Here is a 144,179-nt window from a genome sequence, read left to right on the forward strand (position 1 = left end):
TTTAGTTCATCCTGTCTCAAATGAAATACAAATTAAAGTAAATTTAGAAATCATTGTTTTCTTTTTTTTATTTGCATTTGTTGTTTTCATAAATAAAGAGTTTTTCAATTTGTTTTAGAACTTTTTGACTTACCCTCGTGTGTGTGTGTGTGTGTGTGTGTGCGTATATATATATATATATATATATATATATATATATATATATATATATATATATATATACACACGCACAGTGGTGCTTGAAAGTTTGTGAACCCTTTAGAATTTTCATCATCAGATTTTCACACAAGTCCTAAAAGTAGGTAAAGAGAACCCAGTTAAACAAATGAGACAAAAATATTATACTTGGTCATTTCTTTATTGAGGAAAATTATCCAGTATTACATATCTGTGAGTGGCAAAAGTATGTGAAAGTTTGCTTTCAGTATCTGGTGTGACGGGCGGCACGGTGGTGTGGTGGTTAGCGCTGTCGCCTCACAGCAAGAAGGTCCTGGGTTCGAGCCCCGTGGCCGGCGAGGGCCTTTCTGTGCGGAGTTTGCATGTTCTCCCCGTGTCCGCGTGGGTTTCCTCCGGGTGCTCCGGTTTCCCCCCACAGTCCAAAGACATGCAGGTTAGGTTAACTGGTGACTCTAAATTGACCGTAGGTGTGAATGTGAGTGTGAATGGTTGTCTGTGTCTATGTGTCAGCCCTGTGATGACCTGGCGACTTGTCCAGGGTGTACCCCGCCTTTCACCCGTAGTCAGCTGGGATAGGCTCCAGCTTGCCTGCGACCCTGTAGAAGGATAAAGCGGCTAGAGATAATGAGATGAGATGAGATCTGATGTGACCCCCTTGTGCAGCAATAATTGAAACTAAACGTTTCCGGTAACTGTTGATCAGTCCTGCACACCAGCTTGGAGGAATTTTAGCCCATTCCTCCGTACAGAACAGCTTCAACTCTGGGATGTTGGTGAGTTTCCTCACGTGAACTGCTCACTTCAGGTCCTACCACAACATTTCGATTGGATTAAGGTCAGGACTTTGACTTGGCCATTCCAAAACATTAACTTTATTCTTCTTTAACCATTCTTTGGTAGAATGACTTGTGTGCTTAGGGTCGTTGTCTTGCTGCATGACCCACCTTCTCTTGAGATTCAGTTCATGGACAGATGTCCTGACATTTTCCTTTAGAATTCGCTGGTGTAATTCAGAATTCATTGTTCCATCAATGATGGCAAGCCATCCTGGCCCAGATGCAGCAAAACAGGCCCAAACCACCACCATGTTTCACAGATGGGATAAGGTTCTTACGCTGGAATGCAGTGTTTTCCTTTCTCCAAACATAACACTTCTCATTTAAACCAAAAAGTTCTATTTTGGTCTCATCCGTCCACAAAACATTTTTCCAGTAGCCTTCTGGCTTGTCTACGTGATCTTTAGCAAACTGCAGACGAGCAGCAATGTTCTTTTTGGAGAGCAGTGGCTTTCTCCTTGCAACCCTGCCATGAACACCATTGTTGTTCAGTGTTCTCCTGATGGTGGACTCATGAACATTAACATTAGCCAATGTGAGAGAGGCCTTCGGTTGCTTAGAAGTTACCCTGGGGTCCTTTGTGACCTCACTGACTATTACATGCCTTGCTGTTGGAGTGATCTTTGTTGGTCGGCCACTCCTGGGGAGGGTAATAATGGTCTTGAATTTCCTCCATTTGTACACAATCTGTCTGACTGTGGATTGGTGGAGTCCAAACTCTTTAGAGATGGTTTTGTAACCTTTTCCAGCCTGATGAGCATCAACAACGCTTTTTCTGAGGTCCTCAGAAATCTCCTTTGTTCGTGCCATGATACACAACACAAACATGTGTTGTGAAGGTCAGACTTTGATATGTAGATCCCTGTTCTTTAAATAAAACAGGGTGCTCACTCGCACCTGATTGTCATTCCATTAATTTGAAAACACCTGACTCTAATTTCACCTTCAAATTAACTGCTAATCCTCGAGGTTCACATACTTTTGCCAGTCACAGATATGTAAAATTGGATCATTTTCCTCAATAAAGAAATGACCAAGTATAATATTTTTGTCTCATGTGTTTAACTGGGTTCTCTTTATCTACTTTTAGGACTTGTGAAAATCTGATGATGTTTCAGGTCATATTTATGCAGAAATATAGAAAATTCTAAAGGGTTCACAAACTTTCAAGCACCACTATATATATATATATATATATATATATATATATATATATATATATATATATATATATATATAGGTTATGTTAACTGGTTAGGTTATGGTAACAGGTTAGGTTAACTGGTGACTCTAAATTGACCATGAGTGTGAATGGTTGTCTGTGTCTATGTGTCAGCCCTGTGATGACCTGGCGACTTGTCCAGGGTGTACCCCGCCTTTCGCCCGTAGTCAGCTGGGATAGGCTCCAGCTTGCCTGCGACCCTGTAGAACAGGATAAAGTGGCTAGAGGAGATGAGATTATATATATATATATATATATATATATATATATATATATATATATATATATATATATATATATATGGAAAAATTCAGACACCACTCCAATTTTTTTCTTAAATCAGCATGTCTATATATGGCAGCCATTTCATACCAGTGTCTGTGCTGGAATTCCAACACAAGCACACCTCATTTTATTTAACGAGGTACTAATTCAGTGATCACCTGAACCAAATCTTATTTAACATGGAAAAGTATAAAAACCACTGCTGTGGTCGTCACTATACTCTTGCAATAGGACCAGTTTGGATGGCAAAGAAGTACTAGTAGTACCTTAAATTAAATTGGAATACAAAAAATATCTATTCATCATGCCAAAGGGTTAAAAAGAAAAGTTTTGAGTGAAGAAAAGAAGGGTTCAATTCTGGCCTTACTGGCAGAGGGATACAGTGAGCGTCAAGTTGCTTCCATCCTCAAAATTTCAAAGACGGCAGTTCATAAGAACAAAGTCAAGCAGCAGACACTGGGGACAACAAAGTTACAGACTGGCAGAGGGTGAAAATGACTCTCCACTGACTAGGTCAGTGTCACTCAACAACTGTCAGATGACATCAAATGACCTACAAAAAATAATGGCAAATGGCAGCTGGGGTTAAGTGCATGGCAAGGATGGTTCGAAACAGGCTTCTCCGGGTGGGGTTGAAGTCATGCAAAGCTAGAAAAAAGTCCTTCATCAATGGGAAGCGAAGAAGAGCCAGGCTGAGGTTTGCTAAAGACTATAAGGATTGGACCATATAGGACTGGAGTCAGGTCATCTTCTTTGATGAGTCCAATTTTTAGCTTTTTCCATCACCTGGTCATGTAATGGTTAGACGGATACCTGGAAAGGCCTACAAGCCACAGCGTCTCACACCCATTGAGAAATTTGATGGAGGATCAGTGATAATCTGGGGGTGCTTCAGCATGGTTGGAATGGGGCAGATTTTTGTTTGTGAAGGACACATAAATCAAGCCATGTACACGGTTATCCTGGAAGAAAACTTGCTTCCTTCTGCTCTGACGATGTTCCCTAACTCTGAGGATTGGGTTTTCCAGCAGGACAGTGCTCCATGCCACATAGCCAGGTCAATCTCCAGACCTAAACCCAATCTCCAGACTTAAACCCCATTGAAAACCTCTGGAATATGATCAAGAGGAAGATGGATGGTCACAAGCCATCAAACAAAGCTGAGCTGAATTTTTTTTTTGCCAGGAGTGGCATAAAGTTACCCAAGAGCAACATGAAAGACAGGTGGAGAGCATGCGAAGACACATGAAAACTGTGATTAAATATCAGGGTTATTCCACCAAATATTGATTTCTGAACTCATCCTGAGTTCAAACATTAGTATTGTGTTATTTAAAGTTGAATATGATCTTGATTCTATGCATTATTCAAGGTCTGAAAACACTTCATCTTTTTTGTGATTTTGACCAGTTGTCATTTTCTGCAATTAAATGCTCTAAGTCATAATATTTTTATGTGGAAATTTGAGGAAATGTTGTCAGTAGTTTATGGAATAAAACAAAAATGTTCATGTTCCTCAAACACAAACCTATAAATAGTAAAACCAGAGAAACTGATAATTTTGTAATGGTCCCTTAATTTTTTCCAGCGCTGTATTCTATTGAATGTATATACTGTATTATATTGTAGCTGTATTGAATGTACATACAGTTGTGGTCAGAAGTTTATATACAGTGACATGAGGATATGAATGTCATGGCAATATTGGGCTTTCAATTATTTCTCTGAACTGTTTGTTTTCTGTGGCAAAATGATTGTACAACATATTTCTTTGATAGAAAAAAAAACATGAATTTGGTCCAGAAGTCTTAATTTATATATATATATATATATATATATATATATATATATATATATATATATATATATATATATATTTTTTTTTTTTTTTTTTTTAATCAACATCAACACAGGGTCAATATTATACATACAAGGTCAAAAATTTACATACACTCACTTAGATTATTAATTCAGAGGTGCTGAGACTTCTAAAATGTCTCTTATCTTGCCAAGGCCGAGGCCTCTTAACTTCCTGTTAGTGATTATAATTGACTACAGCTGGTAGCTTCTCTGTGCCCTCATAAAAAGGGGTTGTTTACAGCACTCATTGGCTTGACCAACAGTAAAATGGGAAAGTCCAAGGAGCTCAGTGCAGATCTGAGAAAGAGGATCGCAGATGTACCCAACTCAGGAATGTCTCTTAGAGTCATTTCTAAACAACTGCAGATCCCAAGGTCCGTTCAAACAATTGTATGTAAGTTACTAGGAGGTGTAGTCACTTTGCAAAGCCACTTTGCTTCAAGAAGACCCAAACGCTCACCTTCAGCTGAAAGAAAATTGGTTTGGATGGTCAAGAACAACCCGGGAGCCACCATTGCACAACCCTGCCATGAACTGGAAGCTGATGGATCACTGTCTACAGTTCAGTGAGTTTTATATCACCATGGACTAAGAGGCTGCTATCCAAGAAATAATCCCCTGCTCCAAAATTGACACCTTCAAGTTTAACTAAAGTTTGCAACTGACCGCATGGACAAAGAAAAAGCCTTCTGAAGTAAAGCTGTATGGTCACATGAAACAAAGATTGAGTTGTTTGGCCACAAAGATCATGATGTACAGAGGAACACTGTACCAGCTGGTGGTGGTGGTAGGATCATCATGCTCTGGGGCTGTTTTACTGCCAGTGTAACTGGTTCATTGCGCAAAGTGGATGGAATAATAAAGAAGGAAGACAACCTCAGAATTCTTCAGCATAAACCTCAAACCACTGGAAACTTGAACATGATTTGGAGTCACAACAGGACAATGAACCCAAACACACATCAGAGCTGGGTGTGGAGGATAAAGCAGGCTAACATTAAGCTTAAAACAAGCCCTGACTTCAACCCTATTGAAAATATATGGACCGTGCTTATAAGTCAAGTCCATGCCAAGGAAAAAAAAAATTTAATTGAACTCTTCCAATTCTACCATGAAGAGTCGTGACATATCCAACCAGAATTCTGTCAGAAGCTTGTTCATGGTAAACAAAAAATGTTTGGTCAAGGTGAATCTTGCGAAGAGACATTTTACCCAAATATTAGGTGTGCTGTATGTAAATTTTTGACCCTGTATGTATACTTTTGACCCTCAGAAAACCCAAAGAAAATTGTGCACCAAATTCTAGGGTTTTTTTTAATTAAAGATGTATGCTGTACAATCATTCTGCCACAGAAAAAGAACAGTTCAGAGAAATCATTGAAAGCCCAAATACTGCCATGACATTCATATCCAAGATGACATTCATGTCACTGTATGTAAACTTCTGACCACAACTGTACCGCAAGTGAGCGAAGCGAACGAGTGAAATATTTTTCAACACAAGAAGATAAACTTCATATCTTTGTGTCACCAAGTAATTTTCTTTATATTATATGGACACACACACACACACACACACACACACACACACACATACACACACAAAGCAAGTTAATCAAAAGAATTTTAATTTTGAACCAGTTTGCCATTTTGACAACATGTGTCTAGTCAGCAGGAAATCACTGGGAGTGGCATCATCAGAGTTAAATACTGGGAAATATGTCACTCAGGTCCACAATGTATTTTGTATGAAAAATACAAGCTTTTCAACACAGGAAGATAAACTTCATATATTCAAGCCAGCATGTGATTTTCTTTTTATTATATAGACACATTCACAAAGAAAAAGTGCGCAAATTTATCAAAACAATTAATCAATATCTTCATGAGTGAGGATATGAGAGAATATGTTCCTCAATGTCCTGGGTGTAGTTCACATGGAAAATATGAGTGGTGTATTTCCCAGTAAAACACTCATACATACATATATGCATACATATATATAGGCGGCATGGTGGTGTAGTGGTTAGCACTGTCACCTCACAGCAAGAAGGTCCTGGGTTCGAGCCCCGTGGCCAGCGAGGGCCTTTCTGTGTGGAGTTTGCATGTTCTCCCCATGTCTGCGTGGGTTTCCTCCGGGTGCTCCGGTTTCCCCCACAGTCCAAAGACATGCAGGTTAGGCTAATTGGTGGCTCTAAATTGACCGTAGGTGTGAAAGTGAGTGTGAGTGGTTGTTTGTCTCTGTGTCAGCCCTGCGATGACCTAGCGACTTGTCCAGGGTGTACCCCGCCTCTCGCCCATAGTCAGCTTGGATAGGCTCCAGCTTGCCTGCGACCCTGTAGAACAGTATAAGCAGCTACAGATAATACGTGGATGGATGTTCATGTGTTTATTTTATTCACTGCATGTGTCCATTGTCCTCAGGGGTGAGGATGAGAGGTCAAGTCTGGTTGAAGGTAACGTGGCTCACTTTACGCTGCTGGCAGAGAAGCTGGATGCAGAATTAAATTACCCAGCACTCAGCTGTCTGTATGTGAAATTCACATTTTCCTGCACAGCACCAGCACAATAATGCTGAGCGTGCTCATATCTGCAAGGAGGGAGGCATGCAAATGCTGCTGCGAGCACCTCGCTTACTCCTCCTCTTTTTCCGCCAGCCTTTGAAAATCTCTCCATCTCAGGGCAATCAATACTGTGTCCCATCAGGCAGCCCTCAGCCTGCGCTTTCTCCTACAGCAGCTAAAGCTCTGCTCCCCCAGTTTACGTCAAGGTGAGTGAGTGCCTGATGCGTCAGGAAGTGCAGTCGTTCCTCTGCATACAGCTGCTGTTGGGCTCACTATGGCAGCAAGCTGGTGGGAGAAGAGAGCGATTTTATTCATTCATAGGTACTTTGCAGCTGAATGAATTTAATATTGAACTGTAAAACTAAAAACCATCAGAGTGGAATTCCAGTATTCGATTCTCTGGAATTTATCGAGTTACTCATAAAACTCTACCTAATGCGAATTAATATCATACAGTACAGCTGAAAAAATATCAAAATGGGATTGAGGTATTTTATTCTATTCTAGTGTAGTCTAATCTATTAACTCATAAATACCTTTCAGCTGAGTGACTTTAATATCCTACTGTATGGCTGAAAGATATAAAGTGGGATCAAAGCATTCTATTCTATTCCCTCATAAATACCTTGCAGGTGAGTGATTTTAATATCAAAGCATTTTGTCCCATTCCGTTTTTTTATTTACTCATAAAGATCTGCCAGCTGAATGAATGTATTATTTCACTGTATAGCTGGCAAAAAAAATAAGAAACTAGGATCAAAGTATTCTATTCTATTCCCTCATAAATACCTTGCAGATGAGTGACTTTAATATCAAACTGTAAAGCTAAAACTCATTAGAGTGGGACTGAAGTATTCCTTCTGTTGCTTTTATTATTTACTCATAAAACTCTGCCAGCTAATGGAATTTAATATCATACAGTAGAGCTGAAAAAGATCAAAGTGAGATTAAAGTATTCTATTCTATTTTATTCTATTTAGTCTTAAAAATCTTGCAGCGGAGTGAAATTAATATCTTACTGTTTTGCTGAAAAACATCAGTGTGCCTGAATTATTCTATTCTATTCTATTCTATTCTATTCTATTCTATTCTATTCTATTCTATTCTATTCTATTCACATACTAATAAATGCCTTACAGCTGAGGGACTTTAATATCCTGAAAGACATCAAAGTGGGATCAAAGCATTCTGTCCTATTCCTTTTTTTATTTACTCGAGCGGCGGCTACAATTATCGACACCTTAACGATCTTTTGGCCATTGCAAAAGTAGAAAAGACTTTCAATATATGCATTGTGCAGGAATAGTTACTCAAACTTCCACTAGAAAAAAAATAAGTTTTTTTAATTGATTTATTCGGTATAAACATGTAAAAATTATACATAAATAAATATATAAAATATTGACATAATCATACCAGGATAACACAATAAAGCGCACAGCGCTTGTTTCCATTGTGGTCCTTGGGTCAAGTGACTAGCATGTGACAAGTGACTAAAAATGAAAACAGAATGTTTATACAAATTGTTAAAATAAATTAAACAAGATAAAGAGTATAAAATCAAAATGACTAGTAATATACATAAGGACTGTGTTCCTGGTTAATAAGTTCACTGAATAAAAACTGTTTGACTAGCAACTTGAAGAGAGACCTGCTTTGTGTACATTGAATATGATTGATTGAGTTGATTCCCAATTACTTAGCGTATCAGATCACGTGACACCGTTCCACAATTATCGACATCCAGATGATTATTTATAAAAAAAATATCGGTATGTGGTATTAAGTTAACAAAACATAGTTTTTATTTAAAATTTGTTTTACATAGACTTATATTTAGTACAAAATATCTTTTATATAAATATATCAATGTCGGTGTTTACGTAAATGAGGAAGTAATTCTAATGTTTGTAAACAAATGAACTGATAATGTTTACCCTGCGTCAGAAAATCTTTTTCTTCCACTTTCTACCCACTTTCTAAGTGTTTTCCTAGATCACATTTTGTTAATCGTTCATTTTTATTTGTATTAATTTTTAGTTTTGTAGTTTATCAATAAATGTCAACAGGCAATTGACATTGTAACCACATGAAAATCCAGGTCAAAGGTCACATGTCATTCCTCAAACCAAAATATAAAATGTCTACTGATATTGTAATATGTGGTAGATATTTACAACAAACTGCAAAAAAAAAAAAAAAAAAAACATGAATGGAATAGAAAAATCTGAATATTTCAAGCATGTAGTTTTTTATATGCTCGGAATTTAATTCTGCTCTAATTCTATTTATTGCAGTAGGATTCCAAATACTCTATAAACATTCCATTCTGTTATGAATCAGAAAAAAAAATATTATAAATCACAGCACTTTTATTTTTTTAAAGTCCTTCATCAACTTCAACAATGTTACAAAAGATCGATCCATAACAGTTGTAAATCACCGGTGAAAGTGATCACTATTATCAACATTGCACGTGACTTCTCAAACATGTGTGTAGATACAAAATGGCGACTGTCAAATGAAAGAGTAAGAAACAAAGTAGGTTTCGACAAGGAGATCATGAAATATTGGTGAATTTGATTAGTAAAAACATGTCCAGGCGGCACGGTGGTGTAGTGGTTAGCGCTGTTGCCTCACAGCAAGAAGGTCCTGGGTTCGAGCCCCAGGGCCGGCGAGGGCCTTTCTGTGTGGAGTTTGCATGTTCTCCCCGTGTCCGCGTGGGTTTCCTCCGGGTGCTCCGGTTTCCCCCACAGTCCAAAGACATGCAGGTTAGGTTAACTGGTGACTCTAAATTGACCGTAGGTGTGAATGTGAGTGTGAATGGTTGTCTGTGTCTATGTGTCAGCCCTGTGATGACCTGGCGACTTGTCCAGGGTGTACCCTGCCTTTCGCCTGTAGTCAGCTGGGATAGGCTCCAGCTTGCCTGCGACCCTGTAGAAGGATAAAGCGGCTAGAGATAATGAGATGAGATGGGAAAAACATGTCCATGATCTTTACACCATGCTTACCTGCGATGATAACGTCCAGGTTTTCCTCAAATTGCTGATCGTGCTGAAAAAAATTCCATCTTAGGTAACGAGCTGAGTCATCAGACGACAAGATCAAAGGGTGAGGCGGGTCTTCCGGTTGATTAATTAACTAATAATAACTGTTGTAACTGAACCTCATCTCATTATCTCTAGTCGCTTTATCCTGTTCTACAGGGTCGTAGGCAAGCTGGAGCCTATCCCAGCTGACTACGGGCGAAAGGCGGGGTACACCCTGGACAAGTCGCCAGGTCATGACACATAGACACAGACAACCATTCACACTCACATTCACACCTACGGTCAATTTAGAGTCACCAGTTAACCTAACCTACATGTCTTTGGGCTGTGGGGGAAACCGGAGCACCCGGAGGAAACCCACGCGGAGAACATGCAAACTCCACACAGAAAGGCCCTCACCGGCCCCGGGGCTCGAACCCGGACCTTCTTGCTATGAGGCGACAGCGCTAACCACTACACCACCGTGCCGCCCTAACTGAACCTCACTTTCACAAAATTGTTTTTTATTGGTAAATCTGAAAAGGCGTCGATAATTATGGACTGTCGATAATTGTAGCCGCTGCTCTAATAAAGATCTGCCAGCTGACTGAATATGAAAAATGAAAGTGGGATGAAAGCATTCTATTCTATTCTGTTCTATTCTGTTAATTTACTCATAAATATATTGCAGTCAACTGAATTTAATATCCTTCTAAATAGCTGAAAAACATCAAACTGAAAGTTACACATTCTATTCTATTCTATTCTATTCTATTTACTCATAAATATCTGGCAGTGGATTGAATTTAATTTCCTACTGTGTAACTGAAGAACATCAATGTGGAACTGAAGTACTCTGTTCTAGTTGAATCTACTGGCAGTCATAAATTTCTTGCACCTGAGTTAATGTAATATCTTACTGTAAAGTTAAAAATGATCAGATTGGGATTTCAATAGTCTGTTCTCCTCTATTTTAGTTACTACTAAGTCTGTTAACTGGTTATGTTCATTTTTGTAAACTCACTCTCTCAAAATCTATTTCCACATCCCCCCGAAAGAAAGATGGGAGTGCTTACTGCAAGCATCACAGCTTTATGTAAAAAGCAGTGCATCAGTACAGGTGCACTACAGCTGGGAGTAAGGTGAGTCTTTGTAGGGTTTTGTTTTGTTTTTTCTCTCGGTGTATTTGTGTGTGTATGTGTTTGTGAGCACATATCCTGTATCCACATAAAGGTGGGTGTATGTATGGTCTTGTGCATTGCTGTGAACTTTCATGCAGTGCTCTTCAGTCATTAGGAAGGTGTACAGTACAGTGTGGGACGCTTGCTGCAGTGCACACACACCTCCGCTATTATTGCAGCTCATTTGTCAAATTGCCTGCAGGACTTGAGTGGTGCATTGCTGCTGAAAGAGAGAGGCAATCAGCATTAAAACATGGCTGTGGCAGATCGCATGTGGGCCGTGGACAGCCAGTGCTCATTTGCTGCAGTCTCCTTGGGCTCTCCATGGGGAAAAAAAAAAAAATCCAGCATGGGAAATAAACCGTGCAAGGAAGTGCAGTGCACACAAACCGGTCAGTGAGAAAAGAGTTTTGCGTAGACCTCAAATTCTTGCAATTTTCCATTTAGTGCTTTTTGACTTTATCAAAAGTAGCATTTTCTCAGTGCATACTGGACGTTCTGTTGCCAGTTAAGGACAAAACCCCCGGTACTTTTATTCAGGTCATAGTTTATCTTTGGTCCTTGTAGCACCTGAATAATTTCCGGTCTTCAGCAGACCCTTCACCAAGTTGCCGATATATTTGGGATACATTTGTAAAAACCAACAAACCGGCACCTCAGTGAATATTGCACGTTAAACATAATCTAGTGATCTTCTGTGAATGGATTCTTTGATTTCTAATACATCGTTGATAGTATGCTATCATGTGATTAACCAAAGCAAATATTAAAATAAGATGACATGCTAATCATGTGATACCATTTGTATACTTGCAGCATTGTATATAAAAGGATGGAAATAATAAACAGTATGCTACTAGATACTACTGGACATCTGCAACACAATATGGAAAAGGATCCCGACACTGTAAGTTGTGTATAATATTCTGGGACATGTTTATATCTGATAAATAAGCCCCTTTTTTCCTGTGCACAAGCCTACTATCCAGTTCCATCATGGTAAGATTGAAGGCATTTGTAGTGATTTTCAAGCAAAGCCTTTCCAATGGCAATATCACATTATGACAAACTGCTGCTTCAACATCCTGATCACAGAGGGAGGTTTTGTGAAACCCATGCCATATTTCTGATGTTAACTAATGGCAAAGTTGTATTCAAGCCAGAACAGAACAAATACTCAGACATTCCATAATAGCTACTGTGCAGAGAAAGCTCATATACATCTCAAAGAGAAAAATATATTGCTTTAGGTGTTTACTGTGTGTTTAAAATAAGCTCTCTGGTGCTGTGCTAGTGCAGCTAAAATATTGTAATGATTTTCTGCAGCTGTATAAGATGATATAAGATGAGCCATATATACAACACAGACATGACTGCATAACGTCCTGGTAGAAAAGCTTTTCTTTCTGCTGCACCTGCTTTCAGAAGGCAGAGGGAGATTTAGTCTAAAGTGTAAAGTATCAGGGATAAGAAGCAGACAGGAAGGAGCATTTATACGGTAACACACACACACACACACACACACGATATAAGTGTTAGCCAAAGATTACAACAATTCAGACATAGCTACATTTAAAATTTAATGCCTTTAACATTATAATCAAACACGTTTTATCAAATTAGACTCATTACAGTGATTTGAAACAAAAAAAGGAGACGCATAACTAATTAAAAAATATGAATTGGTTTTCCATATTATGTGGGGGTTTTTTACAACCCCGATTCCAAAAAAGTTGGGACAAAGTACAAATTGTAAATAAAAACGGAATGCAATAATTTACAAATCTCAAAAACTGATATTGTATTCAGAATAGAACATAGACAACATATCAAATGTCGAAAGTGAGACATTTTGAAATTTCATGCTAAATATTGGCTCATTTGAAATTTCATGACAGCAACACATCTCAAAAAAGTTGGGACAGGGGCAATAAGAGGCTGGAAAAGTTAAAGGTACGAAAAAAGGAACAGCTGGAGGACCAAATTGCAACTCATTAGGTCAGTTGGCAATAGGTCATTAACATGACTGGGTATAAAAAGAGCATCTTGGAGTGGCAGCGGCTCTCAGAAATAAAGATGGGAAGAGGATCACCAATCCCCCTAATTCTGCGCCGACAAATAGTGGAGCAATATCAGAAAGGAGTTCGACAGTGTAAAATTGCAAAGAGTTTGAACATATCATCATCTACAGTGCATAATATCATCAAAAGATTCAGAGAATCTCTGTGCGTAAGGGTCAAGGCCAGAAAACCATACTGGGTGCCCGTGATCTTTGGGCCCTTAGACGGCACTGCATCACATACAGGCATGCTTCTGTATTGGAAATCACAAAATGGGCTCAGGAATATTTCCAGAGAACATTATCTGTGAACACAATTCACCGTGCCATCCACCGTTGCCAGCTAAAACTCTATAGTTCAAAGAAGAAGCCGTATCTAAACATGATCCAGAAGCGCAGGCGTCTTCTCTGGGCCAAGGCTCATTTAAAATGGACTGTGGCAAAGTGGAAAACTGTTCTGTGGTCAGACGAATCAAAATTTGAAGTTCTTTATGGAAATCAGGGACGCCGTGTCATTCGGACTAAAAAGGAGAAGGACGACCCAAGTTGTTATCAGCGCTCAGTTCAGAAGCCTGCATCTCTGATGGTATGGGGTTGCATTAGTGCGTGTGGCATGGGCAGCTTACACATCTGGAAAGACACCATCAATGCTGAAAGGTATATCCAGGTTCTAGAGCAACATATGCTCCCATCCAGGCGACGTCTCTTTCACGGAAGACCTTGCATTTTCCAACATGACAAGGCCAAACCACATACTGCATCAATTACAGCATCATGGCTGCGTAGAAGAAGGGTCTGGGTACTGAACTGGCCAGCCTGTAGTCCAGATCTTTCACCCATAGAAAACATTTGGCGCATCATAAAACGGAAGATACGACAAAAAAGACCTAAGACAGTTGAGCAACTAGAATCCTACATTAGACAAGAATGGGTTAACATTCCTATCCCTAACCTTGAGCAACTTGTCTCCTCAGTCCCCAGACGTTTACAGACTGTTGTAAAGAGAAAAGGGGATGTCTCACAGTGGTAAACATGGCCTTGTCCCAACTTTTTTGAGATGTGTTGCTGTCATGAAATTTAAAATCACCTAATTTTTCTCTTTAAATGATACATTTTCTCAGTTTAAACATTTGATATGTCATCTATGTTCTATTCTGAATAAAATATGGAATTTTTAAACTTCCACATCATTGCATTACGTTTTTATTTACAATTTGTACTTTGTCCCAACTTTTTTGGAATCGGGGTTGTAGACAATGGTATAACTAGTTTAGAGGAACGAATAGAATAGTGCACAACGCAACAAAAAAATGCTAACTGTACAAACTGAAGTTGAGCGTATTCAAAGCAATACATAAAAATAATAGGAACATATATAAATTTGCAAAAATGTACAAAGTCTGTGATTAGTTACTGATATTGTCATGACATTTCAGGCCCAAATTCTCTCTATATTGTTTTCTTTTTAAATCACTGTTTTTGATAAACCATGATTAATTTGTCCTTGATGTGTGATATCTATCTATCTATCTATCTATCTATCTATCTATCTATCTATCTATCTATCTATCTATCTATTAAACTACAGTGGTGCTTGAAAGTTTGTGAACCCTTTAGAATTTTCTATATTTCTGCATAAATATCACCTAAAACATCATTTTATGTATATACTTTGGGTCATAGTATATACAGTACTGTGCAAAAGTCTTAGGCACCCTATTTTTTTCATACAAACTTTGCTATAGATTTCTATTTTATGACTTCGAGTCAGTACAAAAACATTTTAGAGTCCAAATGTTCGTTTTCCAGCACAAAATTAAATGTCACAGAAACAAAATGTTTGTATCTGAGCAGCATATTACATAAGAGACCACTTTTCAGATTAAAAAAGAAAACATAATGAAGACTCCTGGGTTTTGGTACAAAATTAAGAAGCGAGTGTGACTGTCAAAGTGTCCAGAATAACTGTGGCTGGTTCTGCAAGATGCTCAGTAAAACCTACAGCTCATTTCCTTATAAAACTGCTGTACTCATTGTACCTGAGACTACTATTTTTTTTTTTTTACCTCGCCCGCTACAGAGTAAGCGGGGCGAGGTATTGTTTTCGGTTGGGTTTCTTTGTTCTTTTGTTAACGATATTATGAGGAAACGGCTGGATGAATCTTCATGAAACTTTCAGGATAGATGGGCATTGGTCTCAAATAGAACATCCAACATTTTGAGGGTCATCCAGTCAAGGTCACCAAAAAGGTCAAAATCGTTTCTGTTGTGGCTACTGCCTCATATAGAGGCGCTAGCCACTATGTCATCGTGCTGTAAGAATGTAAGAGTGTAACAGTCGTGCACTGCACATACACGTGCTCCGATTAAAATGGCCAGTGAGTGTATACAATTCGGTTCACCATTTGAAATAAATGGACTAAAGAAATTGCTTTCAGACACGTTTATGCTTATTACAGAGGGAAAGTGTGTTCCACTGAGCTCTAGTGCCGGGCCATTTCCAGGAAATAAGAGTTTGGGTCATGGTGACAGCGTGTGTATGTCAGCCTCGGTTTGGAGGTTTTAGTTTCGAAAACTGTAAGAGGTAAGAGTCGAATAATTTAAAGTACAGACACTTGGTGTATTTGACTTCTGTGATTTTTAAATTGTTCATTTTTGGATTACGCTTCATTTTTGTGGCTACTGCCTCATAGAGTAAATATATATGCTATATTTACTGTATGGACATGGTATCAGAAAACAATTTTATTTATAAGCAGTCGACACATGAACCCATAGGGTACCTTTTTTTTTTTTTGCGATATCTTCCTTCATATTCATCATGCTACCAGGTGAGGCTTGTTTTGCCTGGCAACACTTGTTTTTTAAAACAAAGGGTCGTCTCACACCAAATATTGACTTTGTTTCATTTATTATGGCTTACTGCTGTTTATAGTATTTATTTTTTATGTTGAAACATTTCATTTCAAGGCGGCATGGTGGTGTAGTGGTTAGCGCTGTCGCCCCACAGCAAGAAGGTCCGGGTTCGAGCCCTGTGGCCGGCGAGGGCCTTTCTGTGCGGAGTTTGCATGTTGTCTGCGTGGGTTTCCTCTGGGTGCTCCAGTTTCCCCCAAAGACATGCAGGTTAGGTTAACTGGTGACTCTAAATTGACCGTAGGTGTGAATGTGAGTGTGAATGGTTGTCTGTGTCAGCCCTGTGATGACCTGGCAACTTGTCCAGGGTGTACCCTGCCTTTTGCCCGTAGTCAGCTGGGATAGGCTCCAGCTTGCCTGCAACCCTGTAGAAGGATAAAGCGGCTAGAGATAATGAGATGAGATGAGACATTTCATTTCATTATTTTTAAGCCATTTTTGGTCTACAGCATTTCTTTACATGTGCCTAAGACTTTTGCACAGTACTGTAGATAGATAGATAGATAGATAGATAGATAGATAGATAGATAGATAGATAGATAGATAGATAGATAGATAGATATTTTTAATATGCAATACTGAGGCTCAGTTTAAGAAAAAAAATAATAAAAAGAACAATTTGTATCAAGGAACTTGGAATAAGCTTGTATTTGAGTAAGAAAATACACTTTAATAATTACAAATTAAGCAAAGTGAGTGTTTTCCCAAGTAATGATAAGTTATTAAGTTATTAGATATAACTATGCAAACACAAAGCAGACATGGAAACTAAACTCTTTGCTTCTTTTGCACTAAATTGTTTTACAAAGGCCTGTACTGCTCTGGCCTGAATTTCACAGAAGCATCCCAACACTAAATCATAATTAAGTGGTAGAGTGAGCAATGCAATGAATGCTCTCTCTCTCTCTCTCTCTCTCTCCCCCCCCCTCCTAGTTAAGACGTTCTTAGCACATAGAGGCTTTTGGGAAACCCCCCACTGTTGATTGCACTCAGATACAGTCCTGTGCAAAAGTCTTAGGCACATGTAAAGAAATGCTGTAGACCAAAAATGGCTTACAAAATACTGAAATTTCATCATTTAAAAAGTACTATAAACAGCAGTAAGCTATAATAAATGAAACAAAGTCAAGATTTGATATGAGATGGCCCTATGCTTTAAAAAAAAATAGTAGTCTCAGGTACAGTGAGTGCAGTTTTATAAAGAAATGAGCTGTAGGTTTTACTAAGCATCTTGCAGAACCAGCCACAGTTCTTCTGGACAGTTTGACTGTCACACTTGCTTCTTAATTTTGCACCAAAACCCAGTAGCCTTCATTATGTTTTCTTTTTTAATCTGAAAAATGATCTCTTATGTCATATGCTGCTCAGATACAAACATTTTTTTTCTGTGAGATTTAATTTTGTACTGGAAAACGAACATTTGGACTCTAAAATGTTTTTGTACTGGCTGGATAATGTAGAAGTCATAAAATAGAAGTTTGTATGAAAAAACTAAGGTGCCGAAGACTTTTGCACAGTACTGTAGGTAACGAAATGTTTAACACAGTTTCAGTACGAACACAAAAGCAAAATACTGTGAACTGTTAACAGTATGTTATTTGAATATTAGCTTGTACTGGAAGGTTTGATAAAGCAGTAAAACAAAGGGAGCTGTATAACTCTTAAACTGTCTGTCTGTACAGGAATGGTTTTGTGTATGCATTAGAGATCTTGAGAGGTTCATTAAACACACAAATTAGAACAGAGCCCATTTGTATGACACATTTATGCAAATCTGTTTCCCCCCAGGTCACACCAGGCAACGGTGTACTGTCTCTTTAAATGTGCTACTGCAAAATGTTCTCTGTTGATGTGTTCTGCAAAGCAGCAGATCTGTCCTGTGATTCCTTAGAGCTGAAAATCTGGTATTATGGTGTTCTGCAGAAGGAGACTCTACGCCAAATGTTAGCATTAGCTCATAAATTGAGATGAACTTTTTTTCTCATTAGAAAGGTTCTGGTCCATTTGGTGTAAAAGTAACGGCAATAAAATGCTAAATTGTAGAAGCTCATGCATATTGCTTGGGCCTTTAGTTTCAACAGTGGTCCGAGAAAGATCACAGAAATGCTATTAAGGAAATCTTATGGTAGTTTCTATTCCCTGTGACTAAACGTTATTAGAAGGACTGCAGCATTGAGGGAAACAATGCTTACCATCAGGACCTTCAGAAGGTCTATATATGCATCCTTGCACATCCTTTACTGTATACAGAGACACAAGATGCTATTTTTGTGCAACCAAGCACATTATGAACATGTGCGAAATCTCTGCTTCTCTCTTGTAATACCATATCACATGTAATACCTTGAGCATATGAACCCTGACCACCCTAGACGTCAATGAACCAGTTATTGTTTAATTGAGGGGTTAAATGATCCATGTATGTGCATGCTCATTTCATTAAGTCTTTTTTTTTTCAGGAGTTGCCACCAAAATGTGTAAAAACACAAGTGGAATGCAAAGTATGCAAAGCTTATTTTGAAAATCCGAATTACTTGAGCAAGTTATTTTGGGTTTGGATCACACACAGTTCACTGGAATCAGGTTCCTGGGCTCATGGGGTCAGTCAAAACTAATTTCCTCAAATGAAGCTATGAAGCCGTGTGTCTAACATGTACATATGGCCACTCCAAAGGCAGCCGATCCATCATGCAGCATTTACTCTAATCTGCCTAATGCTGCAGCTTACAGGCAACATAGCAGCACATGAACTTCATCCAAATATACGAATCTGAGTCTCGTCCTACAAACACAGAGGCCACAGAATGCAAGCATTGGTTTAGAAGGTTTTCTGCACTTTTGCTGCTTAACATGCATGAGAATAAGTGTATGAATTTTTTTTTTTTTTATTCAAGATGTTCAGTGTTATTTAATTCTTGGAAGGAAAAGTCTTGGTGATAAAAGATCCGATGTACAAACAGTGCAGAAAAAATTCAAACCTCTGTATATATATATATATATATATATATATATATATATATATATATATATATATAAAAGAAAAAAAAGGAGGGAGGAAGCTGAAAAAAACAGCCATTGCTCCCCGCAAGGTCAAAACTCTCGGACATTCCTATTCTTCGTTTGCAACCATGTGACCAAAACTGCTTGCGTCATTGACCGCCACCATGTTGGAGGATATATATATATATATATATATATATATATATATATATATATATATATATATATACACACAGTGGTAAGAGTACAGGCTGGAAGGTAAAGAGGAATTTAGAAGCTTGTAGTCATTTCTCAAATCTATTTTAAAAACAATCATTTTGACTGTTTCAAAAGATAGGTATCTAACACACTATATAGAACATTTAGTTATAAAAGAGCCCTCACTGGACAAGGAGGCTACAGTATTTGAGGTAGTAGATTGACATGAATCTTGTTCCATTGACTCTGTGATTGTTTGGGAAGATTCTTTTTAATTTTATAATTTTGCGGGGGGGTTCTGCGCTCTGTAAGCCTAGCATTTCGAGCTACCACTTTAGTACCATCTTTGATTTTGTTGTGGCCCATATTTTGTGTTGGAGCCCAGTCTGGATCCGTAAAATTGTAGAGATCAGCTGGTTTCCCTAATGGAAAGAAAAAGCAGAATAGAAGCAGAATCATCAAAAATTATATACAGCTCTTTTTAAAATGAAACAAGTGTTGCCAGGCAAAACAAACCTCGCCTGGTAGCACTTATGATGAATATGAAGGAAGATATCACGAAAAAAATAGGTATCCTATTTTTGTGGCTACTGCTTATAAATAAAATTGTTTTCTGAGACCATGTCCATACAGTAAATATAGCGTATATGTTTACTCTATGAGGCAGTAGCCACAAAAATGAAGCATAACCCAAAAATGAGCAATTTAAAAATCACAGAAGTAAAATACACCAAGTGTCTGTACTTTAAATTATTCTACTCTTACGTCTTACAGTTTTCAAAACTGAAACCTCTGAACCAAGGCTGACATACACACGCTGTCGCCATGACCCAAACTCTTATTCCCTGGAAATGGCCCGGCGCTAGAGCTCAGTGGAACACACTTTCCCTCTGTAATAAGAATAAACATGTCTGAAAGTGATTTCTTTAGTCTAGTCCATTTATTTCAAATGGTGAACCGAATTGTATACACTCACCGGCCATTTTAATCGGAGCACGTGTATGCGTATGTGCAGTGCACAAATGTTACACTCTTACATTCTTACAGCATGATGACATAGTGGCTAGCGCCTCTATATGAGGCAGTAGACACAACAAAAACGATTTTGACCTTTTTGGTGACCTTGACTGCATGACCCTCAAAATGTTGGAGATTCTATCCTGAAAGTTTCATGAAAATTGATCAAGCCTTTTTCCCGTAATATCGTTAACAAAAAAACAAAGAAACCCGACCGAAAACAATACCTCGCCCCACTTACTCTGTAGCAGGCGAGGTAATAATCATAGAAGCCTTTGATTGTCAGATCACACACTCGATGATCACGGCTTTGTCACGTTTGACAGCAGTGAGTTTCTGCACGACCAGGCTATTAAACGATCCAGTATTTCATATATATTGCGATCTTTCATTAATAACTAGTGCGTAGCACTTCAAAGTCAAAGTCCCTCTCATGCCAGAATCTGGTCTTCCCAGGCAGTCTCCTGTCCCAGTACTAACCAGCTCTTTGAGGTGTATGGGTACGGTGCTAATCTACGTTTCGATAGCCCTCAGCCTCTCACCTATACAGCTAGGGTTACAGTGGGGGACTAGTCCTCTGGTAAACATGAGAGTTTGATTTCCCTACTCGCATCTGTATTGCAGTGTGCCTTGCCAGATGGTAGTAGGTATCATTTTTATGATGGTCTTTGGTATAACCCGACCGCGAGTAGAACTAGTGATCTCCCGATCGAGAGGCGGACACGCTAACCACTAGGCCAACTCACGGTTTCGTAGCACTTACCATTGATAAAATGTTCACTGTGGACTCGTGTGGTTTTTGCTTTCTCATCGCTTAGAGCAGCCCGGTTTATGTTGGACAGCCATTGACGTCTAAGCGCCGTGGACAACTCTCTTGTTTTTTCTCCTTGATTATTTATAATTGCCGGAATTCTAAAGAACTTATAAGTCCCCTTGTCTCGAATAGAGTTGTGCCCGCATCCAATTACAGCACAAAGAGTCAGCATAGTGAAGAAACAAAAGGAATTCTTGAGCATAACAACCTCTCGATGATATCTCCTACAGTAAATGTGCGCAGCGTGAGTTTGTGTATATCCTCCAACATGGCCCACTTCCGGTTCAAAGCCTCATGCATAATTAGCTATGACATCACATGCAAACGAAAAATCCTGATGAAGGGCATTTTGGCAGTTTTTGAAAAGTCAAAAGGTTTCCTTTCGGTTACTGGGATTGTGGTTAGGGTTAAATTTAAGTGTAGCATGGCATTAATGAGCTGCATTAATAATTATGTCAGTGGAAGGTCCTCTCAAGGATAGTAAAACAAACGTGTGTGTGTGTATTCTACTCCAGTCTTGGCCTAGAGAGCAATTTGCCCTGCTTCCAAAAAATGAGGTCATCGAAAAGGCACTGGCTGAGTGAATGAATTGTTTTAGTCTGACCAACTGACTAACGGCAGACCTGTGTCAGATCTGTAACACTCTCAGCTGGTTGTGAGAGGGAGAGTGGATCATGCTGGAGCCGTATTCTCTGCATGGACAGCTGTTTCTGTCAGGCCCAAGTGGGGACAGACTGTGCAAACACTTCGGTTTGGTGAAACCGCTAACCTGACTGAGTGTCGGAGAACTGCTGGGAAGTGTAGAATATCAATATGGCTTTTCATGTGTATTGGCCCAGTCCATTGGTTGGAGAAATAAACCACATCAAAGCAGCACATGCAGCGAACAGGCCTGCGTGCTGACTCTGGTGTATCTCATTATTAATTTGATATAAATCACCCCTGCGAAGAAGGACTTCAATAGAGTGTGCATGCAGCGATTACAGGAGCCTCATGCAGCACACACTGCTGCAGTAATACTGTTAGGTATACAGCACATACAGATACAAGAAAATTGAAATGTGTGCGCGCACACACACACACACACACAGCTACAGTACACCTGCATGGAGACAGCAGCTGTCCTAGAGCCAATGCATGCGTGTATGCAGCAAGACTAGAAAGGACACTGTAACAGCTGACTCAGAGTGTCAGGTGAGGCGAGGTAATGTGATCAGCCGTGTAAAAGGGCCTTCACTTCTGTTTTATTTATCAATGAAGATGCCATTACCGAAGTGTGCCGCTCAGAGAGAAGATGCAATGGTGAAAGCATATCAAAATAGGCACAGGATGTGAACATGAACGATGCAGCTGCAATGGTGCAGTGATGCTGAAAGGCTTGACCAGGTCCACAAGCGTGCATGAGGGAGTGTGTATTTGTCCGTGGCCATGCAAGAGTAGGATCGATGGACTTAAATCAGCATATATGGTCAACCATTTTGAGAAATATTTTTTACTCAAATCTATATAAAACACAATGTCATGATCCTGTGTGTCATGATCCTTGCTATCGGACCAAGATGAGCAAGCACGAATTGACCCATTTAGTTACTTTTGTTTGCAGGTCACCAGACATACAGAGACATATCCCATTCCTTGAAGCCTCTTTGACAGAATCCAAGGTTCCTTCCTCTGCTCAGGTGTAAGCTCGAAGAGAGTAGAGTAGTGTAGAGAAACAGAAATGGCAACGGTTGTGCTGCAGGAATGCAGCAGATGCAGCACTGCTGATGTGGAGCCAGTGAAGTTGAGATTGATTTCCCATCCCCAAATGAAGACCAAAGCTTTAACTGCTGCTCTGTCACGTCACATCTCATCTCATCTCATTATCTCTCGCTGCTTTATCCTTCTACAGGGTCGCAGGCAAGCTGGAGCCTATCCCAGCTGACTACGGGCGAAAGGCAGGGTACACCCTGGACAAGTCGCCAGGTCATCACAGGGCTGACACATAGACACAGACAACCATTCACACTCACATTCACACCTACAGTCAATTTAGAGTCACCAGTTAACCTAACCTGCATGTCTTTGGACTGTGGGGGAAACCGGAGCACCCGGAGGAAACCCACGCGGACACGGGGAGAACATGCAAACTCCACACAGAAAGGCCCTCGCCGGCCACGGGGCTCGAACCCGGACCTTCTTGCTGTGAGGCGACAGCGCTAACCACTACACCACCGTGCCGCCCGCTCTGTTACATAATATGACCAAATGAATAATATTCACTTATTTATTTATTGCTTGCTTGCATGTCACTGAAGCAACTTTCAGGATGGAAACCACACTATAATCATCTTGATTGTCAAAACACTTTGTGATCTTCCTGTGTCAGATATTATGTTGCATGCCACTGGTAATGGATCTCTTTCACTCACAGACCATTGACCTGCTGGTTCCTGATACACCTTGGACGAACGTGGATCCAGTTTCTTAAGATGCTGGTAAAACAAAGTTTCATATTTCCACGTTTCTTTTCTTCCTATTGCACTTATGCTTTGCTAATACTACAGCAGAGGAAGAAACAGGAAGGATAAAGAATGTCGCTTTGACTATAGCTCCATATATTAAGCCCTGATTGCCAAACCACTCTAAACGTAGATGTGGATTTAGGCCAGTGTCAGCTGCAATGACAGATGCTCCCTGCACACTTCACTCTCAAAAAGGGTCACCCCTTTATTCGGCGCACTTACGGAGAGCAGGAGATTTGGATCTGGTGCCCCCTCCTATACATGCACACGCTCCTTCCCCCCCCCCCCCCCCCCTTTTTTTGAGGAGCGTCTTGTCCAGCTGATGCAGCCGAGGGAGTGGAGGGTAACGGTGGTGGCAGTGGGAGGGAGCTGAGGTGCACGCTGACCCTCCAGGTTGCGTTCCCCTTTAAAAGTCACGGCACACTCGCTCATGCAGGAGCTGCTGCGGCAGTAGGGGAACACTGCTGAGCTGTGCAGTTTGAAGAGCCAGCGAGCACGCACTGAGGAATAGGGAGAGGGAGAGGGAGGGAGAGATAGAGGGAGACAGCAGAACGAGGCGGAGAGAAAAAGAGGGAGCGAGCGCAAACAATGTCATTCCGTTCAGCAGACGATGCTGCAGTCAACTTTGCTGCTCAAGTCAACCAGAGACACAGCAGAGGCTCCATGTCCTGGGAAGTGAACACAAGGCTGAGTGAGTATACAGAACTTTGCTTATCTCTCAAGGGCTAAGGGTGCATGAACAACTTTTCACCTTAAGGTGTAGATCAGGTGCTTGAGGAAGGAAGGCTAATTTTCCCACCCGGCCCAGGCTCTTCGGGATGCCGGGTAAAGGATGTATCGACCTACATGATGAGCGCTCTTCTGCATTCAGCTTCCTGTTCTGGCACAGCGTGGCCGACTGCTTTGCACCAGCCGGTTCAGCGAACGATTCCCGTGTGTGAGCTTAACACATGGCATGATTTTTAAATAGCAGAGCAAGTCTGCCTAACAGGCAGAGAGGCCGGATGTAGGAGGGAATTAGGCACCGTGTGGGTGCAGGGTCTATGCATGCAGGCACAAATACAAGATATGAGTCCATCTTAGTCAGCAGTATGCTAGATGTAGCTCTCATATTCTGAAATGTTGAAGCGTTAGTTTCTCTCTGCATCTTGCATGCTGCCTCTTAATGCCTATATGTTTCCATATGCGTGCGTCAGGAGGGAAAGAGTTAAGCAGTTTGCAGCAGAAGTGAAAGTGGAGACAAGTTTTCGAGGGCGGCCTAGCTGGGACAGAAGGTTCCCACTGCGGAACTGAAGGCTCGGTGCATGTCATCTAGCAGTGTCACATCCACAAAAACCCTATGGCTGAGACAGAAGATTTTGACATTAAGTCTAAACTGACCAGGTGCACAAGAGCCCCCTTAGTGTGTATAAGTGTGTGGCTTTGTATATAGAAAAGGAGCTGCTAATACACTGATATTTGGGTGATTGTACGACTGGATTCAGTGTTTCTTTAATTTCATTTATTCTATCATTGAACACACAGGCTTTAGCCACCATTCGGCCACTACTTGACCAAAGATGTGTACACAGCTCGAGACAAATGTGGAGGGGGATGTCAATGACAGGTTATCTATAGACTCGTAACTCTTCCTGTGGTGCAGGCTTATATTTTGCCTCTTTTAACGTGCACATCGTGTCCAAGTGTGCCCTTGGAATCTAGGCTATTAAAATGAACATTAGCCTATAGTAAAATCTCTTTCTTCGATTTCATTCAATTTGTTTCCATGCGCTAAAGTAATGTGTATACTTTCACTGATAAGGTGACGTGAGCTTCAGGCGTTGTTCAACATTCAGATATCCAGGGCCTTGCAAAAGAATCAGGATTTTATACTTTATAAAGGATGGAGTGAGAAGTGATACATCATTGTCAGATTTCACAGCTTGACATCATTAGTAGAAACTGCAGTTTTCTGCAGCTCCTTGCTGAATGGTGGTGGGATGGTAAGGGATGGGGGGTGTAATATAAAGGGGGGGGGTATTGGGGTATTGCTATTGCTATTGCTGCAAATTGCCGCACTCACCTGACACTCTGACACTCTCTGCACCCCCCACACCACTACTACTACTACTACTACTGCTAATTTGCCCCATCTTTCCTTTCTCCCTCCTTCCCTCCCCCTTTCCATTTCTTCCTGATCTCCTTCTTTTTCTCTTTACCTTTGTCTAACTCCACAGAGAGCAGCTGCCCAGTATAGTGCAATGTGAGCATGTTGGGGTTTTTTTCTGTGGGGCATTAAAAAACTCAGCAAAGCATGCAACACTTTTCCTGATTTCCATCCCATGTGAGCAGATGCAGAGAGAGAGAGAGAGAGAGAGAGAAAGGGAGAGAGAGAGAGAGAGAGAGAGAGAGAGAGAGAGAGAGAGATTCTCCTGCAGTGTCCTGCAGCACAGCTCCTGCAGTGTTGGGTTAGCCTGGAGCAGCAATGCAGTCACATGGAGGAAATGAGTGAGAGAGCGCAAGAGCGAGAGAGAAGAATGACTCTGCTGCCGAGTTTGGCAGCTATGAGCGTCAATGTGCCCTCTGTGTATACAGGAGACTCCAAAGAAACAGACAGATTAGCCTGACCACCAGCACTCCTAACCACCCCCCACCCCCCTTCACATATACACTTTCCGCCAATGGTGCATTGTCCCATACCCGTGCTCTAGTCCTCCCGATGATGTAATCAATGCAGCAAGCTTTGAACTTGCTCCACTCAGAATTCCTACAGATATCCTGGTGAAAACACTTCACCCCCTTCACTGCACATGCCATTCATATTTTTTTCTTCCTAACCCCCTTTCAGTTATTTATACTGTATAATAATGAAAGACAAAGATCATTTACCACAAATAAATGTAGTTTCATTACAAAATGGTGCCAGATTTAGAGCAGCGCATTTCACTGAGACTGTTCCCTATAAGCTATACGATTCAGATGGAGAGAATCGGTGGAGTGTTTCGGCCTCATACAGGGAACGTGATCTATGGATTCTGATGACTCAAGAGAAATGGGACTCCAATGCAGTAGGCCATTCACCTATCACTGTCTTAATGGCCACTGCAGCTTCTGGCTCACTCAGCCACTTGTGCAAGGGGACTCTCTGCAGTAGGACACACTCATGCAGTTGTGCACCCTCACTCTTAACAGGCCCACACTCCGGTCCATGAATGTTCAATACACATACAGGCTATAGCTTGAGGTAAATAAACATTGGGAAATATGATTTTTGCAAATTGGAAAAGTTAAAAAAACAGCAGGGTAGGCGAGGAACTCTATCAGAGTGTGGCGAGAAAATGTCAAGGTGCAGAAGCGTGCTCTGTAGCGGAAATGGGAAATGCTGGGTTTTGTGACTTTGTTCTGTTTATTGATAAGGTCATCAGTATGAAAGTGCTTGGACACAGTAGAGTGGAGTGCAGTCACCGTCCAGCGCTGTACAGTATCCCAGACTGCAGAGAGAGGAAGACAGAGAGACTGCTGAGCTACGCTGTAACTCCAGGATGCTGCGCTTGTAAAACTGCGTCCTGTAAGCATCCATTACGCCCGCCTCCTGCAGAGACGTCTAATTGGTTCACACTTAATTAGGCTTAAACCACAAAAAGAGCTAATTCCTATAATCAATAGGGAACACATCAGTTGGAAATCTAAGGTTGTAGGACTTCACAGTGTATGCACACAAATGAGCACAAGATGGTATTGTACATCTCTAATCCTGTGTATGTGAGTTATTACGCAGTACATAATGCTGAATATTCCTTTAGGGTTTCTTTGTGGTTGAAAATTTTTTTTCCTGAATTAGAGCTAACAGTGTGTAGACCTGACACCTCACCTGGACTGCTGGTTTTGAATAAAACTTCATTTAAACAAGTTTCAAAAGAGGCACTTGACAAGATTGTTAAAGAAGACTGGAGTCAGATTCAATGTCCAGTTATAAAGCTCCACCAACAGGGGGCGCAATGGATACAAATTAGCTTGTTAAGATTTTATAGTTCACACCAGTGTCAAATAATGATCATTTTTATCTAGCATTAAATGCTACTGTAGAAATGATCAATAATTAAATGTAATTATAATCAGACTATTCCATCATACTATTCCATGATACGGTCAGATATTATTATTATTATTATTAGTTTTGATCCTGTATAATTTAGAAACAAGCAAATGGCTCAATTATTATTCAGAGTAATTCATATGATGCATATAAATCACATTTTTAAATGATAAAACTGTGTAAAAATAATGTATACTGACACAAAATGGTAATGGTAGTATCAATCATTATTATTATTATTATCTCGTCTCGTCTTCTTCCGCTTTATCCGGGACCGGGTCGCGGAGGCAGCAGTCTAAGCATGGAAGCCCAAACTTCCCTTTCCCCAGACACCTCGGCCAGCTCCTCGGGAAGAACACCTAGGCGTTCCCAGGCCAGCCGAGAGACATAGTCCCTCCAGCGTGTCCTGGGTCTTCCCCGGGGCCTCCTCCCGGGGGGACATGCCTGGAACACCTCCCCAGGGAGGCGTCCAGGAGGCATCTGAAAAAGATGCCCGAGCCACCTCAGCTGATTCCTCTCGATTCACCACCCCTATGGAGAAAAAACCGAGGACCGTGACGTTGCCCGGTATGATGCAGCCGGGGCCCCACCCTGGAGCCAGGCCCGGGGTTTGGGCTCGTATGCAAGCGCTTGGTGGCCGGGCCTTTGCCCATGGGGCCCAGCCGGGCTCAGCCCGAAGAGGTGACGTGGGCCCGACCCCCTGTGGGTTCACCACCCACAGAGGTAGCAGTAGGGGACTGGTGCAGTGTGGATTGGGTGGCAGTCGAAGGCAGGGGCCTCGACGACCTGATCCCCGGACACAGCGGCTGGCTGTTGGGACATGGAATGTCATTATTATTATTATTATTATTATTACATTTGTTATTTTATTAGTACTTAAATTTTACATTTTAGCTGTCGGTTTACTTTTATCATTGATATAAAATGATTTATCAGACAAAACATCTCAAATACCATCTGTAAGTAGACGTCTGACGTCACTGTTGGGGTGTCAAAAAAGTAGGGCCCAGTTACGCCAGCAGCGGTCACAGTGCACCACACATTCCAGAGAAAAATAATCCATTATTGTTAACATAATTTTGACTAACACTGTAAATTATTTGTTTGTTTGTTTGTTAGTTAGTCAGTCATAGTGCACATAGTGTCTGTAAGTATTGTATGTGTAAGTGAATATTTGTTTTATGACTCAGGAGAGAGTCGTACATAAAATAAATATTTTCTAAAAAATAAATGTCTTACCTTTCTCTCTTCCCTCTTGCTTTTTCCTTCTTTCTACATCTCTCCTGTCTCTCCTCTTGTTCTCCCCCCTTTCCATTTCTCTCTCCCCTCCTTTTCCTTTCCCTTTCTCTCTCACTCCTTCCTCTTTCTTTCTAGGGGGCGCTCTCTGTTCTACAGGAACATGCCTTGACTTGTACCGGCTTGTCTGAAGGCAGCTCGGGTTTGTGGTCAACACAGCAGCTGTGTGTGTATGTGTGTGTTTGTTTGTTCCCTCTGCACACTGGCCCTGACCAGGCAGAAGACACCTACACAGATCTTGTTTCTACTGATATCTTTGCGTGTCTGCTCTGTGCCCTGGACTTACACCTTTAAGCCCCTGGAATAGGTAAGAGACTTTTGGGGTGTGTGTCACAGGTAATGTGAACACCCTTCTCTCTACTGCTGCTTTTATTTTTAGTGTCTTTCTTACCACCTACAGTGTGGAATTAACGCCCTACATGTTCATTTGTGTCCAGCTTTCTGTGTCAATTCAACAGAGTAGTTGATCTTTTAAAACACTGTAGAAGTGCTAAAACTGTAGGAGGTAATCAAACACCATCATTTAGTTTGCTTAAATTTTGAAATAGTCCATTCGACACTGTGGGTGTCAATTCTACACTATAATACGTCAACTTGAACATTGTAATATCTAATTTAAGCCCTCTGTAGGAGTTAAGTCAATATTGTAGGTGTTAAATCTATACTGTAATGGGATAGTTTAACACTGTAAGAGCTCGTTTAAGCTTATTAAATATTATAAGAGATAGTTTTATGATGTAGGTTTTAATTAAACTCTGTATAAGGCAATTCGACACTGTAATTCAATACAGTAGGTGTAACTGTAACTCTGGTCGCACATTTAAAATACTAATATATATATATATATATATATATATATATATATATATATATATATATATACACTAATATATCGTATACAATCATGCCACGATGCTAATCACAACAGCTGTAATTTTTAGTAAGTCTGAGGTCTTTATGCTGAACTCAGCACTTCTGTTAAAGCTTGTGTTGCTTTCATGGCCGTGGTTGCCATATTCATCAACGTGTGAGTTTGCACGCATTGTCATCTCCATCAGCCTCGGCCCCTTCCCTGAACAAATAGGTCCCATTTGAGGAGCAGAGGAAATCAATTTGCTTACTGGAAAAGTCCATCTAAAGCTTTTTATCACTCAGTGTTTAACAAAGCAAAGGAATCGTCAGTCTCTGAGATCGTGTGTGTGTGTCTGTGTGTCTGTGTGCGATCATAGATTGTGGTTTGTGTTTTTTATTCAACAGCAACTATGTCGGTGGTTGTCCCTTCACTGGAAAACCCCAACTTTACCATAATTCACTCTGTTCCTTCATGCAGAGAGAGACAGTTCATCGGCTCCTGCAGCCCAAAAACATTTTAGGTAAGTTAGCAGATATTTTATCATAGATAAATAATTTATTTAGATTTTTTAACGTATGTATTGTATAACCTTTTAGTCTTCCAAAAAGATGTTCTTTTAAATGGATTTTGACTGAAATTAAGAAATTTTCGAAACAGTGTGTCCCATATATATACGGAATTAGTCAAAATTATGTTAACACTTAAATGGTAGAAACCATTTATTCACAAAACATACATCATATGTGCAAGATGATTTACAGGACGGTCTTAACCTGTTCGCCATCGCATTCAACACACAAAAAACAGCAAGCAACAGTACCATTTAATCTGTCACCCATGGCGTACGTCTATCTGCAAGAGAAAAATAATCCATTAGTGTTAACATAATTTTGACTAACCCTGTGTGTGTGTGTGTGTGTGTGTGTGTGTGTGTGTGTGTGTGTGTACAGGGTTAGTCAAAATTGCATTACAATTCTAACATCAAATCTGTAAAGTGTAAAACACCTACACACACAATAAAAAACCCTATCTATCTATCTATCTATCTATCTATCTATCTATCTATCTATCTATCTATCTATCTATCTATCTATCTATCTATCTATCTATCTATCTAGGGTTTTTTAGTGTGTGTGTGTGTGTGTGTGTGTGTGTGTGTGTTTTACACTTTACAGATTTTATGTTAGAATTGTAATGCAGTCCATTATTTTGATTCCCATCATATAAAATTAAAATAATACTAAAATTCCTCTTATTTTTCCTATTAAGACCTTTTCCAGACAACAAGGTAATGGTGGAATATATAATATTTATGTGCATTAATATTTTGGATCCCAAAAAAAAAAAAAAGATAGTCTTGTCCTTGATCCATTTATATAGTGACTGGTAAGCAACTGTGACGATTTTGATATTGAGCAATAAAGTTTTGATCTTCAGTTGAGATTTTTTTTTTTATGTTTTAGGCGATATTTTGGTGTATTTTTATCATATTCAGAATGTCAGACAGATCTTTGTATTTTTATGGTCACAATGTATGAAAATGATATTGAACAAGATATAGAATAAAAACAAAATATATAATATAACAATTATATTCAATAAAATATAAAAAGTATAATTTAAAAAAAAATAAGCGTGCTGCGATTACATTACTATATGTTGAGATTGACCACATTATTTTGATCAAAAGCAATTATTGTCTGTTGAATCACATGCGATTGGTCAGTAGGCATGTGATGCGGTGATTTTAGTAGGGTATTTTTCTGGCTGAAAGGTGAGGTATTAAATTATTAATGCTCTTCAGTTCTACAAATAGAGCTTGAATTGATCACCAGTCTCTTGAGGTAACTGATACTGTTTAGGAATGCAGTGTTTGCACTTTGTCTTCCCAGATTGTTCCTTACTGTCTCCCTTTAGGCATGAGAATGCGGACACTACTGTCATGGTTTCCCACAAGACGTTTTCATCCATTTTTTTTCTTTTAAGATTGACGTATTTAGGGAAAAATTGGGCGTACAATTTTATTTCACTTTAGAGAATTCTTCTTTTCACGTATTTCTATTTTTCTATAGTGTGACATTTCTTTTCTAAATCTGTCTCATGGTGTTCCAAAATCTTTGTGACATTAAAACCCACTGTATTGCTTTATAGCGAGCTTTGTGAGTGACACTGTGTTTTGGGGGCAACCCAGATACCAGATAGTTTGCAATCGGATTAAAAAAAAAGGTTTTTAAGCTCTTTACTAATATTTAGGTCTGTACGCAGGGTCAATTTTTTAAAAATCATATATCGTTAAATATATAATACACAAATGTTCAGCATTTTGAAATGAACAAAGGGCATATACAACACGTGACTCAGGTGACAAGTACTTTCCCTTTAAGATGATTAACTTGTGGAATGTCTGATGTACGCTGTGGTAGAATGGACAAAGTGATAGCACAATGTGTGTGTGTGTGTGTGTGTGTGTGAGAGAGAGAGAGAGATTAACTATCACTCCTATACTCTTCTTTCGCAGCAGCTTCACCAGATGTCCTTGCAGTGACTGAAAAACTACGGTGGTGAGCTCATTTACGTATTATTCTTTGTGCGTCTGTATCTGTGTGTTCCCTGAGTCTGTCTCTCTATTCATTTCTCCATCTTTCCTACCTTATTTCCGTATTCCATATTCAATAGCGCATCAACGTTCTGTAAACCTTCTATTCATGATCACATGTGACACTTGGGTGCCTGATTTTAACTCCTTTAGTAAACAGGAAGTTTAAAAAAAAAAAAAGGCAGGAGTATTTTCACAACAAACAATAGGAAAAAGCTGTGTCTAAAATGATTTTTTTTTATTTCTGAGGGTTTCGTTTTCAGCCGCCAGAAGCAAGATTCTCCTCCTATAGCGTCATTTTCTCATTGTGAGTAAATTTGAGAGATGTATAGACAATGACTAAGCACGTTAGAAATGTCACATCCTTTATATCAACCTATTTTTGACTGTAAAGATGTGAATCAAGGAAGAGGTGGTGTGTCAGAGGTGTGCAGGAACACACACACAAACCAGTGGCAAGGCTGGGGAGTGCCAGCTGGCAGTCGCATGCTTTTCCTCTACTTCCTGAAGGCCGGTATTAGGGATTACATCAGGGTTAAGGCAGCATGGAATTCCTGCCGTCATGTGCCTTCGTCTGCCTCATGAGACACACACACGAACACGACGCTGTTGTTTGGCAAGTGCAGCAGAAAGGGGATCACGAGGTTTTTGATTGTGTTTGCGCCTCTGTGAGTGTGACTGTGTGTGTGTGTATGTGCTTACGTGTGTATATGTGTTGGGGTGGGGGGTAGGGAGAGGGTTAGGGGGTGTTCTAAGGGTGAAGTTTTGCATAGTCTAATCCAAAAACGGTGACACCTATCTTTTCCTTTGTTGTGAGGAAATGTAGAAAGATTCCCTGTATGTGTTCTGTGACATATGATTTTATGACCACGATGTCTTTACGGGGTTGTGTTTATGAGCATGAACGGCAGTGTTTTACTGCAAATTACCCCGATCGGTTTCAAGATCTATTCAGTGGTCCTGGCAGTTGGATCCACCGGTAATTTTGCGCCGAGCATGTGATCAGACAAGTGGCATGTCGGCTCACGTGTTTTTCTAGTCAAAAGAGTTCCCCGCCTCAAGCAAGCGTGTACAGAGGTGATGTACAATGATGCAGCAGCACACACCTGGCAGTGCACGATCGACAGGGCGTGTGAGATATGGAAATGAAACGCAGACAATTGAACAGGAGGACAACTGGATGAGAAGTGTGTCTAATATTTATTTAAGAGTGCTTGCTATTGTCACAAGGAGAACAAAAAAAAAAATGGGCATGGCATTATACATTCGGAGAGTTTGAAGCTGTGTTGTTCAACTCGAGATCAGTTTCAGTTTGACTCATCCATTTTCAGTCATTCCCACAATCCGTGGCTGAAATGACTCTTGAATAAGGCAGTGAGCAGGGCAGGAACTGAAATAGCCTCCTAATTACAGGTGTGTTTGCTGAAGCACTGATAACACATCTGGCCCCTGGAATGTCGTGTCAGCAGCTATCATAAAACAGCACGAATGGTGCCAGACTGTCCGAAACAGGAAGCCAACACAACCACAGCCTCAGAGGTGGATAAGTTACCATTTGTTTCTTATCAATATGTTATTGTGCTTTGCAGTAATTATATGTATTTTATTAGCTGTGGGGAACATCCAGTAATCTACGATGAGTGATTAAACAAGCGACTGGCTATTTTAATGGATCACGGCTTTCATGTGATCCAGCGACGTATATAATGTGGATTAAAAATAAATACTGACCAATCATTAACCATGTAGTAGGATGGATTGACCAGTTAATTTAAACATATTGCAACTGCTGTGTAATCACAATCACAGTGTCATTGATAGATATTTTTTTTTCCCCAATCATGCATTGCTAACATAATAAAATTTAGTCTCTTTAATTCGAGCCAGTTTATGATATTGGAAATAATGACAGAAAATGAGATTTTATATTAACACTAATATTAATACTGAGTATTTCAACGTAATCTAACTACTGCTTCTGTAATATATGTGTAATTACTATGAATAATTACAATGGACGTTTGAGGGCAATTCTTCAGTGACATCAATAAATATTTACAGTATAACTGCAAGCTTTACACTCTAACAATAAATGTCTTATAGAGTTTTGTCCAAGATTTCAATCCAGGGAAATGTAATTATGCTTACTTACACTATATAATACATGAAATTTTATACAAGCTTTCTACACCCTATACTTTCATTATAAGTCAGTTTCAGATAAACACGTATGTACTATATTTCATTCTTTTCTCCACGAAGGGAAATATACTGTAGAAACTCTTGTCTGTGGTAATCATACATACACTATATAGATGCAATAAACAGAGTTTACTTTGCAAAAATACTGGAATATTCTATTAATTGGTTTAATTTTAACTGTAGAAAAAGGCGCAGCTCCGAGACATATGACATATGAATCAGAGTCTGATTCATGAAAGTGTCACGCAACATAAAAACAAGCATGATTTCAGCACGGTCGATGAATTAGCTTCAGCTGCACAGATGCAAGCTGCTGCCCAATCTTTACATATCGTATGAATCCAACAAGCCCCTATTTTACCTCATATCCATCTGATTTACATGAAAGACACCCTAATAATGGTGATAATATGGCAATACAAAGAAACGATTCATCAGGTATGTAAGATCTGAAGAAAGAGGTATGTAGAGGAGAAAAAAAATTCCACTGAAACCACTTTAGCGATGTTAGTGGTCTTTTCAAAAGCCTCGGAAACGGCATAGTAAGCAAGCACAAAATGAGACCTTAAAATAAAATGAATCAATAAATTAAACAGCTTTAATCGAGTAAAAGATGGTTTGAAATGTTTGTTTTTTCCAATCCTTTGTTTTAATTTCAATTAATGGAAGCTTGTAGGTGTTTATGCATAGATAAACTGTCAGAAATAGGGGTACAGTAGGAGTCCATTTCTGTCCCCCAAGGTACAATTTACACTAATGTACCCCCTAGGGCTCATTATTGGACCTCAAGGTAACTATGTACCTTTTCAGGGTCAAAAAGGTACAAATATGTTCCCATATAAATGGTACAAATAAGTACCATAGAGGGTCCTGCTCCAGTGACGAGCTGTTGTAGCCTTAAAGGTGCAATGATGTATTTTATTTTCTGAGAGTGTAGATATGGACATTTGTGCATTTTTTTAATAAAGCTGTTTAAGATCAAAATCAGGTAAAAAATGTGGATCTATAGCTAGATTTTTATTTGAAATTATTTTATTTGAATTATTTGATAGGTCAGGAAGTCAGGTTTATTTAAGGTTTTAACTATAGCTGAGTCACGTTTCCATCCTGAACAAACCTTAGTTCCTGTAAAATAATTTCCTAGTTTCCTGTGCTATATTGTTATTGATGACATTAGTATTATTTCAGGTTGTTGAAAATGTACACGCACTCTGTATCGATATTTGCTCGTACAGCTATTGACAGAAGTTGTGTACTTGCATTTGGTGAAGAGATTTGACCATACACAACCGTAATGAATGAGGGTCACTGTTTCCGACTGGGATTTATGAGCTTGCAGTTGCTGACTGTTGTGGTAATACATAAAGCTTGACCACATTGTCCTTGGCAGGCCATGATTGCTCTCGCTCTCTCTCTCGCTCTCTCTCTCTCTCTGCGTCTCTCCTGCTTTCTCTCTCCATCTTGTTGCCTCTTACTCTGTCTTGTTCATCCTTTTCTTTCCTTCTCTATTGTAAGTGAGAGGAGCAGGCCTGCTTCTATCAGCTGTGAGACCCGTGTCTTTGTCAGAGCAGTGACGAGAGAGAGAGAGGGAGGGACAAGTAACCTAAAATAACCCAGTGGTGGGGAATACCAGCTGATAAACCTGAATGCTGTCTCTGTGGGTGTTTCAGCAAATCATAGCCTGGGCTCTACCTCTTTCCTCCCTCTCACACTCCTACGCCATGTTCATATCAGCTACCTTTCTTAGAAACACCAACACATACACACACACACGCACAAACACACACATATAAAACCCTACTCCCTCATCTAATAAATTCTTTAAGGTACATATAGTCTGAAACTCATGCAACTGGATTCAGCATTTATTTACGAACAAGTAAGTCACCACTTCTTATAAGGCTGAGAAGGCTCATAGTTTATAGTCTCGAGAAAAACATTGGAAAAATATTGTTTTTACCTACACAAAGTCACTGGAGTCTCTTTTTGGGCCTTTTCTTGTTTGTTTTTAAAACTCTCTAATTTCTATTTTTTTATGATCACACCCTTTTGTATCTAGGAGGTCAGAGTGTTTTGTGGACTCTGTAATTAGGGAGTGACTGTAAATGCCCTCCACCCATTTGGGCACACACACACACACACACACACACACACACACACACACACACACACAGAGAGAGAGAGAGAGAGAGTGAGAGAGAGAGAGAGCTCACACTTCATTCTCTAATATATTAAACAAATTCGGAGGAATATTTACGTCGTACTCCCAGTCCCTTGTTGGTTGCCGTCCACAACTGGTTGTCTTGTATTCTGAATTCTTAGTCAGTTTGATTATATTCTATACTGGTTCCTTTTCATTCTGTGCATTTACATAGCTAATAATGTCAGATAAACTTATATACAAAGTTGTCTGTTAGACTCTGGACTACCATAGTAGCTGTTTATAACCGAGAACAGGTAAAAGAATGCGTGACAGTGAAATATGCTTACTGAAAATATAATTACAGTCATCTGAAGTGTTTAAAGTAACGCTATTTTGTATATTGAGTGATACTGAATTACTGCGCATACCTAGTATAGTATATCTTGAGCTAAAATAGTTTCATATTTAATATCTAGGAGAAATATATATCTGTATTATTCTATCCACATTCACTGGATATAAGCAATCGCACGCTCTGATTGGCTTCTCTACTCCTAGGCTATCAGCTCATAGACCGTGAGTTGAGAAAAACAAAATGGTGGAGCGTGTTGCTGAACCAACCGAGGATGAAATAAAAACTACTCGAAAACAAAACCTGAAAAATACAACAACAAAAAAAGCAACAAAACATGGAATAAAGGTATTTCATGGTAAGAACGTATCTTTTTTATTTATTTATTTATTTTTCAAGAATTATTATTATTATTATAGCATTTTTCACAAATCGCTACTGTCATTTCGGCAGTTTGTTTACATTCTAAGTGAAAATGATTTTGTTGGATGTTTAAAATAAAAACTAATGTTCTGTTTCTCAAAATCCAGTGAATGTGGATAGAATAAAACAGTTATTCCAGTCAATCTCATCGTACATGGCGTACCGCCAACTCGGTGTACGCGCCTTGTCGGCTGTCACCTCGTGTACGACTCGATTTTGTGGAATAACTGTTAAATATGTGCTACAAGCATCATAGTCCCCTAAAGTTAAAATGAACCATGAAACCTACACCTACACATATTCATGACTTTTCTTTTTTACACAGAATCAACTTATCATCCTTGTTAAAAAAAAAAAAAGCGAGCGAGAGAGAACATGGATTCAAGATTGTTACACCTTAGCGTGAAATTTTTGCACTTGTCTGTCATCAGCAAAATATTTGGACATTGAAGAAACAGCTAATAAAAACTCCTGCTTGCTGTCACAAAGACTTCCAGGAATTAGGACGTGTACATCCAAAATGAGTTCTCAAGGGACAAGCACAAGGAAAATAAAGAGGAGAAGTAAAAGAGTGGAGGAGAAGGAGGAGGAGGAGAAGACTAGAAGAGGAGGCATGTCAAGAGAAGCGGCTACTGTGAGTGTTTCTCTGGCAGTGTCTTAGCTGGTTGTTGTGAGGAGTGAGATCGAAGCAATCAGCAAGTATACTGCCGCAGAAACTCGTCACCATGCGAAGCCTGTCCAGTTGCATCGTCAACACATTGACCTAGAGAAAGAAGGAACTCCCATCTTATCCCGTCACCCTCCATTTCAGGACTCCTCTGCACTGCGAGGTTGTGAGATACTGCATTTCTTAATATTTGCACTTCAGTTTCTCATTTCTTGTGTATTTGCAGTGTTTCAATCTGTAATGCAGTAGTAGTATTATTATTATTTTTGTATTACGTTCTCTTGTTTCGTATATTTTGAGTCTCTCTTGTAATAAAATCAGCTGAAACATGTTGCTCGAGTTTGCTTGATAACATCAAGGCCTAAGTTACTTGTTGCAATAAACAGCAGCTGATTGTTATTTATTTATTATTATTTTAATTATAGCACCTTTTGAGAGTGGCAGCCTGGCCGTAATGCTGGCTCGGTGTCATCCTGGCATGCAGAACATTGACGGTTGTTTCACAGACTGTCGAAAGTAGCTTATATCTAACGTTTCTCTCCTTTTAAGCTGTGGTTGTGTTAAGTGCACCACTTTAGTGAAACATAGTGGAGAAACCAGACAACCATTTGGTTGTGCCAGAGAGCTGCTTTTTTTTCCCCCCAAGATGTGAAGTCTGTTCCAAAGTCTGTTTCAGCAGATTACAATAAAGTGATTCTTAAAGGAAAGCACTGAAACACAATAAATATGCTTATACCGAAATATTCGTGATGTGCTTAGCAATTCTGGTGCTGATTTGTCGGTTGGTGCTGTATTTTTGTAATTGTCATGAGCCGTTGTCGTGGGGGCTTTGCTAGCGCAGTTACAGTGGTATTGAACAGAAGAAACAATTCAGTGATCTGAAACCTACAGCAAGTGAAAATGGTCGGGTATCATTTTTACCACTTCTGAGTCAGAATTGGACAAATGTACAAGTGCACAAGAATTTATCTTGGCTGATCAGCACAGAAACATACAATATACAAACAAGCAAGATTTAAACAGACCTACAAAAGTGTGGATTATAAAAAATAATATAATAAAGACAATACAAATGCAGAGCCTGCATACAACACTATTTGGGAAATGGAAGGACAGTTCTGCTTATTTATTAGAGAGGGTTTGTTGAGAGGATTGACCACCTTTGTGGAAAGAAACTGTTTAGTACTACTGTATGTGGTGCTGGTTTTAATGGAGAGGTACCATTCACCTGAATGGAGTTTCTAAAACTGATGATATTTTCAGCTCAGTTCCTCGCCCTGATGTCATGCAGCTCTGGAATTGAGAGCTGCTGCAGACCAATTGGCATTTCTGCTGTGCTTTCTGTCTTTAAACAAGAGGAGGATGAGTTGAATTACATAGTTATGGATGAGGTGCTGAGATGCGTTCAGTGATGGAACAGTTTTTTGTACTAAAACAGAAGCTTTTAAGAAATGTTACAAGGTGACTTGTAGAAAGAACACTCCTGAAAAGAGCAAGAATTTATTTTCTCGCACGGTATTTCTTCAGTGATGTTCAATGTCACAGATGAGGGGTTAAGAGAGCTGGGCGGATTAAAGTGCCGCTGCATTGGTGTCTTTAGGTAGAGATGATGCAAATGTTGAATCCCACTGGTGCCACTATGAGCTAGCAAAATGATGGCATTATGAGTAAGGTAGGAAACCATTAAAGATAGATTGCCTTGCAGAGTTTTCAAGTTTAGGTCATAAAAATACATTTCCATGACACCCAATTATTTTTCTTTAGTGGACCGAAAGCTACTGAATTCGAATCACGGACTTCCAATTTTATTAGGTTTTTTAAATAGAACAATTAATGAATTTAAGGCCATGTGGCCCTAAATTCTCCAGTATTTTTTCCTGCTTCACCATGACCCAATTCAAGATACTATGTCATGCATCACGTGGTGGGCTTTCCCCATTCGCGCAAGGCATTGTGGGATACAAATTTGAAACAGGAGAGGAAAGTAGAGGACGCGAATGAAACGTGAAAGACTTGAAAGCAAGGAGAAAAGATGTTATGTTGTGAAGGAAAGGAAACACAGGACCAAACTAATAAATATCGGCGGTCAGCGAGCACCTTGGTGTGATCAGCTATTCGTTTAGCGACAGAATGATGGAACTGTCAGTGCACCGTCAAGGTAAACCTGTAGATGGCAGTAATGCAACACTGTGGATACCAGCTGCCGTAAAACCCAAAACAAGAAGAAAAAGAAGAAGAAGCAGCAGGTAAACCTGCGCATGCACACACACGGACTTCCTCTGTCTGCTTGACTGCGTGAAACGAATGATTTCATGCATATTATTTGCGAGGTAATATCCTCAAATTAAATAACTTCCCAGCCACAGAATAGTCTGTTTTTATGCTTCCGCCACCTTAAGGTGCAGGAGGCATTATGTTTTCGGGTTGTCCGTCTGTCCGTGCGTGCATCCGTGCGTGTGTGCGTCCTGAAACCTTGTGAACACGATATCTCAAAGGCTAATGAAAGGAATTTCACCAAACTTTCACCATTTGTGCACTTTGGGGCAAACATGAACTGATTAGATTTTGAGGTTAAAAGGTCACAGGTCAAGATTACTGTGAGGTCAAATGTCCATCCCCAAACTTTGTGAACACCATATCTCAAAGACTAATGAAAGGAATTTCACCAAACTTTCACCATTTGTGCACTTTGGGACAAAGATGAAATGATTAGATTTTGAGATCAAAAGGTCTAAGGTCAAGGTCACTGTGAGGTCAAATGTCTGCCGAAAACCTTGTGAACACAATATCTTCAAGGCAAATGAAAGGCATTTCACCAAACTTTCACCATTTGTGCACTTTGGGACAAAGATGAAATGATTAGATTTTGATATCAAAAGGTCTAAGGTCAAGGTCACTGTGAGGTCAAATATCTGTCTGAAAACCTTGTGAACATGATATCTCAAAGGCTAATGAAAGGAATTTCACCAAACTTTCACCATTTGTGCGCTTTGGGACAAACATGAACTGATTAGATTTTGAGGTTAAAAGGTCACAGGTCAAGATTACTGTGAGGTCAAATGTCCATCCCCAAATCACAACTTAATAAGGCGTGTAGTCTACCAGGCGGAGGCATCCCCATCGACGCCGTTGGCATCGAGTTCTATCTAGTTTTTGTTTTGTTTTTAGATATTGCAGAAATAAACATATATCACAATGGCCAAATTTCAGAGGGAACTAAATTTCACCAATTTTATGAAATCAAAAGGCCGTCTACCTTTAATCATAGTGAAAATAGCACGTCACTGAAAGATGTTGAGACTAAAATTAAAAAAAAATATCACATATTACTGATGAAGATTAATATGCAAGTCATTCAGGATGAATTTTAACTTATATCATAAAAGGAAATAACAGTAAATGATAGTCTTACATTTTACATTATATAAAGTCAAAATATTAAATATTCAAAGTATAAAATATTATCAGTGATGAACATGCTCAGTTATGTGCACAGGAAAATGGAGGGGTTTTTATTTTCGATTGTGTTTAGTGAGTCGTTTGGTTTTCCTCATGAACAGCAGGTTGTGCAAGTGTGAGACAAATCTCTTGTTAGTGACTCAGAAGGGGCTTTTGGTGGTGAAATCATTTTATGGTGCTGATGTGTCTGTGCTTGAAATAAAGGAAGCTGGCATTCAAATCTATGTCAAAGATGACTGAATTTCTTCTATATTTAAAGCAGTAAATCAGTTCATTTGTTTAAGAAGGCCTTTACTAAAGGTGAGATCCTTTCTTTAGACACTGAGAAACTTGTTAATGTCACACAAATCAAATTAATATCGAACTGCAGAAGCTACGGAATTGTTTATGAACATTATCTGGAAAGCAGAAAATGTGCAAGCTTGTGATGAAAAGATTTATAACTTAACAGACCAGATTTTATAGTGACATATGATATAAAATGCATTATAGTTTAAATATGTATTCAGGTTTATAAGCCATTTATCATTGTTTTTGTGTTTCCCTTTATATCTGGCATTTACCCAAAGGTGTATAATGTCATTTAAGTCAAGTCAGAGTCCTCTCACGCAGACTCTGGTCTTCCCAGGCAGTCTCCTGTCCCAGTACTAACCAACTCTTTAAGGCATATGGGTCCAGCGCCGATCTCCGTTTCAGTAGCCCTCGGCCTCTCACCTATACAGCTATGGCTACAGCAGGGAGCCAGTCCTCGGGTAACCGCAAGAGTTTGACTTCCTCACTCACATCTGTATTGCAGCATGCCTTGCCAGACGGTAGTAGGTACCATTTTTTATAACGGTCTTTGGTATGATCCGACCGCGAGTAGAACTCGTGATATCCCGATCAAGAGGCGGACATGCTAACCGCTAGACCAACTCGCAGCCATTTAAATACATACAATAAAAAATGTCTTTTTTTTTTATAAGATCTAGATTTGCAATGGAACTTATTATGGTAAAAACAAAAAACAAGCACACAAAAACATGTACTTAATTTTAAAAATGTGGTTTGATTAATTAAATGTGAGAGTGGCATGTACAGTATGAGATGATGTACAGAGTACACACAGAGTAGACTTGTACTCTGATTTCCCGAATTCCCAATTTCATCTCTGAACATGCATGCATCCAAAACTATTCATGATACAGATTTGAAATTTGGTATACATGTTAACAAGGTAATGTAGATGTGCCTTTTCATACCAAGAAATTTGAAATGTTTTAATTTTTCATGTTTCCATGGAAACAATTTCAGACTTAGTCTCTCAGGCTAGTCTTGGGGTAGGTTTTGTTTCCAGAGCAGAACTTGAAAACTATGAGTGGTATAGTCTTGAAAGTTGGTATATGTGTTGATTAAGTAATGTATATGTGCCTTTTGATACTAAGAAATGTGAGAAATTTTAATTTTTGGCTCACCTGGACCAAAGGTCCGGTGGGTTTATGCCATGGGCTGCTGAGGTCAGTGTAAAGAGGTAGGGTTGGTTTCCTGCAGCAAAACTTGAAAAATGTGACAAATAATATATTGAAACTTGGCATATAGGGCCGGGGATATAGATGACTCTGTCTTCTTGTTACTTGATTAAGATCCACCTGTCTGCAATCAAAGTGTCACATGATCTGTTACATAATGTCTATATAAATCAACCTGTTCTGGAAGGACACTGACTCTGTAACACTACTAAGCAAGCAACTTGAGAACCAAGGAGCAATCCAAACATCTCATCTCATCTCATTATCTCTAGCCACTTTATCCTGTTCTACAGGGTCGCAGGCGAGCTGGAGCCTATCCCAGCTGACTATGGGTGAAAGGCGGGGTACACCCTGGACAAGTCGCCAGGTCATCACAGGACTGACACATAGACACAGACAACCATTCACACTCACATTCACACCTATGGTCAATTTAGAGTCACCAGTTAACCTAACCTGCATGTCTTTGGACTGTGGGGGAAACCGGAGCACCCGGAGGAAACCCATGCGGACACGGGGAGAACATACAAACTCCACACAGAAAGGCCCTCACCGGCCACGGGGCTCGAACCCGGACCTTCTTGCTGTGAGGCGACAGCGCTAACCACTACACCACCGTGCCGCCCAATCCAAACATATCAGAGACAAAGTTGTGAAGAAGTATACATCAAGGTTGGGTTATAAAAATATCCCAAACTTTGAATATCCCACAGAGCACCATTAAATCCATTATAGCAAAATGGAAAGAAAATGTCACCACTACAAACCTGATGAGAGAAGGCCGCCCACCAAAACTCACAGACCAGGCAAGGAGGGCATTAATCAGAGATACAACAAAGACACAAAAGATAACACTGAAGGAGCTGCAAAGATTCACAGCGGAGATGGGAGCATCTGTCCATAGGACCACTTTAAGCCATACACTCCACAGAGTGGGGCTTTATGGAAGACTGGCCATAAAAAAGCCATTGCTGAAGAAAACACGTTTGGAGTTTGCCCAACAGCATGTGGCAGACTCCCCAAACACATGGAAGAAGATTTTCTGGTCAAATGAGACTAAAATTGATCTTTTTGGCCATCATGGGAAATGCCATGTGTGGCGCAAACCCACCACCCTGAGAACACCATTCCTACAGTGAAGGACTGAAGAAAAGACAGATGGCACTAAATACAGGGCAATTCTGGAGGAAAACCTGTTTGAGTCAGCCAGAGGTTTGAGACTGGGACGAAGGTTCATGTTCCAGCAGGACCATGACCCTAAACATACTGCTAAAGCTACACTGGAGTGGTTTAAAGGGAAACATTTAAATGTCTTGGAATGGCCTAATCAAAGCCCAGACATTAATCCAATTGAGAATCTGTGGCATAACTTGAAGATTGCTGTACACCAACGCAACCCATGTAACTTGAAGGAGTTGGAGCAGTTTTGCCTTGAGGAATGGGCAAAAATCTCAGTGGCTAGATGTGCTAAGCTAATAGAGACGTACCCCAAGAGACTTGCAGCTTTAATTGCAGCAAAAGGTGACTTTACAAAATATTGACTTTGGGGGGTGAATACCTATGCACACGCCAGATTTCTGCTTTTACACCTTAATTATTGTTTGTCAGAATATAAAATTAATTTGCACCTTTAAAGTTGCAGGCATGTTGTGTAAATCAAATGGTGCTAACCCCCCCCCCCCAAAAAAAAACATTTTAATTCCAGCTTGTAATGCGACAAAACAGGACAAACACAAAGGGGGATGATTACTTTTGCAAGACAATGTATATATAGCATTAAAAAAGATGCACTTGCAGTTGAACTATATATTGCACTGTAATGAAATGAAATGGCATGAAGAGGTACAATTGTAATGGAAATGTATGTATTTCTATTAGGACTATGTATATTTAACAGTTATTCCACGAAATTCAGTTGGATATGCACTGATAGCTGACAAGGTGCGGTGCACCGTGTAGGCTATAAGCCATACAGTGGTGCTTAAAAGTTTTTGAACCCTTTAGAATTTTCTATATTTCTGTATAAATATGACTGATCAGATTTTCACACAAGTCCTAAAAGTAGATAAAGAGAACCCAGTTAAACACATGAGACAAAAATATTATACTTGGTCATTTATCTCGTCTCATTATCTCTAGCCGCTTTATCCTGTTCTACAGGGTCGCAGGCAAGCTGGAGCCTATCCCAGCTGACTATGGGCGAAAGGCGGGGTACACCCTGGACAAGTCGCCAGGTCATCACAGGGCTTGGTCATTTATTTATTGAGGAAAATGGTCCAATATTACATATCTGTGAGTGGCAAAAGTATGTGAACCTTTGCTTTCAGTATCTGGTGTGACCCCCTTGTGCAGCAATAACTACAACTAAAGGTTTCCGGTAACTGTTGATCAGTCCTGCACACCGGCTTGGAGGAATTTTAGTCCATTCCTCTGTACAGAACAGCTTCAACTCTGGGATGTTGGTGGGTTTCCTCACATTAACTGCTCGCTTCAGGACTTTGGTCAGGACTTTGACTTGGCCATTCCAAAACTTTAACTTTATTCTTCTTTAACCGTTCTTTGGTAGAACAACTTGTGTGCTTAGGGTCGTTGTCTTGCTGCATGACCCACCTTCTCTTGAGATTCAGTTCATGGACAGATGTCCTGACATTTTCCTTTAGAATTTGCTGGTATAATTCAGAATTTATTGTTCCATCAATTAGATTAGATTAGATTAGATTAGATTAGATTAGATTAGATTAGATTAGATTAGATTAGATTAGATTAGATTAGATTAGATTAGATTAGATTAGATTAGATAAAACTTTATTGATCCCTTTGGGAGGGTTCCCTCAGGGAAATTAAGATTCCAGCAGCATCATTACAGATAAACAGAAAAAAGAAATAGAGAAAAACTTCTAGATAAATTAAAATAAATTAAGTATTTACATATACAAATATAAAAAGAGTAAGATATGGGGAAGAGGAGAAGGGGGGAGAGAGAGGAGGGGGGAAGGGGAAAAGGGGGGGCACCAGGAGAGATATTGCACATTATATTGCACATTGTCCGGTATTGCTTATTGTTAGGCTAGGCTATTGCTCCTTCCCGTCCTCTGTCCTCCTGTTACCCCTCCTCCCCCCCAGAGAGGAGTTGTACAGTCTGATGGCATGAGGGACAAAGGAGTTTTGAGTCTGTTCGTCCTGCACTTGGGAAGGAGCATTCTGTCACTGAACAGGCTCCTCTGGTTGCTGATGATGGTGTGCAGAGGGTGACTGGCATCATCCATGATGTTTAATAGTTTGTCCATAGACCTCTTCTCTGCCACCGTCACCAGAGAGTCCAGCTTCATGCCGACCACAGAGCCGGCCCGCCTGATCAGTTTGTCCAGTCTGGATGTGTCCTTGGATGTGCTGCCCCCCCAGCACACCACAGTGTAAAACAGGACACTGGCGACCGCAGACTGATAGAACATCCACAGGAGTTTCCTGCAGATGTTAAAGGACCGCAGCCTCCTAAGGAAGTATAGCCTGCTCTGTCCCTTTCTGTATAAGTGATTGGTGTTGCAAGTCCAGTCCAGCTTGCTGTCCAGCCACAGCCTGAGGTACTTGTAGGAATCCACTGCCTCCACCTCAACTCCCTCGATCAGAACTGGTCGTGACCTTGGTCTGGACCTCCCAAAGTCAATGACCAGCTCCTTGGTCTTCGAGGTGTTGAGCTGCAGATGGTTCCTGTTGCACCACAGAGCAAAGTCCCTCACCAGGCTCCTATACTCCTCCTCTCTGTCGTCACTGATACACCCAACAATGGCTGTGTCATCGGCAAACTTCTGAATGTGACACAGCTCCGAGTTGTAGCAGAAGTCCGCGGTGTACAGGGTGAAGAGAAGAGGGGCCAGCACCGTGCCCTGGGGTGCTCTGGTGCTGCTAATCACAGTGTCAGATGTGATGTCCTTCAGCCTGACGTACTGCGGCCTGTCAGTGAGGTAGCTGGAGATCCAGGTGACCAGACAGGGGTCCACTCGCATCCTGTTCAGTTTGTCCTGAAGCAAAAGGGGCTGGATGGTGTTGAAGGCACTCGAGAAGTCCAAGAAGAGGATCCTCACTGTGCCATTTCCCTTATCCAGATGCGAGTGGGCTTGGTGTAGCAGGTATAGGATGGCGTCTTCCACACCAACACCTGCTCAGTATGCAAACTGCAGACAGTCCTGGGCATGTTGTACCTGGGGTCTGAGGAAGCTGAGGAAGAGCCGCTCCAACATCTTCATCAGATGTGAAGTGAGTGCCACCGGTCGGAAGTCGTTCAGCTCGCTGGGCCGATTCTTTTTGGGAACTGGAACGATACATGATGTCTTCCAGAGGGTGGGCACTCTCCCCAGCTGCAGGCTGAGGTTGAAGATGTATTGGAGTGGTTCACCCAGTTCAGCAGCGCAGGTCTTCAGTAGTTGGGGACACACCTTGTTCGGGCCTGCTGCTTTCCAAGCTTCCTCAGTTGACCTCTGACCTGGTCTGCAGTAATGCATGGAGGAGTCTGTGTTGAGGTGGGGGGGAGGGGGCTGCTGTGATGACTGGGGGGAAGTGTGTTGAGGGAAGAAGGAAAGATGGCTGCAGGGAGGGGGAGGGTGGGGGGACGTGGGCTGGTTGAACCGGTTGAAGAGGTCATTCAACTCGTTCGCCCTCTCCACTGTCCCCCCCAATGACTCTGGTCTTTGTATTGTGGCCGGTGATGGTTTTCACACCTTCCCAGACCTCCCTCATGCTGTTCTCCTTCAGCTTCTGCTCCACCTTTCTCCTGTAGCTGTCCTTAGCTTCTCTCATGCAGTGTTTCACCTCCTGCTGTGCTGCTTTCATCGCCTCCCAATCCCTGCTCCTGAAGGCGGCCTTCTTCCTGTTGAGGACAGCTTTGACTTCCTGTGTTACCCATGGCTTGTTATTAGGGTAACACCGTACAGTCTTAGCGGGGGAGACCACGTCTGCACAGAAGTTGAGGTAATCTGTCAGACAGTGTGTCAGCCCCTCTATGTCCTCACAGTGTGGGCTAAGCAGCACATCCCAGTCCGTGATGTCATAGCAGTCTCAGAGGGCATCTTCCATTTCAGGGGACCACCTCCTGATGGAGCTAGTTGTTGAAGGCTGCCTTTGAACCAGGGGGGTGTACTTCAGCTGTAGACAAATCAGGTTATGGTCAGACTTCCCTAGTGGGGGGAGGGGTGTGACTCTGTATGCATCCCTCGCATTAGCATACAGCAAGTCAATTGTCCTGTTATTCCTTGTTGGACAGTCCACAACCTGGTAAAAATCAGCCAAAGTAGAGTCCAAAGCAGCATGATTAAAGTCCCCAGAAATGATCATAAATGCCTCAGGGTGCTGTGTCTGCAGCCTTGCTGTGACAGAGTGAATCCTCTCACATGCAGCGGCTGCGTCTGCCCTCAGAGGGATGTAAACACAGATGGTGATCACATGACTGAACTCCTTCGGCAGATAATATGGCCACAGGCTAACAGCTAGCAGCTCCAAGTCTGGGCAGCATAAAACTGTCTTTACGGAGATATGTCCCAGGTTACACCAGCGGTTGTTAACATAAATGATGAGTCCCCCACCTTTGCTTTTCCTGCATGTGTTAGTGTTTCTGTCGGCTCTCACAGCAGTGAATCCCCACAGGTCCACATTAGCATCCAGTACAAGGTGTGTTAGCCATGTTTCCGTAAAGATAAATAAGCTGCTCTCCCGATAAATCCGCTGGTTGTTCAGTGCGGATAACTCGTCGACTTTATTCGGCAGCGAGTTCACATTCCCCATGATAACGGAGGGAATGGATGGTTTGTAGTGCTGCCGGTTGTCCGCTAACCTAGCCTTTAGCTTCACTCCGGCTTTGTAGCCCCTGGGTTTCCTCCTCGACTCGGCCGGGATGAGGTGTCGTATCCTGGCTCATCCCATTGTTTTCAAGGCCAGCAGCTCCTCTCTCAAATAAGTGAGAAAACTGGACAAGCCAGAAGGCTATTGCATGTTAAAGTTAAAAATATCCATGTGATATAAGTAAAACACACTTTGTCTTCGTAAGAAGAGCAAAAAAGTAAAAAAGGTGAAAAAAATAGGTTTAAAGAGCTAAAAACTACAGAGCTACTGGAGAGGCAGCCATCTCACACAGCACCCATATCACATTGCCAATGATGGCAAGCCGTCCTGGCCCAGATGCAGCAAAACAGGCCCAAACTATGATACTACCACCACCATGTTTCACAGATGGGAGAAGGTTCTTATGCCGGAATGCAGTGTTTTCCTTTCTCCAAATGTAACACTTTTCATTTAAACCAAAAAGTTCTATTTTGGTCTCATCCGTCCACAAAACATTTTTCCAATAGCCTTCTGGCTTGTCCACGTGATCTTTAGCAAACTGCAGACAAGCAGCAATGTCCTTTTTGGAGAGCAGTGACTTTCTCCTTGCAACCCTGACATGCACACCATGGTTGTTCAGTGTGCTCCTAATGGTGGACTGATGAACATTAACATTAGCCAATGTGAGAGAGGCCTTCAGTTGCTTAGAAGTTACCCTGGAGTCCTTTGTGACCTCGCCAACTATTACATGCCTTGCTCTTGGAGTGATCTTTGTTGGTCGACCATTCCTGGGTAGGGTAACAATGTTCTTGAATTTCCTCCATTTGTACATAATCTGTCTGACTGTGGATTGGTGAAGTCCAAACTCTTTAGAGATGGTTTTGTAACCTTTTCCAGCCTGATGAGCATCAACAATGCTTTTTCTGAGGTCCTCAGAAATCTCCTTTGTTCATGCCATGATACACTTCCACAAACATGTGTTGTGAAGCTCAGACCTTGATAGATCCTGTTAGGCTTTGTGACTATCTTGGCCTCTAGAGGCCGCTATTGTATCTTTGTCATGTCATGTTTGTTTTGACAGCTAGGTGGTTTGTGTTTGTTTTGACAGCCATGTGCTTTTTTGTTTTTGATGTCATGTGCCTTGTGCCCCACCTATTCTTAATTGCCAATTTGACCTGGTCATGTGTTCAATTACTTTGGGTATTTATACTACCCCATTTTGTGTTTCTAGTCACTGAGTCTTTGTGCTGTTTTATGGTGAGTCACCTTTTGTACTGCATACCTTAGCCTGTTTACTTTTGTTCTTGGGATACTGCTCTTTTAGGACATTTGGACTATTTTTTGTTAACTGGGAACTTTGCCATTTTTTGTATCTTCTGAGCATTTGGATTTTTGCTTTCTCTTCCTTGGTTTTGGATTTTTGGACTCTTGAAACTTTAGGAGGTTTTTCTTGTATCTCCTGTGTGCTGTTTGATGAAATTTTACCTTTGTGGATTTTGCTTTATCACAAGCTGTGGATTTTCCTGGACTTCTGAGCTTTGGCAAATAAACTTTACTGAACTTTAGCTTTGACCTCACTCCTCTGCACTTGAGTCATTCCTCTGCTCAGCCTAGTGGGTGTTTGCTGGGTTACTACACCAGCGACCCGGGTTCAATTCCCAGCCCGAGCTAACAGAAAGACTCAGTCATGACGGGCTCAGCAGAGGCTTCTTCAGCTGTCTACCTGACAGAATTTCAGAGGATAATGGCTGCCTTAACAAGCTTTGAAGCTACCATGGACAAGCACTTGTAAGCCAACAAGAGACCCTTGCTCGCCACGATGCACTGCTTCAGCAAATTGGGAATGCCCTTGCACAGTTGACTCCTCATCTCCCATCTCCTCCTCCTGATCCTCCCTCTGCTCCAGCTCCAGTGCCTCCTTCACCTCATGAACCCTGCCTTCCTGCACCACAGAGGTATGATGGCAAGCACGGTGAGTGCTGGGAGTTCCTTACCCAGTGTCAACTCACCTTTGAGCTCCAGCCTACCACCTACACTACTGACCGCAGCAAGATTGCATATGTAATAACATTGTTAGCTGATAAGGCACGAGCTTGGGCAACAGCCATCTGGCAGAGACAGGGACCCGAGTGTTCCGATTTCAAGCTGTTTACGGAGGAGATGCTTTGTGTTTTCGATCAGTCGGACATCAGCAAAGATGCAGCCAGGAAGCTCATGTCCATCCGGCAGGGAGGAAGTGTCGCAGACTACGCCATCTCATTCCGGATGCTCGCAGCAGTCAGTGGATGGAATGAGACTGCCCTGGCTTCAGCTTTCCACCATGGTCTGTCTGACTCCATCAAAGACGGTCTGGCCTTGATAGGTTGCCCAAGTGACCTTGAAACTCTGATCTCACATGCCATTCGCCTTGATAACAGGATTAAAGAGCGTAGCCAAGACCTGAGCTTCCCCTACCCCACTGCTTCAACCTGGAGTCCGTCCACCCCCTCCAGTGTTTGTCTGGAGCCCATGCAAGTTGGCCGTACTCGTCTCTCCGCATCTGAGAGGGAGCGCAGAAGGAGGGATAAGTGCTGCATCTACTGCGGCAAGCCTGGCCATTTCCGAGCATCATGTCCCGAGCTCTTGGGAAAAGGACCAGCCCGTCCAGCCAAGGGAGGGTTGTGACGGGGACTACCCTCTCTCCCGAACTTCCTGGCCAAGGAGTCCACATCCCTGTCTCCATCTCCTGGGGTGAGTCCGTCCACTCTTGCCAAGCATTGTTAGACTCCGGGGCTGCTGGAAATTTTATGGATGTTCATTTTGCCCGAAGAATCAATGTCCCTACTGTACCCCTTGAAGCTCCGTTGTCTGTGTCTGCTCTGGATGGCCAAGCTTTAGGTGATGGAAGAGTCACCCAAGTAACTTCTCCAGTTCTTCTCCAGTCTCAAGGTCACAGAGAAGAAATATCCCTGCACCTGATTCATTCACCAGAGTTCCCAGTGATTCTAGGCTTTCCTTGGCTCACCCGCCACAACCCTCGCATAGACTGGGTAACAAGCCAGGTTGTGGAATGGGGCCCTACATGCCATGTCTGCTCTCTAGTTCTCCTGTGTCTCCTGGCGAGCCCCCTGATCTCACCGAGTTATCTCAAGTTCCCACAGAGTACTGGAATTTGAAGGAAGTTTTTAGCAAGAGTAGGGCTGCCACTCTTCCTCCTCACCGTGCCTATGACTGTGCCATAGACTTGCTCCCCGGTGCTACCCCTCCTCGGGGCAGGCTGTTTTCCCTTTCTCAGCCAGAGCACAAGGCCATGGATGAATACATCAAGGATGCCCTGGCCTCTGGATTCATCTGCCCCTCCACCTCACCTGCTGGTGCAGACTTCTTCTTTGTGAGCAAGAAGGATGGGGGATTGCGACCGTGTATTGACTACAGGGGCCTGAATAAGATCACAGTGCGCAACCGCTATCCCCTTCCGCTGATGTCCACAGCATTCGACCTGCTCCAAGGTGCTACAGTCTTCACTAAGTTGGATTTATGGAATACATACCACCTCATTCGTATCCGACAGGGAGACGAATGGAAGACTGCCTTTAACACCCCATCAGGACACTATTGCCGCTTTTCCACTACAAACGCGGCTGAGTTGGGCTGAGCTGTGCCGTGCTGAGTTGGGCTGAGTCGAGCTGAGTGGGGCTGTTGGAGTTGCATTTCGACTACAACCGCACTGAACCGTGCTGGCTGGAAGTGGGTGGACACATTGGGTGGAGTTAGCGAAAGTGGGTGGACGTCACATGATGTCGTTAAGCGGCGCAAACAGTGACATCAGTGATCTTTGAAGCGGTAGTCTCACGACCCGGATAGTAAACAATAAACATGGAGGACATGGAGTCGTTAGTGTTGCTGGTCTTGGTTCTGTGGCTTGTTGTCACCGACAACGCCAACAGATACTGGCAAGAGCGTATAGATGAGGCGAGGCGCATAAGGCTTCAGAAATTCTCGTAATTCGTAATTCTTCTTCCGGGTTTACGGTGTTTACAGATCCCAGTGTGCTTGCGGGGCGTGTGTGGGCATGTGAGGACACTCCTCCTCACCAATCAGTGCACAGGGGAGTGTCTCCTCATGCCCCCAGCCTCACTCAGCTTGGTTTGGCTCGCTTCAGCCCCACTCCAAAACCGTGCGAGTTTTGGGTGCTAAGCAGGGCTGAAGCGAGCTGAGTCGTGCTGTTCTGAGGTAGTTGAAACGCGAGCCGTGTCGGGCTGAAGTGAGCTGAAAAAGGGTAGTGGAAAGGGCCATATGAGTACTAAGTGATGCCCTTTGGACTTACCAACGAACCAGCAATCTTTCAGGCCCTTATCAATGACGTCCTGAGGGATATGATCAACAAATATGCTTTTGTTTACCTCAACGACATTTTAATATTCTTCAAGACCTTGCATGAGCACCGCCACCATGTCCGTCAGGTTCTTCAGAGGCTGCTGAAAAACAATTTGTTTGTGAAAGCCCAGAAATGTGAATTTCATGTCATAGAGGTCTGCTTTCTGGGCTTTATTGTATGGATGGGACAACTTCAGATGGATCCAGCCAAGACCCTGGCCGTCCAGGACTGGCCCACTCCCGAGTCCGTGAAAGGAGTTCAGCGGTTTTTAGGATTTGCTAACTTCTACCGCAAGTTTGTCAGAAACTTCATTTCGGTAGCAGCGCCCATGTCTGACCTCACCAAAAGGACAGGGGGGTCTTTTGTCTGGTCTCCTCAGGCAGAGAAGGCTTTCAAGGACCTCAAGCACCGCTTCTGCACTACACCCATTCTGGTCCTCCCTGACACATCGCAACCCTTCATTGTCGAGGTGGACGCTTCGGACAGTGGCATCGGCGCTGTCCTCTCTCAACGCTGGGATGGAAGGTTGCACCCCTGTGCATACTTCTCCCACCGTCTGAGTCCTGCGGAGACCCGTTATGATGTGGGTGATCGAGAACTGCTTGCTGTCAAACTGGCCCTTGAGGAGTGGAGGCACTGGCTGGAGGGAGCTCAACATCCATTCCTGGTTTGGACGGACCACAAAAACCTGGAGTACCTCCAGCAAGCCAAGAGACTGAATCCACGACAGGCTAGGTGGGCCTTGTTCTTCAGTCGGTTCGATTTCACCCTGTCGTACTGCCCCGGCTCGAAGAACACCAAACCTGACGCTCTTTCCAGACAGTTCTCTTCCACTAACAGGGAGAGTGAAGTTGGGCCTATTATCCCTGTGTCCCAGATTGTGGCCCCTGTCCGCTGGGGTGTTGAGGAGGCTGTCCGACAAGCTCAACGCCAGGACCCCGGTCCTGGAACGGGTCCACCTGGTCTCTTGTACATTCCACGTCAAGCTAAGGCCAAGGTTCTCCAGTGGGGTCATTCGTCCCCTCTCACTGCCCACCCGGGAGCCCGGAGGACCCTGGATTTCTTAAAGAGATGCTTCTGGTGGCCAGGCATGGAGAAAGAAGTGAGGTCATTCGTCCTGTCCTGTGAAGTGTGCACCAGAAGCAAGAACCCACGGCAGCATCCCCAGGGTCTCCTGCATCCTCTGCCCATTCCTCGGCATCCCTGGTCTCATGTGGCAGTTGACTTCATCACGGGCCTTCCAGCTTCACAAGGTAATGCTGTCATTCTAGTTATAGTCGACAGGTTATCAAAGGCCTGTCGTTTCATACCTTTATGCAAGCTCCCTTCTGCCCTTGAGACCGCCAAACTAATGTTCACTCATGTCTTCCGAGTCTTTGGACTCCCACAGGACATCGTCTCCAACCGGGGGCCCCAGTTCTCCTCCCGAGTGTGGCGGGGGTTCTGCAAGCTGATCGGGGCCACTGCCAGCCTCTCCTCTGGGTTCCATCCCCAGTCTAATGGCCAGACTGAGAGGCTCAACCAGGACCTGGAAACCACCCTGCGAGGCCTGGCGATGGACAACCCAACGTCGTGGAGCACCTGGTTGCCATGGGTGGAGTACGCCCATAACACCCTTCAGTCATCGGCTACCAGGTTGTCTCCATTCCAATGCCAATTCGGGTTCCAGCCACCTTTGTTTCCTGAACAGGAGGAGGACGCTGGGGTGCCCTCGGTCAATCATTTCCTGAGACGGTGTCGTAAGACCTGGAACAAGGTCCGGAGGACTCTCATCCGCACTTCCAGGGCCAACCAGACTCAGGCCAACTGCCATAGACGGCCTGCCCACAGTTTTTGCCCTGGGCAGCGGGTTTGGTTGTCCGCCAAAGACCTTCCTCTACGGGTGGAGAACCGCAAACTTTCCCCCCATTATGTTAGCCCCTTCAAGGTAGTGCGCAGGGTGAACCCTGTTGCCTACCGACTCCAGTTGCCCCGGTCTCTGAGAATCAATCCCACATTCCACGTGTCCCTGTTGCGGCCCGTACTGTCGTCCCCTTATGCCCCTGCCCCTAGGAATCCCCCGCCTCCCCGCATCCTCCGTGGACAGACTGTGTTCACTGTGCGCCGCCTGCTGGACTCCCGCCTGGTCCGTGGCGGTCTCCAGTACCTAGTTGACTGGGAAGGCTATGGGCCTGAGGAGCGCTGTTGGGTCCCCGCTCGGGACATTTTCGACAAAGGACTTTGTCGGGACTTCCATTTGGCCCATCCTGATTGCCCTGGGAATGTCAGAAGATGCTCCTTGGGGGGGGGGGGGGGTGTCCTGTTAGGCTTTGTGACTATCTTGGCCTCTAGAGGCCGCTATTGAATCTTTGTCATGTCATGTTTGTTTTGACAGCTAGGTGGTTTGTGTTTGTTTTGACAGCCATGTGCTTCTTTGTTTTTGATGTCATGTGTCTTGTGCCCCACCTATTCTTAATTGCCAATTTTGACCTGGTCATGTGTTCAATTACTTTGGGTATTTATCTTGGGATAATTTGGACATTTGGACTATTTTTTGTTAACTGGGAACTTTGCCATTTTTTGTATCTTCTGAGCGTTTGGATTTTTGCTTTCTCTTCCTTGGTTTTGGATTTTTGGACTCTTGAAACTTTAGGAGGTTTTTCTTGTATCTCCTGTGTGCTGTTTGATGAAATTTTACCTTTGTGGATTTTGCTTTATCACAAGCTGTGGATTTTCCTGGACTTCTGAGCTTTGGCAAATAAACTTTACTGAACTTTAGCTTTGACCTCACTCCTCTACACTTAAGTCATTCCTCTGCTTAGCCTACTGGGTGTCTGTTGGGTTACTACACCAGCAACCCGGGTTCAATTCCCAGCCCGACCTAACAGATCCCTGTTCTTTAAATAAAACAGGGTGCCAACTCACACCTGATTGTCAACCCATTGATTGAAAGCACCTGACTAATTTCACCTTCAAATTAACTGCTAATCCTAGAGGGTCACATACTTTTGCCACTCAGATATGTAATATTAGATCATTTTCCTCAATAAATAAATGACCAAGTATGATATTTTTCTCTCATTTGTTTAACTGGGTTCTCTTTATCTACTGTGGGAGCCAAAGTGTGTTTTATATGCTTTTGTCCATTTATATTGGAAAGGTTGTATGAATGTAGATAAATGGTTGATTAGAAATAGGCAAAAGGTTAGTTAAATTCGTTCGATTTAATCCATGTTCATTTTAAAGTAAGTTTTGTAACCTTTTGTTAGGAGCCATTTTTATGTTACTGTCGCTTTAAGAAAACAAGTCTTTAGCGCACACATCGCTTGGAGGTAGTTGAGGCTTAATCAGGACTGAGCCACACAGTTTTCTTACCGAAGCGCCTTTTACAATGAGAAAACATTGACTTTGTAAAACTTGGAATAAATACATTTTTGTTTAATCTTTTACACCGGAGTCCCGTGGACGTTATTTTCATTCTCATCCAGTGAAGGTGCACGAGTTAAGTTAACCTCGCCAAAAGGTTCAACCCCCACATTCATAAGAAAACTAGCTCCACTTGGACGAATGGACAGATAAAGGATCGGACACCATAAGAAAAGAAGAATCACACCTACAACAGGATACGGTGGTTGTGAGTAAAGCCAAACTCTCAACTTTGAAGGAAAACGTGCTGCCTAATGTGTTAGTTAGCCAACTAGCTGCAACATCATTGCTAAAAGACATATGCAGGCAGTGTCAGCTATTTTGGTGGCTTTAATCTTCAGACTTAAGCTAATTCACATCAGCCACTGTGTATTTTGCACAAGGCATGGAGCACAGAGATGAAGATATGGACATAGTTGTGGATACAAGGGCAGGGAAGGTCTCAGTGAAGGCTCTGGAGGAAAGGTTGCAACGTGCTGTTAGCACACACAAGGCCAAGCTGGCTAAGGTAACAGGTAAAATGAACCAGATTCATCAAGCAAGGGATGAAGGTGGTGATGACAGCCTACCAGTGATTCAAACCAAAATGGTAGTATTTAACAGGCTGTTTGGAGAGTTCTGTGACTCGAATAGCAGTGCTAAGGAGATATTTCACCAACTTTCTGAAGAAGACATGAAAATAGATCAAGCTAACTGGTTTGAACCTAAGGCTGATGGCTTTAAGGAATTTGCAGAGAAGGCTGAGGCTTGGATTGAAGAAGCTCAGCTACGTGTTGAAGAAGCTAAAGAATACAATGAAGCAATTCAGCCATCTGGCAGCATATCCAGTGCATCCTTACCATCATTAAAGCAAGGTTCCAGGGCAAGTTCTGTGCATTCTTCCCATGCAGCATCATCGGCTTCATCTACTCGGCTGAAGGCAGAATTGGAGAGCGCTGCATTGTTAGCAAAGGCAGCCACTTTGAAATGGAAACAGGCTTTGGAGGAGCAGGAAGCTAAGCTAAAAAGGGAAAAGGAGGAATTGGAAATTCAAGCCGCTTTAGCAGCATCTGATGCTAAAATTAGGATCTTGGACGAGTTTGAAGCGTTGCATGTGTCATCGAAAGCAACAAGTCATGATGGAATGAACTCTTATGTAGGTTCAAAACATTCCTCACACACAGACGGGCAAGCAGCGCAAAGTAACAAAATTCGACCTCAGGCCCGACCATCAGTCCCTGCAGCTGCTCAGGCACAGGTGTCAGAAACTTTGCAAGGTGTTGCTAAAATGTTAACGAAGCGGCAGAGACTAGCTTCGCTGCCTCCTCAGAGCATTCCTGTGTTCAAGGGAGACCCTTTAGAATATCTGCTGTTCAAAAGAGCTTTTGAACATGGAGTAGAGAACAAGACAGAGAGCAGCAAAGACCGTCTCTATTTTATGGAGCAGTATACCACTGGACAGCCTAGGGAGCTGATAAGGAGTTGTCTCCATATGGAACCCGAGCGCGGCTACCACGAAGCTAAGAGACTTCTGGAAGAACACTTCGGAAATGCTTACAAGATTTCAGTGGCATATATTAACAAAGCTTTGAACTGGCCTACCATCAAGCCTGATGATGGAGAAGCTCTCCAGTCTTTTGGCCTCTATCTCACAGCATGTCATAATGCTATGACTGATGTGGAGTATATGGAAGAGCTCAATAATGCGGCTAACATGCGTGCCATAATCGCCAAGCTCCAATATAAGCTGAGGGAGAGATGGAGAAGCGTTGTCTGTAGCATTCAGGATTATGATTATCGCAGAGCCAAGTTCAACGATCTTGTGGATTTCATTAATAAGCAAGCAAAAGAAGCGCTGCACCCTCTGTTCGGCAACATAAAAGACTCCTCAAAGAGCTCCGCTAAAGGTCAAATGTGTGACAGGTTGCTTAGGAGAAGTGACAACAAGAGGGGTTTCATCACAGCGGCAACTATCACAAGCGATGAAGCAACGAGTCCCACGTTTAAGCCAGGAAGTAAAGCTACTGACAGTCAAGAGTATACATTTGCCAAACCCTGTCTTTTCTGTCACAGTGCAGAACATTCTATGGAACAGTGCAAGAAAATGAAGAAATCCCTACATAAGGAGAAGATTGACTTCTTGCGAGCCAAAGGTTTGTGCTTCAGCTGTCTTAAAAAGGAACACATGAGTAGCTCATGTAATGAGAAGATGACTTGTCAAGTCTGCACGCAGTCGCACCCTACAGTGTTGCACATGAAGGCCAAAAGTGGCACGTCAAACAAAGACACAAGGACTGAACGCGAGTCATACAAAGGTGAGGAAAAGCCGTCAGAGTCAGTTGTAAGTGGATTCGTGGGCACCAGCTTTACAACTAATGGAGCAACAAGTGCTGAGCATGAAGAGAGCATCTTAGCTATAGTTCCAGTTCAAGTAAAGAGCAACAAGGGCCTAAAGGTGACAATGACTTGTGCTTTTCTTGACCCTGGCAGTACTGCATGTTTCTGTCCTGAGTATCTAATGAAAGAGCTTAACCTCACAGGCAGAAAGACACACATATTATTGAAGACCATGGGAGAGGAAAGGATTGTGAGCAGTCACGTGGTGTCTGACTTGAAAGTGAGCAGATTGGACTGCAATGATTTTCTGGAGCTCCCAAATGCATTTTCCCAGAAAACCATTCCTGCAGCAAAGGATAATGTTCCTTTACAAGAGGATGTTGAGAAGTGGCCACACCTACAGAAGGTGTCACTTCCAAAAATAGAGGCAGAGATAGGACTGCTTATCGGGACTAATGCACCCAAGGCTATTGAACCCTGGCAAATCATTGCTAGCAGAGAAGACGGTCCATATGCTGTAAGAACATGACTTGGCTGGACCATCAATGGACCTCTCCGAGAGCGCACTGGCCATAGCACAGCATATGGATTGATGCAGGTTCAGGCAAACCGAATAGCAGTTACCAGACTGGAGGAACTCTGGAATCAGCAGTTTCAGTGTGATTTTCCTGAAGTCCATCAGTATGAGAGGCTGGAGATGTCTAGGGAAGATTGTCAGTTTCTCGACATGGTCACACAGTCAGCTAAACTTGTGGATGGACATTACAGCATTGCCCTGCCACTGAGGAATAAAGACCTGAAGATGCCCAACAATCGGAAGGTAGCTGAGCAACGCGCTCTGAACTTAAGGTGAAAGTTTGTGAAGAATCCAACATTCCACTCAAACTACTCAGCATTCATGGATGGCATTATCAAAAAGGGATATGCTGTGAAGGTACCCAGCAAGGATATCAGCCAGGACGATGGTAGAGTTTGGTACCTGCCACATCACAGAGTATATCACCTGAAGAAGAAAACACTCAGAGTGGTTTTCGATTGTGGAGCATCATACCAGGGCACCACTCTGAATGAACAGCTGCTACAGGGACCAAATCTCACCAGCACTCTCCTCGGTGTGACAACCAGGTTTAGACAAGAGGTAGTGGCAGTCATGGCCAATGTGAAAGCGATGTTCCACCAAGTGAAGGTGCCTGATGAGGACTCTGACCTTCTCCAGTTCCTCTGGTGGACATCAGGTGACATAAGTCAGGAGACGGCGGAGTATAAGATGGTGGTGCACTTGTTTGGTGCAACCTCATCACCAAGCTGGGCCAACTTCACCTTGCGGAAATGTGCTGAAGACAGCAGAACTCAGTCAAGTGCCCAAGCAGTCGACACAGTGCTCCACAACTTCTACGTGGACGACTGTCTTAAATCCGTCCACTCTGAAGAGGAGGCAGTATCGTTGTACCACACCCTGCGAGCTGTGTGTGAAAAAGGTGGATTCAGGCTTGCCAAGTGGGTAAGCAACAGCAGGATCATGTTGTCTGAGGAAGAAAACAGGGCAGCCGAGGTTAAAGACCTTGACCTGGACCAGGATTCACTTCCCATAGAGAGAGAGTTTTAGGAGTTTGTTGGTGTATCGAGTCCGACAGTTTCAGGTTTAAGATCACCATCCCAGACAAAGCACCCACCAGGAGAAACATCTTATCCCTCGTGAGCTCAGTTTATGACCCACTGGGTATCTTAGCACCAGTGGTGCTTTCAGCCAAGAAAATCCTGCAAGAGCTCTGCAGACTGAAGATAGGCTGGGATGTCCCAATACCTGAGGAGCTAGCTCATGAGTGGTCCACCTGGACGGCTGCATTACAACAGCTGGTGAACGTCAGCATCCCTAGGTGTTTCTAGCCCGTAGCTACTTGCTACAGAAGAATAGCAGCAACGAAGCACATTGTGCATTTGTCATCGCCACGCAACTCCTGGGTAATGGGAAAAGTGATCCAGACAGTCCCAGACAAGTTTGGACTGATACGTCAGGTACGCATAAAGACCAAGACCAGCATGCTGGATAGGCCCATCACAAAACTTTGCCTTCTTCAGGAAGCTGAATGAGGCCAATCTAACTCCGGTAACGGAAAGGAAGACTACTTCCCAGAAAGACTTTAATTTCTTTGGCTCTTTGTTATATAGTTTGGTAATTGTCTCTAGTTAAGAGTCCAACCCCGATTCCAAAAAAGTTGGGACAAAGTACAAATTGTAAATAAAAACGGAATGCAATAATTTACAAATCTCAAAAACTGATATTGTATTCACAATAGAACATAGACAACATATCAAATGTTGAAAAGTGAGACATTTTGAAATTTCATGCCAAATATTGGCTCATTTGAAATTTCATGACAGCAACACATCTCAAAAAAGTTGGGACAGGGGCAATAAGAGGCTGGAAAAGTTAAAGGTACAAAAAAGGAACAGCTGGAGGACCAAATTGCAACTCATTAGGTCAATTGGCAATAGGTCATTAACATGACTGGGTATAAAAAGAGCATCTTGGAGTGGCAGCGGCTCTCAGAAGTAAAGATGGGAAGAGGATCACCAATCCCCCTAATTCTGCGCCGACAAATAGTGGAGCAATATCAGAAAGGAGTTTGACAGTGTAAAATTGCTGTTAGGGTTTTGCTGGGGATCAAACCGAGGTTACTGGTGTAGTGATCCAGCAAACCCCCACTAGGCCACCAGGGGAATGACTCAAGTGCAGAGGAGTGAGGCGAAAGTAGAGTAGAAAAAGAGTTTATTTACAAAATTTACAATCCAAGGCAAAAACAAAAGTATAATCCAAACGCTCAGAAGATAACTGGGAAAAAACCAAAAGTTCAAAGTCAAAACAAAGAGCCAAAAACCAGAAAAGAAGAGGCAAAAATACAAACACTCAGAAGATCCAAAAATGGTAAACACAAAGTCCAAAAAAGTACAAAAGAAAGCAAAGTACAAAAACCACAAAGACACAGGCGAGGAACATGGAACAGAGGTTACTGGAGCTAAACATAACAGCACAAAGACTCCGTGACTAGGGACCAAACTGAGGAAGTATTTATACACAGGGAAATTAAGAAACTGGGCGGGGCAGGAAGTAAAGAACAGGTGGGGGTAAAAGGCACATGGAAACAGGCAATCAAAACAAACACAAAACACAGAAACAGTGGCAGCCTCTAGAGGCCAAAACAAACATGACAAGATAAGGAAATAACAGCGGCCTCTAGAGGCCAAAACAGTCCCAGTCCTAACAATTGCAAAGAGTTTGAACATATCATCCTCTACAGTGCATAATATCATCAAAAGATTCAGAGAATCTGGAAGAATCTCTGTGCGTAAGGGTCAAGGCTGGAAAACCAAACTGGGTGCCCTGATCTTCGGGCCCTTAGACGGCACTGCATCACATACAGGCATGCTTCTGTATTGGAAATCACAAAATGGGCTCAGGAATATTTCCAGAGAACATTATCTGTGAACACAATTCACCGTGCCATCCGCCGTTGCCAACTAAATCTGTATAGTTCAAAGAAGAAGCCGTATCTAAACATGATCCAGAAGCGCAGATGTCTTCTCTGGGCCAAGGCTCATTTAAAATGGACTATGGACTGTGGCAAAGTGGAAAACTGTTCTGTGGTCAGACGAATCAAAATTTGAAGTTCTTTATGGAAATCAGGGACGCCGTGTCATTCGGACTAAAGAGGAGAAGGACGACCCAAGTTGTTATCAGCACTCAGTTCAGAAGCCTGCATCTCTGATGGTATGGGGTTGCATTAGTGCGTGTGGCATGGGCAGCTGACACATCTGGAAAGACACCATCAATGCTGAAAGGTATATCCAGGTTCTAGAGCAACATATGCTCCCATCCAGGCGACGTCTCTTTCACGGAAGACCTTGCATTTTCTAACATGACAATGCCAAACCACATACTGCATCAATTACAGCATCATGGCTGCGTAGAAGAAGGGTCCGGGTACTGAACTGGCCAGCCTGCAGTCCAGATCTTTCACCCATAGAAAACATTTGGCGCATCATAAAACAGAAGATACAACAAAAAAGACCTAACGCTACGTTCACACTGCAAGGCTTAATGCTCAATTCCGATTTTTTTGTGAAATCCGATTTTTTTGTGAGGTCGTTCACATTAACAAATATATGCGACTTGTATGTGATCCTCAGTATGAACGAAAAGCGACCTAAAAGTGTTCCGCATGCGCACTGCAGGATACGACGACGTCACACGCAGTGAGCATGGCCAGTGTTTACGGAAGTAAAACCGCCCGGTTGCGGTATGACTCATCCAATCTAGCTTGAATAGCTGCATCCCCCCAAATGGAAATCAGCTCCCTAACCTCTGCGTCCTTCCATTGAGAAGATTCAGAACCTTCACAGCCCGAAGCGTCCCTCGCATTGATGTCATGCGCAGGGGCGCAGATACGTTTTTTGAACTGGGGGGGACAAAAAACTGGGGGGGACAAAGCTGCCAGCAAACCAACCCCAACCCCGATATGCCTGTCAAACTTGTTAGTAACCATAGCAACCAAGCTCGAGCTCGCAACCTGTGCAGTCTGCGCAGCTCAACCAACCGAATATCAGTCTTTGTTTTATGTGAGTTGTTGCAACTATGTATACACTGCTGTGCACCTTAATAAACCGAATGGTAATTAGTCTTTTGATTTTTCCGTGAGGTTTGCCTTATGCAAAGAAAGACAGCATAGACGTTTTTTCCTCCCTATAAGTGGGGGGGACCGAACGAGGTGAATTTAAATATGACTCGTCCCACCCTCTATCTGCGCCCGTGATTATGCACCATGTTGTTGTAACTTTTTTTGAGAGACCCGCCGCCTACTTCAGCGCAGAATAGTGACGTTTGTGGCTTGTTGATGACGTGTAAGTCGGATGAATGCGACCTGGCGGTTCAGACTGAAGTCGCATATGAAAAGAGCGGATAGGAATCGGAATTAGCACCACATATCCAAACGGCCTGGGTCGGATTTGAAAAAATCGGATCTGTGTCGTTCATATTGTCAATAAAAGATCGGATGCAGGTCACATATGGGCGAAAAGATCGGATTTGAGTCACTTCAGCCTGCAGTGTGAACGTAGCCTTAGACAGTTGAGCAACTAGAATCCTACATTAGACAAGAATGGGTTAACATTCCTATCCCTAAACTTGAGCAACTTGTCTCCTCAGTCCCCAGACATTTACAGACTGTTGTAAAGAGAAAAGGGGATGTCTCACAGTGGTAAACATGGCCTTGTCCCAACTTTTTTGAGATGTGTTGTTGTCATGAAATTTAAAATCACTTAATTTTTCTCTTTAAATGATACATTTTCTCAGTTTAAACATTTGATATGTCATCTATGTTCTATTCTGAATAAAATATGGAATTTTGAAACTTCCACATCATTGCATTCCGTTTTTATTTACAATTTGTACTTTGTCCCAACTTTTTTGGAATCGGGGTTGTACAATTAGGGGCCGGAATGTGGGAGCCAAAGTGTGTTTTATATGCTTTTGTCCGTTTATATTGGAAAGGTTGTATGAATGTAGATAAATGGTTGATTAGAAATAGGCAAAAAGTTAGTTAAATTCGTTCGATTTAATCCACGTTTTGTAACCTTTTGTTAGGAGCCATTTTTATGTTACTGTCGCTTTAAGAAAACAAGTCTTTAGCGCACACATTGCTTGGAGGTACAGTAGTTGAGGCTTAATCAGGACTGAGCCATAGGGTGCATCAGTTGCCCCCTAAAAATGAAAAGTTCCTCCGATCATGATGCATTTTTGTTTTTATGTTCCTTTTGGTAAGAAAACACACTGGGTGAAATATTTTGACAAAATTCAAAAGTTTAATGGTGGCACCAGGAGCTCAAAGTTATCGAAAAAGCTGCTATTTTATGACTTTTATGACAAAATTTCGATCACTTTTCATGAAACATTATGGCACCTTATAGAGTATACCAAATATCTTTGATACACATTTTTAGTACATATTCTAAATATATTATCAAGCACAGTTTGAGTTTTAGCTGTTCATTGAATCATTGTTCAACTACTTTTAAACAATACAAATGTATTATGAATCACATTAATGCTTCTCAGTCCCTTGCAAAGGTTCTTAACATGATCTCTGGGTCACAAGAAATCAATAAATGGAGTCCAACATTGTGATTCAAACCTTACGCGAAAACATAAAATAAGCGTTTTCTGGCAAAAAAAAAAAAAAAAGAACCTCATGGTGCTACCATTAGACTTTTGAATATGGTCAAAAATTTTACAGGATGTTCTTTATTGGTGAAAAGGAACACCCAAACAAAAATGCATCAGATTTTATGAAAGTGAGGGCAACTGATGCACCCTAGTGTACCCTGCCTCTCACTCAAAGACAGCTGGGATTGGCTCAAGTTTCCCACATGACTCTGACAGATAAGTGGTATGGACCCTTTTCACGTGACGTCACGACAAACGCGGCCGCCATTTTGGACATGTACTACCAGTAGTTTACCACAGCCAACATTGAGGAACGGCAGCAAAGAAAGTGTTTATTTTCAGCAAGACTTCCATCATGCCACTATGTTGTTGTGCACCTGGATGTAGTAACCATCAACAAACAAGGCAAGGGTTATCATTTTATCGGATCCCGGTAGATGCTGACTGACGGAGAAGATGGATAGCGGCATACCAACGCTTGTGTAGTGACCACTTTGTTGGAGGTAAGACGAATAAAATTAGCCAGAAAAGGCATTACATTGCTGTTAACATTCCATTCTAGTTTACTGTAATTATGATCTGGCAGCTATTTACACCGGATCCAGTGTAAATAGCTGCCGGAGCCAACGTCCGAGGTTCCGGAGCGCGCTCGCTCGCGGCCCGGCCGGAGCCAGTGCGCGCGCTCCGGAACCTCGGACGTTGGCTCCGGCAGCTATTTACACTGGATCCGGTGTAAATAGCTGCCAGATCATAATTACAGTAAACTAGTAAATACAGTTTTCTGCATCTCGCTCCTTTTTCTTTTATGTTTGTCGCCTTCCTCGCATTCAAACCGATTTGAGCCGAAGTCCACTACATGTCCAAAATGTAAAAGAAAAAGAAACAGACATAGCTAAATAAAAGAATCTAGTTTTTCCCTGGCCAATATCTCCTGCTCCACACTCCAGCCCAATCGGTGGCGGTAATGCACCTTTAAGTTGGTTTGCTACCCACCAAAAAATGAAGAAAAGAAAATGGTAGACCGTGTTATTGAACCAAAAAAATCAAGGACGAAATAAAAACTCTTCCCAAAAACATAAAAAGCACAACAAAATATGGAATGAAAGTATTTGATGGTAAGAACATATTTTTTTTTATTTTTCAAGAATTATTATTATAGCATTTTTCAGAAATTGCTACTGTTGTTTGCTGGTTTGTTGATATTCAAAGCGGAAATTATTTTGTCGTACGTTTTGTGTAAAGTTTTTATTTATCGAATTTGCAAAAAATAAAAAAAATGCTCTGTTTCTCAAAATCTAGTGAATGTGGATAGAAAACAGTTATTCCACTCAATCTCGTAGTATACAATGGTGCTTGAAAGTTTGTGAACCCTTTAGAATGTTCTATATTTCTGCATAAATATGACCTAAAACATCATCATCAGATTTTCACACAAGTCCTAAAAGTAGATGTGGGGGTTGAAGCTTTTGGCAAGGTTAATTTAACTCGTGCACCTTCACTGGATGAGAACGAAAATAATGTCCACGGGACTCTGGTGTAAAAGATTAAACAAAAATGTCTCATCTCATTATCTCTAGCCACTTTATCCTGTTCTACAGGGTCGCAGGCAAGCTGGAGCCTATCCCAGCTGACTACGGGCGAAAGGCGGGGTACACCCTGGACAAGTTGCCAGGTCATCACAGGGCTGACACATAGACACAGACAACCATTCGCACTCAATGTATTTATTCCAAGTTTTCCAAGGTATCTTATTACAGGAGTATTCCAAAGTCAATGTTTTCTCATCGTAAAAGGTGCTTTGGTAAGAAAACTGTGTGGCTCAGTAGGGTGCATCAGTTGCCCTCACTTTCATAAAATCTGATGCATTTTTGTTTGGGTGTTCCTTTTCATCAATAAAGACATCCTGTAAAATTTTTTGACCATATTCAAAAGTCTAATGGTGGCACCATGAGGTTCATTTTTTGCCAAAAAACGCTTATTTTATGTTTTCGCGTAAGGTTTGAATCACAATGTTGGACTCCATTGATTGATTTCTTGTGAGCCAGAGATCATGTTAAGAACCTTTGCAAGGGATTGAGAAGCATTAATGTGAGTCATAATACATTTGTATTGTTTAAAAGTAGTTGAACAATGATTCAATGAACAGCTAAAACTCAAACTGTGCTTGATAATATATTTAGAATATGTACTAAAAATGTGTATCTAAGATATTTGGTATACTCTATAAGGTGCCATAATGTTTCATGAAAAGTGATCGAAATTTTGTCATAAAAGTCATAAAATAGCAGCTTTTTCTATAACTTTGAGCTCCTGGTGCCACCATTAAACTTTTGAATTTTGTCAAAATATTTCACCCAGTGTGTTTTCTTACCAAAAGGAACATAAAAAACAAAAATGCATCATGATCGGAGGAGCTTTTCATTTTTAGGGGCCAACTGATGCACCCTAGGGTACACCCTGGGCAGATCACCAACCTATCACAGGGTTAAAACAGAAACAGACAGCCATTCACATTCACGTTCACAACCCTGGGCAATTTCAAGTCATCCGCATGTCTTTGGACTGTGTGAGGAAACTGGAGCACCTGGAGGAAACCCATGCAGGTACAAGAAGAACATGAAAACTCCACATAGAAAGGCCCTGGTTGGCCATGAGGTTCAAATATTGTATTTGGATTAATAGAACTAGTTATTATTTGAAGTGTACAGAATATGTAATTCACGATATAGTACAACATACTATGTCATGTAGCACGCTCCAAATGGGAAATCTGTGCCAAAATGAGAGGACAAAGCATGGCTCGGCTTGAAGAATCTATAAAACGACTATAATTAGGCTATTTTGATGTCTTTTTGTAGAAACACGTAATTATGCAAGACACAGTTTGGTAGTGTATCAAAGGTTAAGACACAGAGATCGTTGATGCTCAGGTCAGTATAGCAATAGGTCTGATGCGGATATTTCTGTAGAATCCATGAGTAAAATACAATGATACTTCCTACAGCTATGTACAGCTATGGATAATGACAATCAACCACAGCATGACACCCAGACAAAGATAATTGTACAGCAAAATATGCCTAACATATGTTGGCTCATCTTTCAGGGAAAAAAATCTTTTGGAAAAAAAAGAAATCTCTCTCTCTCTCTCTCTCTAAGATGAGCTGATGCATTTGCTGCAGAGTACAGCACGATGAAACACTGCAGCTCTTAAGGAGACGAGGCTCTGCATCGCCCTGGAGATAACCAAGGAGGGGGAGATTTCCCCTTCAGTGCATCAGAGAAATTGCAAACTCAGTGATCTAGCCACTGGAAACCTGCTCACTTTGCTCCCATATAGAAAGAAAAAAAATGTTCTGATACCAAAAATGATTGAATACAAGGGCATTTATACATGTTTATTTCCAAATCCAGAAAGCCTGGAAAGACTTTTCATTTTCCATTCTTTATGAACAGTTTAAAATATTTCCATTAGTAGCGTCACAGGACCCAAAGGATTGTAATATTCGGCTGATCTTCTTGATTAGAATGTATAGTTTATTCATGCTAACAAAGCAACAAATTTAGGTCATTTGAAATTACTTCATAACACAGAACTGCTACAGGTTACACTGAGACAGGATAATTGAAAAGACCTGCAAAAGGAGAGTTCAATAAAATAAAAAAAATAAATTCTTCAGAAGCATAATGTACAATTAAAGACAAAATTAAAGCACTTTGCAAAATATACCAGAATCTGGAGATGGTTTTGTTTGGATATTTCAAACTATGACCCATATGATGAAATACATGGTGGGTACTCTCCGATTACAGCACTGTCAGAACATCTTCAGATTATTCTTAGAATTTAAAACGATATTTCCAGATTCTTGGGATTTTGGTGCAGTGAGAGTACATAAACCACACAAAAGACAATAAAAAGCAAGACACTGTGCAATAGGGTGCATCAGTTGCCCTCACTTTCATAAAATCTGATGCATTTTTGTTTGGGTGTTCCTTTTCACCAATAAAGACATCCTGTAAAATTTTTTGACCATATTCAAAAGTCTAATGGTGGCACCATGAGGTTCATTTTTTGCCAAAAAACACTTATTTTATGTTTTCGTGTAAGGTTTGAATCACAATGTTGGACTCCATTTATTGATTTCTTGTGACCTAGAGATCATGTTAAGAACCTTTGCAAGGGATTGAGAAGCATTAATGTGATTCATAATACATTTGTATTGTTTAAAAGTAGTTGAACAATGATTCAATGAACAGCTAAAACTCAAACTGTGCTTGATAATATATTTAGAATATGTACTAAAAATGTGTATCTAAGATATTTGGTATACTCTATAAGGTGCCATAATGTTTCATGAAAAGTGATCGAAATTTTGTCCTAAAAGTCATAAAATAGCAGCTTTTTCCATAACTTTGAGCTCCTGGTGCCACCATTAAACTTTTGAATTTTGTCAAAATATTTCACCCAGTGTGTTTTCTTACTAAAAGGAACATAAAAACAAAAATGCATCATGATCGGAGGAACGTTTCATTCTTAGGGGGCAACTGATGCACCCTACTGTGCAAAATAAAACTAAAGTCCATTTCAGTTTTCATTAGCTCACAAAAGACTCATGATGCCAGGCTGATCCTGATATAAAGACATACTGGATAGTCTCCCTAGCATGTAGCATGACATGAAAATGTGTGTGTGTGTATATATATATATATATATATATATATATATATATATATATATATACATACATACATACATACATACATACATATATATATATATATATATATATATATATATATATATATATATATATATACACACACACATACATACATACACACACACACACACACACATATATATATATATATATATATATATATATATATATATATATATATATGATAGACCACTCAACACCCTCAGAGCCGCGATGTATTTCATATGAAAAATGCAGGTTTTTCAACATGAGAAGATAAATTTCATATCTTCAAGCCAACATGTGATTTTCTTTTTATTATATAGATAAATTCACAAACAAAAAGTACCCAAATTTATCAAAACAATTCATCGATTTCCTCACAAGTGACATATGGAGATTTATGTGAAAGTTTTGGTTCTCCATGTCCCGGATATAGCTTGTATGAAAAATACGAGTGGTATATTTCCCAGTAAAACACTCATGTCCATATACATATACATACATACATACATACTCACCGGCCACTTTATTAGGGACACCCACCACCCACACACCTGCCGTTTTATGCAGTTTTCTAATCAGACAATCCCTTGACAGCAGCACAAATACATAAAATCATGCAGATACAAATCAAGAGCTTCAGTTAATGTTCACTTCAAACATCAGAATGGGAAAAATTGTGATGTCTGTGACTTCAGAAACTGCTGATCTCCTGGGGTTTTCACATATAACAGTTTACACAGAATGGTGTGAAGAACAAAAAACATTGAGTGAGTGACAGTTCTGTGGGTGGAAACGCCTTGTTGATAAGAGAGGTCAAAAGAAAATGGTCAGATTGGTTTGAGCTGCCAGGAAGGACATAGCAACTCTTTACTACCATGGTAAGCAGAAAAGTATCTCAGCGTACAACAGCAGAACACCACACTGGGATCCACTCCTGCCATCCAAGAACAGGAATCTTAGAAATCAAGAACAAGTTCCTATTAAAGTGGCCTGTGTGTGTGTGTGTATATATGTACTGTATATCCATCCATTATCTGTAGTCGCTTATCCTGTTCTGCAGGGTCACAGGCAAGCTGGAGCCTATCCCAGCTGACTATGGGCGAGAGGCGGGGTACACCAAGGTTATCGCAGGGCTGACACTATATATATATATATATATATATATATATATATATATATATATATATATATATATATATATATATTCTTTTTTGTTCCTCTCTCACTCTTTTCTTGCTTCTTTTTCTGTTTCGGTATTTGCACATATGTTCACACTATGTGCCCATCATATTAATAAAAATAATAAAAAGTAACAAAAATAAGTAAAATAAAAGAAAATGATAAAAACAATGTTCAATTGTTTTTTATATATATATATATATATATATATATATATATATATATATATATATATATATATATATATATATATATATATATATATTCTCATCACTCTTAAGGGCAAAAATTAACTTACAAACTGTCTCCAAAATTACAATGTAAATATTCATAAGGGATGTTTTCAGTGCAAATCTGAGTTACAAACATACACTATTCACTTATGTGAAAAATACAGGAACAGTTTAGTGTTTTGTTTAATTTGATATTGTTCACAGAATTAGTCTGCATGTCCAGTAGTTGGATATCCTCATACAATTTGGTGCTTTAGGACTGAAAGACATGAACAGTCAGACAAATCATTGTCTTTAAAAAAAATATCGGTTGTATGGTTGTGGTTACATTATTTAATTGACAAGGTAGAAGGGTTTTTTTAATTGAAATGCTAAAATGAATCAATAATGAAAAGTGGCCCTTTTTAAAACCTATTATAATAACTGTGTCAATTCATTTCTGTACAGTAAAGCGCTGGTGATTTTGCCTCGTGGTTTATGGCGCCATCTAAAGGCCAGTCCGTATAACTACATACTGGATAACTTTTTATCATAATATAATGATAAAATAATATCCTAAATAATAAATAATAAATGTATTAAAAGATACAGTCATATATGATTTGTGGTTTCTTTTATTATTTCCATATATAAAGTAATATATCTGGAGTGCATTTAATATTACAGGTCTATGAGCCTGAGAAACAGGAATGAATATTTCATTCACATGAAAGAAAGAAAGAAAGAAAGAAAGAAAGAAAGAAAGAAAGAAAGAAAGACTATTTACTTTAACAGACTGCTGTGTGAGCTGTAACTGTGGATTTCTTTTGAATTTGATTTGATTTGATTGATTAGGTTAAGAAAGAAAGAAAGAAAGAAAGAAAGAAAGAAAGAAAGAAAGAAAGAAAGAAAGAAAGAAAGAAAGAAAGCTATATTTGTTACATGCACACTTCAAGCACAGTGAGATTCATCCTCTGCATTTAACCCATCTGAAGCAGTGAACACACACACGAACACACACACACACACACACACACACAGAGCAGTGGGCAGCCATATTACAGTGCCCGGGGAGCAGTCAGGGGTTAAGTACCTTGCTCAAGGGCACTTCAGCCCAAGGCCGCCCCATGTTAACCTAACTGCATGTCTTTGAACTGTAGAGGAAACCGGAGCACCCGGAGGAAACCCACGCAGACACGGGGAGAACATGAAAACTCCACACAGAAAGGCCCTCGCCGGCTGCTGGGCTCGAACCCAGAACCTTCTTGCTGTGAGGCGACAGTGCTAACCACTACGACACTGTACTGTTAAAATGCAGTACATACAAAATACAGTATGAACATGGCATAAAAACCAGGATTACACAAAAAAGGGTGAACACTTGTTTCCATTGTGGTCCCAGAAACTTATCACAGACAGCCATGGTTACTATACTAAGTAGATACCCAAACTAATTATTATTATTATTATTATTATTATTATTATTATTATTATTATTATTATTATAAAGTAATATAAATAATAATAATAACAATTCTGTGGCTTCAGATCAAAATAAAACTGTAATAATCCTGTTGTAGATTAATTCTAGTTTTGTTATTAAGTGTGGATGGGTTTATTTTAATTTTCACTCATAAGAAGATACTGAGAGGAGTTATAAGGACACCAAGAGAAACTCTCTCTCTCTCTCTCTCTCTCTCTCTCTCTCACACACACACACACACACACACACACACACACACACACACACACACTTCTATGTCTAGACTAAGTAGATACCCAAACTATAAATAATAATAATAATAATAATAATAATAATAATAATAATAAAGTAATACAAATACTTCTACTACTTATAATAATAATAATCCTGTGGCTTCAGATCAAAATAAAACTGTAATAATCCTGTTGTAGATTAGTTTTAGTTTTGTTATTAAGTGTGGATGTGTTTATTTTAATTTTCACTCATAAGGAGATACTGGGAGGAGTTATAGGGACACCAAGAGAAACTCTCTCTCTCTCTCTCTCACACACACACACACACACACACACACACACACACACACACACACTTCTATGTCTAGACTAAGTAGATACCCAAACTATAAATAATAATAATAATAATAATAATAATAATAATAATAATAATAATAATAATAATAATAATAATAATAATAATAAAGTAATACAAATACTCCTACTACTTATAATAATAAAAATTCTGTGGCTTCAGATCAAAATAAAACTGTAATAATCCTGTTGTAGATTAATTTTAGTTTTGTTATTAAGTGTGGATGTGTTTATTTTAAGTTTCTCTCATAAGGAGATACTGGGAGGAGTTATAGAGACACCAAGAGAAACGCACTCTCTCTCTCTCTCTCTCTCTCTCACACACACACACACACACACACACACACACACACACACTTCTATGTCTAGACTAAGTAGATACCCAAACTATGAATAATAATAATAATAATAATAATAATAATAATAATAATAATAATAATGTAATACAAATACTCCTAGTACTTATAATAATAAAAATTCTGTGGCTTCAGATCAAAATAAAACTGTAATAATCCTGTTGTAGATTAATTTTAGTTTTGTTATTAAGTGTGGATGTGTTTATTTTAATTTTCTCTCATAAGGAGATACTGGGAGGAGTTATAGGGACACCAAGAGAAACTCTCTCTCTCTCTCTCTCTCTCTCTCTCTCTCTCTCTCTCTCTCACACACACACACACACACACACACACACACACACACTTCTATGTCTAGACTAAGTAGATACCCAAACTATGAATGATGATAATAATAATAATAATAATAATAATAAAATACAAATACTCCTGCTACTTATAATAATAATTCTGTGGCTTCAGATCAAAATAAAACTGTAATAATCCTGTTGTAGATTAATTTTAGTTTTGTTGTTAAGTGTGGATGTGTTTATTTTAATTTTCACTCATAAGGAGATACTGGGAGGAGTTATAGAGACACCAAGAGAAACTCTCTCTCTCTCTCTCTCTCTCTCTCTCTCTCTCACACACACACACACACACACACACACACACACACACACACACACACTTCTATGTCTAGACTAAGTAGATACCCAAACTATGAATAATAATAATAATAATAATAATAATAATAATAATAATAATAATAATAATGTAATACAAATACTCCTAGTACTTATAATAATAAAAATTCTGTGGCTTCAGATCAAAATAAAACTGTAATAATCCTGTTGTAGATTAATTTTAGTTTTGTTATTAAGTGTGGATGTGTTCATTTTAAGTTTCTCTCATAAGGAGATACTGGGAGGAGTTATAGGGACACCAAGAGAAACTCTCTCTCTCTCTCTCACACACACACACACACACACACTTCCATGTCTAGAATAAGTAGATATCCAAACTATGAATAATAATAATAATAATAATAATAATAATAATAATAATAATAATGTAATACAAATACTCCTACTACTTATAATAATAAAAATTCTGTGGCTTCAGCTCAAAATAAAACTGTAATAATCCTGTTGTAGATTAATTTTAGTTTTGTTATTAAGTGTGGATGTGTTTATTTTAAGTTTCTCTCATAAGGAGATACTGGGAGGAGTTATAGGGACACCAAGAGAAACTCTCTCTCACACACACACACACACACACTTCCATGTCTTCCTCAAGTGACGAAACTTGTCTGAACTGAGAAGTATACGTAGGAAATTAAAATTCAGGACATTTTGTCTTTCACCAGGAATTGAAAGTCTCCTTTCAGGTTCCAAACGCGACGCGTCGACGGAAACAACGCGAGCTGGATCCTGCTGAGTAACTTTCCTCTTCCAGCTTCCACACTGAATCAGATCCTAATCCGGTTTGAGAGAGCTGTGTGTGTGTGTGTGTGTGTGTGTGTGTGAGTCATGGCGCTGTGGCAGCAGGCGGACGTGGCTGTATCTGAGCAGGTTGTGGTGTTGTTGTCGTGTGCTGTGTCGGTGTTGGGCTCTGTGCTGGTCGTGAGTTCGTACCTGCTGTGGCCCGACCTGAGGACCACCCCGAGGCAGCTCTTAGTCTTCCTCTCTGTGGCTGACTTCCTCTCTGCCCTCTCCTACTCATACGGAGTTTATCAGGTCTTTAAGGCAAACACTTGGGACTGTGTCGTCCAAGGAGCCGTTTCCACTTTCTCCAACACAAGCTCCTTCTTCTGGACTGTGGCTATTGGTGTCTACCTGTACATCTTCATCGTGAAGTCCAGTCAGAGACTAGCCGACACTCTGGTCTTATATTTTCATCTCATCAGGTAGCACTGGGGGTGTTGTTGTTGTTGTTGTTCTGTTCCTCTCTTTCTGTTTAACTTCATCCTATTTACACAGGCTACTAAATATATTTTATATCATATTATCAGTGTGCATCACTGCAGCAGAACATCCATCCATCTATTCTCCGTAACCACTTATTCAAGCGGTAGAAACAGGGTGAGAAGCTTGGTCATTCGGCAGAGACTCCGAGTAGAACCGCTGCTCCTCCACATCAAAAGGAGTCAGTTGAGGTTGTTCGGGCACCTTGTTAGGATGCCCCCTGGACACCTTCCAAGGGAGGTTTTCTGGGCATGCCACACCAGGAGCAGACCCCGGGGCAGACCCAGGACACGCTGGAGAGATTACATCTTTCAGCTGGCCTGGGAACGCCTCGGTATTCCTCCGGAAGAGCTGGTGGAGGTGGCCAGGGATCTTGAAGTCTGGGCTGCTGTGCTTAGGCTGTGCTACCCCTGCAACCCGGATCCGGATAAGCGGTAGAAGATGGATGTCTGGCACTTATTCAAAGATTCAAATATTTTTTTATTGTCAATTCACAATATATCCAGGACATATAGGAGAATCGGTGGCGGCACGGTGGTGTAGTGGTTAGCGCTGTCGCCTCACAGCAAGAAGGTCCTGGGTTCGAGCCCCGGGGCCGGCGAGGGCCTTTCTGTGTGGAGTTTGCATGTTCTCCCCGTGTCCGCGTGGGTTTCCTCCGGGTGCTCTGGTTTCCCCCACAGTCCAAAGACATGCAGGTTAGGTTAACTGGTGACTCTAAATTGACCGTAGGTGTGAATGTTTGTCTGTGTCTATGTGTCAGCCCTGTGATGACCTGGCGATTTGTCCAGGGTGTACCCCGCCTTTCGCCCGTAGTCAGCTGGGATAGGCTTCAGCTTGCCTGCGACCCTGTAGAAGGATAAAGCGGCTAGAGATAATGAGATGAGATATAGGAGAATTGAAATGCCATTTTTCTCTCTCACCTTACTTGTAAAATCAGATAAAACATATTTATATAAAGAAAAGAAAGCACAACTTTATTCTTCATACACTTGTGAAATTCCTCTCTGCATTTAACTTATCTGAAGCAGTGAACACACACACGTGAGCAGTGAGCACACATACATACCTAGAGCAGTGGGCAGCCATGCTAACAGCACCCTGGGAGCAGTTGGGAGTTGGGTGCCTCACTCAAGGGCCCAAGGCCGTCCCATATTAACCTAACCGCATGTCAACCATTGACAACCATTCACACAACCAGACAACCATTCACACTCACACCTACGGTCAATTTAGAGCCACCAATTAGCCTAACCTGCATGCCTTTGGACGGTGGGGGAAACCGGAGCACCCGGAGGAAACCCACGCAGACACGGGGAGAACATGCAAACTCCACACAGAAAGGCCCTTGCCAGCTGCTGGGCTCGAACCCAGAACCTTCTTGCTGTGAGGCAACCTTGCTAACCACTACACCACACTCAAAAAAATAACTGACCCTAAAAAATAGACTTTATGTAATTTAATCACATGACAATTTTCCATGTAATTCTATCACATAAACTTTAAGTAAATACCGAGCTTTATGGTACACGTTTCAACCATGTTAAGGTAATGCAAATAAATTACATAATGGTTATGGATTTTTTTTTAAATAAACCTTACGTGGATAAATGGACTCAATGTTTTTTTAAGATATTTTTTGGGCTTTTTTTATTGGATAGGACAGTGTAGAGACAGGAAATGAGCAGGAGAGAGAGACGAGGAGGGATCGGGAAATGACCTCGGGTCGGAATCGAACCCGGTCCCCAGATTTATGGTATGGCGCCTTATCCACCTGAGCCACAACATCCCCATGAGTCAATGGTGAAATTAAAACGATTTTTTGATTCCGCTTGAATTGTGACATGAATTTCACATATCGTGTTTCTGAAATTTTAAATATAATTATTTGTACCAATAAGGTCACAATTTAGTAGGAAGAAGTTTGACACAATGACTGAAAATGTTGCCACCTGCCATCTACTGTGCGGGAGTGTGATGTGCATGTCAGTCCCTACGAGATCTCATCAAGTAAAGTATACATGATTTGTTTAGATATAGTTCGTAGTAGGCCAGTTCACATAGCGTTTATATGATTTAATTGAATATATTTTAAATTTTATAAACTTTACTTAAATTTTATGTGTAACTATTTCTTAATATTTACCTGGACCAAGAATCATTTTTTTGAGTGTATTTTTTTGAGTGTACACTGTGCCGCCCTATGTAGGAGAATTGAAATGCCATTTCTCTCTCACCTTACTTGTAAAATCAGATAAAAAATATTTATATTAAGAAAAACATAGATAGATAGATAGATAGATAGATAGATAGATAGATAGATAGATAGATAGATAAAAATACACTCTAAAATCAATGTACAAAATAGCAGTAGTGCAAATGCAGTACAATCCAAAGACATGTGGTTAGGTTAATATGGGACGGCCTTGGGCTGAGGTGCCCTTGAGCGAGGCACCGAACTCCCAACTGCTCCCCGGGCGCTGTTAGCATGGCTGCCCACTGCTCTGGGTATGTTTGTGTGCTCATTGCTCACGTGTGTGTGCATGTGTGTGTTCACTGCTTCAGATGGGTTAAATGCAGAGAGGAATTTCACAAGTGTGTGATGAATAAAGTTGTGCTTTCTTTCTTCTTTCAATATCTGTAACGGAGAAGGTGCTTAGAAGAGTAGCTTATAAGGTGTATATGAGCAGTAGTGCAAATAAGCAATAGCAGCAGATACACCAGTAATGCAAATGATTGTAGTGTGATGTGCAAACAGATGAGATAGACTTTCTTGTGTGAAGGGTCGCGGGCAAGCTGGAGCCTATCCCAGTTGGCTATGGGCAAGAGGTGGGGTACACCCTGGACAAGTCGCCAGGTCATCGCAGGGCTGACACATCTCTATGTGTCAAACAACCATTCACACTCACATTCACACCTATGGTCAATTTAGAGCCACCAATTAGCCTAACCTGCATGCTTTTGGACTGTGGGGGAAACCCAACAGACACAGGGAGAACATGCAAACTCTACACAGAAAGGCTCCTGTCGACCACTGGGCTCAAACCTCAAACCTTCTTGCTGTGAGGCGACAGTGCTAGCCACTACGCCACAGTGCCACCCCACAGCAGAACCTCATCTCATCTCATTATCTCTAGCCGCTTTATCCTTCTACAGGGTCGCAGGCAAGCTGGAGCCTATCCCAGCTGACTACGGGCGAAAGGCGGGGTACACCCTGGACAAGTCGCCAGGTCATCACAGGGCTGACACACAGACACAGACAACCATTCACACTCACACCTATGGTCAATTTAGAGCCACCAATTAACCTAACCTGCATGTCTTTGGACTGTGGGGGAAACCGGAGCACCCGGAGGAAACCCACGCGGACACGGGGAGAACATGCAAACTCCACACAGAAAGGCCCTCGCCGGCCCCGGGGCTTGAACCCAGGACCTTCTTGCTGTGAGGCGACAGCGCTAACCACTACACCACCGTGCCGCCCACAGCAGAACCTGAATACTGAATACTGACTGGTAGCTACTGTGTGCCCTTTGTTTTTGTTTTTTTAGTATAAACTTTTATGATATATTTTTATTTTCTGACTTCTACATTATCAAGTCAGTACAAAAACATTTCCAAACATTAGTTTTCCAGCACAAAATGAAATGTTACAGAAAAATGTTTGTCTGTCAGTAAAGAAAGCAGAATGTTGCATAAGAGACACTTTTCAAAAAAACGTAATGAAGGCTACTAGGTTTTGCTGCAAGCATAAGAAGTAAGTGTGACGTCAAAGTGTCCAGAAGAACCGTGACTGGTTCTGGAAGAAACCAGTAAAACCTACAGCTGATTTCCTTACAAAACTGCACACGTTACGCTTGAAACTATTATTGTTGTTTGTTTGTTTGTTTAAAGCAAATGGCTATCACACCAAATATTGACATTGTTACTTCTGCCAGCTTTGTTGGAGGAAGCTATGTTGTCGCCTATGTTTGTCTGTCTGCCTGTTCCCAGCGTAACTCAAAAAGTAGTGAACAGATTTTGTTAAATTTTTGAGGAAAGATGAGCCATGGGCCAAGGAACATCCATCCATTATCTGTAGCCGCTTATATTCACACTCACATTCACACCTACGGTCAATTTATGGCCCTTTTCCACTACCCTTTTTCAGCTCACTTCAGCTCGCTTCAGCTCACTTCAGCCCGACACGGCTCGCGTTTCGACTACCAAAAACCAGCACGACTCAGCTCGTTTCAGCCCTGCTTAGCCCCTAAAACTCGCACGGTTTTGGAGTGGGGCTGAAGCGAGCCAAACCGTGCCGACTGAGGTTGGGGGCGTGAGCAGACACTCCCCTGTGCACTGATTGGTGAGGAGGAGTGTCCTCACATGCCCACACACGCCCCGCGAGCACGCTGGGATCTGTAAACACCGCAAACCCGGAAGAAGAAGAATTACGAATTAGGAGAATTTCTGAAGCCTTATGCGCCTCGCCTCATCTATACGCTCTTGCCAGTATCTGTTGGCCACAGCACCAAGACCAGCAACACTAACGACTCCATGTCCTCCATGTTTATTGTTTACTATCCGGGTCGTGAGACTACCGCTTAAAAGCTCACTGAATCAGTGACATACAGAGCATCGTGGACGAGTTCGCGGAGCGCAAGGCTCGTCGTATGCCCTTCAAATAATGCGCGCAGTAGGCTATTGATGTTTTATTATGAGCCATGTACAGTATGTCGCCTAATGTTTTTTTGTTTCTGAGTTACATGTTCGTTTGAAGGACTTAATGTACAAAATAACATTGCACCCCATAGTGTTGAAATTGGTAAACACAGTGCATTCAGTGAGGTTTGCACCGCCCTCCTTTTATTTCTGACTCTTCCTGTCACCACTCTGAGCGCTCATTCGTATGCCCTTCAAATAATGTGCGCAGTATAGGCTATTGATGTTTTATTATGAGCCATGTACAGTATCCTAATGTTTTTTGTTTCTGAGTTACATGTTCGTTTGAAGGACTTGATGTACTAAATAACATAGTTGCACCCGGTAGTGTTGAAATTGGTAAACACCGCAGTTGCGGACATTTTGTAGCCTAAAATGATGTTATGATAAGCTTTAATAAAGGGCCCGGTCATTTGCCCCGCCCCCGGCCAGGCTCTGACTTGTTCCGCCACTGTCACTGATGTCACTGTTTGCGCTGCTTAACGACATCACGTGACGTCCACCCACTTTCGCTAACTCCACCCAATGTGTCCACCCACTTCCAGCCAGCACGGTTCAGCGCGGTTGTAGTCGAAATGCAACTCCAACAGCCCCGCTCAGCTCGACTCAGCTCGACTCGGCACGGCACGACTCAGCCGCGTTTGTAGTGGAAAAGCGGCATTAGAGCCACCAATTAGCCTAACCTGCATGTCTTTGGAGTGCGGAGGAAACCGGAGCACCCGGAGGAAACCCACACAGACACGGGAAGAACATGCAAACTCCACACAGAAAGGCCCTCGCCGGCCATGGGGCTCGAACCCAGGACCTTCTTGCTGTGAGGCAACAGTGCTAACCACCGTGCCGCCCGGCCAAGGAACAATGGATTAGATTTTGATGCAAATCCGGATATGTATATTGATACAGGATTTTTGGTCTGTTCCCAACATAACTCAAAAAGTGAAATTCGGCGTACAGCTTTAGTGTTATCTTAGGTTGAAGTGATTTGATTTTGATGTTGATGCGTGGCTTGGCAGAGTTATGAACTCTACCGAGTGCTCTTCTAGTTCCACTTCTTACTGTTTACTGCTCTTTATAGTGTATTTTTAATGTAGAAGCATTTCACTTAATTTTAAAAAAATTGTCTCGGGTACAATTTGTGCAGTTTTATTAGGAAATTGAACCAGCCACAGTTCTTCTGGAGACTTTTGACTTTCACATTTGCTTTTTATTTTTGCAGCAAAACCCAGTAGCCTTCATTATTATTATTATTATTATTATTATTATTATTATTATTATTGCCTGAAAAATGATCTCTTATGTAATATCCTGTTTTCTTTACCGACATACAAATATTTAATTTTGTGCTGTAAAAATAGGGTTTGGAAATCTAAATTGGTTTTGTACTGACTCAGCAATGTGGAAGTCATAAAATAAAAAGTTTGTACTTTAAAAAAAAAGTATGCCGAAGACTTGCGTAGTACTGTATATTGTGTACGCTGTACACTTTCGGAGGGGAACATGGCCTACTTATCTGTTCCTTTCTTTGTCACTGAGGTTAGTCCTTTATCTGCATCTTTTAATATTTATCTCATCTCATCTCATTATCTCTAGCCGCTTTATCCTGTTCTACAGGGTCGCAGGCAAGCTGGAGCCTATCCCAGCTGACTACGGGCGAAAGGCGGGGTACACCCTGGACAAGTCGCCAGGTCATCACAGGGCTGACACATAGACACAGACAACCATTCACACTCACATTCACATCTACGGTCAATTTAGGCTACATCCACACGACAACGGCAACGAGATGTTATTTAAAAATATATTGCGTCCAAATGGGCAACGATCAGTAAAATATCAGGTCCATATGGCAACGCAACGCTTGCTGAAAACGATGCAATACACATGCCACACCTCTAGGGGCGCTGTAAGACGGTCCCTTCGGAGACACCAGAACAATAGAAGAAGTAAGGACGCATGCGCATAAACTATTATGCGCGAGACTTCATATTAGCCACAAAGTCAGGAAAATCTGTTCGTAAAATTACATTATAATGACCAAATACAATGAAAAGTATTTTTCCAGTCTCACCTGTGAAAGGTAATCCCATGTGATCTCATTTGGACGGCAAACCTGTTGGTACAGTTAAACGCAGCTAATCTTTATTCTCCGCTTTGACCTATCCAATATGGCGGCGAGGATGACGTATGATTCTACGCAGAAGGCGGCGTCTTTAATGGTCCGGAATAAATTGAATGCTACACGTTGATGGATTAATTTGTTGTTTCTCACCTGTGAAAGGTAATCCCATGTGATCTCGTTTGGACGGTAAACCTGTTGGTACAGTTAAACGCAGCACATGAATCTTTATTCTCCGCTTTGACCTATCCAATATGGCGGCGAGGATGACGTATGATTCTACGCGGAAGGCGGTGTCTTTAATGTTCCGGAATAAATTGAATGCTACACGTTGATGGATTAATTTGCTCTTCTACGCCCTTTTTGAGGAATGTATTGTAGGACTTAAATCAACATCTGAAGAGGTGAGATCGCTCCTTTTTTTCCCTATTTTTGCTGGCGGGATTGACTCTGCCCTAAGGGCAGAGTCTCTCTCTCTCTCTCTCTCTCTCTCTCTCTCACTTTGCACCATTACACAATAAATATTCACAGTGAAAATATTTTGTAAGCGCATCTCATGAACCAAGTTATAGGATTTGTTGACAACTCGCATCGAGTTTGTTACACTTCTACCCGGCATGAAGCACTCACAGTCATGTGGTTGTGACGTCATCGTAAACAAATCCGTTCTACTCATCCAGACGACTTCACAACGGCAACGTTGCCAGATCTTTCCACTCTGGAACCCGTTCTCAAAAAGATTGCGTTTTGGGCACCCAAAACGCCAGTGCCGTGTGTACGCCAGGCCTAAACGATAAGCAATTGTATCGGAGTCACCTGAATCCGTTGCCGTGTGGACAGGGCCTTAGAGTCACCAGTTAACCTAACCTGCATGTCTTTGGACTGTGGGGGAAACCGGAGCACCCGGAGGAAACCCACGCGTACACGGGGAGAACATGCAAACTCCGCACAGAAAGGCCCTCACCGGCCACAGGGCTCGAACCCGGACCTTCTTGCTGTGAGGTGACAGCGCTAACCACTACATCACCGTGCCGCCTAATATTTATCTTTTACCTGTAAATATGGATTATAATGCAATTTAGACTGTAATTAGCTTTTTGAGTAGCATTTTAAACAAAAAAGGCACGCATGCACCTTTCTAGGTAAAAGATACTTAAAGAAAAAAGGTGCATACTTATAAGCAATAAGGAACGGTACGGTTTATAACCGTTTTTCTGAGAGTACTACAAGATGCGCCTAATTAACCGGCTACTGAGTATAAAATTGCTATGAAATCAAAACTGAAAGCAATGATTTGTAAATAATCTTTGACCTGTATTGCACTCGAAACAATACAACAGCACATAATTCATGAGGTCAAAGATCAAATATTGTTTTTTTCAAAATAAACACTAATTTTGATTCTTATAATACATTTTTTTTTTAAAAAGGGATGGTAAAGCATTTACCATTTTATAATGTTCCCATTCTTTCTCACAACACTTAAAAGATCTTTAGGAACTAAAGACACCAAGTGATGAAGCGTTTCAGGTGTTAATTTGTCCCATTCTTCCTGCAAACAGGACGTAAGGTGTGCAACAGTACAGGGTCCTTGTTGCATTTTTCATTTGAAAATTCGCCACACATTCTCTATTGGGGACAGAGGGGACAGGCACCCTCTTCATCCACAGCCATGCCTTTGTAATGTATGCAGAATGTGGTTTTGCATTGTCTTGTTGAAAGATCCCTGGAAAAGATGTCTTGAAAGCAGCATATGTTGCTTCAGAATCGCAGCATACATTTCTGCATTAATATTGCAATCGCAGAAGTGTAAGTTACCTTTGCCAAGGGCACTGACACAATCCCATACCACGACAGACCCTGGCTTTTGGACTTGTTACTGGTAACAGTCTGGATGGTCCTTTGCTTCTTTGATCCGGAGCACATGGCATCCATTTCTTACAAAAAAGACCTGGAATACTGAGTCATCTGACCACAATGCATGTTTCCACTGTGTGCTGATCCATCCCAGATGTCTCCGAGCCCAGAGAATTTCCAGCACTGCTGAACACAGTTAGCATAAGGCTTCCTTTTTGCACAGTAAAGTTTTAACTGGTATTTATGAATGTAACTCCGTATTGTAGTGCTTGACAAAGGTTTCCCAAAGTAATCCCGAGTCCATGCGGTTATATCAGCTAGAGATGAATGACAGTTCTTGATGCAGTGCCGTCTGAGGGATCAAGGATCACAGGTGTTCAGCTTAGGCTTGGGCCCTTTCCCTTTACACACCAAAATTCCTTCAGATTCCTGAAATCATTGAATACTATTATGCACATTGTTTTTAAATATTTCAATAATTCTCTCATGCGTTTGTTGACAAACTGGAGATCCTCGTCTCATCTTTTCTCCTCAAAGACTCGGCCTTTCCTGGATACTGATTTTGTAGCAAATCATGATTACAATCATCTGTTGACATCACTTGTTTCAAATCACATCATTATTTAATTGTTTATCCTCATTAGTAGCTCTAAATTTCACCTGGTCCACCTTTTATATCCCCCCAGCATATAATGTGGGGGGATATAGCTACCGCTTTGTCCGTCCGTCCGTCTGTGTCTGTCCGTCTGTAAACATTTTAGTTTCCGGAGCATGACTCAAAAACTATTAGGAATTTTTTCACGAAACCTGACAGTTATGTTTAGTGACTAGAGGAGCTGTGTCTTTTGATATTTTGGGATTTCTGTTATTTTTATTTTCTGTTATTTTTATTGCAGGTCTGAAATGCAGGAATGGATGTATATTAACAAATGAAATGAAGTTGACCAGACAAAACATGAAACATCTTGGTCTCATCATGTCTGCAATGAAATACAAGTCAAAGTCAATTTAGAAATCACTGTTCTGTATTTTCATTTCATTTTCAATACCATCCCAACTTTTTCTGATTTGGGGTTGTAAATTATTTCTCTCTAATTTCTGTCAATCTCCTCATACGTCGATTAAAGCTGTTGCAAGATGCAAAACTGTACGGTGCAGAAGAGAGTGACTGATAGTTTCGTTGAACTGATAGTTTCATTCAGATTTTCACATCCTCATTTTGGTTTATGGTCAGAATGCTGCTGACACATCAACAGTCAAGGAGTGAATCATACAGGGGCGGATCCAGGAAAATGGGAAGGGGCCACCAACCCAGTAAGTGCAGGGGTCCGGGGGGCCGCCAGAGGCTCAGTTCCCAAGACTCGTGGGATTTCAAGCAGATATTCTTCAGAGCCGTTGCAAAAATCAACATCTCTCACAGACCTATCGAGCTGTTGTCATAAAAATCAAAGTGAGGCTCACCCCCAAACGGCACGTGTACCATGTACATACACAGGGTATAGTAAGTACAGGGATACCCTATTAATGAGTATAAGCAGTAGCCAGACAGCCGACACGTGTGTGTACGCAGTAAGTCTGCTGCAGCATCTTATCATTTTGGCTTGTGGACATGAGTGTTAATGATACCATAAACATAAAAGGATGGTACACACACTTTTTACATGTAGTCTACAGTGCAGTCTGGGAATACATGGTTATTGCAGTGTGGGAAATAAGGAATTTTAAGCAGACTGTCACGTGTTATCTGTCTGCCCAAATTTCAGCCTGTCCGAATGACGGGCCAAAGGCCTGGAACAAGGCAGCCGGGAGTCCTGGGCCCACCTTAGAGCCCCAGAAGCTGAAGGGCTTTAGATGCCTGGAGATGACTTCTCAGCTATTTCCAGGCATATTTTTGTGATCTTTAAAGGCCAAATTACATGAGACATTAGTTGTTAATTACACTACAAACTGAATATAATTTTGAGGACGAGATTCCAAGTAACTTTGTAACAAAATGACTTTTTAAATGACTCAAAACTAGACTTAAAATCATTTGGCATCCAGACTCAAACCTGCTGCACTAGAACTTAGAAGAAAATACCGCGAAAGAGAAACCAGTCGAAACTGAAAGAGTGAAAGTGATTATCATGCCATTACCATGTGAATAGTCTTTTATGAATGTGTAAGTGGGCGCTCAGCACTCTGACTCTGGTGTGACTGAGGCCCTGTTTACATTATTTCGAATCAGCGGATCATCAGATTAACGTTTTTAAAACGATTCGCGTACACACAGCAACGCCAATACACGATTCGCGTGCACACAGCAACGCCAATACACGGATATGCTAATCACATGACTAATTAGACGGCACGTCACATGATCCCAGTGCATATCGGGCATGCACAAGTCACTCACCACTTGCAAGTGGAAGGATGGCAAGCGAACACCTTCTCCAGCAAATAAACACACCTGGCTGTGATGTTCATGTTCTCACTGAGTTTAAGCGCCTGAAGGAGGTTGAAATGTGTAAATAAACCTCAGTGCAGCTCAGCGCTTCCTCCTGCGCTCCAAATCACTCCGCCCTGAACAGCGAGTGCCCTCTGGAGGGTGCGCACTCCGGCCCTGCGCAGCTCACAGAGCACGCGAGTGAAGCGCACGAGCAGTGATTCGGGACTGAGCCGCTGTGTGTGAGATCCCAACGCCAGCGAATCAGGAAGGTGGATGTCACAGTGACGTTGTCCAGTGACGACGTCAGCTAGAGCTCAGCACAGTGTATCAGCATATTCTCAACGTTTACACAGCACCGGACCAGACACGATCTGGATTGAATACGTGGACCCTGGCAGATTCCCGTTTCCAGGCATTTTAATGTAAACGGACAGTGCATCCGCGAAGAAAACGAGACAGATACGGTCTAATGTAAACTTGGCCTGAGTAAGGGGACAAGTTTTATGTTTCATCTAATTTAGTTAATAAAAAATATATATATATATATATATATTATTTGGCAGTGAGTACATAGGGAAAAGTGTAAAGTATAACGTTTGTCAATATGTTTATCATGCTTGTATGATGATAACTCACAAAGATATTTATCTAAATGCATGACCTACTCATTCTAAACCTGCCGAGCTTCGCCAGTGAAGCTCTCAACCCCAGAGGGTTAAAATACGATGGAAAAAACACTTTGTCAGGGTCCAAAACCTGTAGTAGTCTATTTTCTTTTAACATTAGTGGTATACCTACCCAGCTGATAACAGTGTCACGTGGTGTCATGCCAGAATGCACTCCGACTCGCTGATGAGAGGCAACTTGTCATTCATCAAGAGCATCCGCGATTAGCCAATCACAGGCCGTGTTATGACGTAACATATTCGTCCAGTGTAACATTTGGAAGAAAATTAGAAGTAGATTAGACTCATATCTTTACAATTTTTCATGGGCCATCCGAGTTGATGCTTTTGAAATACAGACGGACAAATGCGAAAATTACCGGTCAGTGTCTGCCAGTCCAGGCTTATTTCCCACGCTGTTATTATGTCGATGCGTGAAGTTCCCACGCCCTCTTAAAATCCAACAGGACTCGCCTAGATTGCTTTTTACTGCATTCGTGTCACGAGCAAAAAAAACTAAGCTCGGACCTACTATTAAATATAAATTTATACCATAAACTCTTCAGCTCAATCCCACAGAATAATTTATTTTGGGTTTTTTTTTTAACCTTATTAATTAAATAAAAAGCAGCAGGCGTATCTCAGTATCTGCAATACTAAAAAATTTTTTTTTTTTTGGACGGGGCGCTCTAACCATATGCATTTAGCAGTTCTCATTGGTCAGAGGGTGTTGATTAATTTTCTGTAATGCTCATTCACTGGGACTTGTATAGTTGATGAGCTGAAAGATCTTTCCACATGCATGTATGTGCATGGCATGAATAAACGATGTGAAAATGTAAAAAAAAATCATTGATGAATTTAAAGGAACAGTCCACCATACTTCCATAATGAAATATGTTCTTCTCTGAATTGAGACGAGCTGATCCGTACCTCTCCGAGCTTTGTGCGACCTCCCAGTCAGTCAGACGCGCTGTTACTCCTGTTAGCAATGTAGCTAGGCTCAGCATGGCCAATGGTATTTTTTGGGGCTGTAGTTAGATGCGACCAAACTCTTCCACGTTTTTCCTGTTTACATTTCCTGTTTACTCCTGAGTGAAGGTATCAGTGCGCTGTCGAAGCGCGCAGAAGGTGTTAGTACGCCTGTCATTATAGTGCGGACTTTCCGTAGCATAGAAAATCGCTACGTTTCAATTTGTGTAACTGAACTTGTTTCATATCACTGGTCATATAAACCTATGTAAACAGGAAAAACGCGGAAGAGTTTGGTCGCATCTAACTACAGTCCCAAAAAATACCATTGGCCATGCTGAGCCTAGCTACATTGCTAACAGGAGTAACAGCGCGTCTGACTGACTGGGAGGTCGCACAAAGCTCGGAGAGGTACGGATCAGCTCGTCTCAATTCAGAGAAGAACATATTTCATTATGGAAGTACGGTGGACTGTTCCTTTAACACAACATTAAAATTCACATTAAACACGACACGATTATGCGAGCATTCCACAAAAATAATTGTGTGACGATGGATTTGACATGTGATGAGCTGGTGCTTATTCTTTTCCAAAAAAAGAAAGGGGGGGGGGGTGACATTTTGTGTACATCCTATCCTATTTTGACAAGAAGGCCAGAATGCAGGGAGTAAATAAATGATATAATTAAATAAATTATTTAACATGATTCAGCTGTATCCAACTGTGTGAAGCACTGTAGCTGGAGGTCACGAGTTAGTAAATGCCAATACCATTTGTCAAACACTCTGTATAACTTTGTGTTTTTCTCTAATACGGTCTGTTCTAGTTGGGGTGTTCCCCTGGCAATCACAGTAGCAGCTGTGTCCCTGCAGAAGATCGGCTATGATGCGTCCGAGGTGTCCGTTGGATGGTGCTGGATCAGCATTGAAGAAGACGATCATGTGATGTGGATGTTACTGACTGGCAAAATATGGGAACTGCTTGCCTATGTGATACTGCCTGTGCTTTACATCCTCATCAAGAGACACATTCACAAAGCGGTAAGCTGATGGTGACTATGTTTGCACTTGCATTATAGATGTCACAATGCGAAACCGTCTGCGCTGTATAGATACTGCATTATGTGAAACTAGCGAGAGGTTCTAATTACGTATATTCTGTTCATTTGTCTCGGGTTTGCTATATTCTTTGGTGCTTAAAGCAAGGAGAAGTGTCGGCAATACATTAAAGTTTTAAAACAGCGTTTAATCTGCTGCTTGTATTTTGATCTATGGGATGAATGGTATTTAGTAGAGAGCCGTATCTGGAAACAAGCTTCAGAATTCATATTTCATCCTATTTTGTGTATTATTACACCTCATAAACCACAGTTTAAATCCAGTGCTAAATCCAGCTTTACGCTCTCATCATATAGCTGGCTGAAACTGGTATTCATTGTCGTTTTAATGTTTCAGTAACTGGGTGTATTGTTTTATTACAGCGAAATAATAAATCCATATGACATTGGCTTCAAAATCCAATAACTTTTACAGTTCCAGTTGCCGATTCTTATTTGTAGTAAGCGTCTCACACTTTTCCATTCAGCATGCAGCCCTCTCTGAGTACCGACCCATCTTGGCCTGTAACCGACTTTCCCACTCAATTCCTGCAATGGCAGACAGAAAGCTCACCCTCATCCCTATCATCTTCATCATACTGCGCATATGGAGCACTGTTCGCTTCGTGCTCCTGCTCACTGACTCTCCGGCCAGACAGAACCCTGTGCTGGTCACCTTACATGTATGTAAGCATGACACACACACACATTTTTCATTTATTAATTTTGTGACTTCCCAGTGAGGTAGAATGCAATCCAGTGTGTATACAGTTAAGGGCAAACTTTGGTTTTTGAATGAAAAAAAGAAATAAAAAACGAGCTCAACTGTACACTACTATTGCTCACTTACGTATACCCCCGCTCTCGCTTATATCAGAACGCAAGCAATCGAAACAAATAATTAACCCTGAAACAAGTAAGTAAAGAGCAGTGTTCTCCCCAGGGATTTCAAATAGCATCCTGGTAAACTGTCATTTTGAAATAGCATTTTGCTTCTTGAAATGGCATCAAAATCCACCCTATATGTTGCGTAAATACATTCAGCCAGTAAACAGGAAGTCGGTGTGCGACAGACCTGAAAATGGTATGCACAGTATAGAACCCCAAGCTGAAGCTCGGTACCAAATATCAAGCAGTTATGATTTGTAGTTGCTGAGAAAAGTGTTACGAAAATTTTGTAAATCCACCCTATACGTTTCGTAAATACATTCAGCCGGTAAACAGGAAGTCGGTGTGCGACAGACCTGAAAACGGTATACACGGTATAGAACCCCAAGCTGAAGCTCGGTACCAAATATCAAGCAGTTATGATTTGTAGTTGCTGAGAAAAGTGTGATGAAAATTTTGTAAATCCACGCTGTATGTTTCGTAAATACATTCAGACGGTAAACAGGAAGTCGGTGTGCAACAGACCTGAAAACGGTACACATGGTATAGAACCCCAAGCTGAAGTTTGGTACCAAGTGGCTATGATTTGTGGTTGCCAAGAAAAAGAGTGTTTCGGACAGACAGAGGTAAAAAAAAAAACAGTAAACCCCTCCTCTTTCGGAGCGGGGGAATAATAATAATTATTATAATAATGATGAATAACATTTAAAAAATCCTAGTTGTGAAATGTTTGCTATTGTTTATGCATTTTAAAGAAGTGTTATGTTCTGAGGTTTTGTGAGCTTTATCACGTGGAAGCCTGTAAATGTAGCTTAGTTTCCCAGAACTGAACCTACCTGTGTTAAGGATCAGTTCCTCTTTGTGTTACATAAGCAAGGAATAAAACATGACAATGTGCTTTCAGTGCATACTCCTGATCAACTCAGATCAGAGTTGTTAAAGTTGTTCTGCTTTGTTTGGATTTTGCGCAGGGAATCGGGAACACCTTTCAAGGAGCCGCAAACTGCATCATGTTTGTTCTGTGCACTCGGCCAATACGGGCAAGACTAGCGGCTCAGTTCTGCTGCCGGAGCCATGACACACAGAGCAACTCGGACATGCCATCCCAGTACACAGCTCATACACACTCACTTTCTCACACAGACCGGCCTGGTGTCTCCCACACTGGGGAGGGTGAAAGTGAAGGTGAAAAGGAGGAGAAGTGAGTGTTAAAGTGAAAACCCGGTGGCTTGTTGACCTTCAGCGCCTGAGCGAGAACACCACACTCAAACGAGCCGCTCTGTAGCGTCTAGAAAAGTGTGCTTTCGCAGAAAAGCCGATGCACTGTTAAAGTGAAGACCACGCTTTCTGCACGGAGGAGCGCGTGAATGTGTGTGGGTGTCGAGTGCTCAAGATCTATTTTCTGAAATCGGAGTGCCTTCAAGGATTAAAGAAGACTATAGTCACATGATACAGTCCCTCGAGTCCAAGTGCGCTTTATGTTCACAGTGTAGCAGTGTCATTTCTTTATACTGGCACATTTTTATTTTCTCTTAATTTTCAGCTCAGGGTTGTGAGAATTTAGAGGACATTTACAGTTTAGTGACCAAAACTCGGAACATACTGTGGACATATTATTCGATTACCTCAGTTAATTTCCCTGACTAAACTCATCTCGCAGCACAGAGTGCCTTGGAATGGACTAACACCGTGTTTGAAATTCTGTTTTAAACAAAGTTGGATATGTAGCACGTCTATTTTTTTTAAACTGCAACCAGACTGCTTTTGATAAATGTAATGATGAAATCCGGTCTGGTGAAATCTACAGGATATCTGGATAATTACTGCTACAGATCATTTTATCTTTATAGTAAATGTCATTTGAATAGAATTCAGTCAAAAGGGAAATTTGTGGTTTTTACATAGTACACTTTACTGATATACTATTGATGTGGGTTTTTTTTAAATTAATGTTCTGGTTTGTTAAGCTTTTTTTTTTTACTAAAGTTATACTGACCAAGAGTCATTTGAACCTATTCCAGTGTGACTGTGTTTCATTGTTATCTGTGTTGATATGGTCACTAGCACACTGAAACATCATGATCTTATTTGAAAATTCTTCCTGAATTTTGATCTCTAAAGCCAGTCATAGTCCCCACATATCATATCCATCCAAGCTAGTGTAGCTGGTAAACCACAGTCAACACACTTTTTGACTCCAAGTGAACGCTTTCCATTCTTGAAGCTAGAGCTACAGAGCAGACAAGAGGAAGTATCTAGTTGACACATTTTGACTAAGCATGTGACCGTAGACAAAAGGCTATGCTGACGCTCACTAGGCCATTTACTGACTCACTACTCCAGAGGCAACAGCTAGTGATAAACAAGTCTTATGATTTCTCAGAATCCCAAGTCCAAAAATGTTGGGACGCTGTGGGAAAACATAAATAAAAATAGAACGCAATGATTTGCAAATCATGGAAACCCTATATTTCGTTGAAAATAATACAAAGACAACATATCAAAGGTTGAAACAGAATTGTTTGTTTGTTTTGAGAAATATATGCTCATTTTGAATTTGATTCCAGCAACACGGTTCAAAAAAAGTTGGGACAGGGGCATGTTTACCACTGTGTTGCATCACCTCTACTTTTAACAACACTCTAAATATATGGGAACTGAGGAGTCCAAGTGCTGTAGATTTGAAAGTGAAATGTTGTCCCATTCTTGCCTGATGTACAGTTTCAGTTGTTCAACACTTCGGGGTCTCCTTTGTCGTATTTTGTGCTGCATAATGCACCAAATGTTTTAAATGGGAGACAGGTCTGGACTGCAGGCAGGCCAGTTTAGCGCCTGGACTCTTGCTATGGAGCCATGCAGTGGTAATACGTGCAGAATCTAGTTTGGCATTGTCTTGCTGAAATAAGCAAAGCCTTCCCTGAAAAAGATTTTGTCTGGATGGCAGCACGTTGCTCTGAAACGTTCAGCATTAATGGTGCCTTCTGAGATGTACAAGCTACCCATGTTAGGTGCACTAATGCACCCTCATACCATCACAGATGCTGGCTTTTGAACTGTGCACTGATAACAAGCCGGATGGTCCCTCTTCTCTTTAGCCTAGAGGGTGTGGTGTCCGTGATTTCTAAAAAGAATTTAAAATTTCAATTCGTCAGACCACAGGACAGTTTTCCACTTCACCTCAGTCCATCGTAAGAGCTCGGGCCCAGAGAAGGCGGCGGAGTTTCTGGATATTGTTTATATCTGGTTTTAACTTGCATTTTTGGATGCAATGATGAACTGTATTCATAGATGATGGTTTTCTGAAGTGTTCCTGAGCCCATACAATGATTTCCACTACAGAATTGTGTCTGCTTTTAATGCAGTGCCGCCTGAGGGCCTGAAGATCACAGGCATTCGGTGTTGCTTTTCAGCCTTCTCCCTTACATACAGAGATTTTCCTGGATTCTCTGAATCTTTTAATGATATTATATACCGTAAATGATGTGATCCCCAAATTTTTTGCAGTTTTACACTGTGGAACATTATTCTTAACTTATTGCATTGTTTGCCCATGCAGTCTTTCACAGAGCAGTGAACCCCTCCCCATCTTTACTTCTGAGAGACTCAGCCTCTCTGGGGTGCTCTTTGTATACCCAATCATGTTACTGACCTGTTGCCAATTAATATAATTAGTCTTTTGTTGCCCTGTTCCAACTTTTTTTGAAACATATTGAAGAAAGAAAAAAAGAAAGAAAGCACAACTTTATTCATCACACACTTGTGAAATTCCTCTCTGCATTTAACCCATCTGAAGCAGTGAACACACACGTGAGCAATGATTGCACACACATAGAGCAGTGGGCAGCCTGTTATCAGAGTGGTACAAATCCAGTCCTGGAGGGCCAGAGTCCAGCAAAGTCTGATCATTTCACTGCATGAAGACTATGTGATCAGGCACTGATGTTGGACGAGAAGACCTGGCTCACAATCATCATTTCAATTCATCCCAAAGGTGTTCAGTGGGGTTGAGGTCCATGCCCTGTGTAGGTCGCTGGAGTTCCTCCACACCAAACTTGTCAAACCATGGGCCTCCCGATGAACAGTCATACTGGAACAGGAAAAGGCCTTCCCCAAACTGTGGCCACAAAGTTGGTATACTTTGTATGCTATAGCATTAACATTGCCCTTCACTGGAAATAAGGGACCAGCCCAAACCCTGAAAACCAGCCCTAGACCATTCTCAAACTTTGCTGTTGGCACTGTGCATTCTGGTAGTTGGCATTCTAGTATCCGCCAAGGCCAGATTCGTTCATCAGACTGCCAGACAGTGAAGCGTGATTCATCCTTCCAAAGAACATGTTTCCACCACTCCAGAGTTCGGTGGCGGCATGTTTTACGCCACTCCAGCTGATGCTTGGCATTGCACATAATGATCTAGGCTTGTGTGCAGCTGCTCAGCAATGGGAACTCATTTCATGAAGCTCCAGATGTGCAGTCCTTGTGCTGATGTTGCTTCCAGAAGCAGTTTAGAACTCTCTAGTGAGTGATGCAACAGAGATTAGGTGATTTTTACATTAGAGCTCCAAACTTCAGGACTTGGAAACCCCTTTCTGTGATTTGTGTGATGTACCACTTCATGGCTGTATTCTTGATACTATTGTTACAGTTGACTTGAATTTAAGTCCAAGTTGCCATTATTTATAGATCTGCCTGTTTTTGAGTAACCAAGGTTTGGATTAAACCCATTCAATTCAACTGACCAGTAAAATCTAATGGCTTCAATTCACAGATCCCTGCAGGGCCCCAAACTGTTTTGCTGATTTAGAGGGATGTTAAAACACATGGGCAGCCAGCTTAAAATTTGCAATGGCATGGAAATCCATATAGGTACTATAATTAGAATGAACCCATTAAAGAACTTGGCAATAGTATGTTAGTCATGGAGTATAATGGTGTTGTCTATGGAGAGAAAGTTCAATTCCATTTATTAATTTTTGCTGATGTTTATGATGTGAGCCAATAATTCTGGAGTTACCCTTTGTAAGATGTTTGCATCTTGGAACAGAGAAAAAAATCATCAAAATGTACTCCTCTTGGACTGGAGTTGTGCACAATGGATTATATGTATACACTGTCAGAAATAGGGGTACAGTAGGAGTCTATTTCTGTACCCCATGGTACAATCTCCACTAATGTACCCATCCATCCATTATCTGTAGCCACTTATCCTGTTCTATAGGGTTATCCCAGCTGACTATGGGCGAGAGGCGGGGTACACCCTGGACAAGTCGCCAGGTTATCACAGGGCTGACACAAAGACAAACAACCATTCACACTCACATTCACACCTACGGTCAATTTAGAGCCACCAATTAACCTAACCTGCATGTCTTTGGACTGTGGGGGAAACCGGAGCACCCGGAGGAAACCCGTGCAGACACAGGGAGAACATGCAAACTTCACACAGAAAGGCCCTCGCCGGCCACTGGGCTCGAACTCAGGACCTTCTTGCTGTGAGGCGACAGTGCTAACCACTACACCATCGTGCCGCCCTAATGTACCCCCTAGGGCTAATTATTAGACCTCAAGGTAACTACGTGTCCCTTTTTAGGGCCAGAAAGGTACATATATGGTCCCAAGCAGTATATAAAGGGTACAAATAAGTACCTTAGAGGGTACTGCCCCAGTGACAAGCCATTGTACCCCTAAAGGTACAATAATGCACTTTATTTTCCGAGAGTGTAAAGAAACATTAAATATTACTCATCTCATTATCTCTAGCTGCTTTATCCTGTTCTACAGGGTCGCAAGCAAGCTGGAGCCTATCCCAGCTGACTACGGGCGAAAGGCGGGGTACACCCTGGACAAGTCGCCAGGTCATCACAGGGCTGACACATAGACACAGACAACCATTCACACTCACACCTACAGTCAGTTAACCTAACCTGCATGTCTTTGGACTGTGGGGGAAACCAGAGCACCTGGAGGAAACCCACATGGACATGGGGGGAACATGCAAACTCCGCACAGAAAGGCCCTCGCCGGCCACGGGGCTCGAACCCAGGACCTTCTTGCTGTGAGGCGACAGCGCTAACCACTACACCACCGTGCCGCCGTTAAATATTACTGTGTTAAAGAAATAAAATATCTTCAGTATCATCCAACATGGTGCAGCAGAGGATAATTTTGCTGCCTATTAGCTCATGGGTCCCAGGTTTGATCTTTTGCCTCAGGCGGAATTTTACATGTCCTCTTGTAGGTTTACATGCCTGCAGGTGCACTGCCAACTCTTTCTTGCCCTGTGAACAAGCATGTGAGTGTGTATGTATCGTGTACTGCATTGGACTGGGTATGGTGTATTCCTGCCTTGTGCCCAGTGTTTCCAGGATAGACTCCAGATCCACCAATCTTCAGATTCTACAGATCTGGAGCCTAAGACGAACTGATGAATAAATGCTGCACAGTTAACCCTTGAATGGTGTTCGGGTCTTTGGGACCGTTTTCATTTTTTATCAAAGGAACAATGATACGATTAATTATTTTTTCAAACTCAGACTCATTGGCCTTGGCTCATTTTCTGTGAAGAACATATATCAGAACACATTTTCGATGACCGCACATTGTACACCCACCCTATGCATTTATATTACATACAGGATGTTCGGGTCCACTGGACCCCGGGCGAATAAAAGTGTGTACCTTCACTCTGTCCTCCTCCTGTCTGGGCCTGCTGTTAGTGTGTGTGTGTGTGTTTTGTGTTTCTGCCCCTGCCGTTCAAGCACCGGCACCTGTCTGCTCTCACATTCCTACACATTTTACCCTCTGACTTGCGGGAACCAAGACAGAAGTTCCCATAAATTGGGGGCAGGACACAATAAATCTAGCTTTTCCAATGTGGCTCCTTATCACAACTGATCAAGATGGCCAAAAGATTCTCTGCTCAGATAGACTTGCAAATGATTTTGAAAGACGGAGAAGCTTTTGATGATGATGTAGAGGAAGACGTTTCAGAACGTGAGGATCACCTTTCTGAAAATTCAGTCTGACAGTGACTTTGAAGAAGAGGATGAGCTGGAGCATCAGCCAGTCCCAAAACGAAGACAAGCATGGGGATGATGTGTTGTATAGACTGACAATGATTACTATATGTGTTCAGCTTGTGTTGTGTAAACTGAACTGAATGGGTTAAATTTCTAATGAAATTCAAAGAAATAAAAATCAGTTGTTATGAAAAAAACCTTGCTTCATTTGTAAATTTGAAGATAAACATCTTTTTTTCCACTCATATCTTGACTGTAATTGATTTTCTTTTTGTAAAATTACATTTTATTAAAAAACAAACAAAAAACGAGTAGCTTTTTTTTAAATAAATGTAATCTAACAAAGGTAAAGGGCAAATATTAACCATATAAGCTGTTTATGTTGCTTGTAATTGGGGTGAAGTAAACATCTCATCTCATCTCATTATCTCTAGCCGCTTTATCCTTCTACAGGGTCGCAGGCAAGCTGGAGCCTATCCCAGCTGACTACGGGCGAAAGGCGGGGTACACCCTGGACAAGTCGCCAGGTCATCACAGGGCTGACACATAGACACAGACAACCATTCACACCCACATTCACACCTACGGTCAATTTAGAGTCACCAGTTAACCTAACCTGCATGTCTTTGGACTGTGGGGGAAACCGGAGCACCCGGAGGAAACCCACGCAGACACGGGGAGAACATGCAAACTCCACACAGAAAGGCCCTCGCCGGCCCCAGGGCTCAAACCCAGGACCTTCTTGCTGTGAGGCGACAGCGCTAACCACTACACCACCGTGCCGCCTGAAGTAAACATCTATTAAGTATTTCATGTAAAATTGTTTGATTGTGTTGACTTTAAAGCACCAAAATGCAACGGGTCCACCAGACCCACCAACACAGGCTGAGTAACAAAAATACGAATACCGCACAAGGGTTAACACTGAGCTGTTGACCTTGGCCTAGCCTGCATCCCTACACCTCAGGGTTGTGCTCTCAACACAATTTATGGAGTACTGTAAACTTGCACTATCTTGCACTTTTCTCTCCGTGTCCGGTTCCTGGATGGTGCAGATTCCCACATTCTAATGCTTTATGACACTGCAGAGGAACATCCCACATAAAAAGGCCTTTGAACACGATGCTGTGAGGTCGCCCTCCTCTTTTTAAACTTCAACTCTGCGTTTGTCCCGTGCACTGCAGAAATAAAAGAGCCAAGTCCCTCCTGCTTAAGCTGATGAGGTACGCGACAATCAATAAGATTAATGAGTTGTTCAGGGAGGAATAGGAATGAGGTAGTCTGCAGTGCTGCACTGCAGGAGGGAGTCAATCCCAGTCACACAGAGACCCCTACTGTCGACTACGCACTGCTTCAGACATCCTTAGAAATGACCTATGAGGAGTGTGTTTCTGAGAAAGAAAATGATTTGATGGTTTATTAACAATCCTGAAGATAAGCCGTTACTGTATATTCATTGTTAATATCCTTCCAAGTTTGACTTCTTGTAGTATTGTTACCTTGAGATGACAGATGAAAATGATTTGATCATTGTTTTCAATCCTTTATACACTATTTTCAAGGGTAAGAAGAATTTTCTTTACTAGGATTCAATTCATCTGCCATTAAGGCTAAACTCTTTAACATAAGAACAATTGGAATAAGCTTGTCCTGATGCAATATTTCTTTCTTCTCATTTATGAATTGTGTAATCTCCAGAAAACTGCATATGCTAATTGAGTCTCTCCAGATATTTTCTATTTGTAAATGCAAATTGTACTTATGAATGTAATATAAATGCAGTAATACACTGATTAATTGTGAGGCTAAGCCCTATAAACTCTTAATAGAGATATATACTACATGAATAATTTGAAAATGCTTTCCAATAAATGTTTTATTATTATTCCTTTGCACGAGCATGAACAGAGAGTTTTGGCAGCTGTCGATATCCACTGAGTCATGTCATTCAGTGCAATCTTTTCTCCAGTTCTACTTTCCCTCTCAGTGTTTTGGCTATCTGCCCACTTAATTCATTAAGTCTGCGACAGGGGAGCTAGGCGCAAAGCACAGAGGTAAAATACATTACCACAACTTCTTTATTCAGATTGCAGACTGTTGATTATGCAATGACGGCTGCTTGAGCTGATGCCATAGAGCTCCACTGCTTGAAGGTTACAAGGAACATTGTTTCCAGACCAGTGAGAATTACTGATTAATTAAAATGTGTTTAAGAGAGGGGTTTGAAAAGACTTTTACAGACAAGCCGAGGCTCTGACTTTATACTTTAAATAGATGCTGTGCCTCAAATGCTACAGCTACTGACACAGTATACATTATGGGGCTGCACTGATTGGACAATTTGGATTGATCAATTTAAAATGTGAGGATTGAAATGAATGGAGGCATCAATCATAAATTTATTATTATTCATTATAATTGATTATATTATTATTATTATCAAGATTACAACAGAAAGTGGGGTGGCACGGTGGTGTAGTGGTTAGCGCTGTCGCCTCACAGCAAGAAGGTCCGGGTTCGAGCCCCGTGGCCGGCGAGGGCCTTTCTGTGCAGAGTTTGCATGTTCTCCCCGTGTCCGCGTGGGTTTCCTCCGGGTGCTCCGGTTTCCCCCACAGTCCAAAGACATGCAGGTTAGGTAAACTGGTGACTCTAAATTGACCGTAGGTGTGAATGTGAGTGTGAATGGTTGTCTGTGTCTATGTGTCAGCCCTGTGATGACCTGGCGACTTGTCCAGGGTGTACCCCGCCTTTCGCCCGTAGTCAGCTGGGATAGGCTCCAGCTTGCCTGCGACCCTGTAGAAGGATAAAGCGGCTAGAGATAATGAGATGAGATGAGGATTGAAATGAATGGAGGCATCAATCATAAATTTATTATTATTCATTATAATTGATTATATTATTATTATTATCAAGATTACAACAGTCCAAAGACATGCAGGTTAGGTTAACTGGTGACTCTAAATTGACCGTAGGTGTGAATGTGAGTGTGAATGGTTGTCTGTGTCTATGTGTCAGCCCTGTGATGACCTGGCGACTTGTCCAGGGTGTACCCCGCCTTTCGCCCGTAGTCAGCTGGGATAGGCTCCAGCTTGCCTGCGACCCTGTAGAAGGATAAAGCGGCTAGAGATAATGAGATGAGATGAGGATTGAAATGAATGGAGGCATCAATCATAAATTTATTATTATTCATTATAATTGATTATATTATTATTATTATCAAGATTACAACAGTCCAAAGACATGCAGGTTAGGTTAACTGGTGACTCTAAATTGACCGTAGGTGTGAATGTGAGTGTGAATGGTTGTCTGTGTCTATGTGTCAGCCCTGTGATGACCTGGCGACTTGTCCAGGGTGTACCCTGCCTTTCGCCCGTAGTCAGCTGGGATAGGCTCCAGCTTGCCTGCGACCCTGTAGAACAGGATAAAGCGGCTAGAGATAATGAGATGAGATGAGACAACAGAAAGTATTGGATAGAATCAGATTATATTGGATTGGATTGCAGCAGATTTAATCTTCTTCTTCTTCTTCTTTTTGGCTGCTCCCGATTAGGGGCTGCCACAGCGGATCTTTCGTCTCCATTTCTCCCTGTCTTCCGCATCCTTCTCTACCACACCTGCCACTTTCATGTCCTCTCTCACCACATCCATGTATCTCCTCTTTGGCCTTCCTTGTTTTTGTTTGCCTGGCAGCTCCATCCTCAACATTCTCCTTCCAACATGATCTGCATCTCTTCTCAGGATGTGCCCATACCATCTCAGTCTCATCTCTCTTAGCTTAATTCCCAAGCTCTCCACATGTGCTGTCCCTCTGATGTGCTCGTTCCTTATCCTGTCCAACCTCCCATCGCAAACCTCAACATCCTCAACTCCACCACCTCCAACTCTGCATCTTGTCTCTTTGTTAAGGGTACGGTCTCCAATCCATACATCATTATTATTATTATCAAGATTACAACAGAAAGTATTGGATAGAATCAGATTATATTGGATTGGACTGCAGCAGATTTAATCTTCTTCTTCTTCTTCTTTTGGCTGCTTCCAATTAGGGGTCGCCACAGCGGATCTTTCGTCTCCATTGCTCCCTGTCTTCCGCATCCTTCTCTACCACACCTGCCACTTTCATATCCTCTCTCACCACATCCATGTATCTTCTCTTTGGCCTTCCTAGTGAGACCACAGCTGGTCTCACTACTGTCTTATACATCTTACCTTTCACTTTTGCTGGGACTTTCCGATCACAAATGACTCCCGAAATCCTTCTCCAACTGCTCCACCCTGCCTGCACTCTCTTTCTCACCTCACTGTCGCAGCCCCCATTTTCCTGCACAGTTGACCCCAGGTACTTGAATTTGCAGCAGATTCAATGATATCATCAAATATCGAATCATTGACTTATGAAAATCATATAGTATCAGTACATTCAGTGGCATTGACAAATATCTGATCACTGCCTTAAGAATTTAAATTATACCATATTGTGGAAACCTGAAGTATACACCCTTAGTAGACACTAGGCATAAGAGTGTGCATCCCCCTTGGGTCCTGGATAAAGAAATATATGCATATATCTTTATTTTACAGCTAATATACAAAAATAAATATCATGCTAATTATCGTTAACAATATCATGTTAATTTAACTGTATTTCCCTATTGAAAACCAGTTACAATATACAGCCTAACTATTACAGAGTCGTAATCAGTAGTCATATTTATTAGAAAGCTCAAATTTTGCATCCACATTGCTATGCTTTTTTAATGTCACTTATCAAACACGTTTACTTCGTTCAGTCCTGTTTAAGGCATAAAATCTCAAGTCCAAGAAAGTACACCCTCTTTCAAGTCTAGGTTTTAAGTGTCAGGACATAATAAAAAATCATCTCTTTACCAGGTCTTCAAATTAGCTAAATACTACCTCAGATGACCAATAACATGTGACATATTCACCCTGTCATTATTTATTTAACACAAAGTAAGCCAAAAATGCAGTAGCAGTGTGTGAAAAATTAAGTACACCCTTACTGCTTCCATAGAAATTATGAAGGCAGCCAGGTGTTGCTGATCAAATGAATTTGATTAATTGATCATCAGCAAGTGTGGCCACCTCTTAAAAAGCAGAAGTTTTGGCACTTTGTTGGTCTGGAGCACTCAGGTGTATGTTAACACAATACCAAGGAGGAAAGACATCAGCATTGATCTTGGAGAAGCAATTGTTGCTGCACATCAGTCTGGGAAAGGATATAAGGCCATTTCCAAACAATTTGAAATCCATCATTCTACTGTGAGAAAGATTATTCAGAAGTGGAAAACATTCAAAACAGTTGCCAATCTTCCCAGGAGTGGACGTCCCAGCAAATTTACTCCCAAGTCAGACCGTGCAATGCTCAGAGAAATTGCAAAAAACCCAAGAACTACATCTAGGACTCTACAGGCCACAGTTAGCATGTTAAATGTTAAAGTTCATGACAGTACAATTAGAAAAAGACTGCGCAAGTATGGCTTGTTTGGAAGGATTGCCAGAAGAAAGCCTCTTCTATCTAAAAAGAATATGGCAGCACGGCTTAGGTTTGCAAAGATGCATCTGAACAGGCCACAAGCCTTCTGGAACAATGTCCTTTGGACAGATGAGACCAAAGTGGAAATGTTTGGCCATAATGCACAGCACCATGTTTGGCAAAAACCAAACACAGCATATCAGCAGAAACACCTCATACCAACCGTCAAGCACAATGGTGGAGGGGTGATGATTTGGGCTTGTTTTGCAGCCACAGGGCCTAGACAACTTGCAATCATTGAGTCAACCATGATCTCTGTATACCAAAGTATTCTAGAGGCAAATGTAAGGCCATCTGTCCAACAGCAAAGCTTGGCTGCAATTGGGTCATGCAACAAGACAATGATCCCAATCACACCAGCAAGTCTACAGCAGAATGGCTGAAAAAGAAAAGAATCAAGGTGTTGGAATGGCCAAGTCAAAGTCCAGACCTCAACCCAATTGAAATGCTGTGGCGGGACCTTAAGAGAGCTGTGCATAAACAAATGCCCTCAAACATGAATGAACTGAAGCAATGTTGTAAAGAAGAGTGGGCCAAAATTCCTCCACAACAATGTGAGAGACTGATAAAATCATACAGAAAACAATTGCTTCAAGTTATTGCTGCAAAAGGTGGTTCTACCAGCTATTTCACACATGGATTCTGCATTTTCACTTAATTTTTGTGAAGTAAATAATGACACGGTGGAATCTGTTGTGTGTTGCTTTACACCTGAGGTTAGATTTGCATGATTTTAGGACCTGGTAAGGATCAGGTGATTTTTTTTTTAAATGTCTTGATTGGTAAAGCCATGTAACTGGAAGAGGGTGTACTTTCTTTTTCACATGACTGTGTGTATATATATATATATATATATATACAGTCATGTGTATTTATATATATGAAGCAATGTTGTAAAGAAGATATATATATATATATATATATATATATATATATATATATATATATATATATATATATATATATATATATATATATATATATATATATGTATATATGTGTGTGTGTGTGTGTGTGTGTGTGTGTGTGTGTGGCCACAAAGCCAGTACCAGAAAAAACAAATGTAATGATGTAATGGATTGGTATTGTGAGAGAATTTTGTCTCAAGTTTTGGTTTAGAGCTCAGAATGTATTGAGGGATTCCCATAGACTTTCTGTCTCTGGAGACACCAAAAAGTGTGAAGATCTTTGTCTCTAGCCAAGGCTATCTCTTTGATCCATTGTTGACAAGATTAGAAAGACTGCTCTCCCTTTTCAGTATTTTATGGGCCTCACACCTGCATTCTCACACTGGACACACACACACACACAGAGAAACTGTTTTAGTTTGCTACAATTTTTTTTTGAGAGCATGGTGAAATTGTTTTATTATTTAACAAGAATTTATGATTGATATACTCAGGAGGTTTTTTTTTACATCAAGCTCCTTTAAGCTGAGCCTAAGTATACTGAGTTTAAATGTTTAGAGGACCTCATGTACATGTGATCACCTTGTATTCTCCCCCACTGGTTCACTGTAAAGGCATTTCACGTGACAAACACAAAAGAAGCAGCCAAGAATCCTTTATTTGTCACACATACACTCAAGCACATAGTAAAATTCCTCCTCTGCATTTAACCCATCTGAAGCAGTGCCTCACTCAAGGGGCACTTAATCAGGGTTAGTATATATATATATATATATATATATATATATATATATATATATATATATATATATATATATATATGAGAGTTTTTTTCTTTGTTGTTTGTTTTTTGTAAAGGCTTTACCCCGTTTAAAACAAAACAAAACAAAAAACAACAAAGAAAAAAACTCTCATATATACTAACCCTGATTAACCTGTATACCCTGTATGCCCCCACATTTTGTATGCTGCTGAATCTGTCCTTTTTTCAGTAGCTTTGTATAAACAATAACCGCTAAATGTAATGCAGTGTTATGTAAGGTGATCGCCTAGGCATTCTCATTGTGAAAAGTAAGTCACATGTACATGAACTGGCATTTAATGTTGTATTTGTTCCTTTCTATTTATTTGTTTTTTGTCTGTTCATATTCTTTTTGGGGGAGTAAAGTCAGTTTAAAAATGCCGTTAAATGCATAGGCCTATAGGCCAAGTTTAATGACCTTGAGGTTATCAGAGGTCATATGTCGTTTTACAAATGAAAAATGAATTCAGCACCCAAACATTTAACAAACAAGGCCATTTGCTAACTTCATTAATCATTTTAGTACATTTCATTCCTTAGAAAGCTGAGAAACTGGGTTCAGCTGAGACGTTTACAGGCCCAAAGTTCAATGACCTCTAGAGGTCAACAAAGGTCAGATAGAGCTCGGCATATTGGAGATTTGAATTCGGCACACCCAAATTGACAAAATAAGACTGTTTGCCGACTTTGTCTCAAAAATGCCTTTAACTCCTTAAATAAGCACTTTTTTGAATTTTGGTACCAGTCTATACCAAAAATGGATAATGTTGGTTAGGCAGTAAGTCCATATGAAATATAGCACTACGATTATTATCATCAGACACTTATATTACATTAATGGCATTTAGCAGACGTTCTTATCCAGAGCAACATACAGCAGCCTGGGGAGCAGTTGGGGGTTGGGTGCCTTGCTCAAGGGCACTTCAGCCATTCCTGCTGGTCCAGGGAATCAAACCAGTGACCTTTTAGGCACAAAGCTGCTTCTCTAACCATTAGGCCATGACTTCCCACACTTTGCATTGCTCATAAAATCTTTTTCTTTACTGCATTAAAGGGTTCTTTTTCTGTAGCTCCTGACATTGAGTAATCTTTCTATTACCCCTTCCAGGAGTTCTTTACATTCTATTGTATATGAAAACAAGAGGTCATATATCTCATGTGGACTGAGGATAGTGAGCTTTGGTAATCTGACTACCATTGTTGTGCGAGTGTGAGTGAAATAGGGAACAATAGATGTGTTAATTAAGAGTTGGTTTGTTTGCGAAGTGTGCAATTTGTTAGCCATGTACCAGTAAAGGTGACTGGGAGGACAAGCACACTGTGCATGAGGGATAAATAAATGTGGTACATTATTTGTTTATTTTATTGTAACATAAGTACTATAGATAATAATAATAAATTATTCCCAATTTCCTAAAAGAAATGAAAGCTATAATAATAGAAGAAGAATGCCTTTATTGTCACTGCACAACAAAATTTAGTTCATCATCGGAGAGTAAAGCTGCTGCGTACGTATACGCCACCACTCTTGGGCACTTCAGTCCAAGGCCATCCCATGTTAACCTAACTCCATGTCTTTGGACTGCAGGGGAAGCCGGAGCACCCAGAGGAAACCCACACAGACAGACAGAACATGCAAACTCCACACAGAAAGGGCCCCCGTCGGCCGCTGGGCTCAAACCCAGAACCTTCCTGCTGTGAGGTGGCAGTGCTAACCACTTATGCCACCCTGGATGCAATATGAGCTTAAACTAAAATTAGCAGGCTTGATTCAAAATAATGATAATAGGCCTTATGTGCTTCCTTTAGCCAGTGCAGAAACTGCAGAAGTGTGTGAGTCTGAGTCATGGAGTCACAGTGCTGGCCAACAAAAGCATCTGCTGCATACATTATATCTATATGCTTCCAGTCACTCTAAGAGCCCTGTTCATCTACAGTAGAGTCTGTAGGGGGAGCCAGTGTGCTTTACATGTTCGGTGTCCACCTTCCACACCAGGAGAAATGAGATTAACTGAGACAAGAATGGTTTCTTTTAGAAACTCCCCCATGGTAGTGGAAATGGCCTGTTCATGACCTCCTTTTCCTGCCAACTGCTTATTACAGTGATCAAAGTTGGGGTGTTAACCCAGACCTGACAAAGGAGTCGAACCAGTTCCAAACAGCCTTCAGTGTTTCCTCTAACCTTGTCATACGAAAAGCCTTTACACTGCCTACACGCTTCAGCTGTCATCCAAGCTCTCAATGCTCTCTCTCTCTCTCTTTCTCTCTCTCCGGGCAAAGACAGAATAAGGTCGGGGGGTGGGGTGGGGGGGTCTGATTTTGCATCAGATTAGTGTCTGAATTAGAAAAAGTAGGATTTACTTTAGGCCTGCTAACTGCCTACATGTATCACAGTCAAAGTTAATTTACCTGTATAGATAGCATCTTCTAGATCTATCAAGGAATAATCAGCACATAGATGTACTTTTAGATGAAAGTGTGTACATTATCAAGTGCTTTTATCTTCTCTCAAACATTGGTCTCAGGCTATGTTTAAATCCATTTCTGAGATGCAAAGCAGGATTACATTGAAGCAAAAGCCCAGGATTCCGAAGGGTAATAATAAAACACCCTTACACACGCACATACACTGTTTTCCTGTTACAACATACTCACAAGTCTAGCCAATCAAGGGTCAAAAAATGCACCATAAATGCAAAAAGTAGACAAAGGTTTTAATGATTCTCTTTTACATTTTCTCTCTCTCTTTGGTTTTTTTTTTGCACCACCTATTAAAGAAAGGCAGGACACATAGAATATACTCCAGATTTACTCCAGAAACAGATAATATTTCATCTGATAAATGGTCTTTTGGGCGGCACGGTGGTGTAGTGGTTAGCGCTGTCGCCTTACAGCAAGAAGGTCCTGGGTTCGAGCCCCGGGGCTGGTGAGGGCCTTTCTGTGTGGAGTTTGCATGTTGTCCGCGTGGGTTTCCTCCAGGTGCTCCGGTTTCCCCCACAGTCCAAAGACATGCAGGTTAGGTTAACTGGTGACTCTAAAGTGAGTGTGAATGGTTGTCTGTGTCTATGTGTCAGCCCTGTGATGACCTGGCGACTTGTCCAGGGTGTACCCTGCCTTTCGCCCATAGTCAGCTGGGATAGACTCCAGCTTGCCTGCGACCCTGTAGAATGATAAAGCGGCTAGAGATAATGAGATGAAATGGTCTTTTGTGCATACTGCTTATGGGCTTGCACAATTGGGGTGCCATTTGATATTCCATTTACAAATACATATGCTAGGGCGTAATTTTGGCTAGGGACGCTAGGGACGTGTCCCTACCAATATTCAGCCGCTACTGTGCAATCACGATCAATAAAACCGATGTCCTAACCTGAGCAATAATTATATGGCACACAAAGGGTTAAAATGTATGACACTACTAATAATCCCCCCTCTAACGTAGATATCATTCTCTGATTAGCTACCTGTTTCTCGCTAACTTACATGGTTGGCTATCCCAGCTGTCACTCCATCTGCTGTAAAAGCAGCACACTTCTCACAGCAGCTGTGACTACCCGCCCATCAACCCCCCGTATCTCACACGTACACACCTGACCTACCCCACGCACCCCCCACTCTCCGTCAGCCTACAAATTAAGCTGGACTTCGATGTTCATGCATGCTTGCCCTACGACTCGCATGCTGACTTGAGTATCATGGATGACGGCCCCCCTCCCAAGAAACGAGACATTCGTTCATTCTTCTTCAAAGTCAAGAATGTAAGTGCAGGGTTTCCGTCGAGCTTTAAAAACTCAACAAAATCCTTTTGATGTATGGAAACCCTTCATAAAAGTATTACTGCAGCTCCTTAGGCAGGTTTAGCAACGTGACAGGACTCATCAGAGCTAGGCTACTGCATGGCTACAGAGAAAAGGAATGCTGGAGCAATGTAACTTGGTGTTAGATAATGTCCTCGATGAATGAATGTTAAATTTATAGACCTAGTGGTTTTACAGAATGTAAGTAGTCAGATGTAGGCTACTGCATGGCCATGCAGATGTGCGACTTGCATTTCAGCAAGTCGCACTCAGCGTGACAGCCGCTGAGTCTGCTGCATTCACCGTTTTACAGAGACCTCTTTCTACTACTACTACTAGGCTAGGCACAACAAATCTATGGTCCTTTACTGCCACCTACAGACAAATATTGGTAACTGCAGCATGTTTGGTTCTTTCAAATAGGAGCAACCAGTGTAAACTAATTTGCTTGTGTTTATGTTTGAGTATCAGTAACCAACACATTTACATGTACTTATGTGTTTCAATGTTCTTGATGTATGTTAATTGACAGTATGTTGCACTTTTGCAGCCCTTAACATCATGAGTAAAGCTGAGAACTCTGAAGTTGCCTCCTTGACTTTCATTACATTTAGCTGACGCTTTTATCCAAAGCAACTTACTGTTACTATTTTGGTACAGGGTATTGATTACAGTCCCTGGAGCAATGTTGGGTTAGGTGCCTTGCTCAAGGGCACTTCAGCCATGGATGGAGATGTAGGAAGAGGTAAGGGTGGGATTTGAATCTGCAACCCTGGGATCCAAAGACCAACTCCCTAACCATTAGGCCACAGTTGCCCTCGTTAACCTATAAGATCTGCATGACATGAAATTATGATTGCTAATGGAAAAAAAAACCCACCTTTCGGAAGCTCTGCCTTGGATCACTTTTGTGTCCCCACCAATGTCAAAATCAAAGTTACTCCCTTGTACATATGTAAAGTAAAATACATCATATGCATAAGTGAAGTGTCAATCAGTCCATCATGTGTCTATCCAGCTCACTATAATTAGACTTTACCTTGAAATAGTCTTTGAAAACCTTACTATTTTTGCATGAATCCATTCAAAATCCATCCATCACCTGTAACCACTTATCCTGTGCAGGGTCGCGGGCAAGCTGGAGCCTATCCCAGCTGACTATGGGCAAGAGGTAGGGTACACCCTGGATAAGTCGCTAGATCATCGCAAGGCTGACACATAGAGACACACAACCATTCACACCCACATTCACACCTATGGTCGACTTAGAGCCACCAATTAGCCTAACCTGCATGTTTTGGGACTGTGGAGGAAACCAGAGCACCCGGAGGACCCGGAGGAGATCCGGGCAGAACATGCAAAGTCCACACAGAAAGGCCCTTGTCCACCATTGGGCTCGAACCCAGAACCTTCTTGCTGTGAGGTGACAGTGCTAAATACTACACAGTGCTGCCCCCATTCAAAATCCCATACATGAAACACCATTTTTTCATGAGACATCATCATTACAGTTTACTGTATGTACATTTTAATTCTCACAATATTCACTCAACCCTGTTATATGTATCACATTCACCCCTATTAAATATTTGGAATAAGTTACACGCGCAAAAGGAAGTTGAATAAAACCTATTACCCTCTCCTACTGCTGTAGGCTTGAGATAAATTTCTACACCAGATTGACTTACAAATGGACAACAAAGTTATTATATCTTTGTGTTACACATAATTGGAGCTCAAAATCTCTCCTGTTAGTGTATCACTGAGCCATTGTGTTGAAATTCAGGGTTTTTTTTATTTCTACTATTATTATTCATTGTCCTCTTATCATGGAGAGGTCTAACCCCAAGCTTGTAACTTTATCAGTGTGCACAGGACATTTATCAGTGACCTGTTCAGCAAATCTGTAATGGCAACCAAGCACTAATGTCAATGTCCAAAGTGCATTTTTTTTTTAATGCAGCTATTTTTCTTGTGATCAGAAAATCAGACATCTATATGGAGAACCTGGGGGAAAGAAAAGGGGTGAGCCACTTATTTTTATTTTTATTATTCTTATTATTCACATTGCTGTTTTCTTTATTTGTGTCTCGTGTTTTGGCCAAAGAAGACCTCATTATTATTGTCTGAGACACTTTGTAAACCTATAACTGCGTCACTTCCATGTTAATGCACCTCGGCACACTCGTCTGTCTCTCCTGTGAGTGTATCACTGAGCCATTGTGTTGTGTTTTAGAACATTTTTCTACAAGATTTGTCAAAGTTGGGTAGTTTAACTTGAAGCCTTTGTAAACAAACACTTTTCTTCCAGAAACTCACTCCGCTGTTGGCTTTTGCTACCCTGATCTCTGCATTTGGCTCGTCTTTTCAGTATGGCTACAACGTGGCTGTTATTAATTCCCCAGCCCCGGTACTGGCTCTGAGTTTAAATATTTACTATCTGTGTATTTTTACTTGTAATCCAATGTAATCCAATACACACATATGGGCTTTCAGGACATGCAGAGGTTCTACGCCAATGTATCTGAGAGTCGCAATAGCACGGTCACCGGTGATGTATTAACTCTGCTATGGTCCCTTACTGTGTCCATGTACCCCCTGGGGGGGTTCTTTGGCTCTCTCATGGTGGCACCACTGGTGAATAATTTAGGAAGGTAACCAGATCTTTTGATTTACACAACACTTAGACTTTTTTTTTTAATCTAAATTTTATCTAGAACCCTTAAGGGATTTTTCTGTCTGTCTCCTATCAGATAGGGTTCAAAGTAGGGCCCTTTTAGAAACCAAAGAATCCTCAACTATCAAAAGATCCCTTGAATAACATCTTTTTCTAATAATGTTCCTTTAATGGTCTGTTTATGTTCTCATTTCTTTTCTCCTGAGGTAATAACAATGACATTCTGCAAAAAAATAAAAATCTTACATATAACACACTTTTAGAAAAAAGAGGTTTCCTTGGATAGTTTTTGGAAGGAATTTTAGCTTCCTCGGGTTCGGCTTGGAATATAACAGGGGAGCACTTGTGGAGGGAACATGCATCCAGGATGAGTCCTCTCCTTAAGTCCATGTTGCTCCCACCTCTTTAAATTATTTCATTATTATTTGTAAAATTTCAGTAAATTAAACCAAATTAAATTTACGACAGCAAAGATTCAAAAAGTCAAATAATTGATCTGGCTTCCTTCTTATAGTCTCAAAAATCAGCAGTTTATTTGCAGACAAAGAGACACACCATTGAGTTCATTCCAGGAAGGAAGTCAACCAAGAGTTCTTTCCTGGAATGGAGCAAGTCTTTCAAGAACAAAATCTCTCAAACGTGACTGAATCTTTTCAGGTTTGAACACCTTTTTTCATACCTTTTCCATTAACCCCTCCTGCTTTTGATACGTCATCGTTAATATCTCAGCGGTCTCTTCTTCCTTCATCTAACCAATAACTGTTTTCTATATATCAGTCTAATTTGTTCAGATTAGCATCCAATCATTCCCTTTGAGAATACAATCAAGTTCATCCATGTAGAAAAAAATATCAAGAGTCTTGACCAGTTTTCATCTGCTGTCCTTCTCATGGTACAGGATGTAGTTAATGCTATAGCTGTCTGTGTGTGTTTGAACATGAGGAAGAGCGGCCCACACACTACCTCAGTAAAATGTTTCAATATGCTCGAGGAAGCAAATTTTCATTTAAAATTATGAGGCAATATTAGAAGGCATGAACTCCATGTAATCTGAAAAAGCATGCTGATATAAATTTCAGTTATTTGCTAAAGTTAACTGGCTATATTTAACTGTTAGCCTGTCTTTAATCTTTGCTAATGCCAGATTAGACTAGAACTAATTAGAGTAGCTAAGATAATTATCTAGGCAGCAAGTGAAATTCTAGATAATGGTAAATATTTGTTATTCACATTATACAGTGGTGCTTGAAAGTGGTGCTTGATCATTTTCCTCAATAAATAAATGACCAAGTATGATATTTTTTCTCTCATTTGTTTAACTGGGTTCTCTTTATCTACTTGTAGGACTTGTGTGAAAATCTGATGATGTTTTAGGTCATATTTATGCAGAAATATAGAAAATTCTAAAGGGTTCAAAAACTTTCAAGCACCACTGTATTTTATTTTTGATTAATTCATCAGCAAACCATGTTGCGATAGCCAAACATGTCACCAGCAAAGTTACAGACACTGAATTATGTCTTCAAGCTTGTAGCTGTTTAAAACAAAAATATTTAGAAGGGCACTCGGTAGAGTGCATACCTCCACCAAGTCACATATTTGGATTTTCAGCAAAATTGATTCAATGGTTCCTTGGTCCGTGGCCCACTTCAAAATTTCATCAAAATCTGTTCACTATTTATTGAGTTACGTTGGGAACAGACAACAAAATCTTGGATCCATGTACATATCCGGATTTGCAACAAAATATAATCAATGGTTCCATGGTCCATGGCCCACCTTTCCTCAAAATTTAATCAAAATCTGTTTACTACTTTTTGAGTTATGTTGGGAACAGACAAACAAACAAAAAAACGGAGGCAAAAACATAACCTCATCCAACAAAGTTGGTGGAGCTAATCATCTTAGACAAGTAATAAAAGTTACTTTTAACATTGAAACATGATATAAAATTCATGTTTTATCATTTAAAATTACATTTTACTTTTGAGAATGTGAGTACAATTAAAAGTAGTAACTTTTTTACTTTCACTTGAGGACATTTTTGACAGGATACTTTATGTGATTTTGTCTGATTTTCATCTAGTTCTTTAAAATGTAGACCTCAGTATCTATTATAGCCTAACATTTATTTACTATTAAGATGTTAAATTTGAATTATATGATGTTAATGTTATGCTCTGTATAAAGTTACATGGTACTATTTCCTATTTACTCACCCAGTTACACCATCATACATCTGTCATATTTGTTCATAGGAAAGGTACCTTGCTGTTCAATAACATCTTCTCAATTGGCCCTGCTATAATGATGGGTGTGAGTGAGGTGCTGGGCTCTTTTGAGATCATTATCGTGGGTCGTTTTATTGTGGGCATCTGTGCTGGTGGGTAGCTCTGTACTCACTGATACATATCAAATTGCAGTTGTTTAAGAGGATATAAAGTTGTTTATGTCTCTTTTCCAGGCCTTTCATCCAATGTGGTGCCAATGTATTTAGGAGAACTGGCCCCGAAGAACCTGAGAGGAGCTATTGGGATTGTGCCTCAGCTTTTCATTACTATAGGCATCCTCACTGCCCAGGTGTTCGGTATCCGAAATATTCTTGGCAACGCCGAAGGTAAAGTAGATACACAAGTGCTTAAGGTTTTTCTCTAGTAGATTATTAACTCAAATTGAAGTAATGGATAGAAACCTCAACTAAAAAAATAAATGTAACTGAAAAAATATCATGCATTATTATAATATAGTGAGTATTTTCCATTGGAAGATATAAACTGTGGTATGGTAGATATGATTGCAAGTCAAATTAAATGTGCTAGTTTTGAAAGCCTGACAAATTCTCTGATATACTGTAAATGTGTACAACCATGATTCCAAAAAAGTTGGGACAAAGTACAAATTGTAAATAAAAATGGAATGCAATAATTTACAAATCTCAAAAACTAATATTGTATTCACAATAGAACATAGACAACATATCAAATGTCGAAAGTGAGACATTTTGAAGTTTCATGCCAAATATTGGCTCATTTGAAATTTCATGACAGCAACACATCTCAAAAAAGTTGGGACAAGGGCAATAAGAGGCTGGAAAAGTTAAAGGTACAAAAAAGGAACAGCTGGAGGACCAAATTGCAACTCATTAGGTCAATTGGCAATAGGTCATTAACATGACTGGGTATAAAAAGAGCATCTTGGAGTGGCAGCGGCTCTCAGAAGTAAAGATGGGAAGAGGATCACCAATCCCCCTAATTCTGCGCTGACAAATAGTGGAGCAATATCAGAAAGGAGTTTGACAGTATAAAATTGCAAAGAGTTTGAACATATCATCATCTACAGTGCATAATATCATCAAAAGATTCAGAGAATCTGGAAGAATCTCTGTGCGTAAGGGTCAAGGCTGGAAAACCATACTGGATGCCCGTGATCTTCGGGCCCTTAGACAGCACTGCATGACATACAGGCATGCTTCTGTATTGGAAATCACAAAATGGGCTCAGGAATATTTCCAGAGAACATTATCTGTGAACACAATTCACCGTGCCATCTGCCGTTGCCAGCTAAAACTCGATAGTTCAAAGAAGAAGCCGTATCTAAACATGATCCAGAAGCGCAGGCGTCTTCTCTGGGCCAAGGCTCATTTAAAATGGACTGTGGCAAAGTGGAAAACTGTTCTGTGGTCAGACAAATCAAAATTTGAAGTTCTTTATGGAAATCAGGGACGCCGTGTCATTCAGACTAAAGAGGAGAAGGACGACCCAAGTTGTTATCAGCGCTCAGTTCAGAAGCCTGCATCTCTGATGGTATGGGGTTGCATTAGTGCGTGTGGCATGGGCAGCTTACACATCTGGAAAGACACCGTCAATGCTGAAAGGTATATCCAAGTTCTAGAGCAACATATGCTCCCATCCAGACGACGTCTCTTTCAGGGAAGACCTTGCATTTTCCAACATGACAATCCCAAACCACATACTGCATCAATTACAGCATCATGGCTGCGTAGAAGAAGGGTCTGGGTACTGAACTGGCCAGCCTGCAGTCCAGATCTTTCACCCATAGAAAACATTTGGCGCATCATAAAACGGAAGATACGACAAAAAAGACCTAAGACAGTTGAGCAACTAGAATCCTACATTAGACAAGAATGGGTTAACATTCCTATCCCTAAACTTGAGCAACTTGTCTCCTCAGTCCCCAGACGTTTACAGACTGTTGTAAAGAGAAAAGGGGATGTCTCACAGTGGTAAACATGGCCTTGTCCCAACTTTTTTGAGATGTGTTGTTGTCATGAAATTTAAAATCACCTAATTTTTCTCTTTAAATGATACATTTTCTCAGTTTAAACATTTGATATGTCATCTATGTTCTATTCTGAATAAAATATGGAATTTTGAAACTTCCACATCATTGCATTCCGTTTCATTTACAATTTGTACTTTGTCCCAACTTTTTTGGAATCGGGGTTGTAGATCTGAGTCATTATTATATTATCATTACTGCTGTCTAACTCATAAATGTTATCTGGATTATGTATATTAGCCAGAGAATGATAAAGAGAACTTCTTGTGTTCTCTTCTCTCTGTAGGTTGGCCCCTCATGCTGGGTCTCACTGGCGTTCCTGCTCTCATTGAGCTGCTTCTGTTACCCTTCTTTCCTGAGAGTCCCCGCTACATGCTCATTCAGAAAGGCGACACCAATAATGCCAGGGCTGGTATATTGTTTTCGTTTTGTTTTGGTTTTGGTTTGTTTGTTTTTTACATGAAGTAGAGAAGGAAGTCCAATCTAATAAGTCTGGGAAGACTTAGCAGACAATCCTTGAATAAGCAGTTGAGACCAGCTTCACTTACCTTTAGACTTAGACTTACTTTCACTGGTGTTCAATACAGCAGATGAGAGTTCCATCAAGATACACACAAAAGAGGGAGCATAAAACAGGGTTGCCAGGTTTCAATGGAATTTTCACCCCAGCTACATCTCACAAACCACACAAAAGACTTGAATCCAGCTCAGGAATTTTGGGCAAGATACATTTCTTCTTGTTTTTCTCAGCCTTTGCATGGAAAACAAGGTCACTGTGGTACATTACTGAAAGCCACTCTATAATCTCTCCTTTCCTTCTCCCAATCTTTGTAATATATTTTATAATAGAAATGGTTTTGTGTATCAAAGACTCAATGTCTACACTGAAAGTTTGCTTTGTAAGTGATGTTCGCAGAAATGTATTAGATTAAATTCAGATTATTTGCCATAAGACATCTTGGCATCCATCAAGAGTTTTTCAGCTAGCTCAATCTGGCAACCTGGTAATTACGCCATGCATGGTGCAGCGTAATTCCTCCCCCAGTAGACTTTTATTAGTGCTTGTTAGTTCCCATTTTTGATCACTAGGTACATTAATGACTCTATGTACCTAAATGGGGCTGTGAGCTCATTTCCCTAGGATCAATGAAACATCAGCATGCATTTGGCAAATAGCAACTTTTGTTCTTTTTTTTTATCATTGGCTACTCAAAATATGTAATTAGTATGAAATGTAAAATGTATAGGGTTGTTAATTAGGACTGTTTTGAACAGCTGATATACAGTATCTGGTGGTCCCCCACTTTTGCCTATGGATGGATGCTACCATCTATTTAAGGGTTCCTACAAAGGGAAATTTGAAGGACTCTGAAGGCTTCTAAATACAAATGTGTAAGAGTGTAGGGGTCTACGTAAGAGCTTTAACTGTTCTCCTTGCTCATTTATGCAGTTATCCAATCAGCCAATGGGCAGAACCTCACCAAAACTGGATAGTTGAAGACTGGAAAAAGACCAGATGATATTTTCTTTCTAATCTTCAGTTGGGTGAGCCTGTGCCCATGATAGCCTCAGATTCCTGTTCTTGGCTGACAGGAGTGAAACCTGATATGGTCTTCTGCTAATATAGCCCACCCACTGCAAGGGTTGATGTTAAGATGCTTTTCTGCTCAGCATGGTTGTAAAGAGTGATTAAATGAGCTAATATGTCCTTCCTGGGAGCTCAAACTTGGCCTTTTTCCTCTGACCTTATTTATCAATAAGGCGTTTCCACCCACAGAACTGTCACTCACTCAGTGTCTTTTTTCCCCCCCACCCCACTCTGTGTAAACTGTACGGATTGTTGTGTGTGAAAATCCCAGGAGATCAGCAGTTTCTGAAATACTCAGCCCATCTGGTAACAACAGTCATGTTATGCTCAAAGTCACAGAGATGACATTCTGTTGTTTGATGTGAACATTACCTGAAGCTCTGTACCTGCATGATTGCATTGCACTGCTGCCACAAGATTATCTGATTAGATAACTGCATGAATCAGGGTGTACAGGTATTCCAAATAAAGTGGATGTGAGGGTATATACATGCTGGAAGTGCAAATGCAGCAGCATAAGCAAGCTTTCAATGGCCAAGTCAAAGACAAATAGGGTGGCACGGTGGTGTAGTGGTTAGCACGGTCACCTCACAGCAAGAAGGTTCCGGGTTTGAACCCAGTGGCTGGCGAGGGCCTTTCTGTGTGGAGTTTGCATGTGCTCCAGTTTCCCCCAAAGACATGCAGTTAGGTTAACGTGGGGCAGCCTTGGGCTGAGGTGCCCTTGAGCGAGGTACCGAACCCCTGACTGCTCCCCGGGTGCTCTGGGCTGCCCACTGCTCTGTGTGTGTGTGTGTGTGTTCACTGCTTCAGATGGATTAAATGCAGAGGATGAATTTCACTGTGCTTGAAGTGTGCATGTGACGAATAAAGGTTTCTTCTTCTTTATGGTTGCCAGGATGGTGTGATTTGGTGTTTTGGTAACCAGAAAAGATTCATACGTTTCGATATGCAGCTAGCTTGTGGGAACTGATCACTTTCTGTTTACCCTGAGCAGTGACTTTTCAGTTGCACAAGACAACTAAGGATATGACTAACTAAAAAAAAAATAACACATCATGTACAAACAAGCCAAAGCAGCAGTGAATATGTTCAGTCTATGGAATGATTTTGAAAAAGGTTTAACATCCACCAGAGTAAGGATGTGTTATTTGCTTACATATTTTTAACATTTCATTCCCTTCATGTCTCTATCAGCTAAATGTCAAACCTTATATAGAATAGCGTGTGCTGTGCCGTGTTGCAGCACTGCAGCGTCTGAGAGGATGGAAGGACGTAGAAGAGGAGATGACAGAGATGCAACTTGAAGAGCAGTCAGAGAGAGCCGAGGGCCAGCTTTCTGTGCTAAAGCTCTTCACCTTCCGCTCTCTGCGCTGGCAGCTGTTGTCCATAATCATCATGAACATGGGCCAGCAGTTGTCAGGAGTGAACGCTGTAAGCTACGCTACACTGACTGCAAACCACTCAGAGCACCATTCTTTCCTGTTACATCTTTCCGTGTACTTTTAAAGCACGCCAGTATGGTTTTGTCTATCCACAGATTTATTACTATGCGGACAGCATCTTTTCTTCAGCCGGAGTGAAAGAGAACCACGTTCAGTATGTGACAGTTGGAACAGGGACTGTCAATGTCCTTATGACCTTTGCTGCAGTAAGTGTTTAATCAAACCATGACCAAGTTGTTCCATATAACTTGTCATTCATGAGTGTGTTTTGCCATTGCACAGGTGTTTATAGTGGAAGCCTCTGGCAGGAAACTGCTGCTTTTGATTGGGTTCGGGATCTGCTGTGTAGCCTGCCTGACCCTCACTGTAGCTCTCAGCTTGCAGGTACGGCCCATAACACCAATCTCCCAGTATAACACTCAAAATCATTTTCAATTTGACTGTAAGTGCCTGCGGGCTCACCGCTGTAATAAATATCATCAGTGGAGTGTGATAGATGTCATAAATAGACGCCTGGAACTCTGGGATGGAGAACATACTTTTGCAGCAGTTTTTTGTCTAGTCGGTGTCAGAAGGATGTTCATAAACTTGAAAAGTTACGGTGCAGTAATAGTTTGCTGGACTATCCTAGGAGACGATGCACTGGATGCCCTATGTCAGCATCGCTTGTGTCATCATTTATGTCATTGGCCACGCCATAGGCCCGAGTAAGTGCAAATTTGATCTCATCTAATGAAGTAGTTCTCAATTTATTTTGTCTAAGGCTCCCTTTTTGGATAGTAAATAACATAAATTAGACTCTTAAATTCAGTCCTCTACTTTCTCAGTGAACATGCTTCTGGGAAAAAAAAAAAGAAGAAAGTGTAATGAAAATTAAGTAAAAGGCTTTTGATGCTCTCTTCCTGCTACAGGTCCGATTCCCACCGTGGTTACCACAGAGATTTTTCGCCAGTCCTCGAGACCTGCAGCTTTTATGGTGGCAGGTTCTGTGCACTGGCTTTCCAACTTCACCGTAGGTCTGGTGTTCCCCTTCCTAGAGGTCAGTGTGCACCCACAATTCAAAAAACAAACACACCAAAGATACTGATTTGATTATATCTAAGAAGTTTCCAAATTGGTCAAATCTTTTTATGAACATTTTAAGTAAACACATTGATTTTTGGTAGTTTGAAGGCTCTCCAGTTTGGGTTGAGAGTTTTATGGCCTCAGCCTGAATACAACAGCTAATGAGCAGGACCACATTCCTCATGTTTTTCCATGTATGCTTTCTACAGAAAGGCCTGGGGGCCTACAGCTTCATCGTCTTTGCTTTCATCTGCCTTGTCACATTCATCTACATCTGGGTGGTTATCCCAGAAACTAAGGGTGCCACCTTCTTGGAGATCAGCAAGCTGTTTGCTAAAAGGAACAAGGTGGAGATCGCAGTGGATGATGAAGATTGGAGGATGAAAGAGTCTGGAATGATAAACCATGAAAAGGATGTAATTACAGCTTTCTAAACACAGGAATGCTTAAGTTTTTTAGGTCTACATCGGACCTTTAGTCTAGGTCTGAAGCTCAGTAAACATTGGTTTGAAATCATTGTTATGTTGTGTCTCCTTTCACTTGATGGCACTTTGACTAGAATGCAGACTGCAGATGAACTAGCAAAAGAAACAGGTGTTGAAAATGGTGGTCTGCTTCTGAAAGAACATACATCATACATCAGCTGTAAATGTAATTACTGTATATGTCTGAAATTGTCAGACTGCACCTAGTGTTGATGCAAAATAGCCAGCATAATTATAGTAGAACAAATCCTGGCACTGCTAGTATTACATGTGTGCACTGCAATTTTACAAGCTGTCTGTTTTGAAACCCGAGATCAGACCAAGGCATGTTCTAAAATCTGGTGTAGCAACAGATGAATGAATCAGCAAGAAGTTTCACATTCTCTTGACATGCTTTTACTTATTAAGGTAACTTATTAATGCTTTCAATTATGTCCAGCAAACATAGTTTCACTGATATGCCATGTAAAACCCTTCAAGGAAACTAATAACGTTTAACTACTAAAATAACTACTACAATAAATTTTAGTGTAGATTTAGAAATCTTGACTAAAATGGACTATTATTTTGTTCTCTTCTCATAAGTTTAGCCAAAGAACTGCTGATATGTCCTAGAGTTTACTTATTACTTGTATATATAAAATTTAACTTCAATCAGATTTACATTTTGGAAAAAAAACAAACAAACATATCTTGTATGTGACTTTGTGTATAAAAAAAGATTCTATTAAACATACAAATGATTTTTAAAAAGTTTATTGAATGCGTGAATGCTTTTAGATATGCAGATATATTTGTGGTCTTACATCGAAGAGAATTTCAAGTGCAAAACTGATCATACTTGAAACCCAAAGAATAGTCAGTGCTTCAGAGAGAGAGAAAATCAGTATCATGTTATGCAGGCCATGAGGAAGCCATGGCCTAATGATTAGAGAAGCAGTTCTGGGACCAAAAGATTGCTGGTTTGATTCCTTGGACCAGCAGGATTGGCTGAAGTGCCCTTGAGCAAGGCACCTTAACCCCCAACTGCTCCAGCAAGAGTGGTGGCGTACCTTGTGTCTGATTAGCCAAAGAAAAACTGATGTGCTTATCAGTTCGGGCGATGCCCAGCAATAACTAATGAATAACTATTCAGGCCATTTCGAGGAAGTTAAATCTGTTGAATCAGGAACACTTGTGTTCAGTCTCCAGCTGGACTCCTCCATACAGACTCATGCGTGTGACACCCCAATTCAGCACGTTGCCTTTCCCTGAGTTTCTCTCACAGTTCATCTCCACCTGGATCTCCTCAGGACTCAGCACATAATCCCATATATTTACATCAGTCATATAGCCCACAAATGTATCGGAATCAGAGATTCCCAGGAAGCCATCCTGGTCCTTTCCCAGGATGAGGTAACCACCGGGAGTAATGGTGTAGCCTGCTCGCAGGTACTGCTCCTCTCCAACAACACCGTTCACCCAGAGCTCTGCCCCTCCAGTGTGTGATGCCCAGGTCAGACAATAATGTGTCCAGGTAAGGGGTCTCATCTTATGGTGAAGGTTGACAAACTCATTTCCAATCCAGAGCCCCACCTCATAGCCCATGGTGATTGTAAGCTCATTGTCATTTTTGGAGGTGGAGTAGGAAAGCACAGTCTGCACAAGGCGGGCATGCATACGCAGGTTCATGCACACCGTAAAGGAGTGTAGGCTCATTGGGTGAGCCAGGTTCATCAGAGCATAACTCTCCAGCTTACTTGGTGGGAAATTAAGCACTAATGGGAATATTGCCTGTGGCTCTTAAGGGAAAAAAGGAAGATAGTGTTGTTAGTCTTTTCCAGGACATTGACTAATTGGAACCTTGAAAAAAATGCAGTTCATGCTTACCTTTGAAGGTAGGCCTAGCTCCACCAACTAAACAACAAGAAAGGAAAGAGAAAGATTTGTACAATGAGTAGATTTCTGTCTATAGTTAAGAAAAACAAATCAATTCAGGTAAAATAAAATTCACTTCATATGATGTTGGAAAAAGTGAATCATACCTGAGTGTATATATTTTCCAAGAGAGGTAATCATATGTTCAATATTTAAAAGCTTTATGTCAATCTCCTCTTGCCTACAAAATGCTGACAAAAGATAAAAATAAAACAAAATGTAGCTGCACACAAAATTATATTTAAAACCACTGCTGTTTAATAGAAAGGGCTGTGAGATGATGTACATACTGCCTTTGCCCAGGCGAGGGAGGAATGAGGACTCTACCACTCGATCATAGAGGGGTTGTGCCATGCGGTAGTCATTCCACAGGGTCTTATTTTCCAGGTCCATAAGTGTACTCTCTAGTTTCCTGATCTGCAAGTCATAGTCATGAATTAGAGATTCATTTGAGACTGGTGTTATGTTTGAAAAGCATTGTAAGCATGAAATACCTGGTTATGGGACAAGGTGATGGGGGTATCAAACACAGTCCACAGGATGCTCTCATAGCATGGTGGCGTCGTAAGAGAGCCCTCGTATCTGAAGAAATGGGCGAGGTTCTCAGGGAGCATGGAACGTACATTTAGAGTAGAAATGTTCATGGACTGCCCTGAGAGAGGTTCGAGAAAGGAACTATGAGGACTGAGTGTTATAGTAAAATACCTGTCATAACGTTCATTAGGTACCTGCATATTTGACTTTTTCCAGGTTATTGATGAAGTCACTGTAGTATGTGTTCTCAAAATGCCCATCCTAGATACAAGCAAAGGCACACACACAAAAAAAAAATCCACCCAACCAAAAGTTACTATTGTCAATCTGACAGTAGACCCTGATGAACACATTTCAGTTCAGTTCAGTTTTATTTGTCATATGTATATTAACACAGGGTCAACTTTACAATGAAATACACTGGACGAGATAAGAACCAGAACCAAGTCTCTCAGCATTGGAGCCAGAGCATTTTTTTAATATAGTTACTGGGAGACCAAATGGTCTCCCAGTGGCCAGATTTGGTCTCCTAGTCAATGCCAAACCAGCTTCACTGGGAGACCAAATTTTAAACCAAGTTATGTCTTATCATTTGGTTCAATCAGTTGCAATTAATTAACCAAGTACCATGTAAGTATACATTTAACAAGGAAAACGAAGATCTATGTTATAAGATATACACACAAGATCATGTTGGTTAAGAAAAACAAAACTAAAATTTGGTTACCGAGATGGCTGATGTCAGAATCCGATGTCATTACTGTATAACTTTGAGTGTCTTTGACATAACATTTGTGCTTGGTAATTGCTCTTGATAGCTGTGTAGTCACTCAGTGCATTTACATGCACATAGAGAAAATCGAATGTCTGCCATAGCTCGACTGAAATCGAAGTTCTAAATGCCATGGAAATACCTTAGCTCGGCTGAAATCGAACCGAACTGGATTTCTCGTAATCAAGCTACGCGACCTAGATTATGCGATTGTAGCCGAGCTACTTAGTGCATGTAAACCCTATCGAGCTACGTAGTCAAGCTACTTACTTCAGCACTGCCCCTTCCGGAAGTGACGAGTGACGAGACCACAAGCGGGAAACACAACAGCCTCGGTCGGCATGACAACAGTAGTAGTAGCGAGCAGCAGAAGAGAACACGGAACACGGAACTGATAACTTTGTGAACACGGAACTGATAACTTTGTTTATACTCTTGAATAGCTCTTCTTCATGACGACAACCGGAAGTGTACCAACACGATGGGGCGTGTAGCGCCACCTGTGGCTCGGGTGCACAATGTACCTCACACAATAGCTCGATTTCCTTGTGTGCATGTAGGATTGGATTTCTCTGGCACCCCTGCTGGGACCCTTAGCTCGATTACCGACAGTAGCTCGATTTGGATGTGCATGTAAACGCACTGACTGTAGTGTGTTTGTCTGTATGGTGATTGGTGAACCATTTTGCATCACAGAATATGCCGCAGCGGTGCAGCCGCATGGACTCTGAGGCCTGTGATTGTATTGCCCAGACCAGTTGGTCTCGTGGAAAATCCTTAAAAAATGCTCTGATTGGAGCCCTAGAGGAGTTTAACAGTATATCAAGATTTAAAAAAAAACCTAAGTCCTAAATATAAAATAGAAGTAAAGTTAAAGTAGAAGTAGAAATAATTAAGCGTCATATGGGAAAGTATGTGCATGCATTATCTCAGGGGGTAGTGTGTGCATGTGCATGCATGTGTGTGGGTGTGTGTGTGGGGGGTGAGCACAAGCACCAGTATTGCACATTGGACAAAGTGACACGTTGAAGACAAATTAAGTACTGACTGTGTAAACAGAGTTTTGTGATATATTGGTCAAGATGTGATATCTTGATAAACAATAAAACAGTAAAAAAAAAAAACATTTATCTATATGCTTGTGTGACTCCGTGCTTTCTGAAATCAGTGCTAAAGGCTTGGGTACAAGCAGTAACCGTGAGCTAGAGACAGACTGCATAATACAGAGCTGAGGAGAAAGCCTGTAACCAGGCTGTTACAATAACCAGGCACTAGCACTAACACTAACCAGGATGGCCTGCATGTACTCCTGCGGGATTAAAATAGAAGCCAGTGAGCTGACACACAATGACTAGATCAATGGCCTCGTTTAGTAGAGTGCCTGACCCTGCACTGCACTTACATTTTAGAGAAATTGTCTCAATAATTGGACTTGTTCCAGATACTAATAAAAGTATTAGCAGGTCATAGTAATGAAAGTAACTGCAGAAAGACTAATTAAATAGGTAATTAGGGTTCCTGCACTAGTGGAAAAGACTTTTTCTCAAGACTTTTAGGTGCATTTTTCAGACATACATACTGCAGAGTGTGTTCAATATTTTTTTTTTCGAAATTTCATGGGCCCTTAGTTGAAAAAGCAAACCATGAAATATGATCAAATGATATCCCTGTGCACTAGACAGAGTGTGAGCGAACAGAATAAGAGAAACAGAAGAACATGAATTCAGCACCTTATTGTCTTGGATCTCTAGGAACAACAATATTTGTACACTGGCGGCATGATGGTGTAGTGGCTAGCACTGTCGCCTCACAGTAAGAAGGTTCTGGGTTCGAGCCCAATGGCCAACGGGGGCCTTTCTGTGTAGAGTTTGCATGTTCTCCCCATGTCTGCGTGGGTTTCCTCCGGGTGCTCCGGTTTCCCCCACCGTCCAAAGACATGCGGTTAGGTTAATTAGAGGCTCTAAATTGACCGTAGGTGTGAATGTGAGTCTGAATGGTTGTTTGTCAGCCCTGCAATGATTTGGTGACTTGTCCAGGGTGTACCCTGCCTCTCACCCATAGTCAGCTGGGACAGGCTCTAGCTTACCCACGACCCTGCACAGGATAAGCGGTTACGGATAATGGATGGATATTTGTACACTTTGCAGAATATTTTCCTAATTTCCACTTTTCCAGGTCTATGAATCACTGCTTTAGAATTCCAGATATTTTCAGACCTGCAGAAGAAACCTGGTTAACTAGCTAAAGAACCTCAATCATGTAATTCAAATGAAAAAAAAAAAAGTTTGACTGTAGAGCATTTACATTTCTACTCATTTGAAATAAGTGAAAGTGTTAAAAACGATGCAGAATTTTTCAATTCAAAACTTTCTGCTGGTATTTAACTTTCTATCATTTAAAAAGTCAAGAATTCAATATGCATTTTGCTGTGTTTCCACAACATGGTAGTGTTGAGAACCTTCACAGACTCATTCTGGGATGTTAAGGCTAATAAATGTATTATGTCTTACCTCATAAAAGAAGGCCAACACTGCCAGTCCATCAGGCTTATCCTTGGCTTCATCAAAGCTTTCATATTTATCAGAGTTGTAGTGGACCACATGTAGCTGTGAAACACATCAGGCCACAAGAATTAGTGCCAAGTCATACTTGGTGATAGCAGGAATAAAACACAGTTCTCATAAAGATCACATCGGAGCACTTTAGTGATGGTTTAGTTTCAGCTGCTCCACACATTCTATTAGGTGATAAGACATGAATTGTACATGAAAGGAATTGGGTTGGTATTTGTCCACTAAATAGACATCGAAGGAGTGCTAAATTAATAAATTACTAGTCACTTTCTACTTCACAGTGATATTGCTATACATAAGATGAACACATTGAGCACAACAAGGATATTAAAGCAACAAAATGCCTTACTTCTGCCATATAACGGATACCATCCACAGTATGTTCAGCGCCACTGGCTTCCAGGTCCCATCCACCCCAATGTAAGTGCATTTGAACAGCTGTGTAGATGTGTGGCAGCCCCTTTGTTATCCTCATAGTGGATGGAAGGTTAATTTGGACTGGTGAAACCAGAAAAAGAGAAAACTTAAGGACCATCATACCCTCATATTTGTAAAAACTATGATCACTGGAAGCAGGTGATCTATATTAAGAGTGTTCTTGGATTTGCAGATGAAGAGTAATAGAAAAACGAAATACATCTGAAAAGCAAAAGTTATACAAGGAAGGAATGGTGGCGTCTTTCTATTGCCTTGATTTATTCAACTTCTCTCTTTTTGTTTTAAGATATTTGAATGAGTGTGATTTCACTTTGTTCCGATCATTATTCTTACACTTGAACATGAGATGGTAAAAACATTAAAAAATCAAGAGGCACTTGACTGCAGACAAGTGCGTTTTAATAACTCCTGTTCTATATTTTAACATGACTTCGAAGTGTGTACACACACACACATATACTAGTATACATAGCAGCATGGTGGTGTTGTGGTTAGCACTGTTGCCTCACAGCAAGAAGGTCCTGGGTTCGAGCCCAGCGGCTGGCGAGGCCTGTCTGTGTGGAGTTTACATTCTCCGTGTCTGCGTGGGTTTCCTCCAGGTGCTCCGGTTTCCCCCAAAGACATGCAGGTTAGGCTAATTGGTGGCTCTAAATTGACTGTAGATGTGAGTGTGAATTGTTGTTTGTCTCTGTGTCAGCCCTGTGATAACCTGGAGACTTGTCCAGGGTGTACCCTGCCTCTTGCCCATAGTCAGCTGGGATAGGCTCCAGCATGCCTGTGACTCTGTAGGACAGGATAAGTGGCTACAGAGGATGGATGTGTATATATATATATACTAGTATTTACAGGCCAGCCCGTTGCTGCCTAACTGTCTGTGTTTTACAGGGCAGAATTAATGCACAGGTGCTATTAGTCACTTGATGGCAGTACTGGTGCTTTAAAAAGGTCTACCTGGCAGGGGTTCGGCGTTCCCTCTCTCTCTGTTCCAGCAAGTGTCACTTTTGGCTTTTTGTTTTGCATTATAGCCTATAACTGATTTACACTACACTTTTATTTTTCAGTATCCTTCTTTACTCTAATAAATAATTCTATGGTCAAACTTTATCCTCGCGTGGGCTCCTTTTATGTTGCTGAACCATACAAGCCTGGTTCGGTAGCATTTGGGGGCTCGTCCAGGATAAAATTTGACAATATTTAGAAAATGTTCTTCTACAAACATGAACAGCCTTTTGGGTTTAAGTGGGTAAATGTAGATATACACCAATCAGCCATAAAATAAAAACACTGACACCTTTCTGTTTTATCCTGAATTAACTTTTTCAGCAGTTTGTGCTGCAGTAGCTCTACTGTGGGATTGGACCATATGGGCTAGCCTTCGTGCCTCATGCGAGTCAATGAGCCTTCGACACCCACGACCTTGTTGCCGGTTCACTGGTTGTCCTTCCTTGGATCAATTTTGGTAGGTACTGACCACTGCATACTGGGAACACCCCACAAGATATGACATTTTGGAGATGATCAGACCCAGTCATCTAGCCATCACAATTTGGCCCTTGTCAAAGTCACTCAGATCCTTACACTTGCCCATTTTTCCTGCTTACAACACATCAGCTTCAAGAACTGACTGTTCTCTTGCTGCCTAATATATCCCACCCCTTTATAGGTGCTATTGTAATGAGATAATCAATGTAATTCACTTCACCTCATCTCATCTCATTATCTCTAGCCGCTTCATCCCTCTACAGGGTCGCAGGCAAGCTGGAGCCCATCCCAGCTGACTACGGGCGAAAGGCGGGGTACACCCTGGACAAGTCGCCAGGTCATCACAGGGCTGACACATAGACACAGACAACCATTCACACTCACATTCACACCTACGGTCAATTTAGAGTCACCAGTTAACCTAACCTGCATGTCTTTGGACTGTGGGGGAAACCGGAGCACCCGGAGGAAACCCACGCAGACACGGGGAGAACATGCAAACTCCACACAGAAAGGCCCTCGCCGGCCCCGGGGCTCGAACCCAGGACCTTCTTGCTGTGAGGCGACAGCGCTAACCACTACACCACCGTGCCGCCCGTTCACTTCACCTGTCAGTGTTTTTAATTTTATGGCTGATCTGTGTGTGTGTGTGTGTGTGTGTGTGTGTGTGTGTGTGTGTGTGTGTGTGTACGTATATACACACACACACACTGTATATATGTATGTGTGTGTTTATTTTCTGAAAAATATATATTCACTGGGCTTATTGGAAGCAAGTTCTGTGAGGTGTATAGTTGTAGACGTGTGCAAAGACAGGCAGTTTTAAAGCTGCCTGTACTGGCATGCATGAAGGAACGATGGGAAACTTGCACCATGTTCCATTCAGGTGAAGTGATGAAGAAAACAAAGGGGGGAAAAAAAGGCCAAACCTGATTTGTAAGTTGAGCTTCATGCTGAAGTAGAATTAGTCACTTTACGTTTTGGGGAATCTATTCATGTGAATTTACTTTGAGTATTTTCCTTCCTCGTACGTTTAACCCTCTGAACCTTTTATAAGCATTTATAATAGGTTATACACACAGTCTGGACAGAGTAAGGTGAGAGACATTTAGCTACCTGAGTGTCCGTTGTTGGTCATGAGGAATTTGCCCTTCTTCATCTCACCATATCCAGTCAACTCGAGCTGTAGCATCTTTGGGTTGAACTGCACATTACGCCGCTGGATGTCAATGGGAGACTGTTTATGGCCACCGCATGCAGGATACTTATCTGCCCAGTGGATCTGATCCAGAGAACCTTCTGTGAAACAGAGATATTCATGTTTATGCCAGTTCTCTCTGTAAAGTGAGTGTGTTAAGTATTCATTCTTGGTTGTATGAAGGGTGTTAAGGCTGTAAACCTCTGACGTGCGTTTACAACGATTTGCTATTTTAATACAGTCTCACTTTTGGTTGTGCCCTGAGACTTTCTGGCAAATAAGACTTGAAAATTAGTTATGTTATAATGTATTTATTTGGTACATAAAAGGTTCGAAGAAAATCTGTTGGTGATACGGTTCAAAATTAGCACCACTGAGCTAGGGTGAAAACAAAAACATATCACTGTGCTGCAGAAACCTCAAATATCCACAAGCACAACTTTTCCCACACTCGCACAAAAAGGGCACTAAACTGTACCATTCATTATCTCTGGAATTGTGCCCTCAAAGATACACCTTTTGTTGTTGAATGTGTATTATCTTTTATCTAGAAAGCTGTATTGTGCAACTTTAAATATCCACTCTAAAAGGTAATTACAGTCCAATTATGTGCCTTCCTTTTTTTAAGAGTACACTGTGTGCACGTTTGCAGATGAAAGACAGATAATGGTACCACCCCAGGGACAATAAATTTAATATTTTTGTTTGGGCTTTTTTTTTTCTGAGTGCAGAGCTTGGGTGTTACATTTTACTGTAACACTTTTTCCCAAAAGGGTGACTTCAGCCCAGTGACTGAAGTCTACATACATCTCTAATACTAATAATATTCTTCTAATAATAGGAAGGTTGCTAGTGTCATACACAACAATATTCAGTGTTGAATGACTTAACTGTATTTATATAACGTCAGCACTATAATACTGTAGGAGTAAATGTCATATTTAAATCTAATTTACAAAAGTAATAGTACTTGCCTTTATATGTCCAGTGTATCTCAGCTCCAGCCAGTACCATGCTCAATGAAACAGCGTGTATGATTGCAGTGAACAGCTCCATTGTGCATCTGTACGTGTGTTTGGCAAACTCAGATGGGAACAGCTATTTAAATGAATGGAGGCGGGTTTAAACACACAGGTGCCCTGAAGCCAAACACATCACTCCTCCATATAATCAGTGTTTATCTAAATATTTATAAACTATAAATCAAAGAATGTCTTGATGTAAATAAATGATGGAAAAGTCTATCCATTCTTGATCCAAAGTTACCCCAGTGTTCATTCCCAGTGCCAGGATACACAAAGGAAGACATCAGTCCTTCAATTTTTTTTTTTTTTTAATTTAAAAGTCCACCTGACCATCACATAATTTTAATATACTGTATGTGGTTCTTCTCCAACTGTTGGACGCACATAATTGTATAGGATTTTTTTGTTAAACATATTAAGATTTCCTTTCACTGGAACTAATGGTTCCAAACACATTTCATCATGACTATGCTTCTGTGCATGGTCCATAAAGACAATGTTTTCGAAGGCTGATGTGGAAGAACTCAAGTGTGGCTGTCTGTCTGTTTCCATCCTCATAGTTGAGGGTCAGCAATCCAGGAAGCTATCAGCTAGCTTCCCTGAATTCTCTTGGGTGATTATTGAGGTTTTTCACCTGACGTCACAGGGTCACGTGACGCCCCGGTGTCCGCCATTTTGAAGGTCAAGCTACATACTAACGCTGCAGACAGAGAGGGAGAACCAGCTTGAAAAAAAAAACGTGTTACAGACACCGGATCCAGTGTAAATAGCTGCCGGAGCACGCTCCTGCTTGCTCCCCCTCAAATTAAGCAGCGTGCTCCAGCTTGCTCCCCCTCAAATTAAGCAGCGCGCTCCGGCTTGCTCCCGGAGTGCTCCGGCCGAGGTTCCGGAGCGCGCTCCGGCTTGCTCCCCCTCAAATTAAGCAGCGCGCTCCGGCTTGCTCCCGGAGTGCTCCGGCTGAGGTTCCGGAGCGCACTCCGGCTTGCTCCCCCTCAAATTAAGCAGTGCGCTCCGGCTTGCTCCCGGAGTGCGCTGCTTAATTTGAGGGGGAGCAAGCCGGAGCGCGCTCCGGCAGCTATTTACACTGGATCCGGTGTAAATAACTGCCGGATCATAATTACAGTAAACTAGTAAATACAGTAAAGGAAAAACTTGAGACTGAAAGGTTTTAACAGTCATCCAGATGACTGAACGTAAACATTGCTATAGTAACATACTAGCTATGTTGTTGACATTAGCTAGTGCTAACAGCTAGCTGCTAGTACACTGCTACAACACAGACACCGACCCTAATAATACAGTTCTTGGTCATTGCCTGGTAACAGCAAATTTATAACGGGCCATGTCTCATCAGACTAAGAAGTTATTTCAATGACATTTAATAACATTTTGTTTATCCTGACGACCGAAAGTAAATGAAAATGTGAACAAACCTTAGCTGTAATAAGATGGCGACCACCGGCTCCAGGGACGACCCGCTGATGTAGGCATGTTACCCAGCCTGACACAAAATATTTCTAGGCATCCAAACTCTTATACGCTTTCAGATCAATACCTGTGTATGGCGATGGGTTTTTAACGACATAGGTATACAGATCATGTGGGCTGAAGTCAGGTAAAGACGAGGGCTTCGTGTACTTCTGTACGTCAGTGAACAATCCTGGTGGAAGCAGGTAAACGTCGTTCTCTAAGCCTGCTAACCTCAATTTTTGCAAATACCTCTCCCTCTGCTCGCCCTGTAAATGCCCTGCGTCGCTGGATAGTGAAGGTGTTCTCTGCATCTCGCTCCTTTTTCTTTTATGTTTTTTGTTTGTTGCCTTCCTCTCATTCAAACTGATTCGAGCCGTGACGTCCAAAATGGCAGCCTAACGATGCATCACATGACTTGGTCACGTGGGTGAAAAACCTCAATAGCACACCAGAGGGACTCAAACCCTCATCTGGTGGCAGGTACATGGGCAATTTAGAGTAGCCAATCAACCTAATCCACATGTCTTTGGACTGTGGGAGGAAACCAGAGCACCCGGAGGAAACCCACACAGACACAGGGAGAACATGCAAACTCCACACAGAAAAGCCCCTGTCAGCCACTGGGCTCGAACCCAGAACCTTCTTGCTATGAGGCGATAGTGCTAACCATTACACCACCATGCCACCCCAAGTGCAGCTGAATGGGCTCAAATCTTCACATCTATCTTCAAAATCTAGTTGAAAGCCTTCCCAGAAGAGTGGAGGCTGTTATAACAACAAAAGGGGGAACATTGTCCATGTTAATGTCCATGGTTTTGGAATGGGCATATACTATATTTATGATGATCAGGTGCCCAAATACTTTTGTTCATGAAAAAGCAGCCAATGTCTCACTTTTTTTGTCATTTGTGCAAAAAAGGGCCAAGTGACCCCATTCAGCCGCACTTGGGGCGGCACGGTGGTGTAGTGATTAGCACTATCGCCTCATAGCAAGAAGGTTCTGGGTTCAAGCCCAGTGGCTGAAATTTCTTTGGTGAGGCTCAGGTATTGATCTGTGTAACATAAGCCACAGAATATACATGTACAACCCAAGAGCATGAACAGATACTTCTTCCCCTAGCCAGCAAGAGCTGTAGGGGCACCACTGATGAGATTTTAACAGTCCATCTTTGGTGTGTCTAGGGCATTTAAACTTGGCAGAACCCATCCCTCTCCAAGCTTGATCAATAGACAATTTAGAGTAGCCAGTTAACCGAACTGCACGTCTTTAGACTGTGGGGGAAACCGGAGTACCCAGAGGAAACCCACACAGACATGGGGAGAACATGCAAACTCTGTACAGAAAGGCCTCCCTGTCGGCCACTGGGCTCGAACCCAGAACCTTCTTGCTGTGAGGCGACAATGCTAACCACTATACCACTGCTGCACCATGAATAGATACTGTATGATCAAAACAGAATTAAATAAGTATAACAAGAAAACAATGAACAAAATATAATATACATGTCAATGAAAGAGAGAGAGAGAGAGAGAGAAACTGAGTGGTGTAAATAAAGTATTGTACTATGTTAAAATAAAGTATAAAATGACCAAGTGACAATGGACTCAGAGGATATGGGATATAAAGTGAAGAAGGTGTCTCACGCGATGTGTTTACTGAAAGGACACATGAATAAACTATGATTTATAGTTTATCCTGGATCACATCACTGACAGACCCACTGTGTAAATATTAGTGAATTATTCAAAATATTTGCAAATCACCTTTTGTACCCTGTGTCTAAATACAATGTTTGTGTTCTAATCCATCAATACGTCATTACGGTATGTGTCAATACTTCCTGGAAAGTTCGTATTTATACGAACAAGTTTTCCATTTTCCTTGAAGAATGATCAGCCATCCTTTTATTAACCTGTGTTCTTGCATATTTACATTTAATACATTGTTGTTAAGGTTTTCTAACTATCCACTAGTTGACGTGAAAAAGCTGAAAAAAATTTGCATAAATAATACCAATAAATATTCACTGCCTTGTTGATGCCCTTGATATTTTGTTAGTGGATCAATATTAACATGCCATGCTGTTTAAGGTCCCAAATTATTTTTTACTCAAGGACATGACTAAATGGCAGACAAGAGCAGACTTGCCTTGTGCATTGTAGAGTAACCCTGACATGCATTCAATGGAAGATTTTTAGTGGGAACACCCATAATATTCAGTGGCTGTGGAAATCATGCAACAATTTCAAAATTCCATTATACAACTTAAGAATACACCATATGTTAAAGATTACATACCAGCACAATAAAGAATTTGTTTACGTTCTATAATAAGTGCTATAATGCTATAAATGTGCTTTACAGTTGTGATAGGGAAATGTGTATTTACAGTATACTGTATTAAAGGTAAGTCTTTATTAACTATATTAAAATAATACAGTACCATTAACATAACTATAAAAGTAGGCACCAGAAACAAATGCTTAATTAAAAAAAGATGATAAGTTTAATCTCGTAAAGCAGAGTAAGCCAACGTGTTAAATCCAGAGGTAAAGCTAGGCAATGCCAGGTCACAAAATTTTACTAGCTAGTCTGATATTTTAAATAGATAATCTATATAGCTTTTCTGCCCTGTGATACTCAGGACTGTGACCCATTGATTTTCTCACTACTGCTCTCATATCATCTCATCTCATCTCATTATCTCAAGCCGCTTTATCCTTCTACAGGGTCGCAGGCAAGCTGGAGCCTATCCCAGCTGACTACGGGCGAAAGGCGGGGTACACCCTGGACAAGTCGCCAGGTCATCACAGGGCTGACACATAGACACAGACAACCATTCACACTCACACCTATGGTCAATTTAGAGTCACCAGTTAACCTAACCTGCATGTCTTTGGACTGTGGGGGAAACCGGAGCACCCGGAGGAAACCCACGCAGACACGGGGAGAACATGCAAACTCCACACAGAAAGGCCCTCGCCGGCCCCGGGGCTCGAACCCAGGACCTTCTTGCTGTGAGGCGACAGCGCTAACCACTACACCACCGTGCCGCCCGCTCTCATATCAGTATCTTGTAATATTTAATTTTATCAGTTCCTTACCATATAATTTGATATGTTATACCTGTTGTAATGCACTGGACTTAGGAGATGATTGAGGGTCCATATGCAGGAAAGCTTTACTGGCAGCACCAATACACAATCCAACACAGTAACAACTAATGGTCAAAACACAATCATGACAGAACAAAGGAACAAGGAGAGGATCTAAGCACATTCTAGACTAACAGTGATAAAACAAGGGTCAGAACATGTGCAACTAGAGAATTGCCAAAATTTTGCAATGAACTACTGAAAAGAATGAGCTTATATTCCTGAAACAAGGAAGCAAAAAGGCACACTAGAACTCATAGTGCAACCTCTACTGGTAGGGAAGGGTAACATCCTGAGCTGGTGTGACAGAATCTGTTACTCGTGAGAGACATGCTTCATTGTATGCCTGGATGGCCTGAGCTAAATGATGTGTGAACCAAGTGTATGAGTTGATTTCATATTTTTCTGACTATTTTCTTCTCTCTGTGTCTTGGTGATATCTTCCCAACAAACAGGCACTATGATGCTTGATGTGGAAATTATTGTTTCTTCAGGTTGTCACCTGAGGGCCCAAGCAATGGCTTTTATCTTTGATCCTAGCCTGGAAAGGTGCTTTTACATGGGCACTTGCACCAGAACAAGTTGTTCCCGAGAGGTAGCGCTGGGTGCAACTTGTTCCAGGCACAACTTGTTCCTGCTGCCCATGTAAAAAGCACATTAAAGTTGTGGGGGTCCTATACCGTACATACACCATAATATAAATCTACAACTGCTCCACCCAGAAAAAAAAGCTGCTATAACACAAAATGGTAGCTACTATAATATCATGATAAAATGGTGTTAGCAGACAATTTATGATATAATGGTAACTATTCAGCTACTCTCATACATTATTAATAATCAACAAGTAGGTCCATCCCATTCATCCATCCATTTTCTGCCATTTATTCGGATCCGGGTCATGGGGGTAGCGGCCTAAGTGGAGCAGTCCAGACTTCCCTCTCCCCGGCCACCTCCACCAGCTCTTCCGGGGGAATACCGAAGCATTCCCAGGCCAGCCGAGAGATGTAATCTCTCCAGCATGTCCTGGGTCTGCCCCAGGGTCTCCTCCCAGTGGGGCATGCCCAGAGGACCTCCCCTGGGAGGCTTCCAGGGGGCATCCTAACAAGGTGCCCAAACAACCTCAACTGACTCCTTTCGATGCGGCGGAGCAGCGGTTTTACTCTGAGTCTCTCCCAAATGACCAAGCTTCTCACCCTGTCTCGAAGGGAAAGGCCAACCACCTTGTGGAGAAAACTCATTTTGACCACTTGTATCTGCGATCTCATTCTTTCGGTCACTACCCACAGCTCGTGACCATAGGTGAGGTGGAAACATAGATGGACCAGTAAATTGAGAGCTTTGCCTTTTGGCTTAGCTCTCTCTTCACCACAACAGACTGGTTTGGCATCCGCATCACTGCTGACGCTGCCCCAATCCGTCTGTCCAACTCCAGCTCCCCCCTACCCTCACTCGTGAACAAGACCCCGAGATACTTAAACTCCTCCACTTGAGGTAGCGACTTCCCCCGATCTGAAGTAGGCACTCCACCTGTTTCCAGCTGAGCACCATGGCCATGGACTTGGAGGTGCTGATCCTCATCCCAGCCGTTTCATACTCGGCTGCAAACCGTCCCAGCGCATGCTGTAGGTCACAGATTGATGAAGCCAACAGGACCACATCATCCACAAAAAGCAGAGACGCGATCCTGATGCCACCAAACCAGACACCCTCCGCCCCTTGGCTGCGCCTAGAAATTCTGTCCATAAAAGTTATGAACAGAACCGGTGACAAAGGACAGCCCTGGCGGAATCCCACATGCACCGGGAACAAGTCCGACTTACTGCTGGCAATGTGAATCAAACTCCTGCTCTGGTCATACAGGGTCCGAATGGCCCGCAGCAGTGGGCCCCGAACCCCATACTCCCAAAGCACCCCCCCACAGGGCACCCCAAGGGACATGGTCGTAAGCCTTCTCCAGGTCCACAAAACACATGTAGACTGGTTGGGCAAACTCCCATGCGCCCTCCAGTACCCTTGCAAGGGTAAAGAGCTGATCCAGTGCTCCACAGCCAGGACGAAAACCATATTGTTCCTCCTGAATCCGAGGTTCAATTATCGACCAGACTCTCCTCTCCAGCATTCCAGCATAGGCTTTCCCAGGAAGGCTGAGAAGTGTGATCCCCCTATATTTGGAACACACTCTCCAGTCCCCCTTTTTAAAAAGGGGGACCACCACCCCAGTCTGCCAATCCAGATGCACTGTCCCCGACCTCCATGCAATGTTGAAGAGGTGTGTCAGCCAAGACAGCCCAACAACATCCAGTGCCTTCAGGAACTCAGGACAAATCTCATCCACCCCCAGAGCCCGGCCACCGAAGAGCTTTTTAACCACCTCGGCAACCTCCAGACACCGTCCAATCCAGAGGCACCTCCAGACAGTGCCTCTGTATTGGACAGTGCCTCTGTGATGGGCGAGTCCTCCCAAGCGCCCTCAGACACTGCGTTGTCCTCGGACGACATGAAGGTGGGAATGAGGAGATCCTTGAAGAATTTGTTCCACCGCCAGACGATGTCCCCAGTTGAGGTCAACAGCACTCCATCCCCACTATAAACAGTCAGAACAGAGCACTGCTTCCCCTTCCTGAGCCACCAGACGGTTTGCCAGAATCTCTTTGAGGCTGACCAAAAGTCACTTTCCATGGCCTCACCGAACTCCTCCCACACCTGAGTTTTTGCTTCAGCAACCGCCAGAGCCGCATTCCACTTGGCCCGTCGGTATCTGTCAGCTGCCTCTGGAGACCCACAGGCTAACCAAGCCGATAGGACTCCTTCTTCAGCTTGACAGCTCCCCTCACCACAGGTATCCACCACCGGGTTTGGGGATTACCGCCATGACAGGCACCAACAACCTTGCAGCTCTGCACAGCCGCCTCAGCAGTGGAGGTATGGAACGTGGTCCACTCAGACTCAATGTCCCCATCCTCCCCGGGTATGCAGTTGAAGCTCTGCTGGAGGTGGCAGTTGAAGATCCAACGGACGGGAGCCTCCGCCAGATGTTCCCAGCATACCCTCACTACATGTTTGGGCCTACCAGGTCTGTCCGGCCTCCTCCCCCGCTATCTGATCCAACTCGCCACCAGGTAGTGGTCAGTTGACAGCTCTGCTCCTCTTTTCACCTGAGTGTCCAAGACATGCAATTGCAGATCAGGTGAAACGACTACAAAGTCAATAATCGATCTACAGCCAGTTTTGTCAGTCGGGGATCAGTACATCAGGGCTTCCGCCTTTGGCTGCCACCTGATCCACAATGCACTGGACCCTTACAGTACCTCCTGCAGGTGGTGGGTACACAAGAGAGTGGTTCCATATTGCTCATTCGGGCTAGGCCCGGCTGCACCCCTCAATAAGTAGGTGTTATATCCTATTTGCTGTTGTCTAACTAGTTTGGAGCTACTGTTCTAATCACAATTTCTAATTATTTCCAGCTGAAAAATTCAGCTATTCTGTTTGTCTCTGTGAGCAGTAGTTGGTTAGAGTAGCTTGCATTTCCGAGCTCCCATGACACACCTTAGTGACAGTCCCTAAAATTAGTCTATCAATATTAGTCTATGCAGTCTATCAGCAGTGTTACTGGCCTTGGAACAGTAAGAGGTCAGTGAGGCCATGACAGGTCGTGCGTGATGTGGACACTCAGGTACTGGAAACTGTCTAGACCACTCTCTTCACTAGGCCACTGTTGATCTTAAGGGGGTGGTAACTCCTCTTCTCCTATGTGCTGAAGTTCACTTTCACCTCCTTTCAGGAGGAGGTTGTTATCCTGTTATTCTGGCTTTTAATAGAGCTCCTCCAAGTAGGTCTTCTCATCATTATCAGAGAGCAGGCCCACCACAACAGTATTGCCAACAAACTTAACAATTGTGGTAGAGTTAGAAGTGGTCACACAGTCATAAGTGTACAATGAGTACAGCAAGGTGCTCAGGACACAACCCTTGAAAGCTTCTGTGCTGAGGGTGAGGGATGGTGAGACATGTCTGCCCACCCTTACTACTTGTATTGTGCCTGTCAGGAAGTTAGAGATCCACCGAGACAGGGATGGGCTAAGTGCCAGGTCCTCCAACTTGGTGGTGAGTTTGGAGGGGATTAAAAGTAGGCGGCCTTTCGATTTCATAAAATCGATGAAATTTAGTTCCCTCTGAAATTTGGTCATTGTGATGTATGTTTATTTTTGTAATATCTAAAAAAACCCCAAGCCATTCTGTGGCTGGGAAGTTATTTAATTTGAGGGGATTCCCTAGCAAATAACGTGCATGAAATTGCTCGCCTCGCGCAGTCAAGCAGACAGAGGAAGTCCATGAGCGCATGTGCACGCTTACCTTAGTCGTCGTCTTCTTCTTCATCTTTAGGGTTTTATGGCAGCTGACATCCAGTGTTGCATTACTGCCATCTACAGGTTTACCTTGACCATGCACTGATAGTCGCATCATTCTGCCGCTAAACGAACAGCTGATCACACCCAGGTGCTCACTGACCACCAATATTTATAAGTTTGGTCCTGCGTTTCCTTTCCTTTGCAACATAACATCTTTTCTTCTCACTTTCTGTTACTGTAGTCGGTCTTTCCAGTTTCATTCGCACACTCATGTCTGCCATTGTTCTCTCCTGTTTCAAATTTGTATCCCATAATGCCTTGCGTGAATGGGGAAAGCCCACCACGTGATGCATGATGTAGTATCTTGAATTGGGTCATGGTGAAGCAGGAAAAAATAACAGAGACTTTAGGGCCACATGGCCCTAAATTCATTAATTGTTCTATTTTTAAAAAACAAATAAAATTGGAAGTCTGTGATTCGAATTCAGTAGCTTTCGGTCCATTAAACAACAATAATTGGGCGTTGGGGAAAATTCTTTTTATGAACTAAACTTGAAACATCTGAAAGGCAGTCTACCTTTAAGCTATGTTCACATTACAAGCTTCATTGTTCAATTCAGATTTTTATTTATTTATTTTTTGTTCAGATCAGATTTGCCTATCTTGACTGTTCACATTCATAATTAGGGCCCGAGCCCTATGGGCGAAGGCCCTATTGTTCTTGTAAGAGTTCACTATTATTATTCTTCCGTCTTCTTCTTCTTCTTCTTCTTTATTTTTCTCCGCTGTTGGGCCATTTTCGGGGCGCTTGCCATGGGTGAAAACGCACGAAATTTGGCACCACTTCCGAGAATTGCCACCGCTACTCAGAACCAAAAGCCCAAACTTGGCCGGGGCTCAGGGCCTCTATAGCGCCCCCTAAGTCGTTGTGATTTTGGCCTCCCGCATTAAGGTGCCTGGTTGCCATATAGTTTGTAGTACTGGCATGCCATTTGGTGCGCATATGTATCTCGCTAAGCCGGACAAAAATGTAATGCCAATGCATTAGCCACGCCCAACAGGAAGTGAGGTAATTTCACTTTTGTGCGAAATGCATGGCCACGAAGACGGCGCAACTCCTCCTAGACCGTTCATAGGAATGTCACCAAAATTGATACACATCATCTACAGACATGGCTGACAAAAGTTACTAAATACGTTTCACGTAGGATAAACCGTTCAGAAGTTATACGTCAATCAATTTTCACTTCAAAATTTTACATGCTAAAAAATTCATAACAAATCTTCTAATTGCTCAAAACTGCTCATACTTCACACGCTAATCACTCATTGGGCTTCTGACATGTTACCCAATTTCTGTGATATTTCGCCACTGGGGGCGCTATTTTTGGGCAAAAAATCCAATCTTTCCTCAAATTTGGTCAAACTTCACGGCCACCCTCTTACTACCTCCCATGTCATGTATACCACATTTTGGGAATTTTCGTCCATGGGGGGCGCTGTTTTTGGCCGACGCAATTTCTTCAAAATGGGTTTTTGGTTAATAATTCCATAATGCTTTTCCTTCACACCACTACCTTGTGATAGTACGTTGCTGTTGTAGACACTTATTTTTCCAACTCATTATCGCTCATGTTCAGCACAGCGCCACCTACTGACATGGGAAAAACCAAAAAATTTATTCTTCAAAAATCTATATCTCATCTTCTATTTACTCAATTTTCATCACACTTCATACGCAAACTCTTCATAGCTCACCTGACATATACGCCAAATTTTGTGCACTTTCGCCCCTGGGGGTGCTGGTTATGGCAGAAATGATATTGCAGCTTCTGATTTGTCAACCTTGGCAAGCAAACTCTTTACAAGACCCTTATTGGGGCGCTTGCCATGGTCGACAACGCTCGAAATTTGGCTCCTTTTTCTTAGACTGCCACCGCTACTGAGAACCAGAAGCCCAGATCCAGGCGGGCCTCAGGGCCTCTATAGCGCCCCCTAACGTGTTGTGATTTTTGCCTCTCGCATTAAGGTGCCTGGTTGCCATGTAGTTTGTAGTAGTGGCATGCCCTTTGGTACGCATATGTATCTCACCAAGCCGGACAAAAATGTAATGCCAATGCATTAGCCACGCCCTACAGGAAGTGAGGTAATTTCACTTTTGTGCGAAATGCATGGCCACGAAGACGGCGCAACTCCTCCTAGACCGTTCATAGGAACGTCACCAAAATTGATACACATCATCTACACACATGGCTGACAAAAGTTGCTAAATATGTTTCACGTCGGGTTAACCGTTCAGAAGTTATACGTCAATCCTTTTTCAATTCAGAATTTTACATGCTTAAAAATTCATAACAAATCTTCTAATTGCTCAACACTGCTCATACTTCACACGCAAATCACTCATTGGGCTTCTGACATGTTACCCAATTTCTGTGATGTTTCGCCACTGGGGGCGCTATTTTTGGGCAAAAAATCCAATCTTTCCTCAAATTTGGTCAAACTTCATGGCCACCCTCTTACTACCTCCCATGTCATGTATACCACATTTTGGGAATTTTCGTCCATGGGGGGCGCTGTTTTTGGCCCACGCAATTGCTCCAAAACGGGTTTTTGGTAAATTATTCCATAATGCTTTTCCTTCACACCACTACCTTGTGATTGTACGTTGCTGTTGTAGACACTTATTTTTCCAACTCATAATCGCTCATGTACAGCATAGCGCCACCTACTGACATGGGAAAAACCAAAAAATTTATTCTTCAAAAATCTATATCTCATCTTCTATTTACTCAATTGTCATCAAACTTCATACGCAAACTCTTCATAGCTCACCTGACATATACGCCAAATTTTGTGCACTTTCGCCCCTGGGGGTGCTGATTATGGCAAAAATGATATTGCAGCTTCTGATTTGTCAAACTTGGCAAGCAAACTCTTTTCAAGACCCTTATTGAGGCGCTTGCCATGGTCGACAACGCACGAAGTGCGAGACCCTATTGTTGCCATGTGTCCAATTCTGTGCTTTGTCGCCATTGTGGGAGTAATGTCTCTTGCTGCAGAAGCTGTGGATGGTTTTTCGCAGGGACGCATGCCCCCGCCCCCCTTGGCCGCTGGCGCGAGGGCCCGTCGAGGCCGCTTGCGGCTTTAATTACAAGTGACCTGTATCTAACTGCAATGTCAACACATCTGTACTCTGAAATGGCATGTATGTTTACATTGATACATTTGTGCACCAGCTGCATCACCACCAACAGAAAAGTTATCAACAACAAAACAACAACAAAAACATTTATGAGACGACTCATGGTATGTAGGTTAGGCTAATTGGTGGCTCCAAATTGACCGTAGGTGTGAATGTGAGTGTGAATGGTTGTTTGTCTCTATATGTCAGCCCTGCGATGACCTGGTGACTTGTCCAGGGTGTACCCCACCTCTCACCCATAGTCAGCTGGGATAGGCTCCAGCTTGCCTGCGACCCTGTAGAACAGGATAAGCGGCTACAGATAATGGATGGATGGATGGAGTTATACATTGAGGTTTCTAGCATTTTCTATACTTGTGGAAACAGCACATGTAGTGCTGTTCTTCTATTAGACACCAGGTGCCGTAGTTACAGAGTCATTCTCTCTCAAGGTCAAACTGATTCTCTCTCACACACACTGCGTCAGTGGCAGCCATAGGCGATGCTTGGTTCAGCACAGCATCACTAAAGCAAGCACAGAACACACTCAGAGTCTGTTATCCAAAACATGGCCTTGTGTATGTGTACACAAGACTGTAAAGACTGTTTCTGAAACACTAGTGATGTATTTGCATACCATGTTATTTTTAAATGTGAAAGGAGATTGTACCATGGTACTAATTCAGATAGATAGATAGATAGATAGATAGATAGATAGATAGATAGATAGATCATGTATTATCATTGCACATTACTATATACCACACTCTATAATGTGAAACGCAACACATTCACCTCAGGACTGTGCACCTTACACAACACATATACCTCAGGACTGTGCACCTTACACACAACACATACACCTCAAGTCTGTGCACCTTACCTTACCTTGCAATACTTCATAATGTGTAATATTTTATCTTATAATGTGACTCTCTCATGCAATAATTTATAATGTGACTGTCTCTGTGCAATACTTTATATGTGCAATACCTCACTCCATAATGTGTAACACAACACATACACCTCAGACTGTGCACCTTACCCCCTCCTTTTTTTTCTCCCCCTTCCTCTCTCTCTCTCTCTCTCTCTCTCTCCACGCTGTTTGCACTGTTATTGGAGATGCTTTAATCTCACTGTATGTGTGTATAGTGACAATAAAGCCATTCTATTCTATTCTATACAACGAAACATTGTTTTCGGGCTCAGATCACAGCAGCATATCAATAAAATAAAAATAAAATAACTAAATAATATACATAACCTTTTTAAAAGCAGCATATTGGCATATAAGCAGCAGTGTAAATAGTATGAATGAATCAAATGCATCTTGTTTAATAATTAGAGCACATATTGGTCTATAATCATTAATATGTATTAACATCCCCTTTAAGGTGTTTTTCGTGTAAATATGTACAGTCCAAATCAAATGCACGTGGAATTATGCAATAACTGAATGTTGGAAAATTCCTCCTGGCCCCTGGATTCTGACTCAAGCCCAGGTGACGCATTCTGTCTGTTGCTGATGCTCTGCACGTAGGCTGCTGGGTAACGCCTTTCAAATGAAAACTGATTTTATTTTAATTACCCAACAGAAACGCTTTGTATCAACGCTTAGATGCGACTCTAACTATTTTTATCAAGACACGTGTTCTGTTTCCGAATAAATAAAATGATGATAAAAGTTGTGATTCAGAGAAACGTGCGCTCGTGCATGCACAAGCATGACACGTGATACCAATTTGGCCAATCAGGTAACTCGAAAAGCCAGCACGCGCGGCTTCCTGATTTTTTTTTTTTTTCCGGGGTTATCACTGCGCACCACTGTAACCGTCCGCCTTCTCTGTGGAGAGAGTGAAGTGACCAGACTGCTGTCCTTGCACACAGCTAGGCGAGGTGAGGCCAAATTTA

General features: G+C 41.6%; 4 protein-coding genes and 1 long non-coding RNA gene across 8 annotated transcripts in view; 4 read left to right on the forward strand and 1 right to left on the reverse strand.

The window, feature by feature from the left end:
• The first annotated feature begins 29,184 nt into the window (after positions 1-29,184).
• Positions 29,185-68,926, forward strand: LOC132896232 (uncharacterized). 3 transcript variants are annotated; one of them, XR_009655974.1, is made up of 5 exons: positions 29,185-29,337; positions 30,288-30,403; positions 32,402-32,444; positions 37,383-37,534; positions 37,925-38,509. It is a non-coding gene; the product is annotated as an uncharacterized LOC132896232 (long non-coding RNA). The 3 variants fall into 3 exon arrangements; XR_009655975.1 differs by lacking the exons at positions 37,383-37,534; positions 37,925-38,509 and adding an exon at positions 68,502-68,926; XR_009655973.1 differs by lacking the exons at positions 37,383-37,534; positions 37,925-38,509 and adding an exon at positions 33,893-33,942.
• A 6,192-nt stretch (positions 68,927-75,118) lies between these two features.
• On the forward strand, positions 75,119-97,687 carry gpr157 (G protein-coupled receptor 157). 2 transcript variants are annotated; one of them, XM_060938290.1, is made up of 4 exons: positions 75,119-75,753; positions 89,375-89,588; positions 90,133-90,327; positions 91,504-97,687. In XM_060938290.1, exons 1-4 carry the CDS (start codon positions 75,377-75,379, stop codon positions 91,735-91,737), a joined length of 1,020 nt encoding a protein of 339 aa, XP_060794273.1. In that variant the 5' UTR covers positions 75,119-75,376; the 3' UTR covers positions 91,738-97,687. The 2 variants fall into 2 exon arrangements, with proteins under 2 accessions (XP_060794273.1, XP_060794274.1); XM_060938291.1 differs by having other exon boundaries at positions 90,133-90,331; positions 91,504-91,689.
• Positions 97,688-110,441: 12,754 nt separating this feature from the next.
• On the forward strand, positions 110,442-120,117 carry LOC132895941 (solute carrier family 2, facilitated glucose transporter member 5-like). The gene is made up of 13 exons (XM_060936679.1): positions 110,442-110,449; positions 110,595-110,637; positions 110,924-111,022; positions 111,109-111,266; positions 113,548-113,672; positions 113,754-113,906; positions 115,875-116,000; positions 118,420-118,607; positions 118,714-118,824; positions 118,901-119,002; positions 119,250-119,325; positions 119,530-119,657; positions 119,893-120,117. The coding sequence occupies exons 1-13, from the start codon at positions 110,442-110,444 to the stop codon at positions 120,115-120,117; spliced, it is 1,542 nt and encodes a 513-aa protein (XP_060792662.1).
• A 791-nt stretch (positions 120,118-120,908) lies between these two features.
• Positions 120,909-130,164, reverse strand: ca6 (carbonic anhydrase VI). Its single transcript, XM_060938292.1, has 10 exons — positions 130,057-130,164; positions 129,001-129,183; positions 126,314-126,462; positions 125,902-125,997; positions 122,814-122,880; positions 122,580-122,737; positions 122,376-122,502; positions 122,193-122,276; positions 122,038-122,064; positions 120,909-121,949 (listed from the first exon to the last, which is right to left on the reverse strand). Exons 1-10 carry the CDS (start codon positions 130,136-130,138, stop codon positions 121,333-121,335), a joined length of 1,590 nt encoding a protein of 529 aa, XP_060794275.1. The 5' UTR covers positions 130,139-130,164; the 3' UTR covers positions 120,909-121,332.
• Positions 130,165-144,054: 13,890 nt separating this feature from the next.
• The window catches only part of eno1a (enolase 1a, (alpha)), a 13,956-nt gene continuing 13,831 nt past the window's right edge, over positions 144,055-144,179 (forward strand). Inside the window, exon 1 of the mRNA XM_060938293.1 lies at positions 144,055-144,164. The gene's annotated coding sequence lies outside the window, so the exon portion shown is untranslated. The remainder of the gene's footprint in view (positions 144,165-144,179) is intronic.

Source organism: Neoarius graeffei, chromosome 13, assembly GCF_027579695.1.
Source record: "Neoarius graeffei isolate fNeoGra1 chromosome 13, fNeoGra1.pri, whole genome shotgun sequence".
In the NCBI taxonomy this organism is placed as follows: domain Eukaryota; kingdom Metazoa; phylum Chordata; class Actinopteri; order Siluriformes; family Ariidae; genus Neoarius; species Neoarius graeffei.

What these genes read in the sequence shown, in the direction of transcription:
- gpr157 (XM_060938290.1), top strand. Translation starts at nt 75,377, where the DNA reads ATGGCGCTGTGGCAGCAGGCGGACGTGGCTGTATCTGAGCAGGTTGTG. An exon ending in TTATATTTTCATCTCATCAG is followed by an intron (nt 75,754 to 89,374) that starts GTAGCACTGGGG and finishes GGTCTGTTCTAG; the next exon opens with TTGGGGTGTTCCCCTGGCAA. An exon ending in AGAGACACATTCACAAAGCG is followed by an intron (nt 89,589 to 90,132) that starts GTAAGCTGATGG and finishes TTTTCCATTCAG; the next exon opens with CATGCAGCCCTCTCTGAGTA.
- LOC132895941 (XM_060936679.1), top strand. An exon ending in ACCTGGGGGAAAGAAAAGGG is followed by an intron (nt 110,638 to 110,923) that starts GTGAGCCACTTA and finishes CTTTTCTTCCAG; the next exon opens with AAACTCACTCCGCTGTTGGC. An exon ending in TATTCTTGGCAACGCCGAAG is followed by an intron (nt 113,907 to 115,874) that starts GTAAAGTAGATA and finishes TTCTCTCTGTAG; the next exon opens with GTTGGCCCCTCATGCTGGGT.
- ca6 (XM_060938292.1), bottom strand. Translation starts at nt 130,138, where the DNA reads ATGGAGCTGTTCACTGCAATCATACACGCTGTTTCATTGAGCATGGTA. An exon ending in GGAAAAAGTCAAATATGCAG is followed by an intron (nt 122,738 to 122,813) that starts GTACCTAATGAA and finishes AACCTCTCTCAG; the next exon opens with GGCAGTCCATGAACATTTCT. An exon ending in TGGAAAATATATACACTCAG is followed by an intron (nt 122,065 to 122,192) that starts GTATGATTCACT and finishes CTTGTTGTTTAG; the next exon opens with TTGGTGGAGCTAGGCCTACC.